The sequence below is a fragment of the Nilaparvata lugens genome, chromosome 11, assembly GCF_014356525.2.
Source record: "Nilaparvata lugens isolate BPH chromosome 11, ASM1435652v1, whole genome shotgun sequence".
NCBI classification, from domain to species: domain Eukaryota; kingdom Metazoa; phylum Arthropoda; class Insecta; order Hemiptera; family Delphacidae; genus Nilaparvata; species Nilaparvata lugens.
Genome location: NC_052514.1, coordinates 36003263 through 36112308, shown reverse-complemented (window position 1 = coordinate 36112308; position 109046 = coordinate 36003263). Strand labels below are relative to the sequence as shown.

Below are 109046 nucleotides of genomic sequence, written 5' to 3'. Positions count from 1 at the left end.
TCGTGAAGGTGATATTGTTGTAGACTAGGTCCTGTAGTACTACTTACTCCACAAACTATAAATCATGAAAATGACTAAATATTGTCAAAACCAAACAATACTTGGGCGTTTAAAGAAGTCTCGACCAATGACAGTTCAGCTCGACTGTCATTGGCCAACAGCTGATGACCAATCATAAAGGTGCGTACAGATATACGCGCCTCGAACATGAGCAATTCACTTTTAATCAGCTGACTATATCTGTATTTTTACAGAAACGGTAAGATACAGCATAGCCACCTCTAATACAAGGCCTTGGCCTACGATATTGCAACGTCAATAATGTGAAAAGTATATATTTTATTTATATTATTATATATATATATATATATATATATTATAATATATCTATTATATATATATATATAATATATAATATTATATATATATATTATTTTTTTTTTTTAAGTGTATTTTTTTTTAAATCTTTTTCAACAATCATGTATTAGATTCTAGGCCCACACTGCAACGTTGCAATATCGTAGGCCGGGCCTTGTACTGTATTAGAGGTGGCTATGGATACAGATATAAAAAGCTTGGTATCAGCTGATTAAAAGTGAATTGCTCATGTTCGCGGCGCGTATATCTGTACGCACCTTAAGGCTTTACTCATACTGCTTTTAGTTCAACAACTGAAAATATTAAACTATTAAAAATAAAATTTATCTAATGAGTTATAGCTTTTGAAAATATCATGTCGTTTCCATCCAGTATCTATGTCATAGGCTACATCGTAGGACACATGTAAAAGTTTGATTTATATAGTCAGATTTTATAATGTATTAATTGTAATGGTTTGATTCACATGAAGGCTGTTTATTTATGATTATCAGGTAACCCGTGCTCTGCAAGGATCCAATTAAAAACTTGACAAACTGTAATCTTGAAGAATTTAAAATAGGCCCATAACCATCCCCGGTAAATTAATCAGTCCAGTATTTCAGACGTGATGATGCGTCATTCGTGAAGTTCCTATCCCGTACGTGTATAAGCCAGTTCTTTACTTTATTATATTATGGATTTGATTTATTTTTATTTATTTATTTACAATGCAAATGACACTAATGTAATAACATTGAAAGATAAAATAATAAGATAGTCCTGTGCTATTTTTCTTCAAATTTATATGTGAAAAGACCGAAATAAGGTTAGAATTTCACGTGTACAATTTTGATAAAATTTTAGTTCAAAACAAAACTGAAAACTATAAATTTTGAATTTAGATGGCTTGAATAAATAAATTAATTAGAAATATTCCACTCAATTACCACTTGTAACGAATAATATCATAGCCACCTCTAATACAAGGCCCCGGCCTACGATATTGCAACGTCGCAGTGTAGGCCTAGAATCTAATAGGCTACATGATTGGTGAAAAAGATCAGCTGGTATTCTTTTAAATCTTTTTCACCAATCATATATTAGATTCTAGGCCTACACTGCGACGTTGCAATATCGTAGGCCGGGGCCTTGTATTAGAGGTGGCTATGATAATATTGAGTTACATAATGTGAAATAAAATAACAGGCTTTCCGCCCGAAACTACTTCTTCTCCAAATTTCTTTAGAGCAGTCCAGAGTTCATGTTGTTATTCAAACTCCACTGAGAATATAGTCTATGAATGATTGATACAAGGTCAAATCATGACAATAATGGAGGAGGAACAACAGCCTGAAACCAGACCTTTCAGGCAAAAAAGGACAGAAAGTAAAGAAACTAACAGTGAAAACTTACTTGAGTGGAAAGAAAGTAAAATGCAATCGATAGAAACAATCAGAAAAATTGATTCAGATTCAGATTCGGATTCCTTTATTCATGTGTTTAACAAAACATAATTCAACTTACGTTCTAGCGTTAAAAATAAATACCAGTAGCGGTAAAATGACATGGTGAATCATATTAAACTAATGAGTTCTACAATAATATTGAGCAAGAAAAGTGATAAAAAATGCAAAAGTTAAGGTACTACTGTAATGTTTTCACATGAAACGGTGAAGTTTGGACCTTAAGAAGTCCATTCTCAGAGAGGGTATCAAGGATACCTCCCCTTCAGCACTTAACCGTAGAAAAAAGTTAAAAATTCAAACGAAATATTATGTCTAAGCGAAAAAAAAATTAAGACTAAAAATATCAATAAGTAAAAACCAAATCATAGAAACGATAAATCATTCAGAGTTAAATCAATTAACAGAGAAAAGTAAATAATTATATGGATAAAAATAAAGAAAAAGTTAATTCCCAATAATTAGAAAATCGATATGATATAATAGTTGGAATAAAGTTGATGTAGGAGGAACAAAAGCTTCAAGCTAAACCATCTAGGTTAAAAAGAACAAAGAGTGTAGAAATTAACAGTGGAGACATACTTGAGAGAAAAGGAGAAACATGCAATTGATGGGGAAAAACCATGTACCTTCTATACAAACGATTCGTGTACTACCTCATCTCAACCCCTAGTTTAGATTACAACTGATGTTCTCCTGCCTGTTGCAAAAACATCGACTCAAGAGTTTGAGGGGTGATACAGTGTTGAATAGAGAGAGAAGGATGTGTAATATTCTGGGTGACTCCATGACTCCATGTATGATGTTTAAAGGTGGTAGGGGGTTTGGCTCGAGTACGAACTATATAGTGAGATCCATGTTATAATCATAGTAGAGAAAGATAGGACACCAGCGTTGCCGATTCTCTGTCTTGTGACTGCCTTCTATGTACCGGTACATCTGCTGAAATATATTTAGTCGATTTATAAATTTATATAAATAATATTATTCTCAACTATGAATGATTGGTCAATGAACAACAGCCTTAGAGCCCAAAACTGTCCATTCCCAATTTTTATAGAAATTGTCCAAAAATTGGTTAAAAATGATCAATTGTATTTTATTCGTCAAGAAGATATATATTTTTTAATGATTTAATAATATACTTCCATACTTGAGAAAGAATATAATGTTATTCAACATATATTCATTTGTAGCCTATGAACGATTTGGCAACGGTGCGGGGGTGGAAGAGGATAGAGCTATCTGCCTTGTCTAATGACAGACAAGGTTATCAAACCAGTGTTAATTGGTTCCTGACTCTATATAACGTTATTGATGATTTGGTGAAGAAATTGAAATGGACATAGCCTACATAATATTTGGACAATTTGAGACAAAATTAGAAATTTGAAGAAGTTTTGGGCAATAGCCCGAGTTATTTTTCTTTTCCGACTGTTGTATTGTCTGTTCTATCCAAGAAAAAAAATAAATATAACGTTAATTTTACTATAGAAATATAACTCAATGTGCAGAAAAAGTTGGCTTACAAATATCCTTCGAAAAAACAGTGTTCACAACCACAAACCTAGAAGTTACCAGACTACAAACTAAATATGGAACAATCAACAGGGTTCCAAGTTTTAAATATTTAGTAGAGGTTATTTCGGAGCGATTATCACAGCAGATAGAATAAAGAAAGCTCGTAAAGGCTAGGGCTGGTGCAATCCATTTACAATAAAAAATGCTTGTCTCTTCACACTAAAATTAGACTTAATACGTAATAAAGCCATCAATGCTATATGCCAGTGAGACCCTAAATCTCAACAGGAAAGCTGATCAAGAAATTTGAAGAAAGAAAAAGGAAAATAATTAGAAAAATTCTAGGTCCGAGATTAACTGAGAATGGTTATAGATTACAGAAAAATAGCACAGTTGAGCAACATTCAATATTGTAACAGACATGAGAAAAAGACGTCTAAAATTCTATGGTCATATCATGAGGCTCCTGACCATAGAATCACAAAAAAATAGTAAAATATGTAGCTTCGCTTGCCTATGGAGGAGATGGATATGAATGTTAAGAAAGATCTAGTTTTGGCAGGAATTACTGATGATGAAATTAAAAATAGAAATAATTTCAAAACAAAAGTGAACAAATGGAAATTATTCCAGAGATAAAAGCACCAAGAGTTGGCACAAGATGGAGTGAAGAAAGAAAAGCTGCATTTTCTCAGAGAATGAAAAGCTGGTGGGCGAACAAGAAAACCGCCAAGTCTAATAAAAATCGATGATCATGATTTTACTCAGCGTCTTCCACTTCGGGAGCTCTACGACTAATAATACTAATATAACTCAAGAAATAACTTATGATTTGAGTCGAGCTCCAAGTACAGGAGCCTACCGTCTAAGAGATAAACGTTCTTCTATTTCTAATATTGCTCCAGAGATTCTCTACTAAAATAGCGTATACTAGTAGTTCTGTGAACAGTAGACCTCGCGCAGTTATAAACCGCAGCCTCCTCTTATACTGTCCATCAGAGTAAATCCTGTCTGTATGACGTGTCGGCGAGATATCGTTATAGGAACATCAAAAGATAATCTACATACTGACAACCCGAGACAGGTCATCCCGAATTAAAAGCAGAGAAAGGTCGAGAGAAAATACTATGTTATTTTAGCTATTAATTACATGCGTCATTGCATGCAATGCATAGTGCATTTTTAATAGTGCATAAAAATTGTATGCAAAGACGCATGCAATTAATAAACCACACGACAGCTGATTTATTACCAAGTTACATTGATATATTAATTGCATGCGTCATTGCATGCAATTAATAATCCACTTGACAGCTGATTTATGATGAATAATACTTAGACCTATTCTGAAGTCTGATTTTTACGGTAATATTGGCATTCGAAGGAGACTCCTTATCCTTTTGTGTTATCCTTAAAATACAAAATTTAATAAAACCTTATGTATACGTCGACGCGAATTTCAAGAAGGAACATAACTAGTAGTTCTGCGAACAGTAGACCTCGCTCATGAATACTACATTCAATCTAATGAGAAGGGCCAGTACAGTAAGTACAGTATATTGTGAAGATTTAGCAATGTCATCTATTATTTTCTCCATTGAAAGTGCTAGAAACACTGTTTCCAGGGACACCGGACTTATCAAGGAGGTACCTTTATTATCAAATACATACAAATTTTATCTTTTGAATGGAAAACACTAAGAAATTTTCAAAAAACCACAGATTTATTGATACTTTGAAAGACCGGTTTCGGTTTTTATCAGAGTTTATCAGAGATTAACAATGGTGTAATCACCGAAACCGGTCTTTCTAAGTATCAATAAATCTGTGGTTTTTTGACAATTTCTTAGTCTTTTTAATTTAATATTAATTATTACCACAATATCAACTTCTCAACTACACAAAAAAATTACCTTTATACCTTTACATACAATTTGTTTTCTACAACGGGAGTGTTGGACTCCATAAAGATTTGTTTTTAATAATTTATCCAATTAATTTGATAAATCATTTAATAATAATAATAATATGTTTCAATTCAATTATCCTATCTAATCATAATAATTTATTTTATATGATATTTATTAGAATAAGAAAAACAATAATACAGTAGCCTCTCTCTTAACCGGACACCTTTTAACCGGAATCGGTTCAACCGGCTACACTCCACGGAAGTGACATCTCTTTAACCGGAAAATAATTATCAGCACATCGGTTCAACCGGACTGGATTGGCAGGAAATGGAAACTGCTGTTACAACTTTTCTCGGGGAAAGACTATTTTCTTGTGTTTTGTGTTCACAGATATCATAATAAGCGTCTAGTTTTATTATTTTTACGTAAAAGTCATTATTGGCTTATAAACTACAAAATATGCGTACCAATTTAACGACTTTGAGGGAACGTCGGTTTAACCGGAAAAAACGTTATCCGGACTGGCCTCAGTCCCGATGAGTCCGGATAAGAGAGAGGCTACTGTATTAGTATTATCCATCTGCAAAAAAATTCTGGTACGAACGAGATTTGAACCTGGGTCCCACAGAGTGGAGTCCACGCTCTTACCGACTCGGCTACCATGTAATCATAAAAGCAATTGCGAAAAAGTATGAATATGAATTGCTGTATCTTCAAAGACACATCCTTTCTGGATGAAGGTTAGAATGCGGATTTTTAGATATTACGAAAAAAAACAGAGGTCTTATCAAAAATCGTTACACATACGTTTCTGCGCCTTGTTTCAAAGAACTTGCGTACCAAATTTCATCCAAATCGGACAATAAATGCGACTGTAACTGCGGTACAAACAAACAGGCAAAAAAGATCGAGTCGAAACTAAGACCTCAGCTTCGCTTCGGTCAACTATCAAATTTCATGAAAATCTATTGCTGCTTTTCGCTGTAAATGTGGAACATATAAACAAAAATTAATATAAACCTAAAGAGAAATGCAAAACTGTCGACTTGAGTCTCAGACCTCATTTCGCTCGGTCAATTAACGTAGATTGAATAAATAAAACTACACAACCTCAAATGATATCCGTGAGAAAGGAAGTGGGCTACTATATAGCAATACAATAACGAAATGAAGAAGAAGAAGTTGAAGCTTAGAGAGATGCTGGAATGCTGGAAGCTCCAGACCATTAAAACTTAATGTTGGTTGATTCTATTATTGTTCAGCGCCTACACTGCTATAGTTAGGTCCAAGTTATAATGATGGCAGTGGAGAGAGATAAAAGAACAGCGATGCCGATTCTCTGCCTTGCCACTGATAGCTGATGAATTATTAACTGTTTATTCTTGTTAAAAAGATCAGTTGTATTTTATCCGCCAAGAGAAATATTTCCATTATTAAATTAATGTTACATTTTTATGATTGGGATGAAATATTTTGTAAATTAATTATATTTCTACATTGTTAAAAAACGAGCTAGAAAAGGATAGCGCTATCTGGTTTGTCGAATGATGGACAAGGATAGCAACACCAATGTTAATCGAATACTGCCATTATAACGTGGACCTCACTATATACATGGGTGGGCGCTTAAAACCTCTAGCTCCCAACAATTTCCCTTCCTCCTCGTCCATCTCATCCTCCTCCTCCTCCTCCTCCTCCTCCTCCTCCGACACCTCCTCCATCTCATCCTCCTCCACCACCTCCTCCTCCTTCTCCTCCTCCTCCACCTCCTCTACCTCCTCCTTCCCCTCCACCTCCTCCTTCACCTCCTCCTCCATCTCCTTCTACTCCTCCTCCTCCTTCACCTTCCTCTCCTCCTCCTCCTCCTCCTCCTACTCCTCCTCCTCCTCATCCTCCAGGAGTGCACCTGCACCTCACCGCTTCAATTAGCTGCTCAACAATAAGGAGGTAGAAATGAGAAAAAGAAGGAAGATAGAAGAAGGATTAGAGAAAGAAGGACGAAAAGAAAGAATGAAAATTTATTTTTCTGATTCCATTAGTACAGTGACGCGGTCATTCATTCATAATAGTAAACTGATGTGTGTGTGATTCACTCAAAAATGTCAGTATTGATTGAATAAGAAACATAATAGATATTTGCATAGAATACTGACAGTATACTGTTTTTGAGACCACTTCATTCATAAAGTACACTCGGCTTGAAAGGATGTTTTTGTGAATGAAAGCAAGTCTGGACTAAACTATTACAGATTAACTTGTAATTACTATAAGGCTGTTGCACTGATGAATTGTGAAATCTTTCAATGAATTGGATTATAATAATTATTTTAGGAGCCATTATGACTACGAGATGGAGAAGCAATACTAGGGGAATTTAAAATTGAATATCATAATAAGAAAACAAAGATATTGTCAAATTTCACTAAAAATTTATTAAAAACTTTATAACAGAACCATGGTTTCTGTATCCTCATTCCTCAGTACAGCTGATGATGCGTTGGTTAACTACGTGAAACCATGGTTCTGTTTTAAAGTTTTTAATAATTTTTTAGTGAAATTTGACAATATCTTTGTTTTCTTATTATGGAGATATTTCACAACATCACTATCAATTCTACTAATTTTTTTAATTGAATATCAATTGAAATAGAGATCAAACGCCTACAGTATGGCGTTGATTACTTTATCAGAAGAAATTATCCAGTGTTAAAATATACGTAACTTAGCAACCTTTGATTCATGAACCGCGCGACCTATAAACTAAGCTACGGAATCACTTGAAGTATGCCCTGTTTGGTTGGGCTTTATAGTTGCGAAAACTTTGAATCAAAATTTTAATAAATTTGTTTTTATAATCAATTTGGGATAAATTGATTAATAACATGGAATAAGATAAGATAAGAAGATAAGAATGTTTATTCGCCAAAATTACATAGTTACAAAACATGAATGATACATACAAAATGCATAATGAAAATGTAAATTATAATAGATCTAAATGATTTGGCACAGCCAGCAAAGTTGAACTTGTGCGCTAGCTGTGAGGTCATAAAGCAACAGTACGAAGTAGCCTATTGCAATACTGAAAAATGGAAAAATATATACCTATATAATAAATATTATAGTAATGCTCCTTATAAATACTACAATGATAAGAATTGAATAATTTCGTGTTTAAACCATTATACAGGTGATAACCAAAACAAGTCATACAGCCTACTTTAAATCTTCTAAATGTAAACTAATGAAGAAGAATACAATAAAATGAAATTTTCAGTTGTGAGCACATCCCAGTTTTCCATAAATAATACAAAAGATAGAAAGACATTCAAACTCAGATGAATCATGCTATATTTATTAACATTTAGGCATTGTAATATATATTCTGCTCAACCATACATTTATTTCCTTGATAAGGGCTTTAGTAATTTTTGAATAATTAGTTTTATCGGAATTTTGTTTGAAAATATATTGCAAAGATAGGTGAATTGGTGTCGACAAACTACTAGTTTTATTAAGTTGATATTGAAAGAATCATGAATAGATTTATTAACATTTAGGCATTGTAAAAATATATTCTGCTCAACCCATACATTTATTTCCTTGATAAGTGCTTTAGTAATTTTTGAATTAATTAGTTTTATCGGAATTTTGTTTGAAAATATATTGCAAAGATAGGTGAATTGGTGTCGACAACTACTAGTTTTATTAAGTTGATATTGAAAGAATCATGAATAGATTTATTAACATTTAGGCATTGTAAAATATATATTCTGCTCAACCCATACATTTATTTCCTTGATAAGTGCTTTAGTAATTTTTGAATTAATTAGTTTTATCGGAATTTTGTTTGAAAATATATTGCAATGATAGGTGAATTGGTGTCGACAAACTACTAGTTTTATTAAGCTGATATTGAAATTATTTAATGCTAATGAACGAGTTTGGTACGGTATATTTCTAATTTCTAGATAATAATCTAATTGATTTCCGATTCCGTACATGTGTAAGACGATTCTTTCCATTATTATATTATAGAAGATTATGATGATTTTCATGACACTTGGAATTTGTACAGATAAAATCTATTGCAAGGTGGTTACGTATCGGCGTAGGGCTATTTTTCTACTTGTTTCCACTCTCATTTGATAAAAAGGGCATGAAAGTACTACAGAAAAGGATCATACTCATATCTTCTATGATATACTAAAGGAAATAATTGGCTTATACACATACGGGATTGGAAATTCACGAATGACGCATCATCACGTCCAAAGACCTTGAAGATGCATAGACTCACATGCAGCGCTAGTGTCGTACTTGGAATTGAAATCCGCCATTGAGGGGGCAAACCATTAGATTATTACATACCAATGCCACCAATGCCTTTTGTGATCTATAGTATTACAAATAAATGATATATAAAAAACCCCAATGGCGGCCTTCAATTTCAAGTAAGAGCTATCATTGGGAAGGCATAGGCATTGTGGGTCTATATCTCTTTAAGGTCTTTGATCACGTCTGAACTACTGGACTGATTAACTTGAAATTTTGAATATAGATTCTCAATTTAGTTGATGGTTATGGACCTAATTTAAATCCTCCAGAATTTCAGTAGATCGAGTTTTCAATTTGTCGAGTATTTAATTGAACCTTTGCGGAGCAAGAGTTGGTTACCTGCTAATCGATTATGAAACTTATAATATTGATTTTCCATCCAATACGACTATGATGATAGTGATGATGATTATGATGATGATGATTATGACGATGATGGTGATAAAAATGATGAGCATGGAAGGTCAACCAGATGTTTATTCGAACACCTGCCGTTTTCATAGCAGCAAATAGAGCAGTGTTTTATTGAAATTGGGGTGAATGATTTTCGACGATGATTGCAATGATGATGATGATGATACTACCCTCTAGGCCTCCTACCATTTATGCGTTAATATACCATGATAATGATGATGATAATGATGATCGTCGTTTAATAAGTGGTATTAGCCTAACCCAGTGATCGATGAGAACCTATTAAACGGTATTTGGATGGATGTTTAAAAGGTCCTTCCGTGAAAAGAGAAAAAAAGAGAGAGAGAGAGAGATGTTGAAAGAGGAAGAAAAAGAAGAGAGAGAAAGTGTGAGAGTGGGAGAGAGTGAGAGTGTTTGAATGGGAGAGCGTGAGAGGGGGTTGATTGATTGATTGATTGATTATTTATGTAGATTACAATATATACTGGCTTATACACTTATATAAAATAGCTTACAATACAGCAAAATTATAGATGAATTTACATAATATAGACTAAGAAAATAATTAATGAACTGTTTATAATACGAAAAAAGCAATTTGTAATGACTAAAGATAATTACTTGTTATGCATCTACATAAATTGGCGGAGCTTTGGACATATCAATGTCCATTCTTCGGAGAGAATATTTAAAATATCCTTCCCACTAACTCTCTACCAAAACGTTAATTTAATTAATTAAACTAAGGATTTATTTATAAATGGAAATATGGTAAAAGTTTTAATTAATAAGAATATTAAGGAGAAAAAAACAGAAAAATAATACAGTAAAATAATTATATAGGTAGATAAGACATCATTGATCAATAAAATGGGTTATTCTGAAAGTAGATCAGGGTAATAAACTTTCAGTAATATGCAGCAGTATACAGTGGATAATTAAAATAACATGATTTTAAATGTATATATATATATATATATATATATATATATATATATAAATACAATTCATTCTATAACAGGTTTATAGGTTTGTATTGGTGGGATGGGGGAGGGATGGTTGTCATGTGATCGTTCTAGGGCCGGACAGTTTCAGTCATCTGTTCCAAAAGATGTTTTTTTAAAGTCAGGATGAACTCGCTCGGCTCTCGATGGATCTGATAGAAACAGGAAGTGCATTCCAGCCATGCACGACAGGCATTGACTAAAAACGATTTTGTGAAAATAGTGGTTCGATGGTTGGGTATCCTTAAAGTACTTTCTCCGGTTCTAGTAGACTATGTGAAGCATCTATCATTCTATCTACCTTTAGAAACAAATTTGAAATCATCTTTGAAATAGTTCGGATTTCCGTAATTCAAGATATCTCTAACAAGCTTGACTATTCGAAAACGTCTTTGATCGGGAAACTTCAATGGTGGTGAACTGGCAATGTGGGCAGGGGTGATATGTTCATGACGTTGAAGAGAGTAGACGAAACGTAGACAATAATTTTGACAACGCTGTAGTTTATCGTTCAGAGTGACTTGCATATCGTTGAGAACAGTTAATTACAATACATTAAATGTGGGAAAATAAGAGATTGAACCAATAACAATTTAATGTTTCTAGGGAGGATATCGTGCATTTTCTTTAATGCATGCATGGCTGAAAATACCTTTTTACAAGTTTTGTTCACTTGTTCTGACTTGTTATTCATAATGATTCCTAAATTTTTCACTGAGCTACAGTAAGGAATGTCATTACCATCTATTCTAATTTTGTGAATCGATTCAAGGTCAATACTGTTTATAAGACGAGAATATCCAATTATAATGGGTTGTGTTGTGTTTCAAGAGAGAGAGTGATAGATAGAAAGAGAGAGAGGGAGGGCGAGTGAATGAGAGAAAGGGAGAGAGAAGGAAGAGCGACAGATCGAGAGTGCGAGAGATTGGGAGTGTGAGTTCTTTAGAGTTCTCTATTTATCTATGTTACAATAGAGAGATATGAGTGTGATATTTGATATTTATTTAATGCATCTTACATTGCCAGGTCTGGGAAAGAAAGAAAGAAGTTCTCTGATAGAAAGAAGGAAAGGGAGAGAGAATAATCGAGAGTAAAGTGTGCATGTGTATGAGAGTGCGTGAATGATAGCGGTCTGTGTGTGAGCAGGAAAATTATTTTCATGTGTATCATGAATTCTTATCCTTCTTCATCTTCCACTTTCTTCTCCTTCTTCTTCTTCTTCTTCTTCTTCTTCTTCTCTTCTTCTTCTTCTTCTTCTCTTCACCTTTTTCCTTCGCCTGACTTTTTTTCCTGTCTTCTCTCACTTCTTTCTCTTCTTCTTCTTCTCCTTCTTCTCATTCTCCTCCTCTCAATCTCATCTCTTTATATTTGGGACATTCTCGTTCAGTTCTTCTCCATTCTTCTCTCCTTTTTACCTGTTACCATTCCTCTTTTATCATTCTTTGTTACGATTCTTCCAAATTCTTATCTAATGTATCTCTGGCCAGTATTTTTTTATTGAATCTATCTTGTTTACCTTTCCTTATATTATTCTCTATCAACTAATTTCAATCATGCACTTCAATCCCAAATTATTTTCTATATCCACTTCCAATCCCATCCCAACAATGATCTTCAAAGTTTTCTCTCCGTCTTCTTCTCCATCTTCTCCCCTGTTCTTCTTCTTTCGTGGGAGTTGTGTCACCTGGTGATCACGTGTGCTGAAGAAGAGATTTCCTCCTAGTCTTCTCTCTCTCACACTTTTTTTCTCTCTCTCTCTCTCACACCCTTTCTTCTTCCAACCCTCGACTGGAGAAGCCTCCTCTCAGTCTCCTCGCTCACTCACTCTCTCACACACTCTCTCTCTCTTTTCTCAACCCTCGACGAGAATCAAGTTTGTCAAGCCACTGAGTGGCACTGAAAGGTCTAGAAGAGAGAGAGAAGGAAGGAGGGGAATGTGAGATAGAAAGAGGAAGATAGTGCTAAGAATAGAGAAAGAGAGAAATCACTTTTTGAGGCCCCCTAGCTACTTATGGGCACATGTAATGCTCTTGTGAACACTACTTGAACACCATAGAACTGTACTCTAGGTTCAGTATTCTGTGGTTAGGAATCTTTTTTCTAGACATTTTGTAGATGAATTGCAGGTATTTTATAGGTAGTGACAAGGCTGAACCAACCTCGGACAATATGTAACCTTATCCAAATTTGGGAGAGGAATAGCATATGGTTACCTTATTTTTTCTCTCCCTATAATTTTGATGATGTACTTATTGTATGAATCAATAAAGAATAAAGAAGTGATTTCCCAAGCTATCTTTCCAGATATATCTAAGAAAGAATGACTTCAAATCATGATTTTTATCTTAAGAGCTCAACCTCCTAGAAACTCCATTCTTGGATTCTAGCTTACTCCTCAATTTGTAAACCCTATTCTTATTAGTCTACTCGAATCCTTGAGTCCATGATTCAGGGAAGAAAGAGTTGTAATCTAAACAAGGGGCTAAAGAACTACAAGAATTGTTTGTATAAAAAAATCTATCTCCATACTCCTATCAACTTCTTCTTACTTTCTCTGTAGGTCTACTTGATTTCATGTTATTATTTCTCATTTCTAGTATAATCAATCTCTATAATCTGTCTATAATCTATAATCTCTCCATAATCAATCTCTATTCCACCTCTTCAACCTCTATAATTATTATTATCGTAAGGCTTTCAATGGTCCAAAGTCCCCTATCATCTATAATCTCTATAATCTGTCTATCATCTATAATCTTTTTATAAATCAATCTCTCTTCTACCCCTTCAAGCTCTATAATTATTATTGCGTATGGTTTTCAATGGTTCAAAGTTCCCCAATGGGAAAAATTTGGAAACCGGTCGCAAAGGTTATAGCATAGAGAAACAATACGTAAGTAGATATCCCATGGTATAGGGCGTTTATGTCGTTACTTTTACTGTCATCTCAAGCCGACAGTCCACGTAGTTCTTTCTTGTGAAGCTGTGTGACGCTGGTAGTCTCTCATACTGTGCTGTTCATACACTCCCACCACAACAAAACAGTAATAATCGACAATAATCCACAGAAATCGGCTTGAGATCACAGTAAAAGTTGCAACATGAACGCCCTATACCATGGTATATCTACTTACACTATTGTTTCTCTATGGTTATAGTGAGCACAATACTTCAAATTTACACTTTCACTTCGAAATAGAGGAGAAATTTGTTTCCTCTTCAATTTTAATTATTTATTGTATTGGTCTATTGTATTGTATTGTATTGTATTGGTCTATGGTAATTCCTCCCACGAGTATCAGAGTGAGGTTGTTCAGGTTTATTTGGTTCTAGTGAACCGTATGAGGAAGTTAATAAATATGACATAAATAAATATTCCATGTCAATAATGGAATTTAATAAAACATTCGAATAGAGCATGTTGAATTATAAAAGAACACGTAAAAACGAGCCCATATTTAGAAAAACTGAAAATATATCCTCTATCTGGCAATTTAAAATGAGAAAAACTGCTCTTTCAACGTACTTAAAGCAGTTCAATTGCGTGAACTAGCAGAATAAATACGGCCCTTCAAATTTCAATAGCCTATCAAAATTCACGAAATTACAACAAAACACTCAGCAGCGAAGCCCTATTCAGAACAACTGGAAAAACTCATCCCCTATCTAGAACTACTAGAGAATAACTACCCCTTTCCATTTAGAGTTCCATCCTAAATAAAAAAAGAAATCATCCCCTATTTGAAGCTAACAATTCCCTAGTAGTTGTTGAGTGAAGAGTCGGCGACCCAGATTCATGAAGGGTTTCTGGTGCCATCGGGAGACATCCCCTAATTTAGGGGGGTGGTAAGGGGTTATAAATAGGTGTGGGGAGGAGGGGGGCGTAAGTGAAGGGGTCTCACAAATCACGCCCCCCAAACTCGAGCATCGAATCACGCGATCGAGGAGGCACTGACTTTTCAGTTCGTGATTATATTGCATCTCGTTTATAGAGCTAGCTTGTTCTTCTCAGACTTCTACTGCTGCTCCTTCTTCTTCTTTGTCTTCTCCTCCTTCTTCTTCTTCTTCTTCTTCTCATTCTTCTCCTCCTTTTTTCTTTCTCCTCCTTCTCCTTCTCCGCCTTCTCCTTTTCCTCCTCCTCCTTACTCTTTTTTTTCTTCTTCCTGTTCCTGTTCCTCTTCCTCTACTTATTATCCATCTACTTCTTCTTTTCCTCCTTCTTCTTCTCCTCCTTCTTCATCTTCATCTTCTTTTCCTTCTGGTCCTACTTCTCCTTCTCCTTTTTCTTCTTCTCCACCTTCTCATACCATTTTTCCCTATTTCTCTCTTTCTTCTTCTTCTCCTTCTTCTCTCACCTCTCTTTTTCCTTCTTCTTCTTCTTCTTCTCCTTCTGCCTCCCCTTGGTTGTTCTCCTTTCACTCCGATGTCCCTTGTCAGCTGTTAAAGGCTTGAGACCATATTCGTCCTCTTCTTCATATTCTTCTCCTCCTCCTTCTCCTCCTCCTCCTTCTCTTCCTCCTCCTCCTCCTCCTCATCATCATCATCATCTTCATTTAAATTCTTCTCCTTCCTCTTATCGTCCACCTTCTTCTTCTCTGTTTTCCTTTGCCAGTTATTGACGCAATCTTCAACCTTCTCTTTCTCCTCTGGTTTTGTTTCTCAGTTGTTTCAAGACTCTACAATCGTGAAACCATATTTTTCTCCTTCCTTCTCTTCATCATCATCATCATCATCATCATCATCATCATCATCATCATAATCATCATCATCATCATCATCATCATCATCATCATCTTCTTCTTCTTCTTCTTCTTCTTTTTTCTTCTTCTTCTTCTTCTTCTCTTCTCCTCCTCCTCCTCATCCTTCTTCTTCTCTGTTTTCTTTTGTCAGTTATCGGTGCACTCTTGAACCGTGAGACTATCCACTTGTATTGGGGACTCGAGCGTTTTCTCGTTCATGTCTATCTGGTTTTGTTTTTATTTTCCTACTCTGTGCCCCCCTGAAATGTAATTCTAGATACCATTTTTCTTGCTGCCATGATTTTCGTTTCGTTTCACTCGGCTATATAAACTGTCTGCTCTTACTCGGCTGCTTGCCGCTTCCCAAAGTAGTTTAGCAGAAGGGTTTCGAAGTTGAGACTTCTACTTTCAATCCAAACAAATACTGTATTTTTACTTTCCTTGCCCTATTACCAATAGGTAAGGAAAGTATTGCTTTCCGAAAAAAATTAAGGAACCCCAATTTCTAAATTTCTATACATTTCAAGGTCCCCTGCGTCCAAAAAAGTGGTGTGTGTGTGTGTGTGTGTGTGTGTGTGTGTGTATTGATGTATGTGCGTCTGTGTACACGATATCTCATCTCCCAATTAACGGAATGACTTGAAATTTGGAACTTAAGGTCCTTACAATATAAGGATCCGACACGATCAATTTCGTTCTAATGCAATTCAAGATGGCGGATAAAATGGTAAAAATGTTGTCAAAAACAGGGTTTTCGCGATTTTCTCGAAAACGGCTCCAACGATTTCGATCAAATTTATACCTAAAATAGTCATTGATAAGTTCTATCAACTGCCTCATATATGTAAAAATTCCAGGAGCTCCGCCCCATCAATGCAAATTTTGATTTCAGATTCCCAATTATCAGGCTTCAGATACAATTTAAACAAAAAAAATCGAGTGGAAAAGGTAGAGCATGAAATTCTCTACAATTAATGTTCAGTAACATTTCCACCTAAAATGGAAAATAAGCTCGAAATTCGAAAAAATGTGATTATCCAATTGAAACTGTTGGCAACTGTTGATTCTATTAAATGATTCACTATGAAGAGATAGCAGACCTCGTATGTCTCCAGCGTTATTGTCCTGTCACCAGCTGACTCTTTGTTTACAAGTAGACTTGAGATGCGCGTGAACACTATAGCGTCAGGTGATCAATTTTCATAACGGCTAGGAAAGTTGTGTGAGTGTGCCACACCAGATTTTATTGTTCTATTTATCTGGATATTGGATAAATACAATGTGTAATGTGTGTGATTATATAACCTTATCTTTTGGAGAACATTAACATTTTATCAAAATTTTTGGAGAGAAATAGTACAGGCTCAGCCTACTTCCTCCTCCAATGTCACAATTATTGTATTATGATTATAGTATTTTATACAATTAATGAATGAATAAAATAAATAAATATTCTAATAACGAGACTGTGTCTCTTCACAGTTGGCCTTCAATAATCCGAGCTTTCTCAATCTATAGTGAGGTACACTTCATAATTGCAGTGAAAATCATAAGAAAACATCGCTGCCGATTCTCTGCCTTGTCACTGACTTCTATGGAGAATAGCTCATATCTGATGTAATATTAACTTGTTCAAAATAATCAATTATCTTTTCCTCCACCTACTGTCTAAAGTACTTACTTTACTCCCTGAAACCTAATACTGAAGTGTCACGTTTTCGCTCTCGGTAGTAAAGAACAGAAAAACTCCCTAGGGAGGAAAAGTGACTCCATTTAAATAACATGGGGAGCATCTCTATTTTGAAACTTACATTGTAATAGGTTAGAAGGTCTAAGCTCAGATGAGAAAGCATAATAGAGGTGTCTGTTATTGAGTCAACTAAATTCAATACCACAACCAGAAATTTGTTCAACTCATGAAATATAATATGTTTGTATGATAATTATTATATTCTTAATATTAGTAGACGATAAAAATTTATACAATTTTTAAAATATTTTATTCTATTCAAATACCAGCCAACAAATATTTTGACCTGCAATTCAAATTTGAACCGCTTGATCTGGGTCAGTATTTTTGGTAGCTGCCCAGCTGATATAATTGTTACAACTTTTGCCGATAGATAGCGCAATCGGCAGTGCCAATCAGACGACCGGTTTTTAGGTTTTAGATTTAGGTTATGTTGTTAGAAATCATTGTCACCAATACGTAAGTTATTAGAATGATTTTATTTGCAGTTTCTATAAAAAAATGTAGATGGAGGGAAAATGTTGTGTACATCACGAGCGAAAAATACTTTTTCTCCCTCAGCAAAATTGCTGCCCTCGGCTTCGCCTCGGGCTTCAAACTTTTCCCACAGGGGGAAAAAGTCGTACTTTTCACTCTAGATATGCAAATAACTATTTATTTTTCAAGAAAATACATTTTTTTAATGACTAAATCACAAATGTCCATAATTGAGATAAAATATTGTGTTAATTATATTTCGATATTGTAAGGAACGATCTGGAAACGTTGCAGTGCTAGAAAAGGATAGTGGTATCTGGTTTGTCGATTGATAGACAAGGACAGCAACAACAATGTCAATCAAATACTGCCATTATAACGCGGACCTCACTTCTATCATTATACAAGGGCAAGGAGTCTCCACTCCAATTCAATAGAAATCAGGAGTCAGGGCTGTTGGAGTGAGTTGGTAGCAACGTGGAGAGAGAGAAAGAGCGAGAGAGAATGACAAAGTGAAAGAGAGAGAGCGAGCAAGGGAGTAAGAGGGTAAGTGTGTGTTAGGGGGGAGTAGACCTTGATACAGAGTAAATAGATTAGAGAGAGAAAGCGAGAGAGTGCGAGAGAGAGAAAGAAAAAGGATCATAGAGCGAGAAATAGACTGAGAAAAAACAAGGATGGATAGTGTTGCGAATAGAGTACATACTTGTAACAGTAGAGGCACTCGCAGAATAGGGTGAATGAGATGGGGTACAGGGTTAGGTGAGGAGAAGTGAGTATAATAAAAAGAAAGAATAATGGATAAAGAAAGAGAGATATATTAAGAGGGATATATATATAGAGAGAGATAGAATGAGGGAGAATAAGCCAAGGAGCTATAAAATATTGTAGTGGAGAAGAAGATAATGTGTAATACAAGAAGAGATGTGATTTGCTGATTTGGTGGCGGGAAAAAGGAATCATATACAGTAAATATGAATTTACAGTAAAAAATTTTATCAAAATTTTGGAGAGAAATAGCACAAGCTCAGCCTAGTTTTTCCTCCAATGTCATAATTGTATTATGATTATAGTGTTTTATACAATAAATGAATGAATAAATAGATAAAAAGTAGACTAATTGGATAGAGTAGAGAGCATGGACGAAAAAAGGATGAAATATAGAGGAAAAGAAAAATAGGGCAGATTGATGAGAGGAGGTGTGTAGAGGAAGAAGTGGAAGCTGAGAGCTTGATGGAGGAAGACGATGGAAGAAAACGAGGGGAGATGAACGAGAAGAAGATGGAGATGTGGGACAAAACAAAAGGACGATCATGACAAGAACAGAGGCTTAAAAGGAAGAAGGAGAAGGAGAAGGAGGAGAGGAGGATGACGAGGAGGAGTAGGAGTAGAAGGAGGAGGTAGAGGTGGAGGAGGAGGAGGAGGAGGAGGAGGAGGATGAGGTGGAGGGTAAAGAGGAGAAGAAGATGGAAGAGTAGGAGAAGAAGAAGATAAAGGTGCAGGTGTAGGATAAGGAGGGAATGGAGAGACGTTCAAGTGTTGAAAGATAATTATTAAGCAGTAGAGCACAAGAAAAAACTGAGAAAAGGAGAGAAGTAAGACAAAGTAAAGGAGAGGGGAGAAGAAACGAAAGAGTGAGGCTGAGAAGGTGAGTGGAGTAAAAGCAGAGTAGAAAAATAAGACGAGGTAAAGGGAAGAGAAAAGAAAACGAAGGAATAAAGACTGAGAAGGAGAGTGATGTAAAAGCAGAGGAGAGAAATGAGACGAAGAAAAGGAAAGGAAGAAGAAAACGAAGGAGTGAAGTCAGCGAAGAAGAGTGAAGGGAAAGCAGAGGAAGGGAAATAAGACGAAGTAAAGGGAAGAGGAAAAGAAAACAGAAGAGTGAAGTCTGAGAGGAAGAGTGGAGTAAAAACAGAGGAGAGAAGAATAAAGAGTTCTCGTACAGGGAATAAGAGCAGAGGATAAAGAGACATGATGAAGTAGAAGAAGCCAAGATACTCAAGTTGAAGAAAAAGTTGATGAGGATCTTAATTTAATCAAAGGTAGGAGAAAAAATAAGAGGAGGAAAAAAGATGACGATGACGACGAAGAGGAAGGAGAAGAGGAAGAAGAAAAACAAGAAGATGATGATGATGATGATGATGATGATGATGATGATGATGATGATGATGATGATGAAGAACAAGAACAATAACAAAAAGGAGATTAAGAGAAGGAGAATGAGGAAGACGAAAGAGAAAAAGAAGAAGAAGAAGAAGAAGAAGGAGGAGGAGAAGAAAAGAAGAAAAGAGGAAGATGAAGAACTAGAACACTAACAAAAAGGAGATCAAGAGAAGGAGAATGAGGAAGACGAAAGAGAAAAAGAAGAAGAAGAAGACGAAGAAGAATACGGAGAAGACGAAGAAGAAAACTCAAATAGCTAACAGGATCTAGCAAGGTAGGGGTATAGAATAAAGCTCCCCGGTGTAGTAAAGAGCCGAGCAGTTTTGAGAGTAGGTCGATGTTGGCATTGTCTCCCCTACCCTCCAGCCGCTAACAAGTGGGGTAGCAAGCACCTCTCGACCAATCACAGGCCTCCCTCGCGTCGGCCAATGGCAACCGCTCCAGAGCGGCGCTCCCATTGGCCGAGGGGAGACTTGAGTGAAGTGGAACAGCTCCAGGGGTTGACACCAGCCTTGCAGCACTCAAGTGGCGACTGTTCACTCAAGTGGATGCTCTCCTTGACTTCTTGGTCGACAGTCCTCGAAACCAACGGGAACGGTCAGAGAACGCGTCTTGAAGGGGTTCCATGTAGTGCAAATCGTTAGTCAACAGTTTAGTTTACTCTGGAAGCCGAAAAGATATCAGTTTCAGAGTCTATCAGTTGTATTTTCAGAGTGAGTTCAATAATTAGAACATCGTCAACCGTTTAGCATTCGGGAATCGTTAATCAACAGTTTAGTTCACTCTGGAAACCGAAAAGATATCAGTTTCAGAGTCTTTCAGTTGTGGTTTTAAAATGAGTTGAATATTTTCGGACATCGTCAACCGTTTAGCATTCGGAAATCGTTGGTCAACAGTTTAGTTTACTCTGGCAACCGAGAAGATATCAGTTTCAGAGTCTTTCAGTTGTGTTTTGAAATGAGTTCAATACTTCGAACATCGTCAAACGTTTAGAATTCGGAAATCGTTAGTCAACAGTTTAGTTTACTCTGGAAACCGAGAAGATATCAGTTTCAGAGTCGTTCGGTTGTGATTTTAGAGTGAGTTCAATATTTCGGAGATCGTCAATAGTCTGGTTTATCGTTCAGGAACCGTTTAGAACTCAGGTGTGGAAGTTCAGGTTTTGTTTCTGTGAGAAGGTTACGAGATCAGTGATTTCAGGAAAAGTTTTGCAACGTGGTTTAATCAATAATTTCCACAGTGATTCAAATATAGTGACAAAACTAGAGATTTCTGGAGAGACTATTCAAAAATCGTTTGCTTCTATGGAGAATCATGAGTTTTCTGTTTCCGAATGAATAGGTCTGTTTTCTACAGTGGTTTGCATATGAAACAATCTTGTGAATTACAAGCTACTTTTGACTCGTTCTGATTTGAACACTGCTGTGTGATATTGTGCTGAACCAATTTTGAAAAGCAGACAAATAAATTTATGGATTTTAGAGAGATGCTTTCATAAGGGAGTCAAATTCTCTATGAACTAGTGAATCTGCGAAGATTGCTACTGTGGTAGTGATTCCAAATTGAACGTGATAATTATTCTAGAAAGCTTCGTTGATGAAGTTTTATTCCAGTACGAAACTTTCGCATGTTCAACTTTGCATGAAACTTTTGCAAATTCATGGGAACTAGAGTTAGTATGTTTTCGATACTAAGTATGTTGAAGCAGTAAATGTGACATATGACAAGACTGGGATCTAAATAGCAATCAGTGGATAACGTTATGTGTGAAAAGTTACAAGGAACATCTCGCTTAATTATTTTCTGTTTTCGAACTCTCCAAAACTTGTTAATCCTTTAGATTGAGTTCCCCGACTTTGCAAATATAACTGTATCATATATAACTATATATGATACATGTTATAAGCAGTTATAAAAAGAAGCTCGTATTTCCAGTCTTTTATACAAGTAACAACGTTTTCAAATTTGAAAACTAACTGAATTTCAAATGAGGTTTTGTAATCTTATACAAAGAGTTTCCTGGTTTCTTCGATTTAGCCTATCAAACTTTTCTAAACGGGAACAAAGAGCGATTTATCGTGAACGAAATTCGAACTTCTACCACTACTACTAAATTCCTCCTACTATTTCTTGAACCAGAACAATTTAGCGAATTAGCGATTTATCGCGAATGTGTGGTGTCGATTGTATCAACTCTTCGAATCCACTCCCTTCCAGAATTTTTTGAACGAGATCTTCAATTTAGCGCGAATGTCACAATTCTACAAACTCTTCGAATCCAATCCCTTCCAGAACTTTTTGAAAGGTGCCGATCAGTGATTTATAGTGATTTATCGTGAATTAGTAGTGTCCATTCTACAAACTCTTCGAATACACTATCTTCCAGATTTTTTTGAACGGTGACGATCTTTAATTTACCGCGAATGTGTGGTGACAATTCTACAAACTCTTCGAATCCACTCCCTTCCAGACTTTTTGAACGAGACGATCAGCGATTTATCGTTAATGTGTGGATGCAATTCCAACTCGTCGAAATTGCGTTCTTCTGTCGAAATGACGTCGTCGGAAGAGAAAAGTTCGAGTAAAAGGGATTCTCCGTCACCAGCCGCTAGCCGGAGTCTACCCACCAGGATGACGACACCATTGCTGGCGTGGTGTCCGGCCCTCATGCCACCGTGGTGTCCGATTCTGCCCGCGGCGGCCTGGTGTTCGCCGGCGATACGATCTGCGTTGCCTGGGTGCGTTCAAATTACGTTCTAAGCTTGTTTTACGTCCTTTTTTTCGTTTTATTTTCAGGTTAAATCCTCTTCAGTACTTAAAAAAAGTCCCTCAATAACTTTTCTTCAATTTCACGTATTAATCTTTTCTCACATCCTTATTTTTGAACAAGCGTTAGTTATTTATGTAATCATAAATTTCATCATTTACGGTAGTAACTTCCAGTTCAATATAGAAAAATATATTTGATAAGAGCTTATTGAACGAGCGTTAACTAGTTCTCACTTTTAACTTAATGAATGCCAAAGTCGTTGTCCGTCTGTTTGTATGTTCTACAATAACTTTAGAGAGAATTATTGATCAATCAGCTTCAAATTTTGAACACGTATTCTTCGAACCATTCTACAGGTCATGTTCGTTGAGCAACAAAATTGACTCACTCCTTTGTCCTTTTTCAGAATATTAAAATAACATTGAAAGTGCATATGGAAAAAATTGTTGTGTTTTATCATTTAGTCAGCTGAAGAACTCATTGCATGCAATTAGTACAGTTTTCCCATTCATTCATAACATCAGCTGAGGATATTTTGAAGCTATCACTCAGACAGTCTTTCATTCGCTGACACATGATTTCAGCTGGTTAATATACAACATAATTTAAAACTTTTGTTTATATGTTGCGCATTTACGGCGAAACGCGGTAATAGATTTCCATGAAATTTGACAGGTATGTTCCTTTTTTAATTGCACGTCGACGTATATACAAGGTTCTTGGAAATTTCGCATTTCAAGGATAATATGAAAGGGAAAAGGAGCCTCCTTCATACCCCAATATTAGAGTAAAAATCATAGTATAGAATTATTCATCATAAATCAGCTGACAAGTGATTACACAGATGTGTGGAGAAGCCAGTCTATTGCTGTATTTCCATAAGGTCTATTATAGTTTCAATCTGGTACTTGTGGATGAGATTACTGCGTGAGGTCTACTGTTCACAGAACTACTTGTAGAGAAATAAATGTTAGACAGATTTTGGTTGAACGAGGAGAAAGAAAGTTCAAATAACTAGAATGAAGTGTGAGGAAGAAAAAACAAAATTGATTACGAAAGATGTGGGTGACAGAGCGTAGTTAAACAAAGAGGGAAACGAAGAAGAAAGCGCAATAAACAGTTGAAGCGACTAAGCTAATTCACCATGAAACAAGGAAACAGAGTTAAGTTAATCCGGGTTTATAGGGGGCTGTAAACGCCTTACGCCGGTTATCTGTCTTCTGGCGTTTAAAAGTCGGTACGACAAGCAATTAGTGTTAAGTTTACTCAGCCATCTAAACTGAGTTAAACGGCAATTAAACGAACCTAGGTCTTAGTTAGTTGCTTTTTAACTCACCGCCCTAACAACCTGACAACATAGAGAAGACATCATTATATTTCAGAAAGAAGATATTTCATCTCATATTTATTCAATATTGATTTATCTAATTATGATATACTTTTCTTATATTTTATCTCTGCTGACACCAACAACACCTATTGACAGGTTTACAAGATTTTTAGGGGAATACAAATAGTTATTTGTGCAACTAGTGCGCAAAGTGACAGTTCGCTGCACCGAAAGAAAAGGCGAGGGCGGAATGGTTTCTTGAGTGCAGCAGACGAACTTTGCGCACGTATTTCACATTAAGTTTTTCCTACAGTTACCATTGAATATGAAAAGTGGGTAATTATGGGTAAAATTCCCTGAAATGCATCAAATGTATATCTGTGTAATTTTATTATTAATGAATAAAATTGAATAATGTAGTAGTGTTTGAACGGCTGTGTGCTGTCAACTGCTGTCATCCACTGTTGTCCACCACCTCAAGATTCTTATAACGTGCACCACAGTCACAGTTACCAACTTAATTTTGATTTTGCTGCACTGGTACTCCATATAACCTACTAACTATTTTGCGTTGCCATGTTGCAAATCTGGAGTGCAGGAAATATTTTTCCCGCACTAGAGCGGAAAAGTGATTCTTTGCGTTCTGTAATCAGTGCAGCAATGGCCATTTTTCAACGTAACTGTAGGAAAAATAATTTTGATAAATAGACCATCATCTATTAATTTGCACTTATGAAGTTGTCTGCAATGATATCGTGGTTAAGTCATAGACATTGGACATTACTGTCCAAACTTCGCCACCTCATCAAATTAAGAAGTCATTATATGCTACTAGCAGGTAACCCGTGCTTCGCAAGGGTCTTTCTTAAGACTTGACGTAATGAAATCTAGAAGAATTCAAAATAGGCCCATGTACAGTGAGTCAGTCATTCTATCAGGGCTCGAATAATTTTTAAATTTCAATTAAATAAGAATGGAAGAATATAATTTCTTTATGTAAATAACAACACCTTCATTCAAAGACATATTAACTGCATGCGTTTTCATATTGCCGATACAGCATTGATGAAACTGTAGACGTTTATTTAGCATTTGTCACAAAAATTGTTCTAGCTGAAAAATTAATAATCCATGCCACCTGTAGGCCTGTACATTGCATCAGGAAAACGAAGTTTCAAAACTATGTTTTTCAGGTAGAAAGAAATATAGAAACAGATGTACCTTTTTTAATTTCGACCATATGATTTGGTGATTTTTTAATGAAATCGAGTGTACCATTTATGAAATTTAAACATTAATTCTGAAAAATCTAGAAGGAAAATTAAAATTTGGGCTTTCAGGTGCACGAGATTGATATTTTTAGAATCCATGTGCAAAATTTGGAGATCTAAATCATTCCCGTTTTTCCGGTATGCAATCCACAAGTTGACATGTTTTGATGCGAACAGACGAACACACGAACAAACACAACCTTACTCTCTCTTATTATATAGATAGAAAAGATGTTATCAATGATTCTCTATAGCACAATCGAGATATCAGTTGAATCTATGGAGCATCAAACACAATAAGTGAAATGTACATGAATACATACAAGTTGATTCAATATCAGATCAACTTTACATTTATAACATTCCTTAAACACAACATCAAATTAATGATTGGGAGAGAATCAACAGGATAAACCTAAAACTGTTCCTCTCCCTTATTTTGATAAAAATAGTCCAAATGAGGTTATGAAAACACTTTTATAAAGATCACAAAAGTTCACAGTCCAAATATACATTATACTAGAAATTTTGTATCTCGGTTGATCAGAAAGATGAAACAAATTATTATTAACTTGAAAGATAATGAAATATTCCCGATTTGAATAAAGTTGGAAGTAATATTGTGGTCTCTATTTTCAAACTATAACACGATTGAAATACAAATTGAAATCATCAAACAAATGCACAATATTTTTTGAATGAACAACAACTAATAATTCTATTGTAAAATATAGAATAAATAAATAATTTTGCTGCAAGACCCGTATGCTCGGTAGCAAGTTTGTAAGTTAAACTCAAGTTCAACTTGGCCCTGGATTGAGTCGAATATTGATTATAATGTTTTACATTGCGAGTTTAAAATAACAAGCCGATTAAGTTGAGATTAAGTTGAAACGCAGAACGCAGCCCCAAGTTTAAATGGATGGACTAAATCAAACATTCTTTATTCAACAAGTTACAAACACTTGACAATATTGATAGCTTCAGATAAGTTTCACTCGAAAAGAATGATACAAATTTTAAATTTAAACACATAAAAGGAAACAAGAAAAAACACATTATAAAAGTAAATAGATGAATTATTTCACATTAAACAATAATTTATTGTCTTCTTGAATGGAATACGGAGCTCCCCTCAGTGAAGCTGATTTCACTTTTTTTATATTATTGAATGAAAAAGACTAAGAATTGTCAATATTAAGTGATTACTAATCAAAGTGAAAGTCTTGTATGTCAGTTGGAGGAAGTATAGGTATAGGCTGACAAAATAAAACAATATTATAATCTTACAATCTCATCTATATAATAAGAGAGAGTAGGGTTGTGTTTGTTCGTTTGTTCGCATCAAAACATGTCAACTTGTGGATTGCATACCGGAAAAACGGGAATGATTCAGATCTCCAAATTTTGAAAATAGATTCTAAAAATATCAATCTCGTGCACCTGGAAGCCCAAATTTCAATTTTCCTTCAAGATTTTTCAGAATTAGTGTTCAAACTTCATTAATCTATACTTATAAAATTCTTATCTCACTGACTCACTGATCACGATTTCTAGAAAACTACTGGATGGATTGCAACAAAACTTGGAATACAGCTTCCTTAAACGTCCTAGGTGATCTGTAAGGAATCTTTTGGCGATATTTCAACTCTAAGGGTGGTTTTTACGGGTTTAAAGTTCGTCTTTTAGCATGTATATTCATTCTTCTTCTCCCAATCTCATTATTATAATAGAAATGTCCATATCATATGTTATTATAGATCTATAATCTAGAGAGAGTACCTCTTCGAAACAGTTGTTAACTGGCAACTTAATTGATAATTTTGACAGGTTGGCATTAATTAAGTTGAGATGACTTCATTAGGTTGGCCCCAAGTTGAAGAACGAATCAAAATGCATTTATCGAGAACAAATTGATTGGGCACTGCTGAGATAGTTTTTATTTTTCATAAAACAAACTTTTATGACGGGAGTTGCTTCTATCAAGTGATCCTATTCTATCAAGACTAATTTAATTTTGTTTGTATATCCGATCGCAATAACTGCTTAAACAATTTCGATAAAATTATAATAATTCAGTATGGAGTATATGGAGGGTATTTTCAAAACTTCAGAAGTGTCCGTTGTGGAATCTGTTTGCAAAGAATGGGGAAATTCGGCCAAAATTTAACTTGGGCGGAAGAAAGGGGCCATTTATTAAAACGGCCAAATAGCTGTTCCTTTTCCCAATATTCTACAAAATTCGCTGCAATTGGACTACTGTTCTACAGAGCACTTCCAACACATCAATGATTAATCGAATGATTTGACTCAATAGTTTTCATGCCAAGTTGTGGCCTAATCTAAAAACAATTAAAACGATGTTGGAAGAATTTAGATTATAAATGGTTCACAAAAATAATCTTATCTTTCAATTCCCGAAGCGAAGCACGGGTACCCTGCTAGTTTATTTATACATCGAAACATACAAAGTCATTCTCAACTGTGACTAATTATCGTATGAAACTTATCGTACAAGTTATTATATCTGGTATTGGCTACTTGGAAATTTGTGCAGAAATTTATAATTAGAACATAACCTACTATGAGCAAATGTGGAAACCTCTCTCAAGTGGTCTCTGTTCACCACAGACAGGTTGTCGCCCACAGGTTGAAGATGTGTTTCGTTTTAAACTGAGTGATTGGACGCAAACAATCGGAAGATGGGCACTCATTGTTGCCAAAGCTCGAGTTTCCGCTCCCTTGAAGCTAGAAGCAGTCAGTCGGGCCGCTAAGCCGCTAATTTATTACAGAAGTGCCTGAAGTAGGTAAGAGAGGATGTGTTCTGGAATTTCTGTCGCTTCAGAACAAGGAGAAGAAGAAGAAGAATGAGAAGAAGAAGAAGAAGAGAAAAATGAAGGAGAATGAGAGGATGAAGAAGAAGAAGAAGGAGAAGAAGAAAAGGTTTTTGTGTCACCTCACAGCGCACAGGTGTGTGTGTAACTTGAAAACTCTCCACTTGACTTGGTCAAGAGGCATATAGTCTCTTGAACAAAGAATGGAGCACTATATAGACATTTTACTACGATGGAATTCATGAATGAACGGTTGTATGTTAGGTGGAGGGAATATAGGAATAGATACAAATATAAGACACAGGAAGTTTCAACAAACTGGTGGAAACAAAAGTGTGGTATACTTGAGCAAGCTACATTAACATACAAGATATAGTTGAATGGTATTAAGATTTATGGATGAACAGAGAGAAATACCGAACAAAATACAAGGATATTTGAATGCAGTTTTCAATTACCGTCTACGTAGAAGTACTGAACAATAAGGCATTGATATTTTTGAATGAACAGCTAGAAGTATCTAACAAAACATTGTAGTATCTCATTGACATTTTTGAATGAACAGAGAGAGTACCGAAAAACAATGTATAGTAATATAGTAATTTGAATGAACAGCTAGAAGTACCAAACAAAACATTGTAGTATCTCATAGACATCTCTGAATGAACAGAGAGAACACCGAAAAAAAAATCTGGTGTGGCGCACTCACGCAACTTTCCTTGCCGTTATAAAAATTTATCACCTGACGCTAGTGTTCCCGCGCATCTCAAGTCTACTATTCAAAGATCCAAGCCAGCTGGTGACAGGACAATAAGGCTAGAGACACACGAAGCTATCTCATCATAGTGAATGATTTAATAGAATCAACAGTTGCCAACAGTTTGTAATTGAAATAGTAAAATTTTCTTGAATTTCGAGCTTATTTTCAATTTCAGGTGAAAATGTTACCGAACATTAATTGAAGAGATTTTCATGCTGAATCTTTTCCACTTGGAAAATATACTTAAATACTTTATAGTATTTAAATACTTAAATATTTTCCTTGGTAATACTTTCCTTACCTATGGTAATAGGGCAAGGAAAGTAACAATGTATATTAATATAGCGTTGAAGTCGTTGAATGAACAGCTAGAAGTACCTAACAAAACATTCTAGTATCTCATTGACATTTTTGGATGAAGAGAGAGAAATACCGAACAGAATACGAGGATATTTGAATGCAGTTTTCAATGACCATCTAGAAGTACTTAACAAAACATAGAAATATCTCACATTCACATTTTTGAATGGCCAGCTACAAGTACCGAACAATATAGCATTGACATTTTTGGATGAACAGGTAGAGGTGAAAAACAATGTATAGTAATATAGCATTGACATGTTTGAATGAACAGGTAGAAGTATCAATTGAGAACAAGTGTAGAGGCGTGATTTGCCATGTTGGGTGAGGATTAGTGAGTGAGTAGTCACCTGCCTCCTCTCGACGATTCGTGAGGAGGATGCTGCTCCCAATATCCGTGTGCTTCATTGTTCGGTCACGAAAGCGTCACGGCTCCTCCTAACGTGACAGGTGTACTGTTTCACGCTCGTTTGGCCGAATCATTTACGTCCCGAGTATATTTTACAGGTGGTGGAGACTTGCAAATATGTTGAGGAATTCTGTTGTCGATTGTTTTGCTTGTAGAATCTAGGTTTTGAAAGTAAATAATCATCTGAAACGTAATGATGGCGTATTTTACAGGTGGTGTTAATGAGGCTTGCCAAGATTCAAGATTTCTTTATCGCAGAAAACATTTGTACAAATAAATAGCATCGTCATAATTACAGGTGGAGACTTGCAAATAAGTTGGGGAATTCTGTTGTCGATTGTTTTGCTTGTAGAATCTAGATTTTGAAAGTAAATAATCATCTGAAACGTATTGATGGCGTATTTTACAGTTGGTGTTAATGAGACTTGCAAAGATTTAAGATTTCTCTATCGCAGAAAACATTTGTACAAATGGATAGCATCGTCATAATTAAAGGTGGAGACTTGCAAATAAGTTGGGGAATTCTGTTGTCGATTGTTTTGCTTGTAGAATATAGATTTTGAAAGTAAATAATCATCTGAAACGTATTGATGGCGTATTTTACAGTTGGTGTTAATGAGACTTGCAAAGATTTAAGATTTCTCTATCGCAGAAAACATTTGTACAAATGGATAGCATCGTCATAATTACAGGTGGAGACTTGCAAATAAGTTGGGGAATTCTGTTGTCAATTGTTTTGCTTGTACAATTTAGATTTTGAAAGTAAATAATCATCTGAAAGGTATTGATGGCGTATTTAACAGGTGGTGTTAATGAGACTTGCAAAGATTCGAGATTTTTTTATTGCAGAAAAAATTTCTACAAATGAATAGCATCGTCATAAATCAAACATGATAAATACAAAGAATTTACATTCGAAGAAATGAAAATTTAAACACAAGCATAACTTACAAACCGCAGACAAAATACCCCCAAATTGAAAACTCCTCATTGGATGGATATGATGATAACCAATCAAAGTTACTAATTACCTAGGAAATAAGTTTCGCTGATTTAATTGTTCCACTAGATTAATTATTGTTGATTATTCCATTATCAACAATAATAATTGGATTATACGATTACTTCAACCAATTTATTACTATTCAGTGATCAACCCACTGGATTATTCAATTTGAAAAATAGTATAATATTCATCATTTCTAATAACAACTATAGTGAGGTCCACGTTACAATGGCAGTGAATAAAGATAGGAGAACAACGTTGCCGAGCCTTTGTCTTGTCAATACCTTCTATAGACGGTAGCTAATACAGATTTATTGATGTAATATTACTTGTTCATTCTCGTTCAAAATAATCAATTATATTTTATTAAGCAAGAAATTAATTTTTTTCAAAAATGTCATGTTACATTTTCATAATAAAGATTAAATATCTTGTTAGTTAAGTGATTATTCTATTTTGTTAAAAGACGATCTGGCATCAGAGCAAAGCGAGAAAGAGATAGCTCTATCCCGTTTGTTGAATGGTAGACTAGGATAGCAATACCATTGCTAATCAAACACTGCCATTATAACGTGGACCTCACTATAAAATGGCTTGAAAGTTGAAAGTCCTCTAAACCCTCACTAAAGGGTTTAGAAAGACCTCACTAAAGCAGTATATTCTATTTTATTTATTGATTCATACAATAAGTACAATATCAAAATTATAGGAAGAGGAGAAATAAGGTAGCCTTGTGCTATTCCTCTCCCAAATTTAGATATGGTTACAGGTCTTGAATGAGGCAAACCGATACTGTATTGATATTAGACTGACTAAACCTTTCGTATAGACTACGCTAATCTCATATTTGATACAAGTCATGAAAAAGTGTTTATTGAAGGGCGATAACCCATATCTTTGCATTCGCAAACAAACTCTGTCATGGGAACAGACACACACCTGTCCGTGCAAACAGGTTCATCTTCCAAGTTATGCATATAATATGTGTTTGAAAAAGAGTTCATTCATGAGTAAGCATAAAGATATTCAAGTTTATCTATTTATTTATTCATGAAAAACATGGAAGCATACAGGATTTCTCCCAAAAATTGCTTCCATAACAACACAATTACAATAGTTCATTATACATAGTAAGAGTACAGAGAAGAAGAATATTGAAAAATTACAATGAAAGGAGAGGAAAAATAATAGTAAAAAAGAAATGAACAAAAAAAACCGAATCAGTACTAATCATACCCTTGAGGACTAGTACAAAAGTGGATTTAAAAAAAAAACATACATCAACTCAACAGACAAGAGACACATTAAAACATTAAAACATTAAAACACTCGACAGTCACACTCGCAGAAGTCGCCTACAATCCCTACGGAAGCGACTGTAACCGAATGACAGGTCAAGATGATACGAGAAGCAATTGAAAATGAATGATGAAAGAATAAGTTATGCACGTATAATTTTATATGCATGAAAAAATTCATTCATGATATAATAAACATGAATGAATATAGTCTTCCTTCTTCTTTCGTGTCTGGGTGCACACAGAGTCAAATACTATTCCAAAATCTAGCCGCAGAAACTGCTTTGTTATTTCCTAAAATAATATCCTTCACCGTGCAATGTTTGGACAGGTCATGAGGTGTACATAGTTTTGAGGTATTCCACATTCGCACATTGCATACTCACTATAACCCAATCGCAAAAGCTCCGACCTGAAAATCATCCACAAAGTAGTCCTGAATTTATGATTCTCAGCAGACTGATCTTCTGATTATTGTATTTTATTCGAGGAATGCTGGATTGAGTGTGGCAGAATATCAATTATTGTATTCAAGGAACATTGGCATTCCATATTCGCACATCGCATACTCACTATAACCTAATCGCAAAAGCTCCGACCTGAAGATTATCCACAAAGTAGTCCTGAATTTATGATTCTCAGCAGACTGATCTTCTAATTATTGTATTTTATTCGAGGAATGCTGGATTGAGTGTGGCAGAATATCAATTATTGTATTCAAGGAACATTGGCATTCCATATTCGCACATCGCATACTCACTATAACCCAATCGCAAAAGCTCCGACCTGAAGATTATCCACAAAGTAGTCCTGAATTTATGATTCTCAGCAGACTGATCTTCTTATTATTGTATTTTATTCGAGGAATGCTGGATTGAGTGTGGCAGAATATCAATCATTGTATTCAAGGAACGAGTAATCGAGTTTGATAGAGTATGAATTTATTGTAAAGTATGATTTCAATTGAGAAACAATGTATCAAGTTTGAGCAAGAATCAACAGAATTTCAATGATAGGTATAAATTTATTGAAGAGTATGAATTTATTGTAAAGTATGAATTCATTTGAGGAATAATGTATCAAGTTTGAGCAAGCATCAACAGAATTTCAATGACATTATATTCCAGAGATGCCACTCATAACTTAGAAAATATATCTATTGCACAAGTAAGATTTTTCAGAATTCAAGAAAAATCAATCTCATTTGAGAAATCTTCACATGTAATTGAGAGTAGTGCAATAAGTGTATGATGTATTTGAGAAATCGTCGATTTTAAATGGGAAATTGAATTTTATATAGAGAGACATGTAATGATTTTGGGCGGAGAAGATTTGATATTGATAAATAAGATTAAAATCAAGGCGTATCCCCGGCAAGATATTATTGACTCTAAACTCGAACATTGTATAATTACTAATGTGTAATGGAATATGTTTATTTAACCATGAAAAGGAGTAATAATATACACATTTTGTAAAACAATTTAAGTATACAATATTATATACTCTTATATCATAGCCACCTCTAATACAAGGCCGCGGCCTACGATATTGCAACGTCGCAGTATAGGCCTACAATCTAATACATGATTGGTGAAAAAGATCAGCTTAGATATTAAAAGATATTAGAGGTGGCTATGCTTATATACAATATAAGAGTAGGCTTCAGCAGAGATGGTGAAAAATGAAAAAAATTGAGAAGATGGAAGATTGAAACGTCAAAATAACTCCTAAGGCCCGGTTGCACAACATCCGGTTGAATTTTAACCGTGATTAATTCCACGAGAACCAATCAGAGAAGGCGTTATTGAAAAAAATATATAATTCTCTGATATGATCTCGGTTTGAATTAATCACGGTTAAAGTTTAACCGGCTATTATGCAACCGGCACTAAGGGCCGGTTTCCGAGCTCGGGATTTAGCTAAGTCCTAGACTTTAAACAGCTGGAGTCAGAAAAATGGTTTTCCAAAACGGGGCGTAGTCACAGTCATTAACATAGTCACGTTCGAATTAAATTTCGAAAAACTAGAAAATTGAACACAAAATAGAATAAAGAGAAAATAGTGTAAAGTTTTAGCTATTTTTAATTATGTGGGAATGTCTAATTTCGTCAAGGAAAAACGTTTCCAATTATAGAAATGAGAAAATAAAAACTGTGACTACTGTTATAAAAGCTGCGACTACGCCCCGTTTCGGAAAGCCAATTTTCTGACTCCAGCTGTTTAAAGTCTAGGACTTAGCTAAATCCCAAGTCAATTTTCTGACACCAGCTGTTTAAAGTCTAGGGCTTAACCAAATCCCGAGCTCGGAAACCGGCCCTAAGTGTTTCACAAAAACTAATTGATTCAAAATTTTCTATGTGTATAATATAAATTTAGTATACCATGCAATATCATAGGCTACATTATGGAAGATAATTTTATGAGTTAAAGAATAGAGAAGATAGAGAAGAAAATAACAATATTTGAGATGATAAAAGATTGCAAGATCGTCAAAAAAGGCGTATCCCTACAACGACGCAATGTCTCTAACATGCAACATACACTGAGACACAATCAGTCAGCGACATTTTGTCACGTCAGCTTACATCAGATGAGTTCCACTCTGACACCGCTCCGGAAATGGAGAGAAACAAATCATACAAAAAACCTAAATCAAAACACATATCACTGAGAAATTAGTTTCCGGTGAGGTGTCGGAGAACATTATTTGATTTGATTATTTTTCTGAGCGTGATCCCTGAGACAGTTTTCTGTTAATGCATTAGGCTTCTTACTTTATTACATGCTTTATGTTTTGTGTGTAATGTAGGGAGATTACCAGGTTCACATATCACGTATGATATTATAATGTAATCACAACATGTCACGTGGCATGTATGATAACCGAGAGTCACGAATCACTTTTGGGCGTGGAGGCGTGGAGTGGTTTTTCTAACGTTATCGATACAGACAGTGAAGAGATTCTAGATGTTTTTTTTGTTGTTAAAGCACGCTTTCAAAGTTATGGATGTTATGTTATTTGAATTTGTTCTAAATTATTAGACTTTTCATTCGAAACTGATATTTAGATGATTACATCCATTGGATTAAGATAGGAAAGTGGATAGTTCTGAGCATGACCGTGTTGTGTCTTCGAGTACAGTATTTGTACACAATGTAAAAAAAGTAAATTCGTATGGCTTTTGTTATAAAAGCTGCGACTACGCCCCGTTTCGGAAAGCCAATTTTCTGACTCCAGCTGTTTAAAGTCTAGGACTTAGCTAAATCCCAAGTCAATTTTCTGACACCAGCTGTTTAAAGTCTAGGGCTTAACCAAATCCCGAGCTCGGAAACCGGCCCTAAGTGTTTCACAAAAACTAATTGATTCAAAATTTTCTATGTGTATAATATAAATTTAGTATACCATGCAATATCATAGGCTACATTATGGAAGATAATTTTATGAGTTAAAGAATAGAGAAGATAGAGAAGAAAATAACAATATTTGAGATGATAAAAGATTGCAAGATCGTCAAAAAAGGCGTATCCCTACAACGACGCAATGTCTCTAACATGCAACATACACTGAGACACAATCAGTCAGCGACATTTTGTCACGTCAGCTTACATCAGATGAGCTCCACTCTGACACCGCTCCGGAAATGGAGAGAAACAAATCATACAGAAAAACCTTAAACAAAACACATATCACTGAGAAATTAGTTTCCGGTGAGGTGTCGGAGAACATTATTTGATTTGATTATTTTTGTGAGCGTGTTCACTGAGACAGTTTTCTGTTAATGCATTAGGCTTCTTACTTTATTACATGCTTTATGTTTTGTGTGTAATGTAGGGAGATTGCCAGGTTCACATATCACGTATAATATTATATGTAATCATAACATGTCACGTGGCATGTATGATAACTGGGCATCACGAATCACTTTTGGGCGTGGAGTGGTTTTTCTAACGTTATCGATTACAGACAGTGAAGAGATTCTAGATAGTTGGATTTTTGTTGTTAATGCACGCTTTAGAAGTTATTGGACATTACGTTATTTGAATTTGTTCTAAATTAGACTTTTCATTCAAAAATGATTTCAAGATGATTGATCAGTTAATCTCAGTTATTAGTTAAAATCAGTAATCAGTTAAAATCAGTTAATCTCACTATATCCATTGGATGTAGATTGGAAAGTGTATAGTTCTGAGCATGACCGTGTTGTGTCTTTCCTCGAATACAGTATTTGTACACAATGTGATAAATAAATAATCATACGGAAAATCAAAAGACTGTGATAATGAATCCATCTAACAAAATGGAACAGTAGGAAGCAAGGAAATACTTTTACAAAATAGCAAGCTTGAACTTGGGAAAGTTGGACTAAAGACCTGAAGTTGTAATACTGCTCAGATCCAACGGGGCCTCTAAATTCTTCTTTCATATTCATTCACCCTTGACGTGGAATTGTGATAGGGTGATGATCATTCATGATCAGTAATGAACCTTAATTTTGAAATTTTATTAGATGTATTACTGTTTTTGGCTGATTCAATATGTTTTGAACCTAATTCAATATGTTTGGATCCTAATTCAATATTTTTTGAACCTAATTCAATATATTTTGAACCTAATTGAATAAGTTTCGATCTTTATTCAATATGTTTTATTTGTTTGTTTGTTTAGGCTACTGGACAGTATGAAACTGCCCTCCCAGGCCAGATCGTCAGGGTTTCACATCTGCGATATTCTAGATCTCAACGATGCAAAGGCACATAGTGATATGCCACCTAACTCAATGCCCAATAGTGTTTCAGGTAAGATAAACAAACGTTTGATAAATTCCGATCATAGTATGCTAAGATACAGATTTTTCTAGTTTCAAACAACTCTAGTTGTTGGCCTATGAGGTTTCTGTAATGATAATAATAATATCATATAATGTTTACTGTAACAGTAATAATAAGGAACTGAAACCTAATAATAATTAGGTTTCTGTGATTGTATATTGTATATGTATTGAATAGTTTGCTGAGCTGAGATTTATTTCAGTTTCGAAATACTCAAGCTGTTATGAATTATTCGGAATAATAGATTTTGTTCAGTTACATTTTGGTTCTAAATTTTGAAGTTCCTCCCACTAGTCTATTTCCAGTAGACTTGACACGCCTTCTTTTGGCCAATAGCAGCACTCCATTGCCAAGCGTAGCTGGGCCAATCAGAAGCTTCCATTCCTGTGTCAAATTAGCTTGTTCGGCCATTTTAATTCCTTTCAGATAGAAATTTCAACTTCTATCAACTTCAATTTCACTTTCCGTCACGAACTTCTTTCAATTATTAATCAGAGCTAGTTATTTTCCAACGGTTTTTTAGTGCACAGTCAATCTCATAATATACATAGTATAAATAGAGATAAAAATCTCAGCACCCTTTGAATTATTTTATCACATAATGTTCCAACGTTCATGCCATTTCCAAGTGATATGAAGTAAAAAATAAATAAAATACACATAGTATATTTCATTTGCATTTAATTGCCGGACTTGAAAAACAAAACCCAATCTCTACTCATTTTTTGAATAATTAAAATAAATAGCAAACGCAATTACAGTGTTTATGTAGTAGTCTTCCTCAAGAAAAATGCTCGTTTTGGCCGTACACTAATTCATATATTGGATCATCTATTCAATAATCTATGAGCAGTCTCAAATCATTATAATCTCCGGAATAGAATCAAGAAGAAATATTGCCGGTTGCTAGTTCTTCAAGTGTGCAAATGGATTTAGTTTGCTTTGCACAAGATGTCAGAAGTCACTGACGATCTCTATAGAAGAACTGTAGATCGAAGAAGTGACTAGATTTGTCAGTAGATCTGTATTATATCAGAAGTGGAAAAACTAAACTCGTATTTTTTTCGATTCTTTCAAACGTTGTCAATCAAAATCAATCGATTGCAAAGTCGAGTCAAGCCAAATCGATTGAAATTAGTCGATTGTCAGACTTCTCTCTGACTGTGGAACACTTCACTTTACAGATCCTCTTCACTTGAACTCTAGGATTCTAGTACTAGCCTAATTGTTTATGACTTATTTTATCATTTCTATTTCTAATAAAAATTTCTACCAACATTAGGCCCAAGTTATGTTTTCCCATCCTTATTCATTATGCTGTATTTTTGAGAGTAATTTATTTTGGATGAACATTCAACGATAATACTATTAAAAGTCATCACAGAGTAAGATAATTTGCAAGATTTTACTTTTTCAATTTAATTATGATTCTGATCCTCGCTTTGTCACAGTATTTATTCAGTTTCAAGCAAACATATGAATAATATTAAATAAAAATACTAATAGTATTTTTATTTAATATGAATAATTACCACAATATCAACTTCTCAACTTCACACAAAGGGAAAGAATAATATTTTAAAACATTGCAAGTTCATGATTTCCAAGATAATACCGTAGGAAATACCCAATTGATTATCCTGAAATGAGAAATATTTGTTTCAAATCCTGAGTTGACTTTTAAGCAATTAGAACATTTATATTTGAAAGCATTACAAGTTTTCAAGACAATACCACAGGAAAATATTGAATTGATATGTTCTGAAATAAGAAATATTTATTCCAGGTCCTGAGTTGACTCCACTGGTTCCCTCCAACCTCTTATTTCCTACATCTTTGCAAACATCAACAGAGGCTCTTCAACATCACTGGAACAACACTATTACCGAGCTAAGAGGTCAGTCAACACTCATTTCATAATTCAAATTGATTCTCATATCGAGAACTAGATTATCCTTGAATGATCTGATCTATTAGTTCTCTATTGGATCTTAAAAAATTAATGTCGATGTGCATTTTACTTATTTAGATTACTCAATTATTTACTTGTCTACATATATTTACTCATTCAGGCTACTTAAGCCCTGCACACACACACACACATCGATTTTTGTTCGTATAATATTTTGACGTCCTTATAAATTCTATCAGATTGAACGGAACTCGACAAACATTATTTGTTTAATTTGATAGAATTTATAAGTACGGCAAAATATCGTACGAACAAAACTCGATGTGAGTGTAGCTAGCCTTACTTATTTCGATTTTAGACTACTTACTTATTCATTTATTTATATTATATCTACTACTTATTTAGACTACTCACTCTTCAATACTTTGATCTCTAAATTATCAGGGGATTTCAATCCTCTGTTTCTCTACCTTTGCTTATGATTATTCTCAATGTGTCTTCCGAATAGTTCTCAATTGCTTTCATCATGTATATCGGGGAGTGAGACATTTATTTTACAAAATCTTAGTATAATTATTAGGCAAAAATATTATTCATACTATAATAAAGGAAAGAACTGCCTTATACACGTACGGAATAGGAAAGTTATGTTTGACGCATCATCACGTCTCAACTACTGGACTGATCAACTTGAAATTCTGCATAAAGATTCTTAATCAACCGATGATTGATTTAATCAGAAGGATTCATTAATATTAATTTTCAATTGTTATTATTTGTTGTATTGCATTATTACAAATTATTGTATTATGAGTTTTTCTGATAAATAAAATCATTATTTCATATTTCAATAATCAACCGATGTTGGTTATAGGCCTATTTTCAAATATACAATATTTCAACACGTCAAGTTTACAGTTTTCAAGTTTAAAAAAAGACCCTTGCGGAGCACGGGTTACCTGCTAGTATAAAATATTTGGCAGTATCTCAATTTAGTGTGAGATGCTGTCTAGCTTGGATTAATTCATTTCATAGCTCAAAGGTTCAGCTGCTATCTTCAATGCCTTCTCAGTCTAGAAATATTGTATTTCATTAATCATTCATTGATAATTGATTGAAAATTTCAACGAAATGTTTGTGAACGGTGTACTATAGCTAAATTGTCATTGGTTGGCTTAGTAATCTTTCACGCAATCCCATTGGTTGTAGCCATAACGACAGAATGGCTTTCTTATTAGTTAGCTTATGATTGGTTGAATTCTCTCGTATACTCTCAACTCTCATTGGCCGACGCTGTGGCTGTGATACAAAGACTGCATTGAGAAAGGAGCTGATTTTTACTCAATCGTATTGTTCTTTACTTGGAGAATCAAGCTATCTACTCTAGTAGGCGGTGGAAATATGAAAATGGCAACTCTGTCGTCCTATAATTTCCACTGACTCTCCTTTGAGTCCAGTCCCACAAGATGTCAAATTATCCATAGATAACTGAGCACCAGTTGCACAGAATCCTGTTAAACTTTAATCATGATTAAATGTCATGACAAACAAAGAGAAGGCTTTTCCGAAAATAAGTATATTCTGATTGGTTCTCGTGACATTTAATCACGATTGAAACTCAACAGGCTTTTGTGCAACCGGAGCTGAAACTTGAATCAGACTATAGCGCAATACTTGAAGTGTATTTGTCTCTAATTAGATGAATGAACAAACTAGCATGCTTTATTACATTGTACTAGGCTCATATATTCCATTATAATTTTATTTTAGAAGGCTATATAAGTTATAGGCTTCATTATGTTGTACTAGCCTCATATATTCCACTATAATATTATTATAGAAGAGTTTTCTATATATATATAAAAGCGAAATGGCACTCACTGACTGACTGACTGACTCACTCGCAGAACTAAAAATCTACCGGACCAAAAACGTTCAAATTTGGTAGGTATGTTCAGTTGGCCCTTTAGAGGCGCACTAAGAACGGATTTGAAAAAATTTCCAAAGATACGCCCAAAATCTGCATTTTTCCAGCGTTTTTTTACGCTTTCATCGAGAACAAATTACCAGAAAATGTTCAAATCTACTACAGAAGCTCAGCCAGGGTATTATAATAATGTTGTGTTAGAAGGAACTTGAAATAACGCCGAAGATACACCCAAAATTAGCGTTTTTTCTGCGTTTTCTGTTATTTCATCAAGTAATAGACAGAAAATTTTCAAATGTGGTACAGAGGTTGAGCGAGGGTCTAAAAATTTTGTGATGAGGTGACTTTAATATTCAATCAAAGATACGCCCAAAATCAGCGTTTTTCTCAGCTTTTCTGCGTTTTCTCAGTACTTTGACTTTCTGATGGAATGAAGCATGCTCAAATGAAAAATGCAAGCGAGCAAAGCGAGCCCGCTGATCTCATTTTTGGACGATCCAGTTGGGGATCCAGGGGGCGGAGCCCCCTGGCTAGACGAATATGGCGAGCGAAGCGAGCCTGACGGCTAATAGTATTATTATAATTCTGAGTCAGCGAATTTCAAGTGTGCATGAGAGGTTAGATCAGTACCACTTCCGAATTGGGTAATAGGCCTCGGGGTACTTCCACTTTACTAATACTATTAGTGCAATACAGTACTTACCTTTGAGTGCACATCAAGCTTTTAGTGTAGGCTACTCATCAATGAGTATAGCTTACTAAATGTCCTCATCGACAATTTGATGAGTGCTCATCAAACTACTCAGCGAAAGTGTTCAACAAATGTTCAAGATTGATCTCAATAATGATTTGATGAGGGTTTATAATTCTGGAGTATTAATAGCTTCTGGAACAGCATCAATGCTTTTCATTTTAAATGAAGAACTTAATTCTTTATTGTTCAGAATTTCTTTAGATTTCTTCATCCGTCTTAGAAGTTCTTCATTTGTTACATGCTCTGTCCAATATATTTTTTAGCATTCTTCGGTAGAACCATAATTAAAAAGCTTCAATTTTCTTGTTCAATGTCCATGACTCTGTACCAGACAGAAAAATAGAGAAGATAGTCTCAACCTCAGAAGTCTAATCTTGTAACATCATGGCTCTTAAAAACTTCTCAACATTAACTCAAGCCAATAGTCCTAGTAGTTTTATTTTGTGTAGCTGTGTCTTTCTTTGTGCCAGTTGCACAACAGTGGGTTGAATTTTAATCGTGATTAATTCCAAGAGAACCAATCACAGAAGCCGTCTTTTCAAAGAGCCTTCTCTGATTGGTTCTCGAGAAATTAATCACGGTTAAAATTCTGTGCAACCGGGCCATAATCAAGTCATAGCCAAGAAATGGTATCTAAATATATAAAAGCGAAATGGCACTCACTCACTGACTGACTGACTGACTCACTCACTCGCAGAACTAAAAATCTACCGGACCAAAAACGTTCAAATTTGGTAGCTGTATGTTCAGTTGGCCCTTTAGAGGCGCACTAAGAAATCTTTTGGTAATATTTCAACTCTAAGGGTGGTTTTTAAGGGTTTAAAGTTCGTCTTTTGGCATGTATATTCTTCTTATTCTCTTAATTATGATTGAAAAAAATGTCCATATCATATGTTACTATAGAACTATAATCTAGATAGAGTACCTCTTCGAAACAGTTGTTAACTGGCAACTAAATTAATAATTTTGTCAGGTTGGCATCAAGTTGAGTTGACTTTGTTAGGTTGGCACCAAGTTGAAGATTTAAATGCATTTATCGCGGAAAAATTTATTGGGCACTGCTACTTCAATCCTGGGAATATCATATTACTAGCCGTCAGGCTCGCTTCGCTCGCCATATCCTTTTAGCCTGACGGTTAGTCTGGACCCCCGACTGGATTGTCCTAACATATGATAAAAATGCTCAAATGAAAAATGCAGGCGAGCCTGCTGATCTCATTCTTGGACGATCCAGTCGGGGGTCCAGGGGGCGGAGCCCCCTGGCTAGACGGATATGGCGAGCGAAGCGAGCCTGACGACTAGTAAGTTCTATATTTGAGCACCCGAAACCCCAAACTGCTTTATCTATAATCTGTTTCGAACGCCTACCCTATTCCCACCACCGATATTGAAACTAGGCTATCTGCCTACCCTTGTTGTGGTGTGTATACCATGCACACAGGGGTAGTTTTCGAAGCTCAGAGGGTGGTGAAACAGATCGATAACGCCATAATATAATATAAGTTAACAATTGGGTTCTGCCACCCTTTTTCGTGTGGTGAAGGCTAATGGATAATGGGGCACATACCGTCCTCCCGCCCCTAAGCGACGTCGAAACACGATCGTCGATGGATGGGTGACCGGGGTGTGCATCTGCTCATCACACATACACACCCCATTATATTGTTATAAGCGTCGATAACCTTCACACGCACTCACACTAACACACACACACACACACACACACACACACACGCCAGTCAACGTTTAATCGCTGTTTACATGCTCTACTACACCAAAGGACGGTAGTGAGCTACTGCTCTTTTTTCCTTCTTCTTCTTCTTCTTCTTCTTCTCCTTCTTCTCCATCTTCTTGTCTTTTTTTGCTTCTTTTCATCTTCTTCTCCAGTTTCTCTCTACCTCTTCTTCATCTTCTTCTCTTCTTCTTTCGTCTTCTTAGGTTGTCTCCTTCTGTCGTCGTCGCCTTCTTCTTCTTTTTTTTTCTTCTTCTTCTCCTACTTCTTCTTTGTTTCTACTGTCTTTTATTATATAAATAATACTTTCCACAATTAATGAAGTAGGGAAATAATTATCAAGTTGTCGGGATGTGAGTTCATGAATATTTTAGAAGAATACTAGTGCCGGTTGCACAAAAGCCGGTTAAGTTTTAATCGTGATTAATTCGACGAAAACCAATCAGAGAAGCCGTCTTATGAAAAAGGCCCTCTCTGATTGGTTGTTGTGGAAATAATCACGGTAAAAAATTTAACCGGCCTTTGTGCGACTGGCACTTAATCCGATTGATCTTGACGTAATCCATATTGAAATATTTTGTCCTGAAATACTCTGATCGACTCTATATGATCAACATGGGATCGACAAAAAGAATTGCCAAAACAAATTGATGATTTCTAAATCCAAATTCAGCGCTAAATTCACAAGAATAATATCTATCTTCATTTGAAGTTAATTCTTCTTCTAAAGCCCCGCACACACTCATCTATTTTTATTCTACGATATTTTGCCAACCTTATGAATTCTATCAGATTAAACAGAACTTGACAAACATCATCTGTTTGAAATCATCTATTTAATCTAGTAGAGTCTATAATGACGGCAAAATACCGTACGAACAAAAATCGAAGTGTGTTTGCGGGGCTTAAAAGTATAAAAATTTGTTCCAAAAACCTGGATTACTTGAACAGTGTCAATTTCAGCACATTGAACTCGTTATTCTAAATACTATAAGATTTCGACCATTCTCGAACCTTCAATTCAATTATTCTATAGTGAGCTCCACGTTATAATGGCAGTGATTGATTAGCAATGGTATTGCCATCCTTGTCTATCATTCAAGAAATCGGATAGCGCTATCTCTTTCTCGCTTTACTCTGTTGATAGATCATCTTTTAACAATGTAGAATTAATAATTAATTAACAAAATATTTCATCTTAATCATGAATTCATTATGAAATTATTGGAAAAATATAATTTCTTGCTTAATAAAATATAATTGATTATTTCAAACTGGAATAAACTGTTATGACATCAATAAACCAGTATACCGTGTATATATAAGGCATTGACAAGATGGAGGATCGGCAACGTTGCTCTCCTATCTTCCTCTACTGCCATTATAACGTGGACCTCACTATAGCACAACAGAATCGGTTGAATAGTTCAAAGAATTTTACTTTGAAACTTGAATTCTTGAAACTTGCCGACGGCTTGGACGTTTGTTTTTCTCGCATCAATTCAGCAACGCACTATCTATTAACAACGCACAAGGAAAACGCACATGTGGTAAACATTCACAATAAAGAAGAAACATGGAAATATTATTTCAAATATTCGACTCTGATTGAACTCAATCATCAAACAGTTTCGCAATCCTCACTGGATTATCCTATCCTTAAATAACTGTAGTTCTAGTCTTTGATCAGTATCAATAATTCAAATAATTTCATTCATTTCTTCATTTCTTTCCATTAAGTCACTTGAAAGTTTAATTACATAGAATTCGGCTACCCTTCTTTTTAATTATTATTGAACGAAGATCCAATAAAATGCTTTAAATCACCCCGAAGACTTCTTCTACTGTAAATATTTACAACAGGGTTAACAGTTAGATGGAAATTTGATGAGCGCTACTATACAAAAATTATTTGTCAGCCCGGGCAAAGCCTATTTGAACAGAGGCTATTCTCATTTTATTTCCCTCATTTTCGTTTTATTTCAGAGAGGACTAGTTTCAGCCAATCAAGAAGAAAACAAAAATGAGGAAACCAATAACATAGAGAAACAATAGCGTAAGTTGATATCCTATGGTATAGGGAATTGATGTCGCAACTTTTACTGTTATCTTAAGCCGATTACTGTCGATTATTGTCAATTTTTACTGTTTTGTTGAGGTGAGAGTGTATGAACGGCACAATTTGAGAGACTACCAGCGTCACAAAGCTTCACGGGGAAAACTACGTGGACTATCGGCTTGAGATAACAGTAAAAGTTGCGACATAAACGTCCTTTACCATGGGATATCTATTTACGCTATTGTTTCTCTATGCCAGTAATTCTATGCTATTATCCACCCATTTTATGAAAAAATACTGTGCTATAACCCTGCATTAATTATTTTTCAAATATTTAATCTAGATTGAGCTCAAGCTTCCAAACATTTTGACAACCCACATTCAAGCTTGGTAGCTTCCAGTACGTAGTAAAGAACACTCCAGCCTAATTTTGCGCTTTTAGCGAAGCCTTAAAACCGAGCAATGGCGTCCAAAACTCTGAAGAACAATTCGACCGGTTGTCTGCTCGCAGGACCAAGAAAGCGGCTCTCTCATTGGTCCAGCCATCCTGACAGCTGCTGGCTTCTCTCAACACTCTTTTCCTCTCTCTTCTTCACTCGTAATCCTCTCTCACCATCAATTCAATTCAATTTCTCTCTAAAAGGTGCCCTCCCACCCTATCTCACACTCTCTCTCATTGTAACCATGTTACCAAAGGCGACAAGCCTAGTAACAATTGAAAAATAAAAACTATCTGTCTATCTATCTCTCTCACCCTCACTATCTATCTATCTTCTCTCTCACTCTTTCTCTGTCACTCTCTTTTTCTCTCTCTATCTTCTCTCTCACTCTTTCTTCTTCACTCGTAAACACTCCTCTTTTTCTCTCCAAAAATTAAATTCAATTCCTCTCTCAAAGGTGCCCTCCCTCTCTCAATCACTATCACTCTCTCTCACTCTATCTCTCTCTTATTCACTCATAATCCCCCCTCACTCTCACTCTCTCTCTCTCCATCAATTCAATTCAATTTCTCTCCCAAAGGTGCCGCTGCATTTAGACCAACGAATATGTCTGGCCCCCTTTTCAAATGGCATCCCCAGCATATAATCTCATTTAACAACAGAGTATACATATATATTGATGTAGCCTATACTGGAGAAAACCTATTTATTGTTTTTCTATGCCTATACTCTCATATATATAGTATATTTAGTAAAGTCCTGTACGTATATAGCTGTCATCATATGAATGAAGCCCTTCAAAGTTTAACCGCTAGCTAAGCTACTGTGTATAAAATCACGCCCTTCTAACCAGTACACTAGCCAAGGGACATACTAGATGGATATCATCGCTCAGTAATTTCACGAGTAGTTATGCTTATATCATAGAGAAACAATAGCATAAGTAGATATCCCATGGCATAGGGCGTTTATGTCGCAACTTTTACTGTTCTCTCAAGCCGATTGCCCACGTAGTTCTTTCCCGTGAAGCTTTATGACGCTGGTAGTCTCTCATATTGTGCCGTTCATACACTCTTACCCGGTCAAAACAGTAAAAATCTACAATAATCGGCAGTAATCGGCTTGAGATAACAGTAAAAGTTGCGACATAAACGCCCTATACCATGGGATATCTACTTACGCTATTGTTTCTCTATGCTTAAATTGTGAGGTCCACATTATACTGGCAGTGGAGATCGATAGGAGAGAATCGTTGCTGATTCTCTGCCTTGTCTCTGCCTTCTGTAGAGGATAGCTGATATCAGTACATCTGATGTAATGTCAACTGTTCATCCTTGTTTTAAGTAACCAATTATATTCTATTAGTAGAGAAAATATATTTGTCAATGATTAAATATAGTATCTTAAGTCACAAGGACGGGAAGGGCCGTTTTGCAGGCGAGAATGATGTTTCTAGTCGAGGTGTTAGCTGAGACTAGAATTTCATTCGAACACTGCAAAAGACATTCACGTCCAAGTAACTTACACTATTTTTTGTCATAATAATCTAGGAAAGAATAATGATTGAGAAACAGAAAACATTACCTGCTTGTGCTGACATTACTACATGCATTCTGTAAACATAACCTAGTTGACAAGTTTCGAATCAGGAATTTCTTGATTGTAGTTGACAAACCTGGAGCGCTAAAAGGCGGCTTTTGTACAAGTTTTGCTGTTCCAAATTCGGAACTAGGAAACATACTCGATTGAAAAAAAACATATTATGATTTTATTACAGTATATATGATGTGATGAGAATCATATGTTTATTTGTTCTACAATCAGCTGTTTACCGGCTTGATTTCATGGATGTAAAACAGCTGAAATTGAATGACTATGACAAAATAGTACTTTTTGTCATACTTACTCAATTGCAGCTGTTTTCCATGCATTAGAACAAGCCGGTAAACAGCTGTTTGCAGAACAAGAAAACATGTGATTTTCATTACAGCATACTATACTGTAAAGAGATCATATGGTTTTCTTTACAGGCGAGTATGTTTCCCAGTTCCGAAATTGGAACATTCAAATTGATTCATATATAGTCTTAGCGTTATAGTTTTCAGTTGTTATATTGGTAACAATAATTTAAACTTCTTATTGTTGAGAAATTTAGTGAGAAGAAAAGAGTGAGTTAATAATATCTCAGTAGCTAATAGAATATTTAAAATATTATTAGAACTCATCTAATAAGTTTCAAGTTATAAGAACTCATCTGACATTTTTTAACATTGGCCTTTATTATTCTATTTGAGCTAGATGGGTCTGTTATGACCTAGTAGCTATGGGCTAGGTCATGTTTATAGAATGCAGTATCTCGAACAGCAGCAGGTAAGGTGATGGTTACTGTTTCTCAGCAATATTATTCTTTCTGAGAAAAGTATGACAAAAATATTGTACGTAACTTGTACGGTAACGTATTTACCGCGTTCATATGATAATATTCTGACCTCAACTACGTTTGGGGCAGAAACAATAATACTTATGCGGTAAACTACTGTTACCGGACTTGTGACGTAAATACTTTTTTATAACTAGATTGAGATTGAATATTTTGTTGATTAATTATATTTTTTATAGAAAAATTATGAAAGAATTGACTGAATGAAAATTCAGAAGGATTTCTTAGCTTTTTTTTACGCATTCTTTGATCAAACCCACGATTCCTTTACCCAAAGGCAGTTCAGCAAATGTCAGCAATTCTACAATTCTTTGCTCAAAACCACGACTCCAATTTTTTTCCACAAAGGCTTTACAGTAGACACCGCAGATAATACGCATTTAATAGCTTCTTTTCCTCAACACATTTGTCATCAAAGTCGGCCAGCGAAACTTTCCCTTCCTACGATTTCCAAAGATTTTGGACAAAGATTTCCATGTAATTCGGCTTCCATTCATTCGATCTTTACTTCCTTATTTCTCGTTCTATTCCCCCTCTGACTCCACCTCCTCAGCCTCCTCATCCTCCTCCTACTCCTCCTCCTCACCTCCTCCTTTACTACTTCCTCCTCCTCCACTGCTTCCTCCTCCTACTCCACCACCTCCTCCTCCTCATCATCCTCCACACCTTCCTCAAACTTCTGCTTTTGTATTTTTCGTTCAATCTGTCTTTCGGCATGTTTTGTGACCAACAAAAGATATCACAGATGTTTAACGTCTTGTTCTTCTTCTATTATAACATAAATTCTTGTTCTTTATATAGCCTAACAGTGATTCTATTGAAATCGTTTGCGGGTAGCTGATTTTTTCTGTACGTTTTTTCTTTAAATCGTATCGAATCTCGACTGTCATTGGGATGTTGTTTAGGCTGCTATTACACAACTTGTTTTTCTTTCGTTCACGCCCTTTCTCTCTTCTTTTTCTTTTTCTCCTCGTCCTTCTGCTTCTCCCTCTTTTCCTCCTCCTTCTTCATGCTTTTTGGGATTCTTTCCTAATTGTTTATTGGTAGCCATGTACAAATCTCTCCTTCTTCTTCATCTTCTTCTTCTCCTCATCTTCCTTCTTTTTCTACTTTTACTTCTCCTCCTTCCTCTCCATCTTCTCCTCTCTTCTTCACCGCCTTCCTTCACATGACTTCTTTTCCTGTCTTCTTCTCCTGTCTCCTCCCACTTCTCTCTCTTCTTCTTCTTCATCTTCTTCTTCTTCTTCTTCTTCTTCTTCTTCTCCTCCTCCTCCTCCTTCTTCTTCTTCTACTTTTACTTCTGCTCCTTCTTCTTTATCTTCTCCTTTCTTCTTCACCACCTTCCTCCACCTGACTTCCTTTCCAGTCTCCCCCACTTCTCTATCTTCTTCTTCTTCATCTTCTTCTTCTTCTCCTCCTCCTCCTCATCCTCCTCCTTCTTCTTCTTCTTCTACTTTTACTTCTCCTCCTTTTTCTCCATCTTCTCTTCTTCTTCACCTCTTTCCTTCACCTGACTTCTTTTCCTGTCTCCCTCTCCTGTCTCCTCCCTCTTCTTTTTTTCTTCTTCTTCTTCATCTTCTTCTCCTCCTCCTCCTTCTTCTTCTTCTTCATACTTTTTGGGAATCTTTCCTAATTGTTTATTGGTAGCCATGTACAAATCTCTCCTTCTTCTTCATCTTCTTCTTCACCTCCTCTTTTTTACTTCTCCTCCTTCTTCTCCATCTTCTCCTTTCTTCTTCACCTCTTTCCTTGACCTGACTTCTTTTCCTGTCTTCTTCTGCTGTCTCCTCCCACTTCTTTCTCTTCTTCTTCTTCTTCTCCTTCTTCTTCAAATCATTCTACTTCGCCACCTTAGCCACCATCTACTACACCTAATTTTCTTTCGTTTTCGTCTGTTTAAATAAAGCTTTTCCTGTCTCATTCTCCTGTCTCCTCCCTCTTCTTTCTCTTTTTCTTCACCTTATTCTACTTTGCCACCTTAGCCACCATCTACTACACCTCATTTTCTCTCGTTTTCGTCTCTATATAGAGCTGCTACTATTGAAGAAAAAATAAAACCTTGTGCTCGCCATTTTCTTTCACATGATGCTTTGTCGCTGCAGTAGCAATCTTCAGTAGCTCCATTGAAGCGGATAATTTGTATAATAGCTGTTGCCGCCTACAATCTTCTTTTGAAAAGTCTTTACAATTACAATTGTATCTTTCATTCGTCAACATGGGATTCTTTACAACATTGTATAATATGTCAACACGGGAACACGGATTTGGGAAACGGAGTTGTAATACTGTCGTCTGATGTATTCCATCAAATCCATTCTCTGCTTGTATTTCTTTGCCAACTTTTTCAATGAAATCTTCCAAAGAATCAGAAAACTGTGGTCAGCTGTTCAATGAATGATGTTCCTATTTCCTAGGATGAAAATGATTGATGATCCTAGGATAACATAGAAATGCGTGATTATCTGGTTGAAGCCACTCCTACATATCCGATCAAGGAAATCGTGAAGAATAAATAATAAATTGTTACTACTGATTTTTGGGATGTAGCCCTAAAGGTAGCATTCAAAGAAATCTTGAACTGATTCTCTAGTATTTTATATGAAAATTATCATTTATACTGAATGGATTATGAATGAATCCAAAGAATGAATTTCCAACATATTTATTCGCACAGTTATTTGTACGACTACGTTTATAATTTTCCATTCTGTAAATAGAGTGTTGCATGGTAAGTGCAGGTTGCACAAAAGCCGGTTAAATTTTAACCGTGGTTAATTCCTTGAGAACCAATCAGAGGAGCCGTCTTTTCAAAAAAACCTTCTCTAATTGGTTTTCGTGGAATTAATCACGGTTGAAATTTAACCGGCTTTTGTGCAACCAGGCTGTATCAAATAGTTTTACCAACGAATTTGGTATTTGTCACTAGGCTGATTGAGGGATTGTAGTAGCCTAATTTGTCTGCCTAAAAAGCAGTCGTTAGGTCATGTCAGAGGCCCTGAAATTGATCAGTTGCGACCTGAAAACTCTGACACCAGACCTGAGCCAGCCAGGTCACTCGATATTATTTATTATTATTATTAGTAGCGAAATACAGAGAAGATTCAATATTGGTATAGTAAGGTGCACGTTATAATGGCAGTGTTTGATTAGCAATGGTATTGCTATCCTTGTCTATCATTCAACAAAGCGTATAGCGCTATCTCTTTCTCGCTTTGTTCTGTTGCCAGATCGTCTTTTATCAATGTAGAACTAATAACTAATTAAAAAAATATTCCATCCTTATTATGAAAATTCATTATGAAATTATTGAAAAATATAATTTCTTACTTAATAAAATATAATTGATAATTTTAAACAAGAATGAACGTTAATATTACATCAATAAACCTGTACCAGCTACCGTCTATAGAAAACATTGACAAGGCAGAGGATCGGCAACGTTGTTCTCCTCTGTCATTATAACGTGGACCTCACTAAGGAGAGAAATGTCCTGGTCCATGTAAATGTTAAGGCTGGGACTAGAATGTATGATAACAACTAATAGGAAATAGTTATTTGTATATCTAGAGTGAAAAGTACGACTTTTTCTCCCTGTGGGAAAAAGTTTGAAGCCCGAGGCGAAGCCGAGGGCAGCAATTTTCCTGAGGGAGAGAAAGTATTTTTCGCTCGTGATGTACACAACATTTTTCCTCCATCTACATTTTTTTATAGAAACTGCAAATAAAATCATTCTAATAACTTACGTATTGGTGACAATGATTCCTAACAACATAACCTAAATCTAAAACCTAGAAACCGGTCGTCTGATTGGCACTGCCGATTGCGCTATCTATCGGCAAAAGTTGTAACAATTATATCAGCTGGGCAGCTACCAAAAATGGCTGATTCCAGATCACGCGGTTCAGATTTGAAAATTGCAGATCAAAAATATTTGTTGACTGGTATTTTGAATAGAATAAAATATTTTAAGAATTGTATGAATTTTTATCGTCTACTAATATTGAGAATATAATAATTATCATACAAACATATATTTCATGAGTTGATCAAATTTCTGGTTGTGGTATTGAATTCAGTTGACTCAATGACAGACACCTCTATTATGCTTTGTCATCTGAGCTTAGACCTTCTAACCTATTACAATGTAAGTTTCAAAATAGAGATGCTCCCCATGTTATTTAAATGGAGTCACTTTTACTCCCTAGGGAGTTTTTCTGTTTTTTACTACCTCGAGCGAAAAAGTGACACTTTAGTATTAGGTTTCAGGGAGTAGAGTAAGTACTTTAGACAGTAGGTGGAGGAAAAAATACTTTTCTATAAGAAAGATACATTTCTATAATTAGAAAAGTATGAAGCAAGAAAAAAGTATGAAAATATCGAGATCAATTTATTAGACTATCTACTTCTCCATTATATACTTTTGAGGTGATGGAAACTTGAATTCGGGTAAACTTGACTTCAAGTGAGAAAACTTGAATTCAAGGAAACTTGTCAAATGTAAACGCAATCTGATTAGAAATAACTGTAACTTGACACCAGATTTTTGTTTCCAGGAGGGAGCATTGTGGAAGCTTAGCACAATAAATTCGAAGAATATGAATAAACGAATAAGAAAATCTGTTTACAAGAAACTTAATTTCCTAATGAAATAAAAACACACATAATATGTTGTCAAATTCTACACAGTTCTATTTGGTACAGGACCAAGGTTTCGGGACCACACACGTCACATTTTCAAGTTGACTGTTATTATAATTCTATTTCATTATCAATTCTCAATATTTGTTGACAGGAGTTAGCATGGCAGGCGCGCTACACGCGGCAGCGTCAGCACAACACCACCAACAGCAGCAAGCCTCACCAGACAGCACTTCTCCCACCGGCACTGATCTCTCTCATTCACCCCTCACCCTCCACTCCTCAGCCTCCACCACCTCCTCCACACCCCTCAAACCATCCCTCCCTCCTCTCACCAGTGACCTGCACGACCCTCAGGATGGCGATGAGGAAGAGATCGAGGAGGATGTAAGTAGCTACAATTTACTTTGATTAGGCAATTATTATTTTTGAAATAATTTAATCACAATGATGAACTTTACCAAAAAATATCATACAGGAAGTATAATATATTACACATTTTTTGTCTTAAATTAGATGAACATTCCAGTTGAATTATCATACAAGAAGCACACAAAAATACTTCATTGTCATGGGCTACTTTTTAAATTAATAAAACAATATAAAAATCTTAAAGCACCCTTTATTTTTTCAAGAAAGATTGAAATAGTTCAACTTTAGATATTTCAATGTTTTTAAAAAGAATAATGGGTGCTTCAAGATTTTTATATTGTTCTATTAAGAAGCACACACTACATTAATATTGTTTTTCATTGAATACTTCGATAATAATTGTTTCAAAATTAATTGATTTTGCCGACAAAAATCATACAAGAAAATAAATACACATTACATATTTTCTCCTTCAAATTAGATGAACATTCCAGTTGAACCTCTGTGTAATGAAGATGATTATACCATAGAGAAACAATAGCATAAGTAGTCTAGATATCCAATGGTATAGGACGTTTATGTCGCAACTTCTACTGTTATCTGAAGCTGATAGTCCACGTAGTTCTTTCCTGTCAAGCTTTATGTCGCTGATAGTCTCATATTGTGCCGTTCATAGGCTCTTACCCGGTCAAAACAGTAAAAATCGACAATAATCAACAGTAGTTGGTTTGAGGTAACAGATAAAAGTTGCGACATAAACGGCCTATACCATGGGATATCTACTTACGCTATTGTTTCTCTGTGATTATACTGAGATAAATTACGCTGTATGAATGTGTTTGTTCCATAGAGGTGAAAAACCAGTAAAAATTCTTGAACATCATATTATAACAATATTAGTTACATAGAGGATATTTTTGTTTGTAGTTTTGTTGTGATTATAGAGTTTCGAACAATTATCATGATTATTTTTGTGTTGGTTTCATGGTATGGTCCCTACGTAAGAGATCTTGTTACTCTATAAATCAGTCTTGTTAATGGAATAGATTGGAGGTTGATCTCCATGTATAGAGGAGCCTTTTTTCGAATTTATTTATTTATTTCATTGGCAATTACAGATCATAATTATAATATGATTGGGAGAAGACAACAGGCATAGCCCAAAACTGTGTTCTCTCAAACTTTAAAAATAAAAGTTTCAAAAAAGAATAAGGTTAAGATTTCACTTTCACTTTAAAAAGTCCAATTTCCACTTCAAAACTAATGACTAAACTAAAAATTTTGAATTTTGATATTTGAAAACTGATTAAAAAGAAAAATATCTCACTCAAATCTCTATAAATTGAAAATTTTTGAGTAATTTTGCAAAATTTTGAGCCAAAAAAGAAACACAACTTCAATATTAGCACAGCTGATAAGCCAGCTAATAATTGAAATGTAGCTGAATGTGAATTTATTGTAACTGACTCTTCTTCGGATTAATGGCATTAACTGATTGAATTCGTTCAAATGCTAATAAGTTTAAAATAATTATCAAACGAGAATCCAAATAAAGTAGAATAGGTTCATAAAATTTCAATACAATTTTTGTTTAACAATAATTTTATAGATCTTCTTCCTTCCCCTGACTTTCTTTCCTGGTTTTAACCGGTTTTTCCATTTCCCCGCTTGTCCTAACAGGCAGAAGAAGAACAAGGCAGCGTAGGCGGTGCGGGGGGAAACCCGAACGCGGGACAGAAAAAACGCAAACGACGCGTTTTGTTCAGCAAAGCGCAGACGTATGAGCTGGAGAGGCGATTTCGACAGCAGCGCTATCTATCGGCGCCAGAGAGAGAGCACCTCGCTTCCATCATCCGTCTCACTCCCACGCAGGTCAAGATTTGGTTCCAGAATCATAGGTGAGCAATCTGCAAAAATTACCTTTTCCCTTTATCGTTCTGTTATCATAAGTCTGTATCATAGAGGAAGAAAAATCTGCTCAATAATACCATAGAGAAACAATAGCATAAGTAGATATCCCCATGGTATAGGGTGTTAATGTCGCAACTTTTACCGTTATCTCAAGCCGATAGTTCATGTAATCCTTTCCCGTGAAGCTGTGTGACACTGGTAGTCTTTCATATTGTGCCGTTCATACACTCTCACCCCTACAAAACGGTAAAATTCGACAATAATTAACAGTAATCGGCTTGAGATAAACAGTAAAAGTTGCGACATAAACGCCCTATACCATGTGAAATCTACTTATGCTATTGTTTCTCTATGATAATACTCATAATATCATTGTGATTACTCGTTGACATGATAAGTTTTTATACATCAATGAAAATTTCATAATTAAAATACTTCATGATTTCAATGAACAGTCGTCATATATGACGTGTAAAGAGACAATCAAACACATGAATGAAAAATAAAAATACAAATTTAAATCAAAATTTTAAAAATAATATGTAGTAATAGTAATGACAATTTCTTCAATTATGCTCACACATAAGTTCCTTATTCGATCAAGTCCTTGTGTGAATGATGAGGTTAGAGTATACGATAGATAAGAAATGGATATGTATACAATACACAAATACTGTATGTCAATGTATTTTAAAAAAATGTATAAAAGCTGACAGATAGAATCATAATGGACAGAAGCTAAGAGCTTCAGAGGAATAGTCTACGTTTACACTCCACCAAAACTATGATTGGACTGTCACTATTCTGACTGAATTTGGAAAGTAGTACATCAAGTGAATGAACTATTACTTCTATTATGAAATATTACATTTAAATCATATACAGCAGTATGATTCACCATAACGAGGAAATCATACATGCTATTGATTGAAAATGAACTTATTATAATCTAAAGTATTATGACTATTCCATTACATGTATAAGATGGATGAAAAATGCACTGTATAATATTCTATTCTATTATTAAATCACTAATTTTGTTCCCTTTTCCCAAATATGTGAGATCATTGAAGAGGTACACTCTACATTCTGATCTGACTACTCGAATTCATTTTGATCTGGTAAGAATATTATTTGATGCAGATATTATGAAAATTAAATTTATTGTATTTTCATTTTTGTGCAGGTACAAGACGAAACGAGCCCAACAGGAAAAGGGCATGGGAGTTGGGGTGGGAGTGGATCAAGGGGGTGCCTCCCTAGCCTCTCCCCGTCGGGTAGCAGTTCCAGTCCTGGTTCGAGATGGCAAACCCTGCACAAGTACCTCCAAAAACGAACAACTGGTCATGCCTGGCTACTCACATGCACTCATGCACCCTCATCCACACGCGCAACCGCCACGAACCTGGTGGTAGTTGAGTGAACTAGGCAAGAGACCTGTGTTTCACGACCGTAGAGCAGTTCTGGTTAGAATCGATAAGTGTACTGTGAAAAGTGATCAAAATAGATTATTGTGAAATGTGATTGAAGTCTTGATGTGCGATTCAGAACCATGCTTCACAACCACAGAGCAAGGCTGGTTCAACGATATTAGTGTCCTATGTAGTAAGTGATTAAACTGAGGTTGTAATCTGGGATAGAGTACCACGTACAACAACCATTGAGTTGGTCCAATTTGAAAGACGTCCTACAGCAAGTGATTGAACTAAGGTTGTATTCTCAGACTGGAAGGTTGTTTCACAACCACAACTCAAAGCTGGTCCAATGCATTAAATATCCTAAGAAAGTGAATGATTTGAGGTTGTGATCTGAGACTGGTAACCAAGTTTCATTACTATAGTGCAAGGCAGGTCCAACTTAATAAATTCCCAATTAAAATTGTTCAAAGTGAATTATTGTGAACTCGAAGTGGGACTCGTGTTTCACAACCTTACAGCAGTCTTGGTTCCACACAATATGTGATAAATGTCCCAAAAAGTGATTGAACTGAGGTTTTGAACTAAGACTGGTAACCATGTTTCATAACTATAGTGCAAAGCAGTCCCAACTCAATAAATGTCCAATTAGAATTGTTCGAAGTGAATTATTGTGAACTTGAATGGGACTCGTGTTTCACAAACATACATCAGTCTTGGTTCCACACAATATGTGCGCTGTAAGAGGTAATCAAAGTCAATTACTATTGTGAATTTGAAGTGAGAACCAAGTTTCTTAATAGCCACAGAACAGTGTTGGTCTAGCTAAAAGTTGTGTCCTATTTGATGAGTGGTTAGAATCAAGTCTTGTGAGCTGGATAAACATGTTTCACAGCTCTAGAACAACGCTGGTTGTGCAGTAAAATACAGGTTGTATTAGTGGAAAGTAATAAGTGTAATGTGTGATGACACATAAAGACATCAGCTAAATAGCCACTAAGTGAAAAACAATATGTTTTATACAATTCAAGTTCCAAGTTTTGTAGCCTACAATCTTGTAAATTTTATTTTCAATTGACATTTTCATTGTTCAAGATAGATTGGCCACTCGATCAATGGATCAGTTGATGTTTGACTATGGAAAAATGTTGATAATATTGATTGATTTATTTAGAAAGTCGAAGATACATTATGAAAATAATCAATTGATCGAACAGAACTCTTGTATTTTAATTTCAATTGCAAATTTTCATACATCTGTTTGTAGTCCAGTCAAAGAAAGATTATAGGGAATCATAGGATTATGATTAATTCATTGTAAAAGTTGGAAGTACATTATAAATTTAATTTCAATGCATGGAACAGAACTCCTGAATTCCAATTTCAATAGCAAATTCTTATATAACTCTTTGTGATTTCCGCTACATGGAACAAAGACGTTGGCAGTAAATTATTCAAAACTGATAAGAATTGGATTAGCTACGTAGTTTCAAGAGCAAAAACGTTGAAATATATTGAGTATTTTCCGGTTGATCTCATCACTAAAGATAGATGAATTAATATTAATTTATGACGTGAAAACCCAAGAAAACTTTTAAAAAGCTTCTAATCTTGTCGTTGGGTTTCAAATAAAAGCTTGAGAAGGAACGTCATTATTCTTGGAACTGGAAATTTAGTAATGTATTTGCAATTTTGAATTTGAAATTAACAAGAGCTTGAAAGTAGAGTAAAAAGTACTTGGGGTATGCGAGAACAACATTGTCAGATCGTCCTGATTTAAGAATCAAGATATATAAAGAATAAAATAAGATATCGGGAATATTTCTTATATATTCTCTGGAAATGTGTAATGTACTTAATTTACATTAAAAATAAACAAGAATTTGAAAGTAAAGTATAAAGTACTTGTAGTATGCGGAAACAACATTGTCAGACCGTCCTGATTTAAGAATCAAGATATATAAAGAATAAAATAAGATATCAGGAATATTTCTTATATATTCTCTGAAAATGTGTAATGTACTCAATTTACATTAAAAATAAACAAGAATTTGAAACTAAAGTATAAAGTACTTGTAGTATGCGGAAACAACATTGTCAGACCGTCCTGATTTCAAGAATATTATTTCTTATATTCTCTGAAAATGTGGAATTCCACAAAATAAGCCTGAGATACCTACCCAATATGACTTCCTATTCGGGGACTTTCTAGCTTGAAGCTCCTAGATAATTCTAATTGATAAAAGTTCCTGATTTACAAGCTTTTCATCTTGAATATTGTACCATAATTTTATAATCTTATATAATTGGAGGGATTTTATTACCAAAGAAATATTGAAAAATATAACTTTTACTTAGGGCCGATTTCCAAGCTCGGGATTTAGCTAAGTTTTAGACTTAAAACAGCTGGAGTCAGAAAATTGGCTTCCCGAAACGGGGCGTAGTCCCCGTTTCATGTTCCCGTACTCCCCGTAGCATGTTCGAATTCTTGTCTGAAGTTATTGTCTAATAATTAGACTTTTATATACTTTTTAATTTTAAATTATTACTCCAATATTGTTGAGCAGTATGATTTTTTTCTCATAATTTGTAAATATTGTGAATTGGATTGAATAAAATTTGAATTTGAATATGAATTAGTCGCAGTCAACGTTTAAATTAAATTTCGAAATATTCGAAAATTTAACACAAAATAAAATGAAAAGAAAATAGTTTAAAGTTTCAGCTATTTTGAATTATTTAGGAATGTTTCATTTCGTCAAGGAAAAACATTTCCAATTATAGAAATAAGAAAATAAAGATAATAATGAAAACTACGACTATGCCCAGTTTCGGAAAGCCAATTTTCTGACTCCAGCTGTTTAAAGTCTAGAACTTAGCTAAATCCCGAGCTTGGAAATCGGCCCACAGTTTAAAATTGATGAATATTATTATTTTCACTCAACCTACCGTGTTTAAAAATCATTGAAGAAAAAGATTACCTATCTCTGATACTTTTCCTCAGGAATTCCATGTGTTGATTAATATTATTCGAACTCTTATACATTTATGGCTAAAAACTCATGTTCCACTAAAAATTGATGTGAATAATAAAATATGTGAATAATACATTCCAAATATAAGTTTACAACTATTATTAAAAAGCACATTCCTAACCATTGAATCAGCATCGATTTAAGAACTAACAATATGGTTATGGATGGTGAAATGAAAACTAAAATCAACTCATGATTAGTATCTAAGTCATTATTAGCTAATAGAACAAATCTAATCAGGTACTGTACAGATAAAACTATCTTACTATTTCAATTTGTTGTTACATTAATAGCATTTTGTAAAATTGAACAAATATAGTGTTTGTAAATAGGAAACTGTAGAAAAATTTGAGATGTAATTTTTAATAATTGTCATTATATAGATGTATTAAGATGCGTACAGACTTAAATGCCACGAACACGCACGTTTCGCTTTTCATCAGCTGATTCTATGCTTGATTATATCAGTATCTTAAGCCAGTTACACACACATGGATTTTTGGGCGTACGATTTTTTGCTGTCCTTATGGCAGATAATATATCCGATATTAGTCTTGTATATCTGAATATATCTGATATAGGATTATATCAGATTCAACGGAACTTGACAAACATAATCTGTTTAATCTAATAGAATTTTATAAGGACAGAGAAAAATCGATGTGTGTATATAACTCGGGATTTAGCTAAGTTCTAGACTTTAAACAGCTGGAGTCACAAAATTGGTTTTCCGAAACAGGGCGTAGTCACAGTAAAACGACTAACGATTTTAAAATTAAATGTCGAAAAACTAGAAAATAGAACACAAAATAAAATAAAGAGAAAATAGTGTGAAGTTTCAGCTATTTTGAATTATTTAGGAATGTCTCATTTCGTCAAGGGAAAACGTTTCCAATTTTATAGAAATGAGAAAATAAAGATTATCATAAAAACTGCGACTACGCCCCGTTTTGGAAAGTCAATTTTCTGACTCCAGCTGTTTAAAGTCTAGAACTTAGCTAAATCCCGAGCTCGGAAGCCGGCCCTTACTGTTTTTATACAAATAAAGATATAAATATCGGGGCACCGAGCTTCGCTCGTTATTTTTATTTATTGATAAACAGAACACAATTCTCTAAAATGATCGTGTTTATATTTCACAGCTGGCTATATGTCATCTTATGAATTTCGGGGATGCGATATTTTGATTTTTCACATACTCGCTCACTCACTTTTTTTGAGTTTTTTACTATCCACAGCAGTTTCAGCCAAGCATGAATTATCCTTTTAATGTCGTTCAGCGAGTTTTCCCCAAAGATGAAACCTAGAGCAATCGAATTTCTATATCATGAACCTACTATGTTCCAAATTTCGTGTAAATCGTTAGAGACGTTTTCGAAATCCGTTAAACACAAATAAGCAGATATAAAAATATACACAGAAATTGCTCGCTTAATATAATAGGATAAACATAGAAACAGGTGATGAGAAACGAAATTCGCGTGTTCGTGATGCATAAGTCTGTACGCACCTCTAGAAAATTGTAATTAATCATTGTGATGTGTATATAGAAATCTATTAAATATTACCTATATAAATAACAATAATTGAGAGATTATAATAAGAGTATTATTGAGTTAACGATGAAAATAACCTGAATGAATGTATGAATAAAAACGAAGTTAAATGATAACATTTTTGTGTGTTTAGTAATTAATTGATTGATCCTGTTCCCCGTATCAGTATGCAAACAAAACCTGTCAGACGTTTTATTGACATTTTGTGAGTTGTCAATGATAATACGAGCGTTGATTTTGAATTTAGGTTGAGCTGATTGTGGGTGACTTTAACTTAAAAACTGTAGACTTTACTTGGCTCGAAGACGGCAACCTATATCTTTCAAGTGGGTATCGGAGAAAAAAGCTATAATAGTGAACAATGAAAAGTACAGTACAACAAAGAAATTTAATTTGACACTATATCTGGATATAGTCAAATATATTCTTATATTCAATTTTTACAATAGGCTCACTGAAAATACATATTGATCGATACGATACCTGTATTTATATTCCATTTTCACAATACTTCAAGTACATATTGATCGATTCAATTATATTGAATTAAATTAAATAAAATGAAGAATTTATTATGCATGAATTATCAGCAATTAAAACGTGGTATCCAATCAGAAAAAGGAACATTTCTTAACAACAAAATTACTTATGTTCTATAATTTATAATATAGTAAATGATATTATATAGAATACTAGCCGTCAGGTTCGCTTCGCTCGCCATATACGTCTAGCAAGGGGGCTCCGCCCCCTGGACCCCCGACTGAATCGTCCAAAAATGAGATCAGCAGGCTCGCTTCGCTCGCCTGCATTTTTCATTTGAGCATTTTTATCATATGTTAGGACAATCCAGTCGGGGGTTCAGACTAAACGTCTGGCTAAACGGATATGGCGAGCGAAGCGAGCCTGACGGCTAGTAATATAATATTCCCAGGATTGAAGTAGCAGTGCCCAATCAATTATTTTTCCGCGATAAATGCATTTAAATCTTCAACTTGGTGCCAACCTAACAAAGTCAACTCAACTTAATACCAACCTGACAAAATTATTAAGTTAATTTAGTTGCCAGTTAACAACTGTTTCGAAGAGGTACTCTAGCTAGATTATAGTTCTATAGTAACATATGATATGGAAATTTCAATTATAATTAAGAGATTGGGAGAAGAATGATATACATGCTAAAAGACGAACTTTAAACCCTTGAAAACAACCCTTAGAGTTGAATATTGCCAAAAGATTTCTTAGTGCGCCTCTAAAGGGCCAACTGAACATACCTACCAAATTTGAACGTTTATGGTCCGGTAGATTTTTAGTTATGCGAGTGAGTGAGTGAGTGAATGAGTGAGTGAGTCAGTCAGTCAGTCAGTCAGTCAGTTAGTGAGTGCCATTTCGCTTTTATATATAGTCTATAGATAGAAGATAGTATAGTTATTGGCTTATACCATAGCCACCTCTAATACAAGGCCAGCTGATCTTTTTCACCAATCATATATTAGATTGTAGGCCTACGCTGCGACGTTGCAATATCGTAGGCCGCGGCCTTGTATTAGAGGTGGCTGTGCTTATACACGTACTGGATATGAAATTCATGAATGACACATCAATCATCACGTCTGAACTACTGGACTGAATTACTTGAAATTATGCATATAGATTATTCATTCATCGAGGATGGTAATATGTCTATTTAGAGAACGACTTAAAATCTATTGACAAAATCACTGTTTTATGAAAAAACTTTTCTCTCGTTTCGAGAGTAAACTACCAGTAAGAGATACTAGATAGAGATTGTACTGTATCTCTATCTCTATCTTTTATATTTTATATCTCGTTATCTCTAGAAAGAGATAAAGGTTGCTGCACCATTATAAATAACTAATGATCAGAGAGCAGCAGAATAAATAGTGTAGATGAAGCCATACGTAGTTGACGACCAAGGTTGAGCTCAGTCATTGGCCGAGACTAGAAACGCCCACAGTAAGCCAAATATAGTCATTAGAATCGTTGAAGAACAAAAGTTCAGTCACCATCAAAACCAAATAGAGAATGAAGGCGGTAACGAAATTATATAAATCAATTTTATCAATATATTTCATATTTGTTCTTGTTAGTTATTACTCGTAGTATTTCTAAATTTGTTCTCGTGACTACGTTTGGAAAGCTGTATGCGTGGCTTGTCTCAGCCAATGATAGTGCTCTCGGCCAACAGCCAATCACATAGCTTCATTCACCTCATTGTATTCTGATGTTTGGTGATGAAAATTATGTTTTCCCTTTTACTTTCGACATAACACTTTCTTGTCTAGTTGAAACATAGGTCTATCAGTGGCGGAACAATACTTGCTAATAAGAATGCAACAAGTGAACAATATACTTACTAACAAGTAATGAATGCATCATAGCCTTACTATAAATATCGGGGACCGAGCTTCGCTCTGGAGTACTAAAGCATAAGAAATGTATTACGAAAGAAGAAATTATAATAACATTCATACAGAAATGTTCTATCTAATCACAGCAAATCGAGATTAATTCCCAAAGGGAAGGCAAAAATTTCCCTCACAAAGGCCCAGTTGCACAAAAGCCGGTTAGATTTCAATCCTGATTAACTTCACGTGAATCAAAACAGAGCAGACCATTTCAAAAAGATGGATCCACTGGAATTAATCAGGATTGAAAATTACCCGGTTTTTTTGCAATCGGCACTAAGTACCTGATTGAATGATTACAAATCTCAACAGCTGAGTCATAATTTTGACACAGTCCACCACACAGGAACTCGCTCACTCACTTCCATCACCAACAGACGACGAAATAATTATTATCAGCTGTTTTTCCAAGGATGATTAATAATTATCCTTTTAATATCCTTCAGCGAGTTTTCCAAGGGTTGAGACCTAGTTCATTTGAATCTTTATATTATAAACCCACTATGTTCTGAATTTGGTGAGAATCGCTAGAGCCGTTTTCGAGATCTGGTGAAATAAAAACATAAACATCCAAACATCTAAACATCTGAACATATGAACATAAAACCAGAAGTTGCTCGTTCAATAGTATAGGATTCTACTACTTCAATCATTAAATGCATTAATTGAATGAGTCAAACTTGAGCCAGTTACACACTCGTAGATTTTTGGACGTTAGATGTTTTGCCGTCCTTATGAACTCCATTAAATTAAACGGAGCTTGACAACCTCATCTGTTTAATCTAATAGAATTCATAATAACGGCAAAAATCGTACCTTCGAGAATCAACGTGTGTGTGTAACTAGCCTGAGGGATCATATTAGGGTCAGACCATATAAAGCGTTTTTCAGGCACCGACCCAATCAGCAAATCGGAGAGCTTCCTGTCCTGTCAACTCTGAAAATGCCTGAAAAACGCCTAATATGGTCTGGCCCTCAGAATCGATCCTGTTAGAGTGACGAACATATTATTTATTATGACTTCGAGTGATTCTCATGAATAAGTAAATATGAAAGTATTAGAGTGTCTCCGGTGTATTCTTCATGATATATGATGAAGAACCATTACCATAAAGGAAAAATAGCATAAGAAGATAACCCATGGTATAGGTCGTTCATGTTCAAATTTCAAAGCTGATTTTTTGTTTACTCAAGCCGATTACTGTCGACTGCTCTCTATTATTACTGTTTTGTTGGGGTGACAGTGTAAGAACACAATATGAGAGATTACCAGCATCACATAGGTTCACGAAAAACTACTACTAGCGACTATTGGCTTGAATTAACAGTAAAATTTGGAACATAAACACCCTATACCATGGGATATCTTCTAATGTTATCTTTCTTCCATGCCATTACTAACTACAGAGAATCTTATTATAACAGAGTATGTTAATTGTAGTCAGTAAAGAAAAAATCAAAATTTTCTCAGAATTCATTTGAAAAATCAACAGAATCGTCTCATAAATTTATTTATCATCCGAGCTCAACAAAAAAAGTTGCTAATCTCTCAAGGCGAAAGCAGAACAACTTCATCGCATTTCTACCGATTTTTCTATCTTATCTGAGCGAAGACAACTTCTCAAGTGGCCGCTGAGCTGTGTTATTTTGACAGCTCTGATGACAAAAATCAATTTTCAATGTCAGAAAATTTATCAAATGACAGCTACGTGGATACCACGCATCTTGCACACTAAATAAACAGAGCGGTGATAAGGAGGAAAATGTGATACGAAAATAATAATTGGGAGAGAAATAGTGTGATAAACAACGTGCTGATAAGAGAGAGAGTGAGAGAAATATGGTGAGCGAGTGGGTAGGAGGGAGGAAAGGAGGAAGAGAGAAAGAGAGAAAGTGAGTGAGAGAGTGTGAGTGGTATTGTGAGAAAGAAGAAGGGAGTGAGAGGGAGAAAGAGACAAAGAGAGTGAGTGAGAGAGAGAGTGATTGAGAGTGAATATTCTTCGCAAGAAGCAGGAAAATATATCATTATTCCCAAATGATCAAAATTGTGAAATTGATTTTATTTGGGAATACCATTTGATCATTAGTTAAATATTGCATCGTTTGACAATAGATTCTATTTATATCTTGTTGATTCAATCGAACCAATTTTCTGTCCAGCAGATTATGAAATTCATACAGATGCTAATATCATTGAAAACAAATGTATAGGACTATTTCATTGAAAAAGACATAGCTTATTGTGAAATTAGTAGCCTACTTTCACCAGTATTATAGTACTACAGAATAACTGATGGCGAAGTATAAGTTACAGGGGTATTTTCTATCTTAAGATAACCGATCTAAGTTTTATCATAGAAAAGGACGGAATAGTGTGTCAATTTCATTAGTCAAGGAATCTGTGAATAGTTGAAAGAATGTGTTGAGAATTTGAATCTGATTAATGGAAGCATTATATAGTTATCGTCGAACAACACTGGAGCCTCAAGTTATAAGCAGGAAATCCTACGGTCGTTGCAGCCTTCTGATTTCAAGTGTCATTCTCTTCAATTGAGTTTGAATTGTACAGTAATGTTATGCACTTGTATACATATTATCTGCACCCCTCTTTAAAATCGATCAGAGAAAGAGGGAGTGAGTGAGAGAGAGTAACATACAGGGAGTAAGAGAGAAAATTAGAGGGCATGAGTAAAAAGTGAGAGTATTTGTAAGAGTAGGAGAAAGTGGAAATAGAGTAGAGGAAGTTGAAAGAGAGAGAGAGAGAGAGAGAGAGAGAGAGAGAGATTGATTGATCGAGTACTTTATTTATGTAGATTACAATATATACTGGCTTATACACTTATATACAATAGCTTACAATACAGCAAAATTATTGATGAATTCACATAACATAGACTAAGAAAATAATTATTGAACTGTATATGATATGAAAAAATCAATCTGTAATAACTGTAGATAATTATATTGTTATGCATCTACATAAATTGGCGGAGCTTTGGACATATCAATGTCCTTTCTTAGGAAAGAATAAATGTCCATTGTTCGGAAAGAGAGAGAGAGAGAAAGAGAGAGAGAGTGTGAGTGTGAGGGAGGGATTAGATTAGATTAGATTTCTTTATTTATGTATGTTACAATATTTACTGGCTTATTCACTAATTTATATTAAATGACGATAATGCTAATTATTCAATGAATTTCACAAAGTATAATTAATCAATGAGAATAAATATAGAATGCAATTAGAATAACGATAATATAATAATGTGATGTAACTTCATAAATCGGCGGTGTTTCAACAAATAATTGTCGATTCTTTTAGAAGGATATAAAATATCCTTCCCATTAACACACGACCGGGTAGGGAATGATTGATTGATTTTGAGTACTTTATCTTTAAGATTGAGTACTTTATCTTTGTAAATTACAATATATATACTGGCTTTTGCACCTATATACAATAGCTTACAATACAGCAAAATTATGGATGAATTTACAAAATATTAATTAAGAAAATAATTATTGAGCTGTATATAATATGAAAAAAAAACAATTTGTAATAACTATGGATAAAATAGATAATATTGTTATGCATCTACATAAATTGGCGGAGCTTTGGACATATAAATGTCCATTCTTTGGAAAGAATATTCAAAATATCCTTCCCACTAACTCTCTACCAGGGATCAGAGAGAAAGGGAGAGAGAGTGAGCGAGTGATAAAGAGAGAGAGAGAGAGAGAGAGAGAGAGAGAGAGAGAGAGAGAGAGAGAGTGTGAGGGAAGGATGGAGATGGAAGGAATTGAATTGAATAATAAAGAGAGTGAGAGAGCTGAGTTAGAGAGAGAGGGAGATTGATGTGAGAGGCGGTCACTTTGCCAGTTGACTGGATGTCAATTGATAGGGCGATTGTCAATTGTAATTGTGAGTGCAGTGGTTCCGGCCACGCTTGTCGTCCGGAAGACGTCCGTCTTCCTTCCGGATGTCGTGTCTGTGCCGGAACCCGGTCAAACTGACAGAAAAAACTTTGCTAGAAGCCAAGGGTGTACGAGAGACTGACTTACAGTCCGGGTGCAGTAGCTTGGCCTATCAGCGGACAGCCACTAGACTACAATACTACCCGTTCAAAAACTTGCAACATTTTTTGAAAATGTATCTTTTCATAAGCAACAGAGCTCTTTTGTATCTTCTCAAAAGCAACGCGTTGCATCCGAAAAGATACCCAAGGAGCGTTGATGTATCTTTCCATAAACAACAGATGCTCTTTTGTATCTTCTCAAAAGCAACGTGTTGCATCCGAAAAAATACACAAGGAGTTTTTATGTATCTTTCTATAAGCAACAGATGATTTTTTGTATTTTCCCAATGCAACGTGTTGCATCCAACAGAATTTGAATACAAATACAGTCAAAAAAGTGTGTGAATTAAGTTAGAAATATCGGGGACCGAGCTTCGCTCTGTAGTACAAAAACATAAAAAATTTATTACAAAAGAAGAAATTATCATAACATTCATACAGAAATGTTCTATCTAATCACAGTAAATTGAGATTAATTCCCAGAGAAATGCAAAAATTTCCCTAACAAAGGCCCAGTTGCACAAAAGCCGGTCAAATTTTAATCCTGATTAACTTCACGTGAACCAAATCAGAGAAGACCATTTCGAAAAGATGAATCTACTAGAATTAATCAGGATTGAAAATAACCCGACTTCTTTGCAACCGGCACTAAGTACCTGATTGAATGATTACAAAAGTTCAACAGCTGAGTCATAATTTTGACACAGTCCCACACACATGAACTCGCTCATTCACTTTCATCACCAACAGACGACGAAATAATTATTATCAGCTGTTTTCCCAAGGATGAATAATAATTATCCTTTTAATGTCCTTCAGCGAGTTTTTCACAGGGATGAGACCTAGTGCAATCGAATCTTTATATTATAAACATACTATGTTCTGAATTTCGTGAAAATCGTTAGAGCCGTTTTCGAGATCCGGTGAAATACAAACATATAAACAGTCATCTAGACATCCAAACATCTAAACATATAAACAGAAGTAGCTCAGTACCCTTTTTGAATTATTTAATCACAACATGTTTCGGACATTGATGCCATTTATTTTTCTTTCCATTTTTATCACAAGTAGCCCTATACAGAAAAGAGATAAACATAAGTAGCTCGTTCAGTGGTGTAGGATTTACCTAATCTCTAGACTGTGAATTCCAAATTAAGGTTTAGAGCAGTTTTGGACAAATGCCTGTTGTTTTTACCTGGATTTTATCAATTTTATATGAATAAATCCAATTATATGGACTTGTATGATAGAAAATTGAAACTTGTCACAATCTGGCAACACGGATACTTCGCTCAAGTCTCAACTACGTTTACCCAGACTATAGTTCTAGTCATTGTTATGATGAATACTATTATACATGAGATATCATAACAAAAGATATCCTTTGGTATGGGACGTTTATGCTCCAATTTTCAATGTTAACTCAAGCCGATAGTCCTAGTAGTTGTTTTTGGTGAAGCTATGTGAAGCTGTTAGTCTCTCATACTGTGCCGTTTTAACTCACTCACCCTACCAAAACATTAATAATAGACAGTAGTCGACAGTAATAGGCTTGAGTTAACAAAAATCGGCTTCAAATTTGTAACATAAACGGCTCATACCATGGGATATCTTCTTATGCTATATTTTGTATATGATAGTGTTGAGTTTGGTATTTTGTACAGATTTTATTTATTTATTCATTTATTTACATTGCAAATGATACTAATGTAATAACATTGAAAGATAAAATAATATGGTAGTCCTTGTTCTATTTTTCTTCTAAATTTATAGGTGACAAAGTCCAAGATAAGGTTGGAATTTCACGTGTACAATTTTGATAAAATTTCAGCCCAAAACAAAAATGAAAACTATAGATTTTGAATTTAGATGGCTTAAATTGATGAATTAATTTGAAATATTACACTCAATTACCACTTGTAACGAATAATATTGAGTTATTTAAGAAAATTTTAATTAGGTTATCACAAACAATACAATGATCGGAAAAGAAAAAACAGGCTATTGTCCAAAACTTCTTCAATTTCCTAATTTAGTTTAAAATTGTCCAAATATTATACATAGGTAATGTCTATTCCAATTTCTACAACAAATCACAATCTGAAAATATAAATTAGAATAAAACAAATAATTTAAGATTTTGATAGATTGATAAAAAACTTTCGTGAAAAATGAAACCAACTTTAATTCACAAAATGAAGAATAAAACCACTTAAATTTCGAGCTCGAAAATATCATATTCACCATAACTATTTTATTATAATAATGATGATGTAATGTGTCGATAATAACGTTGTAAAACACGTCATATATCTACTCATGAATAGTGTTGGACATTTATTATCCTCTTCCAATGTATAGAAGATGCAGAGTATGGAGCTACTCATAAAGAGCGATTGGTTCCCTCTTGAATAGAATATGTTGGCATTTTTGGCATCAATCAAGCCCTGTAAAGAGGGCGAGCATTGGCCTAGAACAGCTGATAACCTTTTGACCCTGAGGGCAAGTCATGTCCATACAAAGCGCCCTAAAAATCTGCTCTAAGGGAGAGGGCTGATGGAGAGTGTGTCCTAAAGTATGCAGTATTTCGCTGGTCTCTCTCCCCATCACATTAATTTTCGCCTGCTATTCAATGGTTTTCTCACTTACTCATGCTTTTCTCATTCTATCTTGTTTGCTACCTAAAGTCTAGTTTACAAGAGGATAGTTAAGAGGCGAGTAGAGTAGCTTGGTACACAAAATAAGGAAAATGTTGTTTCTTGGTCTGTTCTTGTTCTGTCTCGATAGGCCTAACCTCTCTCGGTGTACACTCACCTGTGAACGTCAAACTGGGCTGGCGACAAAGTGGACCGACGACAAACTGGGCGGGTTTTCCATGCACCGAAAACTTGCACTCTGAGGAATGCAGCCCAGTTTGACGGCTTGCAACTTTGTTGACAGCTGACAAAGTCTGATGAATGCCAGTTTGTGGTTGCATGCACCGCCAAACTTGCACTCTAAGGAATGCAGCCCAGTTTGACGGCGTGCAACTTTGTCGCCGAGTGACTAAATCTGAGGAGTGCCAGTTTGTCGTTGCATGTACTGCCAAACTTGCACTCCAAGGAATGCAGCCCACTTTGACGGTGTGAAACTTTGTCGCCGGCTGACAAAATCTGAGGAGTGCCAGTTTGTCGTTGCATGCACCACCAAACTGGCACTCTAAGGAATGCAGCCCAGTTTGACGGCGTGCAGCTTTGTCGCCTGATGACAAAATCTGAGGAGTGCCAGTTTGTCGTTGCATGCACCGCCAAACTTGCACTCTAAGGAATGCAGCCCAGTTTGACGGCGAGCAACTTTTTCACTTGGTGACAAAATCTTATGTGTGCCAGTTTGTCGTTACAGGCACCGCCAAACTGGCACTCTAAGGAATACAGCCTAGTTTGACGGTGTGCAACTTTGTCCCGGGTGACAAAATCTGAGGAGTGCCAGTTTGTCGTTGCATGCACCGCCAAATTTGCACTCCATTGAATGCATCCCACTTTGACGGTGTGAAACTTTCTCGCCAGGTGACAAAATCTGAGGAGTGCCAGTTTGTCGTTGCAGGCACCGCCAAACTTGCACTCTGAGGAATGCAGCCCAGTTTAACGGCGTGCAACTTTGTTGCCAGCTGACAAAATCTGAGGAGTGCCAGTTTGTAGTTGCATGCACCGCCAAACTTGCACTCTCTAAGGAATGCAGCCCAGTTTGACGGCGTGCAACTTTGTTGCCAGCTGACAAAATCTGAGTAGTGCCAGTTTGTCATTGCAGGCACCGCCAAACTTGCACTCTGAGGAATGCAGCCCAGTTTAACGGCGTGCAACTTTGTTGCCAGCTGACAAAATCTGAGGAGTGCCAGTTTGTAGTTGCATGCACCGCCAAACTTGCACTCTCTAAGGAATGCAGCCCAGTTTGACGGCGTGCAACTTTGTCGCCGGGTGACAAAATCTGAGGAGTGCCAGTTTGTGGTTGCATGCACCGCCAAACTTGCACTCTAAAGGTGCGTACAGATATATGCGCCGCGAACATGAGCAAATCACTTTCAATCAGCTGACTATATCTGTATTTTTACAGAAACGGTAAGATACAGATATGAAAAGCTTGGCATCAGCTGATTAAAAGTGAATTGCTCATGTTCGCGGTGCGTAATTCTCTACGCACCTCTAGGAATGCAGCCAACTTTGACGGCGTGCAACTTTGGCGGTAGCCCAGTTTGTCATCGTCTCAGTGGAGCAGACTGAAAAAGAGAGTTACTTGATTAAGAATTGTCCAAAAACTAGGAATCTGTCTCTAACAGAAAAATCGCATGATATCGTTCATTGTCACACTTTCCAGTCTCACTCCCTTATGTTTTAGAAACCTGATATACAAAAACGAAATAGTGCAGGAAAACAGTTTGGATCAAATCAGAGTAATCTCCAAGTTGGACAACCGCAAATTGAAGATAGTAGTATGCTTCGCTGCTATTGTAACAAAGTTTTTTATCAATGAGGGAGTGGACATAGACACAAATTGAGGCTTGTAACGATTTTGAATGTGCTCTTCCTCTCTCTCCCTCACACATTCTTTATATATATCTCTCTATCACACTCTCTGTCACACTATCTCTCTTTTTTAATCTCTCTCTGGTCTCTCTCTCTCTATCTCTGTCTTTCTATTTCCGAGGAAAACGGAAAACCGTCAACTACAGACTTGACTGGAGACCATGTCAGGAAGCTGTTAGTGATTCTGAAAGTTTTCCAAGGAGAAAAAAAGGAAGTGCAGACAGATCTGGGAGAAGTAGTGGAGAAAGAGAAGAAAAAAGTGAAAGAACGAAGCAGAGAGACTTGTAGTTGTCCAGTTGTTGTTGTGAGGGGTAAAGGAGAGAAGAGAGAAGGGTCTTAAATGTTTCCGACAGTGTACTGTGTTCGAGGAAATCTTATCAGAAAGTTTTTTGATAAACAAGTGTAAATCCTTCCAACTTTGGTCATTGTTAAGGACCACGCTTGTCAGAAAACTATCACATCATGCTTTCTGGGATTCTTTCCTAATTGTTTATTGGTAGCCATGTGAAGCGTGTACAATCACTCCATCTTATTCTGATTCTTCTTCTTCTTATCACTTTAATGATAAGTTTCATTCCACATGGATGCAAATAAAAACTTTTCTTTCCTCCAGTATTGCTAATGTGATCTAGTATAATTTTGATAGCTTAATATATACTATATTATTTTCTTCGATATTTGTAATTGATCAATACTAATGCAGAACTGTTAAATAATTATTATTCATCTCTTAAGTTTGATTTAATTTTATTGTCACTTTTTGTAAGTGTTACCATAGGCAACAGCCTTGTAACAATTATCAAATGAATATAATATATCTATCTATTTTCTCTTGTACTTGTTTTTTCCCTTCTTCTTCTTCTTCTTCTTCTTCTGCTTCCTCTTCGCATTCTCTTTGAGTTCATGCGTTACTTCTTTCTTTCTTGCTATGATAGCTTCCCACAAGGATACTTTGTTATCGGGTTGTGAATTGAGAAAATCATAATTGTAGATTGATGACATCGTGATTAGTTTTGAATCAATATATCAATCTTAGTATCTAAATAATCGAGTAAATAGTTAATTAGATAATTGGTTATACTCGCAAGCAAGTCAAAATTCTTTTCTATCTTTTTTCTCTCCTCATCAAAATTCATGATACAGGCTTGATATTATCTTACAAACTCCACCCTCTTGAAAAACTTTTTAAATCCGCTCATCTCAATGTTCAATCCCTTAGCTGTCACATTGATGAACTTCGACCCGGTTTTCTCTTGCTGTTTATCAACTCTGCTCCCTTTCTCATGCGCTGCAGTACTTCTGCGTTTTTTGACTTTTTGTCTCCAAGATATCCTTGAAGTTCTTCTGTAAAGCCTTAGTTCAAATGCTTCAAGTCTCCTGGTGATTTCTTTGTTCAGAGTCCAGGTTTGCACACCATACAGCAAAATGTAGCAACGCATGAGTCGGAGCATCATTTCTAAAGACAGATTGTGGGACTTGAAGAGTCAGCTCATTTCAACAAACACTGAACGGGCTTTTGATTAGCAATGGTATTGCTGATTCCAGATCGTCTTTTAACAATGTAGAATTGTAGAAGAATTGTTAATTATTGAAAAATATAATTTATTTCTTAATAAAATATGATTGATTATTTCAAACGAGAATGAACAGTTGATATTACATCAATAAACCTGTATCAGCTACCGTCTATAGAGGGCATTGACAAGACCGAAGATTGGCAACGTTGTTCTTCTATCTTTCTCCACTGCCATTATAACGTGGACCTCACTATAGATGAGAAGTAGAGTGAGTTGAGTTGACATACTAACTTATAGACGATCTTCAATAGAGAAAATAGTTTTTCCATAAGATTGGAGGAGAAGAAGGAAGAGAAGAGAGAGTACGAAGAGGAGAGAGAAGAAGAAGAAGAAGAGGATGGGATATATGATACTTCCATGTTCATGATAGTTACATATATATAGATATGATAATATAATCACAGATGGAGACCCTTTTGTAGCATCAACTTTCGGGTGACCCTTTAATCGGATGTCGGCAGTAAACGGCCCATGACAAGGAAGTCACTTGTCTGTCTGTCCTTTCTGCTTTACAATGACTATTATTATTGTCCTTATCCCTCCACTGCAGAAGAAGGGGTGATATGAGAGAGAGAGCGAGATTGATAAAGAGAAAGGGATTGATAGAGAGTGAAGAAGATATGGATGAAGTTGTAGGTTTGGAGTTGGTTAGGAGTGGTGAGGAGGAAATTGGGCGGGGTAGAGGAGGAGGAGGAGGATGAAGAGAAGGATGAGAAGAGAGAGGAGGAGGAGAATGATGAGAAGAAGGAGGAGGGGGATGAAGGAGGACTAGGTGAAGAGGATAATGAGGATGAGCAGGAGGAGGAGAAGTAAGAGGAAGAGAAGGATGAAGAGGTAGTGGAGGAGATGGAAGAGAAGGAGGTGGAGGATGAAGAGAATGAGGATGAGGAGGATGAGGAGAAGGATGAGGAGGAGGAGGAGGAAAAAGAGTAGAAGGGTGAGGAGGAGACAGAATAAGGATGCGAAAGAGGCACAGTTATGAGGCATTTCCTAACCTCATTGCTCTTTGAGAAATAGTGTAGCTTCAACCGGCATCTACTTTCATGGATTCGATTTGATTTCCTGTTTGCTTGGAGTTGTATCGTTAGTGGATCCACCCTTGTGGTTTGCATAACATAGAGCTGCAATTCCATACTTATTGTTAGGGGAGATGTAAAAGACGTATTATTGATTCTAAATGAAATGAAACATATTTTTCCATTCAATCTCTGGTTCTAATGTTAAGGGAAGAAGACGTGGTAACACAGACTGTAATACAATAGGATTTGTATTTGTAGCGTTGAAATTGAGGAAAGTGAATACCCAACTATATTTCGAATGATATTAAATCAAATAATCTAATGAAAATCAAATCACATTAGAAATATATAAATTTGATTTGGGATCCACCTGGAAAAAGAAGGAGAGGTAGACCGCCCGAACTGTGGAACAAACAAGTAGTGTATACGAGTATGAGGAATAGAAATCTGGTCCAAGGAGACTGGAATAATCGCAATAAATGGCAGATGGGATGCGAGAAACGGCTGGAGCTGTAAAATAGACTCGCTTATATATATATATATATATATAATATATATATATATATATATATAATATATATATATATATATTGTGATGAATTTTTCAAATAGACCTCATGAGAAGAGAGAAAAATTGTGATTAACCTTCTTAAAAGGAAAGAATTTGCTAAAGGAGTAGTTAGCGACCGAGCGATAAAACTTACTTATCAGTAACTGTATATTAGATAAGAGTACCGTTCTGTACTGAATATTTTCTAGAAAATTATTTAATAAAAATATAATTATTCTGCAAATAAAGCACGAATTATTTATGAATTGCTCACTGAATTTTGAGGTTACACTTTGTTTACTACCGATCAGATGTTTAAAGCAGCTCGAACACAGCTGACTGATTCAAAGTATTGTCAAATGTCATGCCGGTTTCATGCAAGGTATAATATCATTTCTAAAAAATTAAAAAACTATCAATAAAGGACCAAGAATTTCGAATAAAAAATAAAATGTTATATTATTGTTGAAATTATTTATTACTTAAGAAATTATATTATAATGTCAGGTCTTATTGTAACTAACTAGGTCATAGCATGAACAGTATTTATTATTGATAAAAACAGCAGAAATTAATTATAACAGTCTCAAACATAATAAGAATTGTATAAGAATATTAATTATTAATTATTATTTCAACTGAACCACATGGTGATCGAATCTCTTTGGCAAGCCTAAGCCAATCATAGTGCATAGAAATAGCACCAAAAAGGTGATCGTTTGAAAACAACATATGTTAATCTACTATCAGATAACAAACCTGCCCTATCATATATGATAGCACATGTACATTGTATGAGAGGAACTATGTCTAGAAGATTGAGCAGTTTTAAGAATTATATAAACTGAGTTATTATTGTAATTAAAGGAATTATATTCTACTGCCTGCCACTGACGTCACATCTACGTCATAATCGTTCTACCAATGGCAAATTTTTATGCAAATTAATTACACCGAGATTCTCAGAAGAAAGGTTCTAGCCAAGAAGCTTAGAGAAACGACGGCACTTCCCTTTTGAAATCCTCACCGTTCAGACCTTATTAAAGTTACCAAAACCTATTTGTAAGAATTTTCGTTCGATTTTATATGTTTTATTTGTGAGCCAATATTTTAGGCTATTCTATTTATTATTTGTAAATCTATGTTCATCAATCGATAAATTAAAAGTTTAAAATTGAATCATCCCTTAATTAATTTGGTGAAGGAAATATTTAAATTAAAATTCCCCATGTGCTGAGACCGAAGCCTGGATTGCTGCCGACCAAACGATTTTGATCGAAAGAAGAAAACCACGACCACCAAGGAATTTCACGTGAGTTATAAGTTTAAAGGGGCCCCAATCTACGCTTCGAAAATATTTCAGTGCAAAAAAAAATATAAAATTTTCTTCGTTAAATTATTGGCCACGCCGACAAGCGCTTATTAGTCATTAAGAGCCTAGAATTTGTTCAATATTGAATTTATACGAACTTGTAGTTGATTAACTATCCTCCGCTGCCAGAACCACGATCCCCGAGCATTTTAAAAAACATTTTTTATTCATTTTCCACTATTTTTTCAAAACTGTTAAATTTTATCAATTGTAAAATTCTGTCGAATCACGCATGGTATCATGCAAGTACAAGAAAACTGCTAATCATTTTTGTTAATGTTGAAACACTTTCAATCTGTAAATCATATTCTGAATCTGCACTGTGAGATCATATATTTTACTGTAATATATTTCAATTTTGTTAATTCGTTCTCTGAGTTCGATTATTTCTTAAGCCTGTCAATTATTGTGTCTGATACGTTCTATATCATCAAGAACCGATCGAATGCGATCATTGAAATAATTGAACTAAGCTGGATATTGGAACAGGTCTAAGTGGATGTAGTGAGTGGGGTCAGATCGAGATATTTGTTCTTTGTCCTTACCTGCTCATATATCAGCTTTTATCTGTTACCAACCTCGACTTAGGAGCGAATACATCAACAGTACAGCAGGTGCAGCCAGAGATCATATAATTTCCTACAATAGAGCTTAAGACCCGACAAAACTCTGTTCTCGAAATATATTCTGAACGATATTTGGTCCAAATACCGTATTTTAATCCTTCAGAACTTATTAGAGACGCAGTTCCGAAAATTATCTACATCGGGATTTTTGCTCGACCTGTATGATTTTATATGCTCATTCTTCACAGGTAATAATTTTAAGGTATCCGTATTCAGTGTTTAGCGATCGCTACACTACTTATAAAAATTTCATCACCATACAATCTGTCATAAGAAGAATCAAGGGTGAGCGAGCGTTTAGGCCTCCCGCGATTCCGACAATTGTATTGAATCTTGTAGTGAATCAATCAGTCTGGTGTACACTTAGCGTCCACGCACGCAGTTACAAAATTTATAACCTCAACACCGTTGATTTAGTACAAGATTCACTCTACAGGTGTGAAGTCGTTAAAAAACGCACCACAATATATATATATATATATATATATATATATATATATATATATATATATATATATATGATTTGATATCGTTCGAAATAAATAGAGTTAGGAATCCACTTCCACCAAATTCAACGCAACAATACAAATCCTAAAATATTGTATCACAATTAGTATTCTCTTATAATTCATACAAAAATATTGAACGATGCTACAAGTGAACAAAATACTACTCACTTGAAAGGTTGTGCAGAAGCTGAGAAAACTTTTGAACTGTTGATATTTTCAAAGTTTCTCGATTTGTATACTATCAAGCTATCAAAATTAAAAAGTTTGCACAGGAAAATGTTTTTCCGTTCATTACTTTCTTAGATATCAGAGCATAAAGTTTAAATTTTTGAGACAGATCATCCCAAATTCGGTAAGAGTTTGCATGATATCTTCGGGATAAATTATTCATAGTATTGTTGATTGAATACCATGTACTTGAAATGTCTAGTTGTTCTGCACAATTTGAGAAGTTTTTCACGCATTTGATTAAAAAAATACTTCGAGATGGGTGTTTTAAAAAAACTATTATAAAAAGTGTTTTTTCTCTTCTCAATGCCATCTACTTCGTTATTATGCTATTACTTCGAACATCCTATAGTGAGGTCCACGTTATAATGGCAGTGGAGAAAGATAGAAGAGCAACGTAGCCGATCCTATCTCTTGTTAATGCCTTCTATAGACGGTAGCTGATACAGGCTCATTGATGTATTATTAATTGTTCATTCCCGTTCAAAATAATCAATTATATTTCATTAAGCGAGAAATTATATTTTTTAATAATTTAATAATGAATATTCATAATTAAGATTGAATATTCTGTTAATTATCAATTCTACATTGTTAAAAAACAAAGCGAGAAAGAGATAGCGCTATCTGCTTTGTTGAATGACAGACAAGGATAGCAATACCACTGCTAATCAAACATAGCAATTATAACTTGGACATCAATATAGTTCATGGTATTATTATTGGGAATCACCAATAACTTACTCCAAACAATAATGAACGATGGTTAAGAGCTTTTCAAAAATACTGTATAAACACATAATATTCATTAATTCATTTATTGTACAAGATACTACAATCATAAATGGATGAATGAAATAAGAGTGAGTAATAGTGGATACAATATTGCATTGATAATTGAAATTATAAATTATGACATTCAAGGAAAAACTAGCTTATATCATAGAGAAACAATAGCGTAAGTAGATATCCCATGGTATAGGGAATTTATGTCGCATCTTTTACTGTTATCTCAAGCCGATTACTGTCGATTATTGTCAATTTTTACTGTTTTGTTGGGGTGATAGTGTATGTACGGCACAATTCGAGAGACTACCAGCGTCACACAGCTGCATAGGAAAGAACTACGTGAACTATCGGCTTGGGATAACAGTAAAAGTTGCGACATAAACGCCCTATACCATGGGATATCTACTTATGCTATCGTTTCTCTATGCTTATATGTTTAGCTTCTTTTCACAGCTTAAGGACTTTCCAAATTTATTGGACAGGAGAAGTGAACAGAGAAGATTCTATGAATGAGGAGACAAACGAATATGATAAAGCAGCACATAGAAAAAATATAACATGACCAGAGAAGACAGACTGTGGAGGGGTTCCGGACAAAGAATGCATCCTCGAAAAAATCTTTGGGGGGCTCAAAATCACAAAACCAGGCCCAAAATAAAATTTTGGGAAGTAACGAAAAAAGGCCAGCAGTATCAAAATTCAAGAGACCTTTGGAGGAGATATTGGAAAACAAGGAAAAAGGAGGAAAGAAAAAAATATTTTGACTGAAAATTTTGTGAAGTGAACAACAACAAGACTAAACCTATTTCGGACTTTGTGTAACCTTATCTAAATTTGGGAGAGGAATGGCACAAGGTTACCTTATTTTTCTCTACCTATCATTTCAATGATGTACTTATTGGGTCATATGAATAAAGTTGAGCATTTGCTTATACTTCTAAAATATGGAGCATTTGCTCCATTTCCTATGAATAAACGTGAGCAAAACCTTTTGTTCATGCTTATCAGAAAAATAGTTCGAGATTTTGCTCAAAAGTAAAAGCTTATACTCAAAATTGTATGAATAAACTAGAGCATTTTTGCTCAACTTTTGAAGCAAATGCTTGAAAAAAGGTGAGTCTAGAGCAGCTTTTCACCGTTTGCTCATAGTAAAAGGCTCAACGAATTCGTATGAGGAAGACGAAACTATACCAGAAACGATCACAAACAATAGTTGAGAACTATAAAACTCTTTTTAGACTCAACCATGATATACACCATGTATATCACCATTATTCCTACAAAGGATAGCTATCTGATATCAAGATAGCCATCACAAAAATAGGAAATAGGCATTTAAGAAGATAGGAGTGTAGACGATTATAAGAAGGCTATTGATATTATAAGATTAAGCTGAAGATTATTATAGAGAAGACATTTTTTCACGCTATTATTTCAAAATTCTAAACTCAACTAACCTGAAACTCAATTCATAAATAGAAAACAGAGCAGACGACGCAATCACAAGCGGTGTCTCCTACTTGCATATTTAGCGCTTACGTGAGCTATAAAAACAAATTAAGGCCACAAAGGCGAATCAGCTGATGAAAAATCGTTAAAATACGTGAGCATTTGCTTCAGAGTTCAGGAGCATAAGGGAAGAGTATAAGGTAGAGCTTATTCACTAGTATTTCTGTGAACAGTAGACCTCGCGCTCAGTGAGTTACATTGATTGACCTGTTGTTATGTTTTCTTAAAAATTAATAAATAATTTATTAATTGAAAATGTCTAGAAAAATCCTAAATAAACATAGAACTTTCTGTCCTTTATCGTACCGTGACGTGTCGTCCCGGAATGTGAGTGTGAGCGCTGTTATCAGGTCTGGCTGCAACTGTCAACAACGTTGATGGAAAGATAAAATTTTCAAGATGTTCGATGTTTTTGAACGGGTAGTATTATAGTCCACTAGACAGCTGATTTATGATGAATAATTCTATAGTCTTATTTTTACGGTAATATTGGCGTATGAAGGAGGCTCCTTTTCCTTTTATATTATCCTTGAAATGCAAAATTTCCGAAAACCTTGTATATACGTCGACGCGCGATTTAAAAAGGAACATACCTGTCAAATTTCATGAAAATCTATTACCGCGTTTCGCCGTAAATGCGCAACATATAAACATATAAGAGAATTGCCAAACCGTCGACTTGAATCTTAGACCTCACTTCGCTCGGCCAATAAAAAAAATGAGCAAATGCTTATGCTTCTAACTTTTGCTCATGAGCAAAAAAACCTTATGCTCAATACTCGTGTTCATGAGCATAAGCTTTGGTTTTATTCATATGGTCCATTGTATGAATCGATAAAGAATAAAAGAATAATTTGGAAAATAAGGAACAAAAACTAACGCTTGATCACAATTGAGAAAGAATGACGAATATCTAACTAAGAAGGGTTATTCGAGAATAATATTCTTGCACAAAGCAGCAAAGAGCAAAGTAAAGCCGAAACCCATGATAATATAAGAAGGAGGAGATGAAATAGCAAGTAATAAGTGCTCTCACTCTATTAAGGGTGCTATAGCTTATACTCCGTTTAAGTCCAGGACGATACATATATACTGGAAGCAATACTTTATATAGACCGATATGGCTCTGAGAAGGGTGGGAGAAAGATGAAGGGTGAAAATGATGAAAATAGGGAGATAGAGAGGGAAGTAGGGAGGTATTATATCATCGCATTATGCTGTTTCCTGGCTATTTCCTGGCCTTCCAAAAGGGTTTCACTATAACGTCTTCATAACTCACCTTGCTGCTTAGTGGTGTGTGATCGTTTATTTCTTCTTCCTCCTTCTTCTCATTCTCATCTACCTCCTCTTCCTTCTCCTACTTATTCACCTCCTCCTCTTCCTCCTCCTCATTCACCTCCTCCTCATTCTCATCATCATCATCATCAAAGTTCTCCTCTTAGTTTTGTCCTTTACCTCCAAATCTTTATTTACTTCTCTTGCTGATGCTGCTTCTACTTCACCTTCTCCTCCTCCTCGTCCTCGTCCTCCACCTCCTCATGCTCCTCCTCCTCCTTCTCCTCATCATCTCCCTCCTCCTCATTCTCCTCATCATCATCATCATTCAAGTTCTTCTCTTAGTTTTGTCCTATACTTACAAATCGTCATCTACCTTTCTTGCTGAAGCTGCTTCTACTTCTCCTTCGGCTTCTCCTCCTCTACTTCTCCCACTCCTCCTCCTCCTTTCCATTATCATGATCCAAGTTCTTCTCTTAGTTTTGTTCAACACTTTCAAATCTTACTCTACTTCTCCTCCTTCACCACCTCCTGCTACTCAACCACCTCCGCCTCCTTCTTCTCTTTCTTCTTCTTCTTCTTCTTCTTTTACACCTCTCCTTCTCCCAATTACTTTACCATCTCCTCGTCACCCTATTCTTCCTCCTCCTCTTTCTCTTCCTCTTCTCATAGTTATCATCCTTCTCATCCTCGTCTTCCAATCATTTCTTCTTCTCTCCAGCTGCTCTCGTTCTCTTTCTTAACTACCTTCACATCCTCCTTCTCTCCTCCTTCTCCTTCACCTTTCCTCCTTCTTCTTCTCCTCTTCACCTCCTCTTTCCCTTCCACTTCTCCTCCTTTCTCTCTCCTTTCTCATGGTTACCTTCCTTCTTCTCGTCTCCTGCCGTTCATACTTATTTTTCTCTTCATCCTTCTCGACCACTCCTCCTCCTTCTTCTTCTTCTCCTGTTTCTTCTTCTTCCTCCTCCTCCTTCTCATCCAACTCCTCCCTCTCCTCTTTCTCCACCACCTTCTTCTCCTTTTCAAATCTTTGTTCTTCTCTCTTGCCGCTTCTCCTCGTCATACCCATCTTCCTACACCTTCGCTTCATCCCACTCCTCTCCTCAGAATCCTCCTCCTCCCACTACACCACCTCCTCGTTCTACTCCTCCTCCTCTTCCGCTTCGTATTTCAAGGGTGATAGCTTCATCCCCAACCCTTAACCAATCATCCACCGCCCTAACGATTTTCGCCGGCACTTTGCATATTGTTGCCAACAGATCCTCTAACTTATTGTTTGCTATATCATCATAATCATAATCATCATCATCATCATCATCTCAACCATTCTACTCCCCTTCTTTCTGTATCATTTTCTTCTTTCAATTTTTCTTCCTTCTTCAATTTACTACTCTGCTTGTTCGGAAATTTGAAATAAAAATACTTCTTTAGAGTGCGTGGTAGAAGACGGCCCTATGGGATTGATCTCCCATAAAATCAATGTAATCTTTAGGAAGGTATAGCTCTGTTACTTATGAAACGGAACTTCACGTTGAACATCGTTGAAAAGAGAATAAAATTCTCCAGATCATAAGTGATGATTTGATGATTGATGGAGATTCTCCATATCAATTTTGAAGATACTACTATCATTATTAAATCAAGAATAAACTTTCTAGAGTTTAAATTTTTCTTAGTTTTTGGAAAGAGTATTTTAAATTGGGAAAAATTCAAGCCTTGCTTTAATTATAGAATAAAAATATATTTGAAAAAATGAACGACAAATAATCGAAGATAAAAACCTAACCTCTGCAACTCGAGATTGGCAAAGACCTTAAAGATGCATAGACTCACATGTAGCGCTAGTGTCTTACTTGGAATTGAAATCGGCCATTGAGGGGGCAACCTATAAGATTATTACATACCAATGCCTTTGTAATCTATAGTATAACAAATATATGTATATAATATCGCGTGCTAAAATACCCCAATGGCGGCCTTCAATTTCAAGTAAGAGCTATCATTGTGAAGGCATAGGCATTGTGGGTCTATATCTCTTCAAGGTCTTTGGAGATTGGTATGGCTGCAACTCAAGATAACTTTAGAAAAGTATAGAAAAGCGTTCAAGGATGTCCCCTATCTGACATTTGGATCACTGTCAGCCTTATCGTGCTCCCACTAGCCTACTATAGTGGGGTTCACGTTATAATGGAGAAAGATAGGAGAACAATGTTTCCGATCCTCTGTCGTGTCAATGCCTCCTATAGACGGAAGCTGATACAGGTTTATTGATGTAATATTAACTGTTCATTCTCGTTTTAAATAGTCAATTATCTTTATCTATATTTATAAAAGCGGAATGGCACTCACTCATTGACTGACTCACTCACTCACTCACTCACTCACTCACTCGCAGAACTAAAAATCTACCGGACCAAAAACGTTCAAATTTGGTAGGTATGTTCAGTTGGCCCTTTAGAGGCGCACTAAGAACGGATTTGAAAAAAAATCCATAGATACGCACAAAATCTGCGTTTTTCCAGCGTTTTCTCAGCTTTATCGAGAACAAATGAAGAGAAAATGTTCAAATTCACTATAGAAGCTCAGCTGGGGTGTAATAATGTTGTGTTAGAAGAAATTTGAAATAACGCCAAAGATACACCCAAAATTAGCGTTTTTCAGTTATTTCATCAAGTAATAGACAGAAAATTTTCAAATTTGGTATAGAGGTTTAGCTAGGGCCTAAAAATTTTTGTGATGAGGTGACTTTAATATTTAATCTAAGATACGCCCGAAATAAGCGTTTTTCTCAGCTTTTCTGCGTTTTCTCAGTACTCTGACTTTCTGATGGAACGAAGCATGCTCAAATGGAAAATGCAGGCGAGCGAAGCAAGCCCGCTTATCTCATTTTCGAACGATCCAGTCGGGGGTCCAGGGGGCGGAGCCCCCTTTCTAGACGGATATGGCGAGCGAAGCGAGACTGACGGCTAGTATTTTATAAAGCAAGACATTTTATTTTTCAATAATTTCATAATTAAGATGAAATACTCTGTTAATTGATTATAAATTCTACAGTGTTAAAAGACGATCTCGCAGCAGAGCAAATTGAGAAAGAGATAGCGCTATCAGCTTTGTTGAATGATAGACAAGGATAGCAATACCATTGCTAATCAAACACTGCCATTATAACGTGGACCTCACTATACTATTGTGACTATTTTCCACAAGTGGAACCACCAACGCATCAAACTGTGAGTGTGAAAGTAGCCGAGTCAATGAAGACAAAAAAAACTGGGTTATGCGCAACAAATTAGGGAAAAACTGAATTTTCAAGTAGAATAATAATGTATAGTAGAAATTTCAATCACTTCTGATCGTTGTGATCGAAATTCAAATCAGTTCCCACCGTCTACACGCCCCTAAGTGCCGTTCGGTCAATTATCAAATCGATACAATAATTGAGGAGGTAGAGTTTCGAACAATGAGTAGCGAGATAATAGAGTGGCGCGAGTGATGCACTATGCAAACAGCCATTAGCGTAGAGCAATAGCAGCAATTAGAGCGGCCACCGACCGGTAATTGATATAGACAGGAAACTCACACCTCTACCCCCCTCATCATCACAACCACCCACCCCTCTGCATACAAAGCACGTGCCACAAGAGATGCTTTTAAGGTTCACACTTTCCTGAAATTTTTTGGAAAGGGTACTTACCTGTAAAGTAGGATCTGACAGTGTGATGAGTCATGTCCTGATGAGCTTCCATGAGTCATCTTCGTCAAAGAAGGCTTCTAATTGGTTATAATTTGGCTGTGGAATCATGGAATGTTTGCATGATACTATTATAGAAGAGAGCATAACCATAGAGAAACAATAGCGATAAGTAGATATCCCATGGTATAGGGCAGGGCTCTCCAACCTACGGCCCGCGGGCCACATCCGGCCCGCCGATAGATTTTGTCCGGCCCGCCGAGAGTTATTGCTACAGATTTTTTACTTTTCTTGCCCTATTACCATAGGTAAGGAAAGTATTGCTTTCCGAAAAAAATTAAGGTACCCCAATTTCTAAATATCTATACGTTTCAAGGTCCCCTGAGTCCAAAAAAGTAGTTTTTGGGTATTGGTCTGTATGTATGTGTGTGTGTGTGTGTGTGTGTGTTGTGTGTGTGTGTGTGTGTGTGGTGTGTGTGTGTGTGTGTGTGTGTGTGTGTGTGTGTGGTGTGTGTGTGTGTGTGTGTGTGGTGTGTGTGTGTGTGTGTGTGTGTGTTGTGTGTGTGTGTGTGTGGTGTGTGTGTGGTGTGTGTGTGTGTGTGTGTGTGTGTGTGTGTGTGTGTGTGTGTGTGTGTGTGGTGTGTGTGTGTGTGTGTGTGTGTGTGTGTGTGTGTGTGTGTGTGTGTGTGTGTGTGTGTGTGTGTGTGTGTGTGTGTGTATCTCATCTCCCAATTAACGGAATGACTTGAAATTTGGAACTTAAGGTCCTTTCACTATAAGGATCCAACACGAACAATTTCGATCAAATGCAATTCAAGATGGCGGCTAAAATGGCGAAAATGTTGTCAAAAACAGGGTTTTTCGTGATTTTCTCGGAAACGGCTCCAACGATTTTGATCAAATTCATACCTAAAATAGTCATCGATAAGCTCTATCAACTCCCACAAGTCCCATATCTGTAAAAATTTCAGAAGTTCCGCCCCCATCTATGCAAAGTTTGATTTTAGATTCTTAATTATCAAGCTTCAGATACAATTTATAAAAAAAAATTCTGAAATAGATTGAGCATGAGAATCTCTACAATTAATGTTTTGTAACATTTTCACCTAAAATCAAAAATAAACTCGAAAATCGAGAAAATATGATTATCCAATTGCAAACTATTGGCAACTGTTGATTCTATTAAATGATTCACTATGAAGAGATAGCAGACCTCGTGTGTCTCCAGCGTTATTACCCTGTCACCAGATGGCTCTAATCTTTGAATAGTAGACTTGAGATGCGCGGGAACACTACCGTAGCGTCAGGTGATCAATTTTCATAACGGCAAGGAAAGTTGTGTGAGTGCCCACACCAGATTTTTTAAATATATATTAATACACATTTTTGACAACAGCTTTGAGTTCATTACTCTTCTCTTACCAGCCATTCCATTTCTCAATAAGAGTAAAATTAGCTGTAAACAAGCAGCAATCAACCATTGTGAGCATTAGCAAATAATGGTCTGCACACACTGTGCATGTCTCTCCCAGAAACATTAAAAAAAACCATGCTCAAGCTATGTTTTCTCTTTCTGGATCTACCTATAAGTGTGAGCAGACATTTTCAAAAATGAAGTTTGTTGTATCCAAATACATATCTTCCTTGTCAGATGAACATAATATGAAAACAATATTTTAATGATCGGAACCACACAGTTTGATCCTAAATGGGCGGACATTTCAAGTGGAAAAGAAATGCGATCTTCTCACTAAAAAATTCTCTTTTAGTTTGGTAACTGTCTGTGAGCTCGTGTGTTGTCAAGTTGTCTTATTACTATAAAAAAGTTATTTGCATTTTGTTTTACTTGCTAAATTCATGCATTGTCAAGTTTTCTTATGACCTTTTTACACTCAATAAATTGGACTTTGTATTGAAATGAAATGAATTGGTTTGTTTCTTCCTGTGTTTTAATTAAACCTACTTAAAACTTCTCATATTATATTAATGGAAATATAATAGTTTTACACCCCCCAAATCCCCCGTCGTTTGTGCCCCACAAGTCAAATTCCACGTACATCCTTGTTATTGGCCCTCTAAGCCTCCCAAGAATTAACAATGTGGTCCTCAGATAAAAAAGGTTGAAGACCCCTGGTATAGGGCGTTTATGTCGCAACTTTTACTCTTATCTCAAGCCGATAGTTCACGTAGTTCTTTCCCGTGAAGTTGTGTGACGCTGGTAGTCTCTCATATTGGAAAAATAGCCCACCAAAAATAGGTCATTTCACAGATTTCGAAAATGCCTTGCTTTCTCTTATGCCTTGTTATAACCGTATACTAGTTATGGGGGATATGAACACCGACTTGAACATGACGAATCGTAACTTTGACTACTTTCAACTGACTACAATTTTCCAATGCCTAAACATGACTATTTTACCCCTCGATCCAACTCATCATACTAATGAATCAGACACACTCATTGACCTTCTCATTGTTAGTGATCCCAATGAGGTTGTTCAAGCAGGCCAAATCTCAGTCACAGCTATTTCTAGACATGATTTGATCTACTGTGTACTTTCCCATAAGATACCCAAGCCAGAACAGAAAATTATCACTTATAGAGACTTCAAAAACTTTGATGAAGCCGCCTTCCTGACTGATGTGGCTCAGACTCCATGGCAACAAATTGAAGCATTACCCTCAGTTGATGACATGGTCAAGACTTTCGAGAATTGGACTTGGCCTTTGTATGACAAACATGCACCTTATGTGACAAGGAGGATTAATAGAAAACGACGAGTACCGTGGATGACTGAAGACATACTTAAGATGATGGGACGTAGAGACAAAGCACATAGAAAATTTAAAAAGACATTTGACTTGGACAGTTTGATAGAGTATCTTTAGAAATAGGGTTAAACAGGAATTACGGAACTCAAAGATTAGGTATTTGAATTCGTTTATGACAAACAATAGACAAGACTCTAAATCACTTTGGCAGGGAATAAAAGAATTCGGGCTTGGCAAACAGAAATCGAATCCACAAATTGACTTATCATTGAATAATATAAATGACCATTTCGTTTCACACTCTAACCAACGCGACGAAGTTGTCATTGCTAATCATATAGATGATCTTGAAGAGCAGGTTACAAACTTAGATTTACCAATCACTGATCAATTTCATTTCCATCCAATCTTAGAAGAAGACACTTTCAGAGCAATTCAACGTATTCATAGTAATGCTACGGGTGTAGACAAAATTCCTATTAAATTTATCAAGAAGATGTTATTTGCTGTTTTACCAACCATTACATACATTTTCAACAAGTCACTTGAAGAAGGCATTTTCCCTGAAAACTGGAAGTTTGCTCTGGTTCGCCCTCTAAATAAAGTTCCATCACCCAATAAAGTTGAGGATTTTAGAAATTTGATAACCCTGATCTACTTTCAGCCTACTTCATTTTATTAATCAATTATTTGATCTTATCTACCTATATAATTATTTTACTTTATCAATTCTCTGTTTTTTTTCTCTTCAATATTCATATTGATTAAAACTTTTACAATATTTCCATTAATAAATAAATCATTAGTTTAAATAACGAAATTAACGTTTTGGTAGAGAGTTAGTGGGGAGGATATTTTTAATATTCTTCCCAAAGAATGGACATTGATATGTCCAAAGCTCCGCCAATTTATGTAGATGCATAACAATATGATTATTATCTATAGTTATTATATTACAAATTGCTTTTTCATATAATATACAGTTCAATAGTTATTTTCTTAGTCTATATTATGTAAATTAATCTATAACTTTGCTGTATTGTAAGCTATTGTATACAAGTGTATAAGACAGTATATATTGTAATCTACATAAATAAAGTACTCAATCAATCAATCAATCAATATTGTGCCGTTCGCACACTCTCACCTCAACAAAACAATAAAAATCGACAGTAATAAACAATAATCGGCTTGAGATAACAGTAAAAGCTGCGACATGAACGCCCTATACAATGGGATATCCACTTACACTATTGTTTCTCTATGGCATAACCTTATGACTGAAAATTTTGACCAACTACAAGACTCAAACTATTTCGGACTATGGGTAACCTTATCTAAATTTGGGAAAAGAAATAGCACAAGGATACCTTACTTTTTCTCTCCCTATCATTTTTGATTATGTACTTGTTGTAAGAATCAATAAAGAATTTTTTGCAATCTGTGCAGTAGAGAGGGAAGATAGAAACATTTACATTGATAGGCTACATTAGAATGAGAAGAATAAACACAAAGTGCCATCCAACCAAAGTACCGAACATTCCTATCTCATCCAATCCCATGTAATGTGAAATATTTCTTCTATGTTTGGTTTTGAAGCATCTAAATTCAAAAATCTACTATGTTGAAATAATTAAGGACTGGAAATTTTGTGAAGTGAACAACTACAAGTTAACATATCTCGGACTATGTGTAACCTTATCTAAATTTGGGAGAGGAATAGCACAAGGTTACCTTATTTTTCTCTCCCTATCATTTTTGATGATTTACTTTTTGTATGAATCAATGGAGAATGAAAATCAAAGGCTTTTTTGTCTTATCATTTGCTATCTTTCCTTCATGATGATACGTTTACATTACACAACATATTATTATAGCTGTGATATCACACACAGGTTCGTTCATGTCGGAAAGATTTCTCAACTATTTCGTTTGTGCATTTCCTTCGCCCATTTTGTTCTGCTAATTCGTGGATGAGTTTTGTTTTTATCGTGTTCAATTGAACAACAATACTTTTAGAACAGTCAAGTAACCTGAAGACTTCAGAAGCTGCGGATATTATCAACAGATATCGTCAATATACAGTAGTCCTACAGTGTATGAAAATTTAATGATGAAGGTATCTTAATATTGTAACGAAAAATTTGATATTAGAAATATCGTTAATAGCATAAGGTAGCGGGGCATTGCTTTTAAACAGACAAACTTAATTTATGCTAGCTGCTGAAATGATATTTTTTACGAGCGGTCAAAGGTTGTAGTGAACTGGATAAAATAAGAAATTACAACATAGGAGCTAAATTGAATGTAGAACTGCTATTGGATATTCTAGAGAAATATCGGGAAAATTGGTCTACTCATTTATTCAGAATGCCATCCAATAGGCTCCCAATATTAGCATGGGAGTACAAACCCGAAGGAAAGCGAGGCATAGGAAGACCAAGGAAGAAATGGATGCCGGTACAGGCCAATAGAGCCTAATCCTTGTGAGAAGATGATGAAATGATCTTTGAGGATTTCGAGACCCTAATCTCAATTGCTCGTTTTATAGTATAGGATGTATTACCTAAATTTGGGAGAGAAATAGTTCAAGGTATCTTTAGTTTTTCTCTCCCGATCTGTGCTTCATTGTAAAAAAGAATAAATAAAGAATAAAGACATCACAATTGGCTTTAAGAACATGACAATAATCTATGGTTATATTATTAATCCACTTTTTTGAATTTGGAAGCTTTTCAAAAAAGGAAAAGTTGAGAATGAGATGCCTACTTCCAAAATGAGCACTGTTGCAAATCCAATCTAGAAACATCACTAACTGAAGCTCCTAGACAAGGAGCTGCACTCAGATAAAAAGCCAATATCGTTGATGACAGGGGTTCTCTCTCTCTCTCTCTCTACCCTTCCAATTCACCCTTCCTTCTCCTTCCCTCCACATTCTCCTTTTCTGATCGCTCAATTGACCTCACGACAGATTGAATCCGACAAAAAATACGCGAAAAACTCGCATTTTGCCAAAATAGTCGTCATATCTCGCAGTGGTAATGAATCGAACGTAAAACGTAAAAAGGTCTATTGGGCTATCACATTTTTAGTGCTCTCTCCCCTTATATCAGTCTGATTGACATCATTACTTGAATGATGGCTTATGTGCATTTATGAGATTAGTCTACATCGATGTATTGGGTAAAATCTATAAAAGATGTGGATATAGATATTTAAATATATCTATAAAGATAGTTGTAAAGTCGGAGTTTTCGTCTGGATGTATTCCTAGCTAAAATACTTGAAATAGTGCTATTTTTTCTCCCTGAGGGAAAAGTTTGAAGCCCGAGGCGAAGCCAACAATTTTCCTGAGGGAGAAAAAACATTTATCACTCGTGATTTACACAACATTTTAACTCCACCTACATTTTTATAAAAACTGCAAATAGATTATATTTGTCTTTTCGCTACATCAAATTCCATTTTTATGAGATCAAATAAATATCAGTGTCGCTGTATTTCGTGAAATTGGAATCTTGTCGAAGTTCTGGTTGACACTCAGATCTATAAATTTGTAAGATTCATTAAGCTGCTTTTACACCAAAGTTATTAACAACAGGTTAATAACTTAATCCTTATAGATTATATTAGATTGAACGGAACTTGGCAAACACATATGTTTCATCAAGTGTATGATAAGTTATGTTCAATCTAATAGAATCTATAAGGATTAAGTTATTAACATTTTGTTGATAACTTTGGTGTAAACGCAGTTTTAGTTCTGCTAAAACTGTATCTATATTGAACCATTGAAAAATCACAGAAATATGTCTTCTTTTCACAAGAGTAATTTGTTTTTAACCTTCGATCCCATAAAATATGACACAGACAAGCACACAGATAGGCGAGGTGGCCGCCTGAATTTAAACTCCCGCCAAGTACTGGTTGCTTTAATCGTTATTTTTGCAATTAGAAGACAATTGCTTGAGAGACCCATACACTAGGGAACTTGGATCGGCCCACTTGGTTCGGGGAACCAAGTTCGTGTAGGATTTGCCCACACACTGTAGTGGGGAGAGCGAACAACCGTTCGTAACTTCAGTGTCTTTCGGGGTCTAGAGATGAGCGTTTCAAAGTTTGCAGCTGCTGTGAGAAGAAAATATAATATTGAATATATCGCCCTGGCGGACGAGCCGAACAAAGTTTTCAATCCAGATTGAAGACTAAGTTCGTCATGAATTTGGTTCGCGGTTTGCCAATTTTCCACATACACTGGGGAACTTGGTTCGCAAGAATCAAGTTCGCCGATCCAAGTTCCCTGGTGTATGGGGCCCTTTAGATTAAATCTACTATAGAATGAATCACGTTTATACAGAAAACTCTATGAGTGATATTGATATTGTTGGAAAATTAAAGACGTTGTCACGTGGTAATTTGAAACCACCAAATATTTCTAAATGAGACAATAAAATGTAATAGAACTATAAAATTGGAAAGAAGGTTAGACCTATCTAAAGAGTAAATCAACTCAAATCAAGTATTACTAGTGATTAGGAGTAATAGCATTATCAACAACGATAAGAAAATATGTATTATTGTGATTTAATAATTATGAGAACTCATTGGTAAGATCAAAAAATTATAAAGCGGCATAATTATTATTGGCGGATTACAAAAATAAAAAAATAAAATAAAATGCATGAACATTGAGGTTAGAGTTACTTGTTTACGTTTTGAAAAGAATTAGTCGATCTTGGATAAATCGATAATTATCCGAACCAATACTGAATGAATCAGCTGATTATTCGATCAACCCATATGACCGGTTGAATCATATAAAATTCACTCATAAAGGATATATTATGTATACTAAAGGAAGTCGATGTGTAGAAATACAAATAACTATTATTTCTGTATAAATATTTATTATAATCTAAAAAAAGCATGATAAATCAAGAGTATAAAAAACTCATATAAAAACTAAATGTATTATCTATTAAAATCGTATGTTACGATTTATTTATGAATTCAATTTAAGATAAATACCCCATATATCTGTATGAAAACTTCTTTTATTTAATTTTTTCTATTATAAAGCCGAGGAAGCCCTGATTCCCAAGGCAACCAATTGTATTGAGTCTATTAAATTGAAGGCCAATCAGAGAGTAGCTTATAGAATTATTCTAGGAAGAAGCAAATTTTTCTGAAAACCTCTTTCTTCTGGCTTAAGATCCCAACCCGAGAGGATGCACATGGAGTTTAGGGTCTTTTCTTATTCCTTTTAAAAATTTTTTAACGAATTATTAAGCCAAACCCTTTTTTAAATGTAATGTATGTTTGTTGAATGTTAATTGTTTGTGAACTCAGTGCTGTCAAGGAGTTCGTAATTGTAAAGATTCCCATAAAAATAGCTTTAATTCGAAAGAAACTTATAAAAATCTGGATCACGCATTAGCCCAGCAGTGACGAAAAGGAGCCTGCCCAATTAATTATTGGAAATAATTAATTCAATCCACGAGAACATCTAGAACTTCAGTCAGTGAGTGATAAGTCAAACCAAATGAGCTCGTTTTTTTCTGCGTTCAGTGGGGTAATTAATTAACTAAAAAGCGCTATTCCAATTAATTTAAATTAAAATAAAAAGTCACCACGTGTTGAACAATATCACATAGTCCATAAGAACATTTATAAATTTATTTAATATATGTAGGAAGCTTACTTCCATGCACAGCCTGAACTCATATAAATCCCTGAGATCCCATGTTTGAATATTAATTTATTAAATATTAATTTTGTTTATTGAACAAAATATACCATACAAACTTATAGAATTTTTTATTATATCCTAACTCATCTCGTGTTATATAGTTTGAGCTGTTTTAATATCAACAAATATTTAGCAGCACTTAAAATCATAGAATCAAATAATATTAACCTTATTCAGAGCACTCAATATTTATCATCCTTTGATGATATTCATTTCATCAGCCAGAACAAATATATTAAGAAATTATATTAATAAGGTTCCAGTTATATCATATAAGGATCCAGAGAGCTTCAAGAACTGGCGTTGTAAGTTCTAAGGAATTTTGAAAGGGTATTGGTGAATACTTGTATTCACGACGAGCGTTTTAAGAATCAACTAGAAACAATTATAGTTGGTCCTGATTATTCTCTAGTGGTACATGGTTACTGATAATCAGTCATCAAATATTCTTTTAATTTCCTTACTGGTATTCTTCAAGAACTTCATAGAAGCAGCGGTAAGAATTACCAATTACCGATCACTGAACCTTATGGTAATTATTTGTATTTATAAAATTCATGTTTCTACCACTGAGCTAGAGCTGAGGTTTGAACCCAGTAATTTTGCGAGCCGGAAGGCCTTAATTTTTTGTGAATTTATTCGCAAAAGAGGGAATTTAGAGACTGCTCTTATAAATACCAGAAACATCGTATTATCTGTGAAGGAATTGCAATCTACAACTTCTCACAATAGCTTCATAACGTGGGACTCTATCATAAGAGATAACCCCTCCCAGGAGCACAACTTCACACAATGGCACCCAACCAGTGGAGCATGAGGAAAAGCTTACCTACTCAATCTTACTATCAATGATTAATGAAATTATTGATAAAACTGAAAGCTGCAAGAAACATAATCTGAAGTTGTTTCGACAAAATATATCTGATAATCTATTATAAGTTCTGGCTTAAATAATTGAGTGCTCTTCAAATTAAATTTTTCAAGCTGCAAAATACAGACAAACTGTATCACACGAGTTTGAGAACATAATTCTCATAATAGAGAAAATTGGATGGAAATTTCCATAAAAGTTATAGTAAAAAATTTGATTTTGATCTTTGAATCTAGACATTGTATGCTGACCAGGGTATAGGTTTTTGAGGCATTATAATACTATCGTTATTCAGGAGGATGAAGACCCTAATTAAAATTTTAAGAACTATATTAGTGTAATTTGTAAGCCATATCTGTCTATGTTGATAAGCGTACCTGTAGCACTAGAAGGTCTTTTTGTAATATATGTATATGACACTTGAAACTTCAACACACACACAATTTTATCCAGAATAGGCACTATCACTGAATCCATTTTAATATTCCTGAGACTTGGCAACACACTTGGCTATTTACTCGAAGTTTTCCATAATAACGTCACCATGAACCAGTCGCCGGCTAACTCGCAAATTTCCTACTTCAGCGAACATCCCCAAAACTATGTAGCCACGACACCGGCAAATCAACAGCCCCAGGACGATGCAGCGGAGACCCCACGAGAGAGAGAGGGAGGCAGCATATGCTCCATCAGTTTCGACCCGCAAAACTTAGCCCAATTGTCTTCTACGAAGATTGATAACGTCGTCGATGCGAGTAAGTCCGATGAAGTCCGGATGAGGGAGTGAGGGCGTCCAACCCGGTACCGGCGTCTCCGCAGATCGCTCCAAGCGTCGCCAAGGAACGGAGAATGCCGCTACCCATCGCCATCCGATATCGCCAGTCAACCGCCATCCGCCACCAACCTGGAAAAACGCAATACAACATTAGACTCTTCAGTCGGTTACATTACCAATCTTATGGCAAATGATTCTACAAACGAACTCAAACTCATGCTCAGTCAAATCTTAGCAAGACAGGACAACGAAGCGAAGGCAAACCGGGAAGCTATGCAGAAAAATAGTGAAACTATCACTGAAAATATTACCAAGACTGTACAAGAAGGTATTAAAACCATGGATGCAAAATTTTCTAGCTTCAGGGAGGAAGTGAGAAATATAATAGATACAAAATAGATACTCAATCTGCAGTTATCAAAAAGCTAAAACTCGTCTAGATGATGTCACCTGTCAAATAAATGAACGGTTGGATGACGTACCAAAGGAAGTTGAAAAACAGGTGGACGTATTGGGTAAGGAGCTGGGCACCGCTATCATGGGAACGGTCATGGGAAAGGTGTTAGAAAATAAGGGCGAGATAGAGTCGAAAGTGGAGGAAAATAATAAGAAAATAGTAGATGTGCGGGCTTAAAGTCTACACACATCGGTTTATTGTGCGTACGATATTTTGAAATCCATATGAACTCTATCAGATTACACGGAGCTTGACAAACATTATCTGTTTGATCCAATAGAATTTATTAGGATGGTAGAAATCGTACTTTAAAAATTGATGAGTGTGAAAATGGCTTCAAGCCCGGTACACATATTATATAAATTTTTGTTCATACGATATTTTTACGTCCTTGTGAATTGTATCGAATTAAACGGATCTTCACAAACATTATCTGTTTAATCTGAATGAATATATACGGACAGCAAAAAAACAAACGTCCAGAAATCGAAGTGTGAGTAACTGGCTTTACTCTACATCTTTTCTATCCTCCATATTTTTAAAATCACTCTTTAAATCCTTTCCCTACTCTTCTAATACATATTCTTTTTTCTTTTATCTTATACACTATTACTTTCTACAGTCCTTCATGTCGTCTCCTCCTTTTCCTCCATGAAACTCTCTCCTCGTAATTGTTGTAGTCTCTTTTCAATTCTCGCCTCACACTGTCTCCCTCTTCTTACTCCTGCAGCCTCTTCATCTTCCTCTCTTCTTCTTCTTCTTCTTCTTCTTCTTCTTCTTCTTCTTCTTCTTCTTCTTCTTCTTCTTCTTCTTCTCTTCTTCTTCTTCTTCTTCTTCTTCTTCTTCTTCTTCTTCTTCTTCTTCTTCTTCTTCTTCTTCTTCTCTTCTTCTTCTTCTTCTTCTTCTTCTTCTACTTCTTCTTCTTCTTCTTCTTCTCTACATCTTCATTCTCCCACAATCTCTTCCTCATATTTTCATCTCCCTTGTCCTTGATACATTTTTTAACCTCAACCAACTTTCCCCCATTTTTCCTCTCTTTTTCTCTCTGCTGAATTCTTTCTCTCTCGTTCAATCAATTCCTCTCAATCTTCTCCTCTATTCATTCCCTCACATCTCCCTTATACATCTTCTTTCTCTGCCACAACCTCTTTCCTCTTTTTATCTCCTTTGTCCTTGATACATTTCTTTCCCTCATATATATTTTACTCTCTTTCTCTCTCTGCTGAATTCTTTCCCTCTCGTTCAATCAATTCCTCTCCATCTCCTCCTCTATTTATTCTCTCACATCTCCTTTATACATCCTCTTTCTCTCCCACACTCTCTTTCCTCATATCTTCATCTTCCTTCTCCTTATACATTTTATCCTCCTCTTCTAATCTTTTCCTTACATATCATCTCTTGTTTCACTGTGAGCTTCCTCCTACTTTTCAACAATCTCTATTTCTTTCTCCTTCTCCTTGACCCTCTCTCATCCCGGTCGTGTGTTAATGGGAGGGATATTTTATATCCTTCTTAGAGAATCGACAATTATTTGTTGAAACACCGCCGATTTATGAAGTTACATCACATTATTATATTATCGTTATTCTAATTGCATTTAATCTTTATTCTCATTGATTAATTATCTATACTTTGTAAAATTTGTTGAATAACTAGCATTATCGTCATTTAATGTAAATTAGTGTATAAGCCAGTAAATATTGTAACATACATGAATAAAAAAATCTAATCTAATCTAATCCCTCTTCTCTTCCCTCTCCTCCATACCTACATTCTCATCCTCTCCCTTCCTCCTCTTCCGCACCCATCTCCCATTCAACAACCCTCTCCCTCGCACATCCCCGCCCATAATTGCAGACGTACTCTCTTTAGCCGTTTCCGAAAAAGACCAGTGATCCTCTTTTTAGCCGCTTCAGTAATTCGCCGACTAACGCGCTCTATTCGACAAGATTTATAGACTTCGCGTTAATAAAACTCGGACTGCTATTTTTTATTGTTAACGCTCACTTTAGCGGAAGTGAAAGGCTTCGCCTTCCCAGGACAAACCCTGGTTAACTGGACGTTAAAAAAGAACGAGAGAAAAACCTACCAGTAGACGTTGAATCTGCTAATTTTTCTACCCAGCAATTGTCATATTCCGCCGCCAAGTTTCCGTTTTTAACAATGTTTCAGATTTATTTTTCTTTGTGAGAATTTTTTTTTCTGTAGAAAACAAAAAGTTTGGTCAGTTAATCAAACAGACGTTTTGTGTTTCAACTTTCAACTGTACGGGTTTGTTATTTATGTAGAATCCTTTGTTCTTTTAGTTTTAGGGTGGATAATTGATGGATCTTTCCCAACCGAAAGTATATGGTATGAATGTGGAAAAAAACTCTCAAATGGGAGAAGAGGACGAATTCAAAAAATGGTTGTTACATCAGTCCAGTCAACAAGAGATTATAGGAGGCAAATTATTTTTCGCCACACTGCACAGAAAGCAGCTGTTTTCCAGTACCTACGTAGATCTGAAAGACATTGTTTGCAGACGACTCTCGTCTGACGTCAGAACAGGTTTCTTTCCGGCCTAGGCCGGAAAGAGTACCCTTTCCAGCCGCTACCATGGAACTAAGAAAGGTGATCAAAAAAACAGCTGATCAAAAAACTTTTCATTATTTGTGTTCATTATTCAATAATTAAAACATTTATAATAATATCATCTTATTGTCATTTGAAAGAATGAAAAAGTATAAACTCAACCTCCCACATAGTTCAACATCATCTTTCAGGTTATTTAGACGAATCAGAATAAAACATAAAAATACTTGAACAATTTCCTGATATTCAGATTACCTCAGATTTGCTAGAGCTATCACTTTCCACTTCTGCTTTCAGAAGTGCTTAGTGAACAACTATTATCATATATATATATTGTTTATTTTTGTGTATGTCGAAAAATAGCGTTCGCACCACGGGCAAAAATGTTTTTCCCGCTCTCAATCTTTTCTAGTCTTGAAAACCGATTTCGAGCCGGAAAAATCTCATTTTCTGCTCTAGGTGCGAAATATACTATTGGAACACAATTTTTGACCCCGCAGCTCTTTCGAGGATAGTTAGGAGGTGAACATATCAAAAGTCCTCACCCCTACCACCTGTGCTAAGGGGGTGGGGGTGGTTTGAAAGTATCATATTTTGGTTTTTTGCATTTATCTCGAACAATATGCGTCTTTCGGAAATTTTTGTCGAACACAAAATTGAAGCTTACAAATTAGCCTATAAGTTTCATCTGTAACATTTTTCCATATCTGTCATAGTTTTCTAGATATGAGCTCTTGAAGGTGTCACAATTTGAAGAGAAACCCTTCTGGCTCCGATTTTTTCATCTTTTTTGCCTTATAACTTTTTAACAATTGGTTCAAAAATCCGTGCTAAACATGAGCTCTTAGAGCATAATATTCTCTTCAATTTGAGGTATTATTCATTATATTACGCATCTCCCTACGATTGTTGCAGCCGTTATAGTGTTGAGTGTAAAATATTCAGTTTAACTACAATAGATCAATTGACAGAGAAATTTGGAGAATTTGAATATGTTTACCCCCTAACTATCCTTAAAAGAGCTGCGGGTCAAACTTTTCCCTCAGTGGCCAGCCAGCTAGATTAGGTCATCGCCACCAACCGAAGTGTTTAACACCTATTGGCAATAATTTATGAAACTTATTTGTTGAAAACAGATGATTGGATATGGAATGACGTCAGCTACACCGGAAATTTAGCTCAAACATGCGCGTGACACATACCGTCTTCCTCAATATACCGTGCTTCAAATCATGTCTCACTTTGAGAGTACAATATTTTTATTCATATTATATATAATATATTAATATCGGGGCACCGAGCTTCGCTCATTATTTTTATTTATTGATAAACAGAACACAATTCTCTAAAATGATCGTGTTTATATTTCACAGACGTCATCTTATGAATTTCGGGGATGCGATATTTTGATTTTTCACATACTCACTTTTTTACTATCCACAGCTGTTTCAGCCAAAGATGAATTATTCTTTTAATGTCGTTCAGCGAGTTTTCCCAAGGATGAGACCTAGAGCAATCGAATCATTATATCATAAACCTACTATATTCCAAATTTCGTGAGAATCGTTAAAGCCGTTTTCGAGATCCGTTAAACATAAATAACCAGATATAAAAATAACCAGATATATGAATACAGAGATTGCTCGCTTAATATAATAGGATTATTAAGTAAATATCTTGGATTATAAGAGAATGACATAGAGTTAGAGGGGAGGATCAGAGAAAGTACCTGAAACAATTACATGGAGGTGAATAATCTCCTCATTACACTGAAGAGAACGTAGAAAAATATGTAGAGAGAAAGAGAGAGTGAGTATGAGGGGTTGTAGGAGACGCAAAGCGTTCGTAAGAGGAAGAGAGAAAGAAGTGGGAGGAAATACAGTGAATGAGAGAAATGAAGGTATAAGAAGAAGATGAGGGGAAGAAGAAAGATAGATAGAGAGAGAGAAAAGGAAGACAAAGGAAGTAGACCGGGTAAAAGAGAGAGATATAACAATTGAACGAAAGGGGAGAAGTGTATTTGACGAGAATATCGGCAAAAGAATTTCCGGGAATTATTTTTCCCACTGTCCGGGAAATTCGGATAATAAATTTAGGGCGAATCAGAGAGGGAGGGTTGAGAAGTAGGAGAGAGACGTTGTTAACAAAGGAATAACTGAAACGTGGTCTGAATCCGTAGCTCTTTTTTCTCTTCCAGTGATCATCTGTTTTCTCACTCACTCTCTCTCTCACTCTCTGTCTTTCTTTCCCTGTGTTTATTCTTCTCATTCTAATGTAGCCTTCCACTGTAACAGTTCTATAGTGAGGTCCACGTTATAATGGCAGTGGAGAAAGATAGAAGAAAAACGTTGCCGAACCTCTGTCTTGTCAATGACGGTAGCTGACACGGTAGACGTTAGCTACCTAACGGTATAGCTGATACAGGTTTATTGATGTAATATTAACTGTTTATTCTCGTTTTAAATAGCCAGTCATATTTTATTAAGCAAGAAATTATATTTTTCAATAATTTCAAAATGGATTTTCGATTTGATTTTTTTGTTTTCTTCGATTAACTTCAAAGCAAGTAGTTTTAAAGAAAAATGAGCCGAATAATTAATGTAGCCACTCTCATTGCAAATCCATTGATGTATATTGTTATGTATTTGCTATTCGATTTGACGCCGTGGAAGGGGAAACAGTCGACGCGGAACGGCGCGGCTGACTCTCTTAGCCATAGTAAACAGCAAACTGGAAATCAATTATCTCTGTAACCATTAATCGGAAAAAAATCTATCATATGTCATTCGATTCGTTAAATTAAGGACTACAATATTAGTCGTATTCATTTCCTCAATAAATCGAACAGTTTCCTTGATAAAATAATATATATGTAAAAATTTAGGGGGTTTTCGATTTGATTTTTGTTTTCTCCGATTAACATCGAAGCAAGTAATTCTAAAGAACAATCTGACGAATAATTATTGTAGCCACATTCATTGCGAATCCATTGATGTATATTGTTATGTATTTGCGATTCAAGTTGACGCTGTGGAAGGGAAAACAGCCGACGCGGCTGACTCCCTTCACCATAGTAAACAGAATAATACTGCTGTCTCCATTGCATCTCATTTACACGATGGCGCTCGAAACAATTAATTTTGTGTATTGTTTCGACTTGCGCTGTAAATAGATTTTCACTTTTCAATACTCTAAAAAATATTACAATTTTTTTTATTTAACCATGCTCATGATAAAAATCAGGATTTCGTTGTTTGCTCACAGAATTTATTATATTAATTTGAAGTGTGCGTTCTCCATACGAGTCAGAGGTAACACAATTTGATAACTCTAGTTTCAGATATTGATGTTTTTCAACGAAGTTTCATTATAATATATTATGTGTCCGACTCCTTCATCTTATCTTTATTTTGTGAAAAATGAAGATTCAAAATTTCTTTTCATAGCTTTTCTTGTGTTTTATCTTGTTTCATCACTCTTTATAATTTAAACACTTGATAATGGAATGAATATCATCAGATCACGTGAACAAAAAAAATGAAAGGGTGGGCCTACCTGAGATACTATATGATAACACTGTACTCCTGATAAGTTGAAAATTTTCAAGCTGAAAGTAGATTAATTTGTTGCACATTCGGTTCAAATATTAACAAATGTTACCAATATTATCACATATAGTGAGAACGAATTACTCTGAAGCTTTCTATTCTCACTGAACATGAAGAGGCAATACCAAGCCAGAATCGCAGTTCCGTTCAAATCATTATTATCAGAGCTTTCAAATTGATGCTATGTAACTATGGATGTTATCCCCATCTCAAAATTTCCCTATTTATCCTTATCCTGATTCAGAATAAAGTAGTTGGTCTCCATAATCACAAAAATCAATGTACAGTACCTATAATAAATAGTAAAAATAAAAAAAATTCTAGTAATAATGCAACTTTTTCTAGGTACGAATTTCAAGGCTCATGAAATGACTTTTTCTCAATCACAGGCAGAAATTCCAATGATCATCATAATAGTAATTTAATGAAAATTGTTTGTATTTTACATTGTTCGACGTAAGATAAGCTACATCTTTGAGGTAATCAACGTATTAATTTTAGGATTATCATGTTTATGAATGAAAGCGAGACTGTGATAGAAGATAAGTCAAACTGAAATATAAACATTATATACAATGCATATTTCTGATCAACTATAATTACAAATGATAGTATCAAGCCGAAATGAATTGAGCAACTGAATTTCAAAGTTACTATCTACTGTTCAAATGGAACTGTGATTTCCTTTTACTTCCAAATTGATTGAATTGCCTCACTCTTCAACGTAACAATTATTGTAAAAAAAACCAGTGGAATGTGAACGTCATCCAAATAGCATTTGAATTTCAATTTTCAGATCATGAAATTCATAAAAAACTAATTTTTGAGAGAATAGTGATGAATTGCAAACAGTGCAAGTAACATTGATACAAAGCGATACAATGAAAATCAACATTGATTAATTTAATACTGGACTTATCAAATTTATATTACCGTTAATTTATATTATTTATAAAGCTTATAAAATGTAGAACCAACATTTTAAATTTTCTCTACTGGAGCAAAACATCGATAGAAAATAAAGTAGAGCCCATTAAAAGCACAATATACTTGTGTACTAGAATTCACTTGAACTAACTCATCACTTCAACCCTTCAATGATCACAATGAACTAGAATGGTATAAAAACCATGAAATTGATAAACAGGTACAATTTTCAAATAGCTTCACCCAACTGAATCTGTGAATGCAATGAAGTTATAAGAAATCATGTTCAATAGATTTAATTTGAATGCTTCAAATAGAACATGATCTATTCTTTTGGTGCCCCAATCAAAATCAATTTCAATCAACATTAATCGACATAAAGAAAAGCTTCTGCCAACCTTGTGTAATGAATGACAAGATGCGAGAGGAGGTGAAAAATCGATATGTTAACAAAAATAATAGAAGATGATGAATCATCTTTCAATTAATCTTATACGGTAGGGTACTTTGTGGTTAAATGTGAAACACTTTCATGATTTTCCTACCTTTTATGCATGCTTACTCTTCCTTAATTTGTATGTTTGCATGGCTTTCATCTTTAGAATCTACTGAATTTTCATATTCGACTGTCTAAATAATGTAGATTCAACTAGTAAGAACGGAAGATAAGCTACTTTACAGAGAGAATCATAGAAAGTTTCAACTCAACAAGCCCGATGTATAAATTTTTTTATGCCTCAGCCGTCATATATATTTGGTTCAACTGAAGGTATATGATCAACCTGGCTTGGAGTATATTAACTGTAGAAAACAGCAAACACTGCACGCTATGATTCTTCAGGAAATTGCCACTGTTAACACTATTGTAATCTATGATTTATCTCAGTTTTTGACATTCATAACTTATGATAAATTTTAGCATAGAATTATGATCATACACACATATTTTAAATATGTATTATATTATGTAATAGTATGAATATTTTATCGGTTGCAAACAATATCTTTGTCTCTCATAGAATGCATGATTTAGCACATATATAACAACAAAATGATTTTAGAGAATGAAAATGTGAAAAATTAGTTTCATCGCATGTCAAAACAATAGACAAAATTGATTGTTTCGAGCGCCATAGTGTGAATAAGATGCAACTTAGAAAGCAGTAGGCCTACTACTGTATTTTACTGTTTACTATGGTGAAGAGAGTCAGCCACGCCGTACCGCGTCGACTGTTTCCCCTTCCACAGCGTCAAATCGAATCGCAAATAATTAATAATATACATCAATGGATTCGTAATGAATGTGGCTACATTTATTATTTTCTTTAGATTATTTGCTTCGAAGTTAATCGGAGAAAACAAAAATCAAATCGAAAAACCCCTAAATTTTTACATATATATTATTTCATCAAGGAAACTGTTTGATTTATTGAGGAAATGAATACGACTAATATTTTAGTCCATAATGTAACGAATCGAATGACATATGATAGATTTTTTCCGATTAATGGTTACAGAGATAATTGATTTCCATTTTGCTGTTTACTATGGCTAAGAGAGTCAGCCGCGCCGTTCCGCGTCGACTGTTTCCCCTTCCACAGCGTCAAATCGAGTCGCAAATACATAAAAATATACATCAATGGATTTGCAATGACAGTGGCTACATGAATTATTTGGCTCATTTTCCTTTTTTTCCTTTAAAGCTACTTGTTTCGAAGTTAATCGAAGAAAACAAAAAAATCAAATCACAAACCCCCTAAATTTTTACATATATATTATTTTATTAAGAAAACTGTCAATTTTATTGGAAAAATGAATAGAACTAATATTGTAGTCCATAATGTAACGAATCAAATGGCATATAATAGAACTGTTTTTGATCAATGGGTACAGAGATAATTGATTTTCTGTGATTACCTGCATTTTTCAACTTTGAGGGGGGCCTGGGCGGAAAGCTTCAAGGGGATTTCTTGGGACTTTTGGGAGAATGACCCTCTGGGAGGGTTCTATCGATGGTGGGAAATTCAGCTTTTATTTAATTTTCGGATCGAAACTGCTTTTTTGGACCTTCATTGACTGGGCTGGAAATATTTTGTTAATTAATTACTGAAAGATGATCTGGGAACAGAGCAAAGCGAGAAAGAGATAGCGCTATCCGCTTTGTTGAATGATAGACAAGGATAGCAATACCATTGCTAATCAAACGCTCCCATTATAACGTGGACCTCACTATATCTTCCCCCTCTTCTTTGCAGATTGCAAAACATACTTAGGATTGTTACTTAGCTTGTTATTCAATCATAATGATTAGATTGATTGATTGAGTACTTTATCTATGTAGATTACAATATATACTGGCTTATGCACTTATATACAAGATCTGAGATGAGCAAGATCTACTTATAGATGTGAGACGAGCGTTCGGTACTTTGGTTGGACGGGCTATCATCAGGTAGAGTTTTCGTGTTTTCAGAACAAATGTGTTGAAATAAACATAAAAATCATAAAAACGACTACGACCCGTTTCGGAAAGCAAATTTTCTGACTGCAACTGTTCAAAGTCTAGAACTTAGCTAAATTCCGAGCTCGGAAACCGGCCCTTCAAGTCTTTCTTCTTCTTCTTATTTATTGTATTCTCCCTAGACAATGATACCTGTTTACTTCACAATAAATTACTATACATAGAGTAAATCTACTTAACTTCAAACTTCCTTCTCGAAAACCTCCACTGATAATCAATGACATAAGAGGGAAATAACATTGCAACCGCACTGCAAGTTGTCTCAATTGAAACTGCTCTCTAAAGAGAGAAAAAATAATTATTTGTCACTATTTCCAGCTCCCGAATCATCAGGTTATTATCTCAGTTTTCCACTTTATTATTCATATAATTGGTTGGTAATATCACTCTGTTGTCTATAATTTTGGACAACATTAACATCTTGAAAAGTTCCACACTTATCATGTAAATCATGTACACTTTTTTCAAAGATGATCGTTAAGAACTGATAAGTACACCTTAATTACACTTTTAAGCACCTACAAAACAGAAATATACTTCTCAATCTATAATTACAGTTTGTCAATCATCTCTGTTTTCTGTACGAAAGGAAATCCCGAGTCTCACATTGCTTTCTTGGGCTTCAAAGAGGTGACAACTCAGTTGGCGAATTTTCAACTTGGACACTGTTCCTTCGTTATTTGAAGTTAAAAGAGTTGAAGATGAGTAGATTTTTTTCTGATTGTTCCTGATGATGCCCATATGAGCATCTGAATTGTGCATGGGTAATGGATCGGGGGTGTAACAAACCATAAACAGTTCAAAACGTGATAGGGTATAGTTTTATTGTAGTTCGATGTTTTTTAAGTAGATATCGATAACACAAAACTTACTTTTCTCAGTTAAAAACGATTGATTTATAGAGATATTGGTGCTTATATTATTCCCAGCGACAATTATGAGCTCCACTATAATTGAGATTCATTTTCCGAATAATTTTACAGACATTTCTACAGTCAGAAAATAAAAATTGATATGATACGACTTGAAGTAGGTCTCAATCTTGACTAGAAATTCAATCTATTCTGACTTGGAACTTTATTAGTCTTGGAATTGTCACAATATCCCTAGTCATTCAATGTTCCATTTTCAATAATTTTTAACAATTTAATGAAGTGAACAATACTTTATCTTCGGAAAACTATTATTCAACTCTCACAAAACTTTTAAAGTTTAGTCTTTAGAGAGCAAGATAGAGTGAGAACAAAGGAGAAAGTTTCGTCTTTAGAGAGCAAGATAGAGTGAGAACAAGGGAGGAAGTTTAGTGTTTTTTTTTTTGTTTATAAATCAGAGATGGAGAGCATATCATTTTTCAAGGACTTTTTGAGCTTAGTAGCTCACGACAAACAACATACTTCCATGCCGTTCTACCTCATGATTTTGATTGCGACAATTGTGTTGGGTGGTATTTTCACGGCGATTACAGCAGTGGAAAATGCTGACATTGCAATACAGGCTTTTGGAGACGGAATATCTTGTACACTGTTATATGGATGTGTTTTAGAAAATCATTTTAAACCTGAAAAAATCAGAAAACTGATAGGATTGATAGAGGAGGATTTTTTCGTCAGCAGAGAAGATTTCATAGACAGGGGAGGAACGAGGCAAGAAATTGATACTCTCCATAAACGTTACCTTTCAAGTATCTCTTTTACAATCAAGTGCATCAAGCTGGTAATCAGATGTTTAATTTTTGGTGTTTTCTTCAGAAATACTCTCTACTCATGGTTCCAAGTTCCAGTTTACCAGGGAGAACTACCTGAATCGTTCGGGTTGGTTCCATTCTTATACTACATCCCACCAGAATTCGATCAGCCCATTTTCTTAATATACTGCTATATACTGGGTATTTCTGTATATGTGATTGTTTTCATTCAGGGATACATGATAGTTATCGTTTCATTTCTCTCCATTGCAAGGGTGTTGGTTGAATTTGATAGAATCTATATACTGATCGATAATTTCAGCAAGGAATTCAATGATCTTGATGAGAATGAAGACTTTGAATGGATGTTTCAGTTGAAGACAGACATGGCAAGAATAGTGAGATGCCATCAGCGCATTATAAGGTTAGTTTATTTCAAAATTTTAATCCATTGACTAGTGATATTGAATTGAAAATTTCAAGTGAAAATTTTACCAAATTGTTGCATTTGGTAACCTCGAGAATTTAGTCTTAGTCATTTCTGGCTGTAGTGAATTAAAAAAAATTCAATCGATACAAATAAATTTAATACAAATAATTTCCATAACCTCTACAAGAAGCAATTATAGTATTGCATTCATCAACAATGTAGGTCGTCTAATCCAAATGTAGGTCTAAGCTCACCTCTAATCTTTACTCCACAGTTCCTCAATGTTTTGATCGGAAAATCTGAAACTTCTTGTCATATTTGACTTTATTTTAATGGATAAATATAGAGGCTATATCATGATATTTTCATGAGGGATTCAGAATGAATATCGCAATATTCAGCCCTCAATTAGCACCTTTCATTGGTTATTATAAATCCATCTAAATCCGAATTTTCCAGTTCTGACTCATTTTGACAACTCATTTGTTTCCTCAGCTTGCCTGCACATAATACATCATAGTAAACGCAAATTGGAGAGGCCAAGGTCTATAAATACCTTGATATTTATAACCTTGGAGAGGCGCGTGATGGTGGAACCATCTATCAGTAAAATTGGTAAATTTCAAGCTTCAAATGACATGTCTATTCTAAATATTGGAGATGTGTAATCATATGATAATTTGAAAATCAGGTTTTATATTAGACTAGTTATAGAATAGACACGCCTCATTGTATATTCAAACTGAAAGTCGATGAAGCCACCATCTACTGCTATATCGCCCCATCGTGACGTCAGAATTGGATAGAAAACTTTTCTGTAGAGTTTGTTTACATGCGAATGAGTCATTGTCAATATTGTAAAACCGTTCCATAATTGACTAAAAACACAAATATGTTGTCTAATTCTACACAGTTACTGTTTACATTGTTTTCCATAGCAGATTGTGTTCATTTCAGCGGGAGCGCAGCGGAAGTTTACCATTTCTAAAATAATAATTTACCTCCATCTGAAATAGACACAATCTGAAAGTTTTCTATCCGATGCTGACGTCACGATGGGGCGATATGGCATAGATGTTGGCTTCAGAGGCTAGACTTCAAGCGTGTCTATTCTATAACTGGTCTAAGGTTTTATTCATGTTTATGCCCGGTTGCAGAGTCGCTACAAAAGTCACCCATAGTTAACAGAGCCATTAGTTAACAACTCGCCCATAAATAGATGTTCGTTGCAGAGTCGTTTGCCAGACCCCTTTTAACTATGGCTCTGATAA

At 35.3% G+C, this 109046-nt stretch overlaps 1 protein-coding gene across 1 annotated transcript; it reads left to right on the top strand.

Moving 5' to 3' along the window:
- The first annotated feature begins 22592 nt into the window (after positions 1–22592).
- Positions 22593–59286, top strand: LOC111054939 (homeobox protein vnd-like). Its single transcript, XM_039438326.1, has 6 exons — positions 22593–22877; positions 36847–36977; positions 38797–38907; positions 53067–53299; positions 54965–55182; positions 56382–59286. Exons 1-6 carry the CDS (start codon positions 22645–22647, stop codon positions 56608–56610), a joined length of 1155 nt encoding a protein of 384 aa, XP_039294260.1. The 5' UTR covers positions 22593–22644; the 3' UTR covers positions 56611–59286.
- Positions 59287–109046: the final 49760 nt, after the last annotated feature.

Coding starts and splice junctions, on each gene's coding strand:
- LOC111054939 (XM_039438326.1), top strand. CDS start 22,645: ATGTGTGGATGCAATTCCAACTCGTCGAAATTGCGTTCTTCTGTCGAA. Junction 22,878..36,846: donor ATACGATCTGCGTTGCCTGG/GTGCGTTCAAAT, acceptor TTGTTTGTTTAG/GCTACTGGACAGTATGAAAC. Junction 38,908..53,066: donor CACTATTACCGAGCTAAGAG/GTCAGTCAACAC, acceptor ATTTGTTGACAG/GAGTTAGCATGGCAGGCGCG.